A 144,179-nucleotide genomic window follows, 5' to 3' on the forward strand; every position below is an offset into this window, starting at 1 on the left:
TTAATTCATTTTTTGCCACTTGTACTGTTATGATGCAGTGGTTTAGGAGCAACATGGAACGAGCTCTGAAGGAAGTGGTATCTGTACTGACCGTAGTCCCTAAGCTCAACACCACACTAGAAGTAGCCGTGGGATGTACCTGTCACTCCCTAGACATCTCGACACAGCCTAAGAGCTAACTACCCCTAAAGATAGAAGCAGGAAAACTAAACTATCTTGTCTCAGAGAAAATCCCCAAAGGATAGATTAGCCCCCCACAAATGACTGAGTGGAGAGGGAAAAGACATACACAGAATGAAACCAGAATGAGCACAGGAGGCCAGTCTAGCTAGATACATAGGACAGGATGGAATACTGTGCGGTCAGTATAAAACACTACAAAAATCCACGCAGAGTTTACTAAAAACTCCACACCCGACTAAAGGTGTGGGGGGTAAATCTGCTTCCCAGAGCTTCCAGCAAGACAGAATTAATTCATACTGATAAGCTGGACAAACATAGAAAACACAGAACGGATAAGTCCACAATCTGTGGACAGAAAAGCGCAAGCAAGAACTTAGCTTAGCTGAACTGGTCAGGATAACAGGGAAATCCAAAGAGATGTGAATCCAACCAGGAACCATTTGCAAGTGGCACTGGCTGAAGAAAGAGCCAGACTTAAATAGCCGAGCAGAAGAGACGATAAGTGGAGGCAGCTGATGACAGCTAACTCCAAGGAGCAGCCATACCACTAGAAACCACAAGAGGGAGCCCAAGAGGAGAACTCACAAAAGTGCCACTTACAACCACCGGAGGGAGCCCAAGAGCGGAATTCACAACAGCCGCCACCGTCTCTGCCAGTATGTTAGGTAACGCAACCGCTTCTGGATACTGTGTGGCATAATCTACCACTGTCAATATATACCTTTTCCCTGACTTACTGGGTGTGGCTAACGGCCCTATCAGATCAACCGCTACTCGGCTAAATGGTTCCTCCACAATGGAGAGGGTGTTGTGAATTCTGCTCTTGGGCTCCCTCTGGTGGTTGTTGATGGTAATGCAGTTATTCCTGAGCAGCAGTCTTGGACAGGTGTTTCTGCTAATTGCAATTTGGACTGGGGTATTTAGCTGTGCAGGACTCATTAGTCCTTGCCAGTAGTCAATGTTCCTTGGAAGTGTTGGTCCTCTGCCTGGCCCTTCTGCTTGCTGCCATCTCAGCAAAGATAATGGTTTGCTTCTTTTTTTAGACACACGGCTGTGTGTTTATTTTCTGTGCTTATCTTGTTTCTATTTTGTTCCTGCTAGACTGTGCCTGATGTTTTTCTCAGTCTAGTGGGATTCGCTGGAGTCGCAGATATACTCTCCACATCTTTAGTTAGGTGGTGGAGTTTTTGTATTTTTCTGCTGTGGATATTTTGTAGTGTTTTATGCTGACCGCATAGTATCCTGTATTATCCTTTCCTATCTAGGTAGAAGTGCCTCCTTTGCTTATCCCTGTTTTCTGTCTGCGTGTCTTTTCCTCTCCTACTCACAGTCATTATTTGTGGGGGGCTACAGTTCTTTGGTTCAGACAGTTCTTTGGTCTTCTTTCTTTTCTCCATGCTCAATGTGGTACACACAAGGACACAGGTTGAGTCAACTTTAATCCATGTCAACTGGCTGCAAGTGTGATTTAATTATTGCCAACACCTGTTAGGTGCCACAGGTAAGTTACAGGTGCTGTTAATTACACAAATTAGAGAAGCATCACATGATTTTTCGAACAGTGCCAATACTTTTGTCCACCCCCTTTTTTATGTTTGGTGTAGAATTATATCCAATTTGGCTTTAGGACAATTATTTTTGTGTTTTTTCATTTAAGACAAATCAAATGAAGATAATAATACAAAAAAATTTGTGTTTGCTATCATTTTCAGGAAGAAAATGAGTATTATCTGACAGAATTGCAGGGGTGTCAATACTTTTGGCCATGACTGTAGTTGTTGAAACAACACTGCATTAGGCCTACAAGTTGGGTCTGGGTTGTAGAGACGGTGTCTGCCGCTCCAAGGTGTTCTCCAGGTTGCCTCTCCCTAGCTTCTATCTTGAAGCTCTCATTAAGTAGTTGTTGAAACAACACTGGATTAGGCCTACAAGTTGGGTCTTGGTTGTAGAGACGGTGTCTGCCACTCCAAGGTGTTCTCCAGGTTGCCTCTCCCTAGCTTCTATCTTGAAGCTCTCATTAGTTGTTGAAACAACACTGCATTAGGCCTACAAGTTGGGTCTGGGTTGTAGAGACGGTGTCTGCCGCTCCAAGGTGTTCTCCAGGTTGCCTCTCCCTAGCTTCTATCTTGAACCTCTCGTTAAGTAGTTGTTGAAACAACACTGCATTAGGCCTACAAGTTGGGTCTGGGTTTTAGAGACGGTGTCTGCTGCTCCAAGGTGTTCTCCAGGTTGCCTCTCCCTAGCTTCTATCTTGAAGCTCTCATTAAGTAGTTGTTGAAACAACACTGCATTAGGCCTACAAGTTGGGTCTGGGTTGTAGAGACGGTGTCTGCCGCTCCAAGGTGTTCTCTAGGTTGCCTCTCCCTAGCTTCTATCTTGAACCTCTCGTTAAGTAGTTGTTGAAACAACACTGCATTAGGCCTACAAGTTGGGTCTGGGTTTTAGAGACGGTGTCTGCTGCTCCAAGGTGTTCTCCAGGTTGCCTCTCCCTAGCTTCTATCTTGAAGCTCTCATTAAGTAGTTGTTGAAACAACACTGCATTAGGCCTACAAGTTGGGTCTGGGTTGTAGAGACGGTGTCTTCCGCTCGAAGGTGTTCTCCAGGATGCCTTTCCCTAGCTTCTATCTTCAGGCTCTCGTTAAATTGTTTTTAATATAACACTGCATTTGGCTTACTTGTTTTGTTGGCCCTACTAACGGTGTCTGCCGCTCCTTGATGTTCTCCTACACTGAACAAACCAGTGCCGCCTGTTTACTTCTGTTACCAATTTTGAACTGCATTTAGCCTACTTACTGATTTGGGCCTACTCACTGTGTCAGCCTCTCATTACAGTTGTACTCCACTGAACAAAGCAATGCCCCCTGGTTAGTCCTGTTACCAATTTTGAACTGCATTTAGCCCACTCTATTATTTGGGCCTATATCTGTTTCCTCCTCATCCTGCCCATTGCTCAGCCAGTGATAGATGAGTCTGCTGGTACATTGACCCATAACGCAACATTCCCCGTGCACGCTACACAGCAAGATTGTGACCCTGCTGAAAGTCAGGTTACCCTTCCCGCATACCATAACACCTTATACGGGGACAAAGAGGAAGGTGCAGATGAAAGTGCAGGTTCCTTCATCAGGTGTGGCGGGGGGGCCCTCATAGTACGCAAAAGTGTCGCTGCCGGTGGGAGGCGCCCCCGCCGTGCAAACACACCACCGTACTTTGAGGGGCCCTGTGCCAGTGCCAATGAGTGGGCCCCCCCTGCTTGCTCCGGGTCACAGCACTTGCAAAGTTGAAATACTTACCTCTCCCTGCTCCACTGCCGTGACGTGGTCCAGATTTCCTGGGCCCACTAAATCCTTGAACCAGCCCTACCCCCCCACAACTTTAACCATATGACCCCCAATTTCCAATGCCTTACTATTATTATAAGGTAAATTAAGATTGACAAGCTTCAGTAACAAGAATGTATGTTTTTGCCATTAAAATGGGCACTGTACATGTTTTCCTGGCCTCCACTCACTGCCGACTATGCTCTCCCATTGACTTGCATTGGGTTTCGTGTTTCGGTCGATCCCCGACTTTTCGCGATAATCGGCTGATTTCACTCGACTCGACCCTAAAAAACTAAAAGTCGCTCAACCCTAGCCTGCACTACTAATAGACAGCTGTTACAATACCAAACAAATAAAAAAACAATAATTATATTGTATTTTCACATACTTTCTATTCCTGACTTACCGCCACTGGAGTGGCTTATAAACTTACGAAGTATATAGTTTGACGTCTGCGATCTGCCTATACATGGCTAGTTTTCTGACTGTTTTGGATAACATGATACACGATTTTAGTTGTTTTTCCCCATCTAGTCTGGCTTGAAAATAGGTCAATATTAAATAAAGTCTCCTGATGAGTCGTCTTTGGTGAGGACGATGAAACCCATAGAAGTGAGAGGCTTTGAGAGTGAGTGTGTATACCTCACCTCACCCTATATACTGAAATGTGGGGTACATGTTTTTTCTATTAGTCACCTTCTGACTAACCATCAGGGGGTGAATTATAATAGTTTTACATTTGGAATTAATAAAGTTTAGTTTTATCCTTTTGTCAGCAAACATGAGGAATGACATGAGACAACCCCTTTAAGAAGATCCAATTTTGGTTAAAACTATTCCAACATTATGAACATAAAAATGGCTTCTCCCCTATGTGATATCTCTGATGTTTATTAACAGTTGATTTCCAAGTAAAATATTTCCCACATTAAGTAAATCAAAAAGGCATCTCCTCTGTGTGACTGCTCTGATGTCTAATAAGACGCTCTTTCAGGTTAAAACATTTCCCACATTCTGAACAGGAAAAAGGCTTCTCCTCCGTGTGACTGCTCTGATGTCTAGTAAGATGCTCTTTCCGATTAAAACATTTCCCACATTATGAACAGGAAAAAGGCTTCTCCCCTGTGTGACTGCTCTGATGTCTAGTAAGATGCTCTTTCCGATTAAAACATTTCCCACATTCTGAACAGGAAAAAGACTTCTCCCTTGTGTGAGTTCTCTGGTGCTTAACAAGATTCGAATTACAGTTAAAACATTTCCCACATTCTGAACAGGAAATAGGCTTCTCCCTTGTGTGAGTTCTCTGGTGCTTAACAAGATTCGAATTATAGTTAAAACATTTCCCACATTCTGAACAGGAAAAAGGCTTCTCCCCTGTGTGACTGCTCTGATGTCTAACAAGAAGCACTTTCTGGTTAAAATATTTCTCACATTCTGAACAGGAAAAAAGCTTCTCCCCCGTGTGAGTTCTCTGGTGCTTAACCAAATCTGATTTCCATTTAAAACATTTCCCACATTCTGAACATGAAAAAGGCTTCTCCCCTGTGTGAGTTCTCTGGTGTCTAACAAGGACCTCTTTCCGGTTAAAACATTTCCCACATTCTGAACAGGAAAAAGGCTTCTCCCCTGTGTGAGTTCTCTGGTGGTAATCAAGATGCGTTTTCGTGTTAAAACATTTCCCACATTCTGAACATGAAAAAGGCTTCTCCCCCGTGTGAGTTCTCAGGTGCCTAACCAAATATGATTTCCATTTAAAACATTTCCCACATTCTGAACATGAAAAAGGCTTCTCCCCTGTGTGAGTTCTCTGGTGGTAATCAAGATATGCTTTTGTGTTAAAACATTTCCCACATTCTGAACATGAAAAAGGCTTCTTCCCTGTGTGAGTTCTCTGGTGTTTAACAAGAACCTCTTTCCGGTTAAAACATTTCCCACATTCTGAACAGGAAAAAGGCTTCTCCCCTGTGTGAGTTCTCTGGTGGTAATCAAGATGCGTTTTCGTGTTAAAACATTTCCCACATTCTGAACAGGAAAAAGGCTTCTCCCCCGTGTGAGTTCTCTGGTGCTTAACCAAATCTGATTTCCATTTAAAACATTTCCCACATTCTGAACAGGAAAAAGGCTTCTCCCCTGTGTGAGTTCTCTGGTGGTAATCAAGATGCGTTTTCGTGTTAAAACATTTCCCACATTCTGAACATGAAAAAGGCTTCTCCCCCGTGTGAGTTCTCAGGTGCCTAACCAAATCTGATTTCCATTTAAAACATTTCCCACATTCTGAACATGAAAAAGGCTTCTCCCCTGTGTGAGTTCTCTGGTGGTAATCAAGATACGCTTTCGTGTTAAAACATTTCCCACATTCTGAACATGAAAAAGGTCTGGCCCCTGTGTGAGTTCTCTTGTGTTTAACAAGAACCTCTTTCCGGTTAAAACATTTCTCACATTCTGAACAGGAAAAAGGCTTCTCCCCTGTGTGAGATTTCTGATGGTAATCAAGATGCGCTTTCGTGTTAAAACATTTCCCACATTCTGAACATGAAAAAGGCTTCTCCCCTGTGTGAGTTCTCTGGTGTGTAACAAGAACATCTTTCCGGTTAAAACATTTCCCACATTCTGAACAGGAAAAAGGCTTCTCCCCTGTGTGAGTTCTCTGGTGGTAATCAAGATGCACCTTCGTGTTAAAACATTTCCCACATTCTGAACATGAAAAAGGCTTCTCCCCTGTGTGAGTTCTCCGGTGGGTATCAAGATGCCCTTTCTGGTTAAAACATTTCCCACATTCTGAACATGAAAATGACTTCTTTGCTTTAGGAGCAGTTTGTTTTTTAATGCCTCTTTTGTGACTTTGATTTTCCTTAGTAGTCGGTAATAAATCAGAAGACCTGATCTGTTTCAAAGGATCAGCTGACAGATCTTTGCTGTGAATGGATGATGTTATAACTGGAGTAATAGCATTCACTTCAGTTGTATCTTGTAGGATCTCAAGATCATCATATTTAAAAATTGAAGATGTCAGCTGTCCTTCTGATCTCCTGGTACAGTCATCTGCCAAGATAAAAAACAATTATTTTTTAATAAAATATCCTTGAGTTTTATATTTTTGAACATTTCTAATTAAACTGTCCATAAAAATGGCAAGCTATGTAAAAAAAACTTTATTTACCAAGACAATGACAGTTCACAGTCTAATAGAAAACCTTATTAGATGAACCAGTAGTGTGTGGGGTTCAACTGTTTGTTCATTCTGCCTCCCAGATATAGAATAAAAAGAAACCAATCAATGTTATGTAGGCGAAAATAATACCAATTCTCATCTCCCAAAAAACAAGTCCAAACAGGTCCATCATCTGTCAATGGAAAAACATTAGGCTATGTGCACACGTTGCGGATTTTGATGTGGATCAGCAGAGTTTTTGGACGCGCGGAATTGCATCAAATCCACAGTGTAGTGCACAAGCAATATTAGTCAATGTGAAATTGACATTTGTTGTGCACAAGCTGTGGAAAAAATGTATGGAAATGCAGTTTTTTTCCCACAGCATGTCAATTATTTTTGCGGATTTCCAGCGTTTCTGCACCCATTAACTTCCATTGTGTCAGGCCAATCCGCAGCAATATCGCAGGTTTAAAAAAGATCTGCGGATGTGCCTGTGAGAAGCACTGCAGATCAGGAGGGGGAAGAGTGTGGGCGGAGAAGATGTGCATGTCTGTGTGTGTATGGCTGTGTGTGTGTGTGTGTGTGTGTGGCTTTGTGTGGGCAGGCATCTTCCGATCGGACTACTAGTCCCATCTGGCTACGCCTGCTACAGTGACAGGAAGCTGGATAATCTTTGGCTAGATGAATAGAATGGGGCATCAGACTGCGCTGCTCGCCTGTCAGGATAATGTACCAGTCCAAATAGAAGTAATAGAGAATAGACTTTATTTCTACGCGTTTCGTGGTGATCACACCACTTCCTCAGGACAATCTATACACATACACATACAGGGTCTTGTATTTATAGCAAAAGAAGGCACATGGAGACGCCTCCTTTCAAAGAAAAAAAAACAAAACACACACACAAGCAAAAAAACACCACACCCATTGGGTGGGGAATCTGACTTAAACACATATTCAAACATATATGTACATCATAAAACACACAAAACAATCATAAAATATAATTGAGTAAAGCACTTAAAACCATTGCTCATACATGTAAAAATCTAAATACAAAAAAAACATTAAAAAGAGCAGTTGAGCAAATGAATAACTTTTACAAGCTGGGCGAGTGCTAGAACCTACAGTGTTAAAACATTTATTCTTTGTCAGGACCCTGCTACTGATGTTTTGAACCATTGAGCCATGGGTGGATTGGATTGGATTGTTTTGTTTGGTGGTAGTTTCACAAGAGTCTGTGAAATCAAAGAGATAACAGTGGAAAGAAAAAAAAAAAAAAAGAATCCTTGAGAATTATTTTTTATTCATTATTTTTCAAATAATGAATAAAAAATAATTCTCAAGGATTCTTTTTTTTTTTTTTCGATCGGTGGTTACTGCAGGTTGTAGGCTTGATAATGGGACAGTAGTAGTACCATCATCCAGCTCCGGTGATACAGTGAGAGGAGGTAATCCTCTGCACTATATCCCTCCACCGTGAGTTCAGTATAGTTCATACTGTCACTTGCGGCACCGCTGCGTGGGGAAATTCTCATGCAGCGTTGCCGTAAAGTGAGAGCCTGAACTCAGGTAACCTCTTAGTGTTGCACTGCAGGAGCCGTTGTCTCCTGTCTGTGTGTTACTGGAGGCCTATAGTGATGTCACATCTGCTGATGTGAACCCTCTATAGGGGAGATCGTCGTGGGACAGTCGTTATTAAAATGGACTGCATCGGACCAGGGAGTATTTGTGTTGGTTTATTATTTTTTATTTTTTTGCAGGAGACCGAGGGCGTCGCATGGATTGGCAGAACAATAAAGATGGCAAAACTGTGTAGTGTTTTAGTTCATTAAAATACTTTTTTCTGGCTGTGTCTGGCGGTGTCTTTGTTTATTTAACCCATTAACAACTATAGCTTTAGTAATGGATAGGTATCTTATTGACGCCTCTCCATTACTAAGCCGGCTTGATGTCACCTTACAATTCAAAGGTGGTATCAACCCCCAACTACTACCCCATATGCCACCGCTACAGGGGAGTGGGAAGAGAGGCTAAGTGCCGGAATTGGCGCATCTTATAGATGCACCATTTCTGGGGCGCCTGTGAGCTGGTGTTTGTTGCCGGGGAGGGGGCAACACCTATGACCCCTTCCTAGGCTACGAATATCAGCCCGCAGCTGTCTGCATAGCCATTTCTGGCTATTAATTATAGGGGGACCCCATGTAGTTTTTTTTGGGGGGAGCCCCTATTTTAATATCCAGTAAAAACTAAATATACAGCTGCGAGCTGATATTCATAACCTGGGAAGATTCATGGGTATTAACTCCTTCCCAGGCTATGAACATCGGTCCCTAGTCACTGGCTTTCCCTCTATGGTGCAGAAAATTGCGAGGGGAGCCCACGCAATTTTTATTTTATAAATTAAACATATATTGCATTTAAGACCGGGGTCACACTTGTGAGAAACTCGCACGAGTCTCTCGCATGAATACTCGGCACTGCCGCCGGCACTCGGGACCGGAGTGTACGGCTGCATGTATTTCTATGCAACTTACCACTCCAGTCCCGAGTGCCAGCGGCAGTGCCGGGTAATAAGGTCCGAGACTCTTGCGAGTTTCTCGCAAGTGGGACCCCGGCCTAACGCAAATTTTGTGTGTGTCTTTATTTCACTTTTTTATGTATTACTTTATTATGATTATTCCTAAACATCGGGCTTGGTACTATCTATCTATAGATCTATCTATGGATCTATCTATTATCCATCTATCAATCTATGTATCTATCTATCTATCTATCTATCTATCTATCTATCTATCTATCTCTTTCTTTCTGTGTTTGTAAAGATTATTGTTCAATGGAGTATGTAAATGAAGAGGTTGGACAAGAAATGACATCACAATTCTTTTTTTTTTCTTAATGTAGCTTTCAAAAACGCATACAAATCCGAATAAAAAAACACGTGAAAATCCGCATCAAATCCGTGCGGATTTTTACCTGTGCTTTCTGCCAAGAGATGCAGAATCTGCGCAGAAAATTTCACATGCAATTCTGCAACATATGCACATACCTGTAGCGGCTCAAAGGCTGTTGAGAAGCTACAGGGGTTCTATAAACCAATCCAGCAAAATGTCACCGGCGATGGCAGCGCCTGCGCAGTAGCATCTATAAGTAAGAGATAGATGCTACTGGACAGGAGCCTTTGGTGTCATTTTGCTGGATGTTATTTTTTTTTCTAAGCCTCAAAATAGCCACAATATTATAGGCAAAAACAATAATATCAACACTATTATATGCATTATGTAAAATAGAGGGCAGGTCACTGAGGGATCAGTGACCTGTCATAAGCCAATACAGATGAATATGTAATCAGAGTACAACATAAAGCCCTGCACACAGCCCCAGCTCCGCCCACAGCCCCAGCCACACCCACAGCCCCACCTCACAGCCCGAGAATCTCATTAGCTGAAAACTACAAACAAAGATTAAACAACAACCACAAGATGGATTTCATCACCAAGTATCAATGTGATCAGTATAACTAACAAGTGACTGGCACACTCCGGACATGTTGTGATGCAAAATAGGGGGTTTATTATACATACAGTAAACACAAACGTTTCGGTCGTAACTGGACCTTCATCAGTGTGCTAGATTACTAGTATGTTGGAGGAGCCCCACAAGTTAGAACTAAGATGCATCGGAAGCCTGAAGCTATATAGAATTCAGGTTGTAGAAGCAGTACATAGACGCAGGGGAGTATGTCCCAGGTGGCGCTATCAGAGGAAAGCCTGAAGCTATATAGATCCCAGGTTGTAGAAGCAATTTGCTGATGCAGGGTAGTGTGTCACAGGTGACACTATCCAGTAAATATGAAGCCACGCGGTGTCACCGCTGTTAAGGGCTAAGAGGGAAGTGCACGCTATCAGCCTGATGAATGGAGGGAGCACGCAGTGTCCACTGCAAGTGCAGGCTCACAACCTGGGATCTATATAGCTTCAGGCTTTCCTCTGATAGCGCCACCTGGGACATACTCCCCTGCGTCTATGTACGGCTTCTACAACCTGAATTCTATATAGCTTCAGGCTTCCGATGCATCTTAGTTCTAACTTGTGGGGCTCCTCCAACATACTAGTAATCTAGCACACTGATGAAGGTCCAGTTACGACCGAAACGTTTGTGTTTACTGTATGTATAATAAACCCCCTATTTTGCATCACAACATGTCCGGAGTGTGCCAGTCACTTGTTATTTACACATTGAGGCTTGGGAACCTATGACCGTGCACCTCCTCCCTTCGGCTGTGCTGAACATTTTCTATATTACCTGTGATCAGTATAACGGCGCTGACCTGACACTGTCTGTAGGTTACTGTGCACAATCCAGCTGACAGGTTCACTTTAAATTTAGATCTTCGGCATTTGGAAGAGGCGATGGAGAGCTTTTTTAAGACTATCAGTTACACACTCACATAAGTGAGGCAGGCCGATCCCACCACAATCAAACTATCATACAGAATGAAGAGGTAAAAAAAACACAAAGAATAAAAAAGTATGTTACATCCCCAACAACAACGTATGTACGAGGGGAGAACTCCAACACTATACGAGAGTTGCACTCATTTATGGTGGACCACTGGAGCTACTGTGAGTCTTGACCAGAAGAGTAGAGAAAGTATTAGCGCTCCCATTTCAGGAGAGATTGTGCAGTAAGGTAAACTCCTTAGGATCGAACACATAATGTCATTTAGGACGTGGAGTGAATCCATGAAACCAGGGCTCGAGCAATGTCAACACATCTCCTGCAGGTGTGAATAAATGTACCGTATTTTCCGGCGTATAAGACGACTGGGCGTATAAGACGGCCCCCAACTTTTCCAGTTAAAATATAAAATCTTAAAAAAGTCGGGGGTCTTCTTATACGCCGTATGTCATCTTATACGGAAGGTGACTAATGTGCCTTTTTTTTGGGGGGGGGAGTGGTCCCGATGACGGAGGGGGCGTCTCACAGGGAAGTGTGAGTATGCCCCATTACCTCATATTATAGCTGCAGCGTCAGCGTGGGGTGCTGGGGAGCGGCGGCGGCTGCTCCTTTGTGCCGCATGGGTGCTGTGGGGCGGCGGTTCCTCTTGGTACAGCGTCGGGGCTCTGTGCTGTGGGGCGGCAGCAGCGTCGGCGTATCTTCAGGGAGAGTCAGTCGGGGCTCCTCCGGCATCTCCTGAAAGCCCGGAGGCGCCGGCAACTCCATTGCTGCGATGCGGTGGCCTCCGGGAAAATGGCCGCTGGGGGCTGCGCAGGCTCAGATTCAGATCTCGTCTCCCGAGATCTCGGGACGAGATCTGAATCTGAGCCTGCGCCGCCCCCAGCGGCCATTTTCCCGGAGGCCACCGCATCGCAGCAATGGAGCTGCCGGCGCCTCCGGGCTTTCAGGAGATGCCGGAGGAGCCCCGACTGACTCTCCCTGAAGATACGCCGACGCTGCCGCCCCACAGCACAGAGCCCCGACGCTGCAGGAAGAGGAACCGCCGCCCCACAGCACCCACGCGGCATAAAGAGGAACAGCCGCCGCCGCTCCCCAGCACCCCACGTTGACGCTGCAGCTACAATGTGAGGTAATGGGGCATACTCCACTCACACTTCCCTGTGAGACGCCCCCTCCGTCATCGGGACCACTCCCCCCCCACCCACCATAGATACCCGGCGTATAAGACGACCCCCGACTTTTAAGAAGATTTTCAGGGGTTAAAAAGTCGTCTTATACGCCGGAAAATACGGTATATTACAGCCAGCAGCCGTGCACAGATTAGAGATATATCATGGCACAGGTATAATGATTTTCCTGTAGTTGATCACAATCCTGTTTGAAGTTAGAAGGTTTTAAAAGAAATTTAAAAGTCAGGATAAAGGGAAACTCTGCTGTCATTGTACAGAAATTCACACTTGGCCTCACTGCACATTTAATGTTGTCGATCATAAAAGCAAAGTTTGCCCAGAAAGACTGGACCTGGTCTTGTAGGGACCATATGAGCACATTCAGCAGCACAGAAGGGAGAGAAGGTAGATTCATCCAATAAGATATCAGGGATCTAGGAAGCCAACAGCATCATTACCCTCTGTTTTCTCTTACAGACCCATCATAATATAATTCTTCAAGTGATATTCTAACTTATCAGCATATTCTACGGGCGCTGTCTTGACTTTGTTGTTTACAGATCTGGGCAGGTAAGGTCAGTGTCTTCTAATCCCAGGGGGTAGGTGGATCATCCAGGTGGTAAATTCTATAGAAAATTGCTTTCAATACCCAAAGTAATTTGAACATTTTTTGGTGGAGGAGAATGTTGTGGTCGGGAGGCCAAATGGTGATCGCACGATTGTGATACGGCCGGACTACACCACTGATAAAGCAGCCACAGCCGGTGGTGGAGAAGAATCTGTGACTTCTCAGCATTTAGTGATTACTACTCACCTGGGTAGTCATATGTAGGAATCTCTTCTTTACACCGCTCATCACCCTTCACATATGTCTCTGTAGTATTAAAACGGGTCAGATCTTCACCCTGAAACAAATATTGTAAAAGTCACAGACAGATGGAGAAGTCACATTTATGATCAGCTCTAATCCTGCCATCTACACTGTTCACATTACACAAGTATGAAACATATAATACTGGGGGATAAAACAAGATTGAGCACAAGACCTTCACAGCTGTCTACACATCATAGGGGAGATCTCATGACACCTTCTCTCCATCTACCTGATGATCCTGAGGAACATTGGGATCTTCTTGTTTACAGTCCTGTGGAAGAAGAGGACGGGGACATCTCTCTGGTGTTGTCCTCTTACTGGATAGATCTGGATTAAACACATACAGGGACTAAATTCATTCTTTACATACAGATAATTATAGGCCGTGTGTATTTAGTCCTGTCTATTACCTGGTGATGTGAGGGGCTGGGGAACCTCCATCATGATGTCCTTAAACAGATCTTTGTGTCCTTCTAAATACTCCCACTCCTCCATGGAGAAATAGACAGCGACATCCTGATACCTTATAGGAACCTGACACATACAATGATACCGTCATCCCCTGATCCCTTCATAGCGTTACTGTATAATGTCCCAGCATTCCCAGCAGTGTCACCTCTCCAGTCAGCAGCTCAATCATCTTGTAGATGTGTTCTAGGAACTTCTGGTCATTGATGTCCTCATGTATCAGGGGGTGAGGTGGAGGCCTCGTGATTGGGCTCAGGGGTCTTCCCCATCCCTCAGACACAGGGTCCTGACAGCGTTCACTAGTGGTCTTCTTCTCTACTGTGTAATCCTGGTTATGGAGAGACACATTAATAAATCTCACTACAGACATTTCCAGAGTCCTCACCTCTCCAGTTCTGTCCATCTGTCATTCCCATAGATAAGAATGATGTAATGTGACGTCATCAGAATCTCTCACCTCTCCAGTAAGACGGAAGAGGATCTCTAGGGTGAGGTGTAATATCCTCTCCGCCATCTTGTCTCTGTCCATATCCATCTTTGATGGGCGATTCAGAAAAATTCTCTTATATAGAAGATGTTCACTGAGAGGATCCGATATTGTAGAGACCTGAATGAGAAGATGAGCCGATGTAACAGCATAAAACTCCTGTGTAATAATACAATTACTGGAGATAATAAGGGAAACATATGAGGAGATTTATTATTTTACAGTATTTAATTACCTTCTTTACATCTACTAATAAAACCTATATATTTTAGGCCACAGACAACAAGCAGTTTCTTCCTCGGAGTCGGCAGCTGAATACGTTTCTCATAGACTCATCTTCCATAACGCTAATTCTCGTCTCATTTACCGACACTGGAATCGGCATTAGCAATACTGCAGGAGATATTCATTACACGTGACAGGAGAAATAACTATTTCATGATGAGGACGACATCTTGATCTTCTACTAAGGCTCTAGAAACATATTTGTCCGGAGTCCGTCACTGACTCCATCACCACCGGCCGTCTATATGAAGGTTTCCCATCTTCCCCGCACTGTAATTTTCTATCACTTGTAGGGATTTCACTCACTCAGGTGCGACGGCTGACACTCAGGAGGCACGTTCCTTTAAAAGTTCACCGGGTTTATTGCTTCATAAACCACATGGCAAAATAACAGAAAGCAAATAGCCTTTGGCTCAGGGAAAGAAAAGCAAGTGTCCAGTCCTTCAGGCTCAGTCCTGGAGCCTTAACACACTCAGGAGGGTTTCACCTCCACAAATATCTCCTGTGTAAAGCATTAGCCTGTCTTATATGGAGCTAGCCACACCCAGGAACCCATCACATGATTAGACATGTGGTTTGACATCACCACAGGTCCTGAAACACACATCTATGATATAATGCTGGGAGCGTCACTCTGTCCGAAGCCTTTATAGACGGCGCAAGCGCCGGCGCAGTCTGGGCCTCACAGAGTGACGCTCCCAGGAGATCGCGGTATGCGTAAACACTGAATGCACACCGCGATCTCCACCGTATAGCAGGGACCGCCAGGAAGGTGAGTATATTCACCTTTCCCGTTCCAGCGCTGCGTGCGGCTCCGTCTCCCGGGTTCTCTGCTGTGATGTTCCCAGTTCAGAGGGCGCGATGACGCGCTTAATGCGCGCCGGCGCCGCCCTCTGACTGAACAGTCACAGCCAGAGGAGCGGGAAGATGGCGGCGCGCAGCGCTGGAACGGGACAGACAGGTGAGTATAGCAAGTGCTGGGGGGTCTGAGCTAGCGGTGATACCGGCACCTGACCCCCACAGCGCGCCGGTGTCCCCGCCTGCTCAGGCCCCCAGCACTCAGCGACGATAGGGGAGTATGGTATTTTTTTTTTTATATATATATGGCAGCAGCATATGGGGCATATATAATGGAGCACCTTATGGGGGGCATATAATACAATGGTGGCGCAGGATGGGAGCAGCACATGACAGAACGGGGGCGCAGGATGGGAGCAGCACATGACAGAACGGGCGCAGGATGGCAGCAGCACATGACAGAACGGGCGCAGGATGGTAGCAGCACATGACAGAACGGGCGCAGGATGGCAGCAGCACATGACAGAAGTGGGGCGCAGGATGGGTGCAGCACATGACAGAACGGGGGCGCACGATGGGAGCAGCACATGACAGAACGGGGGCGCAGGATGGGAGCAGCACATGACAGAACGGGGGCGCAGGATGGGAGCAGCACATGACAGAACGGGGGCGCAGGATGGGAGCAGCACATGACAGAACGGGGGCTCAGGATGGCAGCAGCACATGACAGAACAGGCGCAGGATGGGAGCAGCACATGACAGAACAGGGGCGCAGGATGGGAGCAGCACATGAAAGAACGGGGGCACAGGATGGGAGCAGCACATGACAGGATGGGAGCAACACATGGCAGGATGGGGGCGCAGGATGGGTGCACCACATGACAGGATGGGGACGCAGGATGGAGCAGCACATGTCAGAATGGGGGTGCAGGATGGGAGCAGCACATGACAGAATGGGGGCGCAGGATGGGTGCAACACATGACAGAATGGGGGCGCAAGATGGGTGCAGAACATGTCAGAATGGAGGCGCAGGATGAGTGCAGAACATGTCAGAATGGGGGTGCAGGATGGGAGCTGTTGTGAATTCTGTGGCTGAGTTCATTTCTGTGGTCACAAGTGGTATTGCAGTCTCTGGGCTTCCTCCCTCAGGTGTTTTGGTGAGCTCGTTGGCTGCCTTGCTATTTAGCTCCACCTGAGTCTGTCTTCCTTGCTCCTTGTCAATGTTCCAGTGTTGGATCTGAGCTACTGCATCTTTCCTTGGGCCTGCTGCTCTGCTAGATAAGTGCTTCTAGTTTGTTTTCTGTTTTTTTCTGTCCAGCTTGCTATTGTCTTTTGCTGGAAGCTCTGAGAAGCAGAGGGGTGCACCGCCGTGCTGTTAGTTCGGCACGGTGGGTCTTTTTGCCCCTTTGCGTGGTTTTCGTTTTAGGGTTTTTTGTAGACTGCATAGTTCTCTTTGCTATCCTCGCTCTGTCTAGAATATCGGGCCTCACTTTGCTGAATCTATTTCATTCCTACGTTTGTCTTTTCATCTTGCTAACAGTCATTATATGTGGGGGGCTGCCTATTCCTTTGGGGTATTTCTCTGAGGTAAGTCAGGCTTGTATTTCTATCTTCAGGCTAGTCAGCTCCTCAGGCAGTGCCGAGTTGCATAGGTAGTTGTTAGGCGCAATCCACTGCTGCTTATAGTTGTGTGAGGATAGATCAGGTACTGCAGTCTACAGAGATTCCACGTCTCAGAGCTCGTCCTATTGTTTTTGGTTATTGCCAGATCTCTGTATGTGCGCTGATTACTGCACGCTGTGTTGCCTGATTGCCAGCCATAACAGTACAAGGAGCCTCACCAATGATTTCCAATAGAGGGAAAAAAGAAATCCTGACATCATTTTTTTTTCTTAGCTCTGTCTTCAGTCTTTTTTTTCCCCTAGACATTAGAGTGCTTCAGGACACAGCTGTGGACATGGATATTCAGGCTCTGTGCTCCTCAATGGATAATCTCGTTGTAAATGTACAAAAGATTCAAGATACTATTGATCAGAAATCGATGCTAGAACCAAGAATTCCGATTCCTGATTTGTTTTTTGGTGACAGAACTAAGTTCCTGAGCTTCAGAAATAATTGTAAGCTATTTTTGGCCTTGAAACCTCATTCTTCTGGTAATCCTATTCAACAGGTTTTGATTATTATTTCTTTATTGCGCGGCGACCCACAGGACTGGGCGTTTTCTCTTGCACCAGGAGATTCTGCATTGAGTAATGTTGATGCATTTTTCCTGGCGCTCGGATTGCTTTACGATGAGCCTAATTCAGTGGATCAGGCTGAGAAAAATCTGCTGGCTTTATGCCAGGGTCAGGATGATGTAGAAGTATATTGTCAGAAATTTAGGAAATGGTCAGTACTCACTCTGTGGAATGAATCTGCACTAGCGGCTTTGTTCAGAAAGGGTCTCTCTGAAGCTCTTAAGGATGTAATGGTGGGATTTCCTATGCCTGCTGGTTTGAATGAGTCTATGTCCTTGGCCATTCAGATCGGTCGTCGCTTGCGCGAGCGTAAATCTGTGCACCATCTGGCGGTACTGCCTGAGAGTAAACCTGAGCCTATGCAGTGCGACAGGACTATGACTAAAGTAGAACGGCAAGAACACAGACGTCTGAACAGACTGTGTTTCTATTGTGGTGATTCTACTCATGCTATTTCTAATTGTCCTAAACGCACTAGGCGGTTCGATAGCTCTGCCGTTATTGGTACTGTACAGTCCAAATTCCTTTTGTCCATTACCTTAATGTGCTCTTTGTCATCGTATTCTGTCATGGCGTTTGTGGATTCAGGCGCTGCCCTGAATCTGATGGATTTGGATTATGCTAAACGTTGTGGATTTTTCTTGGAGCCTTTGCGGTGTCCTATTCCGTTGAGAGGAATTGATGCTACACCTTTGGCCAAGAATAAGCCTCAGTACTGGGCCCAGCTGACCATGTGCATGGCTCCTGCACATCAGGAAGTTATTCGCTTTCTGGTACTGCATAATTTGCATGATGTGGTCGTGTTGGGGTTGCCATGGCTACAAACCCATAATCCAGTATTGGATTGGAACTCTATGTCGGTAACCAGCTGGGGTTGTCAGGGAGTACATGGTGATGTTCCATTTTTGTCTATTTCGTCATCCATTCCTTCTGACATCCCAGAGTTCTTGTCGGACTTTCAGGATGTATTTGAAGAGTCCAAGTCTGATGCCCTACCTCCGCATAGGAATTGTGATTGTGCTATCGATTTGATTCCTGGTAGTAAATTCCCTAAGGGTCGTTTATTTAATTTGTCCGTACCTGAACACACCGCTATGCGCAGTTATGTGAAGGAGTCCCTGGAGAAGGGACATATTCGCCCATCGTCGTCACCATTGGGAGCAGGGTTCTTTTTTGTAGCCAAGAAGGATGGTTCGCTAAGACCGTGTATTGATTACCGCCTTCTTAATAAGATCACTGTTAAGTTTCAGTATCCCTTGCCATTGATTTCTGACTTGTTTGCTCGGATTAAGGGGGCTAGTTGGTTTACTAAGATTGATCTTCGTGGTGCGTATAATCTGGTGAGAATCAGGCAGGGAGATGAATGGAAAACGGCATTTAATACGCCCGAGGGTCATTTTGAGTATCTGGTGATGCCGTTCGGACTTGCCAATGCTCCATCTGTTTTTCAGTCTTTTATGCATGACATTTTCCGTGAGTATCTGGATAAATTCTTGATTGTTTACTTGGATGACATTTTGATCTTCTCAGATGATTGGGAGTCTCATGTGAAGCAAGTCAGAATGGTTTTCCAGGTACTGCGTGCTAATTCCTTGTTCGTGAAGGGATCAAAGTGTCTCTTCGGTGTGCAGAAAGTTTCATTTTTGGGGTTCATCTTTTCCCCTTCTACTATCGAGATGGATCCGGTTAAGGTTCAGGCCATCCAGGATTGGACTCAGCCGACATCTCTAAAAAGTCTGCAGAAATTCCTGGGCTTTGCTAATTTTTATCGTCGCTTCATCTGTAATTTTTCTAGCATTGCCAGACCATTGACCGATTTGACCAAGAAGGGTGCTGATTTGGTTAATTGGTCTTCTGCTGCCGTGGAAGCTTTTCAGGAGTTGAAGCATCGTTTTTGCTGTGCCCCTGTGTTGTGTCAACCTGATGTTTCTCTTCCGTTCCAGGTCGAGGTTGATGCTTCTGAGATTGGTGCAGGGGCGGTTTTGTCACAGAGAGGTTCTGATTGCTCAGTGTTCAAACCATGTGCTTTCTTTTCCAGGAAATTTTCTGCTGCTGAGCGTAATTATGATGTGGGCAACCGAGAGTTGCTGGCCATGAAGTGGGCATTCGAGGAGTGGCGTCATTGGCTTGAGGGTGCTAAGCATCGCGTGGTGGTATTGACTGATCATAAGAACTTGACTTATCTCGAGTCTGCCAAGCGCTTGAATCCTAGACAGGCCCGTTGGTCGTTATTTTTTGCTCGTTTTGATTTTGTGATTTCATACCTTCCGGGCTCTAAAAATGTGAAGGCGGATGCTCTGTCTAGGAGTTTTGTGCCCGACTCTCCGGGGTTATCTGAGCCGGCGAGTATCCTCAAGGAAGGAGTCATTGTGTCTGCCATCTCCCCTGATTTGCGGAGAGTGTTGCAGAAATTTCAGGCTAATAAACCTGATCGTTGTCCGGCCGAGAAACTGTTCGTCCCTGATAGGTGGACTAGTAAAGTTATCTCTGAACTTCATTGTTCGGTGCTGGCCGGTCATCCAGGAATCTTTGGTACCAGGGAGTTGGTTGCTAGATCCTTCTGGTGGCCATCTCTGTCACGGGATGTGCGTGCTTTTGTGTAGTCCTGTGGAATTTGTGCTAGGGCTAAGCCCTGCTGTTCACGTGCCAGTGGGTTGCTTTTGCCCTTGCCGGTCCCGAAGAGGCCTTGGACACATATTTCGATGGATTTCATTTCTGACCTTCCCGTTTCTCAAAAAATGTCGGTCATTTGGGTGGTCTGTGATCGCTTTTCTAAAATGGTCCATCTGGTGCCCTTGGTTAAATTGCCTTCCTCCTCTGATTTGGTGCCTTTGTTCTTCCAGCATGTGGTTCGTTTACATGGCATTCCTGAGAATATTGTTTCTGACAGAGGTTCCCAGTTTGTCTCGAGGTTCTGGCGAGCCTTTTGTGGTAGGATGGGCATTGACCTATCTTTCTCCTCGGCCTTCCATCCTCAGACTAATGGCCAGACCGAACGAACCAATCAGACCTTGGAAACATATCTGAGATGTTTTGTTTCCGCTGACCAGGATGATTGGGTGTCATTTTTGCCGTTGGCTGAGTTCGCCCTTAATAATCGGGCCAGCTCGGCTACCTTGGTCTCTCCATTTTTCTGCAATTCTGGGTTCCATCCTCGTTTCTCTTCAGGACAGGTTGAGTCTTCGGACTGTCCTGGTGTGGATTCTGTGGTGGACAGGTTGCAGCAGATCTGGACTCAGGTAGTGGACAATGTGACCTTGTCCCAGGAGAAGGCTCAGCTTTTCGCTAATCGCAGACGCCGTGTGGGACCCCGACTTCGTGTTGGGGATTTGGTTTGGTTATCTTCTCGTCATATTCCTATGAAGGTTTCCTCTCCTAAATTTAAACCTCGTTTTATTGGTCCGTATAGGATTTCTGAGATTCTCAATCCGGTGTCTTTTCGTCTGACCCTCCCAGACTCCTTTTCCATACATAATGTATTCCATAGGTCGTTGTTGAGGAGATACGTGGCACCTATGGTTCCATCTGTGGAGCCTCCTGCCCCTGTTTTGGTGGAGGGGGAATTGGAGTATATTGTGGAGAAGATTTTGGATTCTCGTGTCTCTAGACGGAAACTCCAGTATCTGGTCAAATGGAAGGGTTATGCTCAGGAAGATAATTCCTGGGTTTTTGCCTCTGATGTCCATGCCCCAGATCTTGTTCGTGCCTTTCATGTGGCTCATCCTGGTCGGCCTGGGGGTTCTGGTGAGGGTTCGGTGACCCCTCCTCAAGGGGGGGGTACTGTTGTGAATTCTGTGGCTGAGTTCATTTCTGTGGTCACAAGTGGTATTGCAGTCTCTGGGCTTCCTCCCTCAGGTGTTTTGGTGAGCTCGTTGGCTGCCTTGCTATTTAGCTCCACCTGAGTCTGTCTTCCTTGCTCCTTGTCAATGTTCCAGTGTTGGATCTGAGCTACTGCATCTTTCCTTGGGCCTGCTGCTCTGCTAGATAAGTGCTTCTAGTTTGTTTTCTGTTTTTTTCTGTCCAGCTTGCTATTGTCTTTTGCTGGAAGCTCTGAGAAGCAGAGGGGTGCACCGCCGTGCTGTTAGTTCGGCACGGTGGGTCTTTTTGCCCCTTTGCGTGGTTTTCGTTTTAGGGTTTTTTGTAGACTGCATAGTTCTCTTTGCTATCCTCGCTCTGTCTAGAATATCGGGCCTCACTTTGCTGAATCTATTTCATTCCTACGTTTGTCTTTTCATCTTGCTAACAGTCATTATATGTGGGGGGCTGCCTATTCCTTTGGGGTATTTCTCTGAGGTAAGTCAGGCTTGTATTTCTATCTTCAGGCTAGTCAGCTCCTCAGGCAGTGCCGAGTTGCATAGGTAGTTGTTAGGCGCAATCCACTGCTGCTTATAGTTGTGTGAGGATAGATCAGGTACTGCAGTCTACAGAGATTCCACGTCTCAGAGCTCGTCCTATTGTTTTTGGTTATTGCCAGATCTCTGTATGTGCGCTGATTACTGCACGCTGTGTTGCCTGATTGCCAGCCATAACAGGGAGCAGCACATGTCACAATGGGGGTGCAGGATGGAAGCAGCACATGACAGAATGGGGGCGCAGAATGGGTGCAACACATGACAGAATGGGGGCGCAAGATGGGTGCAACACATGGCAGGATGGGGGCGCAGGATGGGTGCACCACATGACAGGATGGGGACGCAGGATGGAGCAGCACATGTCAGAATGGGGGTGCAGGATGGGAGCAGCACATGTCAGAATGGGGGTGTAGGATGGGTGCAGCACATGTCAGGATGGGGACGCAGGATGGGTGCAGCACATGACAGGATGGGGACACAGGATGGAGCAGCTCATGACAGGATGGGGACGCAGGATGGAGCAGCACATGTCAGAATGGAGGTGCAGGATGGGAGCAGCACATGTCAGAATGGGGACGCAGGATGGGTGCAGCACATGACAGGATGGGGACGCAGGATGGAGCAGCACATGTCAGAATGGGGGCGCAGGATGGGTGCAGCACATGACAGAATGGGGGCGCAAGATGGGTGCAGAACATGTCAGAATGGAGGCGCAGGATGGGTGCAGAACATGTCAGAATGGGGGTGCAGGATGGGAGCAGCACATGTCAGAATGGGGGTGTAGGATGGGTGCAGTACATGTCAGGATGGGGACGCAGGATGGGTGCAGCACATGACAGGATGGGGACACAGGATGGAGCAGCTCATGACAGGATGGGGACGCAGGATGGAGCAGCACATGTCAGAATGGAGGTGCAGGATGGGAGCAGCACATGTCAGAATGGGGACGCAGGATGGGTGCAGCACATGACAGGATGGGGACGCAGGATGGAGCAGCACATGTCAGAATGGGGGCGCAGGATGGGTGCAGCACATGTCAGGATGGGGACGCAGGATGGGTGCAGCACATGACAGGATGGGGACGCAGGATGGGTGCAGCACATGACAGGATGGGGATGCAGGATGGAGCAGCTCATGACAGGATGGGGACGCAGGATGGAGCAGCACATACCAGGATGGAGACCATATACCAATATAGATGCTAGCCACCCGGGCGTAGAACGGGTTCAATAGCTAGTATATATATATATATATATATATATATATATATATATATATATATACAGTTAGGGCCAGAAATATTTGGACAGTGACACAATTTTCGCGAGTTGGGCTCTGCATGCCACCACATTGGATTTGAAATGAAACCTCTACAACAGAATTCAAGTGCAGATTGTAACGTTTAATTTGAAGGGTTGAACAAAATTATCTGATAGAAAATGTAGGAATTGTACACATTTCTTTACAAACACTCCACATTTTAGGAGGTCAAAAGTAATTGGACAAATAAACATAACCCAAACAAAATATTTTTATTTTCAATATTTTGTTGCAAATCCTTTGGAGGCAATCACTGCCTTAAGTCTGGAACCCATGGACATCACCAAACGCTGGGTTTCCTCCTTCTTAATGCTTTTGCCAGGCCTTTACAGCCGCAGCCTTCAGGTCTTGCTTGTTTGTGGGTCTTTCCGTCTTAAGTCTGGATTTGAGCAAGTGAAATGCATGCTCAATTGGGTTTAGATCTGGAGATTGACTTGGCCATTGCAGAATGTTCCACTTTTTGGCACTCATGAACTCCTGGGTAGCTTTGGCTGTATGCTTGGGGTCATTGTCCATCTGTACTATGAAGCGCCGTCCAATCAACTTTGCAGCATTTGGCTGAATCTGGGCTGAAAGTATATCCCGGTACACTTCAGAATTCATCCGGCTACTCTTGTCTGCTCTTATGTCATCAATAAACACAAGTGACCCAGTGCCATTGAAAGCCATGCATGCCCATGCCATCACGTTGCCTCCACCATGTTTTACAGAGGATGTGGTGTGCCTTGGATCATGTGCCGTTCCCTTTCTTCTCCAAACTTTTTTCTTCCCATCATTCTGGTACAGGTTGATCTTTGTCTCATCTGTCCATAGAATGCTTTTCCAGAACTAAGCTGGCTTCTTGAGGTGTTTTTCTGCAAATTTAACTCTGGCCTGTCTATTTTTGTTATTGATGAATGGTTTGCATCTAGATGTGAACCCTTTGTATTTACTGTCATGGAGTCTTCCCTTTACTGTTGACTTAGAGACAGATACACCTACTTCACTGAGAGTGTTCTGGACTTCAGTTGATGTTGTGAATGGGTTCTTTTTCACCAAATTAAGTATGCGGCGATCATCCACCACTGTTGTCATCCGTGGACGCCCAGGCCTTTTTGAGTTCCCATGCTCACCAGTCAATTCCTTTTTTCTCAGAATGTACCCAGCTGTTGATTTTGCTACTCCAAGCATGTCTGCTATCTCTCTGATGGATTTTTTCTTTTTTTTCAGCCTCAGGATGTTCTGCTTCACCTCAATTGAGAGTTCCTTTGACCGCATGTTGTCTGCTCACAGCAACAGCTTCCAAATGCAAAACCACACACCTGGAATCCACCCCTGACCTTTTAACTACTTCATTGATTACAGGTTAACGAGGGAGACGCCTTCAGAGTTAATTGCAGCCCTTAGAGTCCATTGTCCAATTACTTTTGGTCCCTTGAAAAAGAGGACGCTATGCATTACAGAGCTATGATTCCTAAACCCTTACTCCGATTTGGATGTGGAAACTATCATATTGCAGCTGGGAGTGTGCACTTTCAGCCCATATTATATATATAATTGTATTTCTGAACATGTTTTTGTAAACAGCTAAAATAACAAAACTTGTGTCACTGTCCAAATATTTCTGGCCCTAACTGTATATACATGGTTATGTGCAATAAAGAAAACACTCCGGGCTACATCACAGCGACAAGCCACCTATGTGACACATACCTCCCGTCGACTACACACCCATTAGCCATGCTACACACTTTAGATCTCATGTCTGATTCACACACAGAAGTTTGAGGCCTTTAGAAAAGCTTTTTTTTCCACAAACACCGCGGACAGAAATTATCTGATCCCAATGTCTCCATGTACAGTGTTTTATGGGGTTTATTTCTGTCATTAGGCTTTCCTATATTACAAGAAAAACACCAGAAAATAAACACATATTAAAATTCTTCTAAAGAAAATTGGCTCCAACAATTCTTGTAAAAAGAAAAATACATGGAAAAAGCAGAAAACACATTTTATTTTTTCACACAATAAACAATTGTTTAAAAAAAATTAAGTATTTCGGGCACCAGAACATAGATGTTCACTGCAGGGATGGTACAGAGTGGCTGCAACAAAAACCCTGGCAGTTTAACCACTTATTGCTGCCAAAAGCAAACATGGCATCTAAGGTGTGAGAGTCTGGCTGAATGCCCCTCTGCCCCCAAGTACTCGATAGTATGGGGCGGCCTAGTTACTACGATACTTACATGCCTAATAATGATGTCTGGGCTGCAATGTACGAAGGTCTATTAGGCCGGGCCAGAGGCAGCGTCCAATAAGTTACCTTTTAGGCCATGTTCACACAATGCGTTTTTTACTGCGGAACCGCCGCAATTTTGCCGCTGCGGGTCCGCAGCTGTTTTCCATGCAGGGTACAGTACAATGTTGCCCTATGGAAAACAGGAACCGCTGTGCACACATTGCGGAAATTCACTAAAAAAGCCGCGCTGAATAGCTGCGGTAAAAAAGAAGGACCATGTCACTTCTTTGTGTGGAACTGCAGCGGTTCTGCACCCATAGACCTCCATTGTGAGGTCAAACCCGCAGTAAAACCCGCAGATCAAAAATATATCTGCGGGTTTTATTGCGGTTATGGGTGGAGAAACCGCTGCTACAGGAAGTGCGGGGAAGCGGGAGGAAGTTGGTGCGCGGAAGTGCGTGGGCTGAGTGTGGTCCTGTACCCCGAAGAGACTGTCATCATGGAGGCATACCGTCACATGGGGATCGATGTCGGCCGTTTGATAGATTTGGTATGTATGTATATGTGTGTGTGTGTGTGTGTCCCCATGCGACGATAGTGCCACCATTGTGCTAAGTCGCCGTATGGGACTACTACTCCCATCCGGTATTAGGATGGGATAGTTGTCCCTGTGTCCGGCGACTTAGCACAATTGTAAAGTAACACAAAACACACACAATACACATACATGACACACAGTACATACAACATATAACACAGAGTATATACTCACCAACAGCACACTGGTAGGCGAAGCCCTCGATCCCCTAGAAAAAATCCCAAAATAAAAAATCAAATTCATACTCCCTGTCCGCAGAATCCTTAAACGAGTGTCCCACGCCGATCGGCTGCTCTCCGGCGATACACTGCCAGGAGCGAAGCTCCTGGCAGTGTATCGCGTACTGTTCCGGAGTTCAATGGCTCCGGCATCTCGGTTAACGGCAGTACAGCTGCGTTGAACTTTCCCACGCTGCACTGCCGTTAAGCGAGAGTGCCTGGGGTCAATGACCGCCGGTAAACTCGCTCGCGCATGCGCAGTGACACACCGACAGGAACTATGGCTCCTGTCAGTGTGTTGCTGCAGCCATGGAGAGCAGACATATTTCTGGATGTGTCTGTTCTCCATGGCAGATCTTCGTGGGACCCTCGATGGATTTCTGCGGACAGGGCCAGGGAGTATGAATTTGTTTTTTTATTTTGCATCTTTTTCAGGTCGAGGGTCTTCAGGACGGATTGAGCGTACAATAAAATATGGTCAAAAAGTGTGTGTCTTTATTTCATTAAAATATTTTTTTTCTAGTGTGTGTGTTTTTTAACCCTTTCATTGGATTAATAATGGATAGGCGTCTTATTGACGCCTCTCCATTATTAACCGGGCTTAATGCCACCTTACAATAGCAAGGTGGCATTAACCCCTCATTACCCCATATCCCACCGCTACACGGGAGTGGGAAGAGAGGGGCTAAGTGCCGGAATTGGCGCATCTTTTTGATGCGCCTTTTCTGGGGCGACTGCGGGCTTACATTTGTAGCCGGGGGGGGCAAATATCCATGGCCCCTTTCCAAGGCTATGAATATAAGCCCACGGCTGACTGCGTAGCCTTTCTGGCCTAAAAATATAGAGGGACCCCAACACTTTTTTTTTCGGGGCCCCCTATATTTTAGTGCCAGAAAGGCTACGCAGACAGCTGTGGGCTTGTATTCATGGCCTGGGAACAGCCAGGGGTATTTTAACCCCTTCCTGGGCCTCAAATATTGGCCCACGGCTGTCTGCCTAGCCTTTCTGGACTAAAAATATAGGGGGACCCCAACACTTTTATTTTTTCGGGGCCCCCTATATTTTAGTGCCAGAAAGGCTATGCAGACAGCTGTGGGTTAATATTCATAGCCTGGGAACAGGCTAGGGTTAGGGGTAGGATCCCTTTAGGGTTAGGGTTAGGATCCCTTTAGGGGTAGGGTTAGGATCCCTTTAGGGGTAGGGTTAGGATCCCTTTAGGGTTAGGGGTAGGGTTAGGATCCCTTTAGGGTTAGGGGTAGGATCCCTTTAGGGGTAGGGGTAGGGTCCATTTTAGGGTTAGGATCCCTTTAGGGTTAGGGGTAGGGTTAGGGCTAGGGTTAGGATCCCTTCAGGGTTAGGATCCCTTCAGGGTTAGGGGTAGGGTTAGGATCCCTTTAGGGTTAGGGTTAGGATCCCTTTAGGGTTAGGGGTAGGGTCCCTTTTAGGGTTAGGGTTATGATCCCTACCCATAACCCTACCCTATTTCAGTTTATAGTGGGTTTTTTACTTTATTTTGATGATTGGCGCACGGGCCGCTCAGGATTGACGGCGCCAGAGCTAGTTTTAAAACAACTGCACACGAACGTTTTTATTGGTGTTTGTGTTTTTAGTTTGTCCTTGGGTTCATTTAGGGGTTACTTTAATATATTCCAACTTTTTAAAACCATTTCTGTAACATTAGTTGGTCGTTCTATAGATTATGAAATGACACTATTGTATTCATTGTAGGTTCGTGATTATCCGGCCCTGTGGGACCCTTCTGATGAATCATATAAAGACAAATATTATCAGGAACTCGCATGGACCAAAATTGTACGAGACATGTTCCCGGAATGGGACAAGTATCCAGGGGAAACACAACAGCAAATTGGTAATTATAATTACATTTATTTAGCAAACCTTGATTTTATTAAAAATATAATTTGTTTAGATCTCTAAAAAAATTGTTGTTCTTTTTTGGAACCTTTTTTTTGTAGATAAAGATGTGAGGCAACGGTGGCACTCCATCAGGGACAGATTCACAAAGTTTATAAATGACTGTGCTAAGAGTGGCTCGTCGCCGAGCAAAAAAACCTTTCCCTTTAGCGAAGAGCTCCAATTCATTGTCACCAGCCGGACAATGCGAAGGTAATTTACAATCCACTCCACAAAATTATTTATATATATCAGCCTAGAAAATTTTGATTAATGATCTTTTTCCCCCCCCACAGGACGGAAGGAAACATGTCAGCAGCTGATGTGGATGAAAGCGACACTGAGGATGGAGCAGGCAGTTCCTCTGGAGTGGGAGGGATCATCTCTCCATCCATTCCCACAGCTTCTGCTGAATCCACATCCACTTCAGCAGCTGCTGCATCCACATCTGCTTCAGCAGCTGCTGAAGCATCTGATTCTGCAGAAGCTGTGAGAGTGGAGAAGAGAGCTGTCTATCCGGTGGCAGCAGAGAAAAGAAAAAAAAACAAAGAAGAACAATGAGGACCAAACGGTGCAAATTGCCTCGGACACCCTTGATTTTATAAAAAAAATCTTCTAGCGATGACCATTGCGATTCGTTTGCATTAACTGTCGCAAGAAAGACCCGCTCACTGCCACCGGATAGACAGTCTCTTTTTATGTCTATGGTCCAGATGTCCCTCACTGCTCTGGAGGACCCTGCTCCTATTTTGCCATATAACGAAGTTCTGATGGGGGTGTTGGGACTGTTCAGGCCCCGACACAGAACACTGGACACACCTGCAAGACCACAGTATTTGGGCAACAGTCAAGGCAGTTATGCAGATAGAGGAAGTTCTCAGCAGCTGGGACCAACTTCTCAAACAGAGGGAACAAATTACCTGTATTCTCCCGAGTACACCTATCTGCACTAAAAGTAAAATGGGCTACAGCTCCAGTTGCACAGAAAACCACAAGAAAAACGAAGTACATCATATCTGATAATCGGTAAACTTATCAGTTTATTTAAAATATTAAAAATGAACAAAATATAATATAACAGAAAAACCGTATTGATATTCGAATAATAGGGAACAGGTGCACCACAACATCCACTATCACATAACAAGAGGGGAGAAGGACATGAGTTGTCAAAGGAGTAAAAAATATAACTGAGTACTGGCACTGCAGGTCTCAATAGAGATGTACAGGGACACAACTCCTTTGACAACTCATGTCCTTCTCACCTCCTGTTATGTGATAGTGGATGTTGTGGTGCACCCGTTCCCTATTATTCGAATATCTCTGTATTAATACGGTTTTTCTGTTATATTTTGTTCATTTTTAATATTTTAAATAAACTGACAATTTTAAGGATTAGCCGAGATAATGTACTTCTTTTTTCTTGTGTTTTTCTATATAATGGAAAGTATCTCTTAGTAAAATTCCATTTAGTTTTGTCAATCTGTGACAAGACCAATCTATGAGTATGGTGTCCGGACCTGAGCTTTTGTTTCTAGCTCCAGTTGCATGTTGGCTTTGTAAGGGGCTGTTTAATTAATTTGTTTCAAATTGAAAAATCATTTATAAAATTTACAAATATTTTGTGTTTGTTACAATAAATTTTTTTTTCAAAAAATATTCTCTTGTTTTTAGACAATAGGGAAAAAGGCCTCTGTGTCGGACGCTGTCCTGGGTATATGGGCAATCGATTAGTGTTTTGGGGGTTGTGTTACTGTTATGTGTTAACTATTCTATATCTCATACTGCAGTTAATTTATGACAACACCCCCCATTTTTTGGAGATACAAAGATACAAAAGAAATTAAGCCCAAAAAATTTTTTTATTTAAATTACCACCAAATTTTTTATTTTTTGGGTAACATGACCAAAAAATTTTTTAAAACACAATTTTTTGTTGATTGTTGTCGATTCACATTCTTCGGGATCTTTTCACAACAGTTAGCAGTGATGTCGGCAACTTTTTGGGGAGGGTCAGTGTAGATGCATCCTTCTCTGCTGGTCAGGCTGCTCAACACCAGCACAGGAGTATTGCCAGTGCACAGCACCTTCAGGACTCATAAAGTAGTCAGTGAAGGATTCTCTCACACGCACACCAGAGTTGGACGGCCTGCCCAGACCCCCGTTGACCACTGGATTAAATACTGGCTGCTGGTACTCCACATCTAGGTCAGTGTTGTACTCACGAGCATAGTTGTGGAGTACACAGCAAGCCTTTATCACAGCATCAACGGTGTCTGTGTCCAACTGAATGGCAGTGTGAAAGATCCTCCACTGACTGGTCATGATCCCAAAGGTGCATTCCACATATCTGCGTGCACGACTCAGCCGATAATTAAAAATCCTCCGTCGGGCATCCAGTCCCCTTCGTGGGTATGGGCGCAGTAGGGTTGTCGTTAAGGGAAACGCCTCATCCGATACCATCACAAAGGGCACTGGATGTGTGGAAGCCGGCAAAGGTCTTGGGGCTGGGAGCGTTCCACCATCTTGAAGAATTTGCATCCCAATCTGTGACGTTCGCAACACCCGAGAATCCCCAGTACTACCATAGGCACCAACATCAATGGCAACAAATTTGTAATGGGCATCAGCCACCGCCATCAGGACCACTGAAAAATACTTCTTATAATTAAAGAAGCGTGATCCTCATCGTGGGGGCTGCTGAACCCTTACATGTTTACCATCGACTGCACCTATGCAGTTTGGGAAATTGGCCACAGACTGAAAGCCTGCTGCAACCTGCAGCCAAGTCTCCTCGGTTGGGGAAGGCATCACTATAGGCTGCAACTTCTGCCAGATGACGGTACATGTGCACCTCACAATGTTAGAGATGGTGGATTTACCAACTCTAAATTGGAGGTGCAGGGATGTATAGCTCTCTCCTGTGGCCAAAAATCTGCAAAGAAACAAAAAAGAAAATTAGAAGTGTCACACAAAAATGTAATTAAAACATGTCACAAGTTAAGGCCGCTATAATATGCGTCCAGCACCATTCATGTGTTATGTTAAGCATTCAATAATGATGGCATTAACACCCGGCACAACACAAAGGGTGGAAACAAACTAAAAAAAGGCCTGATGGGACTTGTGCACACACACATGCGAGACATGACCAAGTGTTGCATGGTAATCCCCGGACCTGTTGCATGCACTCCGTTGTGGAGCGTGCGGCTCCATGTATTGGTATGTGGGTGCACACTCCGCTCCAGAGTGCAGGCGGCAGGGCCGGGGATTACCATGCAACACTCGGCCATATCTCACGTGTGTGTGTGTATGTGTGCTCCCCGTCCAACAAGAGGGGTGGGTGGGTTTAATCACACATACTGGACACAGAGACAAGTAAAATAGAGACCTAACGACATTCCCACAAAAAAATTGTTATTTACCGCAAGGTGATGAGCAGCCTTTCCTCTGCAGAGATGGACTTCCTCATCACTGTGTCTTGCAGTGTCAAATGGGGTGCCAGGATGGTGAGCAGTCTGTCGAATGCCAGAATCGATAGCCGACAAAAAGAGATAAATTTGTCCGGATATCTGAAAATGGAAAAAGACACAAAAAAAGGGTTACTTCACAAGTTACATTGTTAGCAAAAAAAGGTAAATTTGTCGTTCAATATATTTCAACTTACCTCCTCAAATCATTGTAAAGGACATAAAAGTGCCCCTTCTCTGTTCGCTCTGCTACAAGAGGGTGCACCCACATTCTTTTCTGTGCATGCCTTCTCTGCCGCCGCTGCCTCTAAAATAAAAAAATATATATATATATTTTGTAAAACACAACGATGAGAAAAATATATCAAACATGCCTGGAAAGCAATGCGGAATATGTAAGGGTACGTGTCCACGTTCAGGATGGCCATCGTTATCGTCGGAGCGCCAAAGCCGCTATGTGCAAAGCCCCACCCCCTTCTGGGACGCAATGATGCCAGATGTGTTCATTGTACAAATCCGGCATTATCGCACCCCACGCATAGGGCCCTGTTTTATTCCTTGCAGAGCCGCAGCTTCTCTGCAAGGAACACGGACATGCTGTAATCATAAAAGACGCACAGCATGTCCGGAGTCGCAGGGCTGACGGATGACACACAGTGGACACGTGATTTCATGAAATCCCCTCCACTATGCTGCTACATCTGGACGCTGCATGTTTGACGCTGCGGCCCCACGCAGCGCCAAACACACAGCGTTTCCAGAACGTGGACATGTACCCATAACCCAATATATAAAACAAACAGACATCTGCTTACCTGACGTGTATGACGATTCAGGATTAGAAGAATCAACCCCAGGATCGCAATCCGGTGTGGCGTGCGGAGCTGGATCCGCGGGCTGTGATCTGGCCTACGCTCAGCACTCTGCAGAGCGCTGTCATTAAAAACACGTCCACTCATTTTGGTGTGTTAAGTCCCAAAATGGATGATGGAAGAAGAAAAGGGTTGGACAAGGAAATGACATCATTTTATTTATTTTTTTTTCCCCCACTGCAGTAAGCTTTATTTGTGTCAAACACAGACAATCTGCAGAGAAAACTGCATAAAAAAACGCACTAAAAACCGCATCAAAAAACGCACCTGCGTTTTCTGCCAAGAGCTGCGGTTTTTAGTGCAGAAAAAACAGCAGGGAAATCAGGAACGTGTGAACATGGCCTTAACCCCCCCTATACACCTTAGAGTAAAGTTACATGAAAGCACTGATTTAGGGGGTTTGGCCGACCATATAATGTATTTCGGGGCCTCCCAACAGATGATGCTGGGGCAGAGAAGGATCTGGCATCCTGAATTTCAGAGAATAATCCGTTTGTTCTTCCTGTAGAATCCTCCTCTAGAGGAGTCTGGAGGCGACTCTCTCATACAGACAACAGGAAAGCTGGAATATTTGTGTGTGTGGGGGAGTCGGGAGAGATAGGCGTCTGCCAAATGACCGTTCAGCCAACACTTATCTCATATGTATGGGGCCGTTAGTATTACACTGACAGCAGTGATGATACACGGCACTACAGTAGTACAGTGCACCACCGGAGCCATCAGAGGCTTGGATGTTGTATGATCGCACTAATCAGAGGGGTTTCAAAAAGTTTTTAAAAAAGTTTAATGTGAAAAAAAATCAGTTTTAGCAATAAGAAATATCCCTAACTATAGGGAAAACAGAATCACTGCACAAGTTAGTTACCATATATACTCGAGTATAAGCCGACCCGAGTATAAGCCGACCCCCCTAATTTTGCCACAAAAAACTGGGAAAACTTAATGACTCGAGTATAAGCCTAGGGTGGAAAATGCAGCAGCTACCGGTAAATTTCAAAAGTAAAAATAGATACCAATAAAAGTAAAATTAATTTAGACATCAGTAGGTTAAGTGTTTTTGAATATCCATATTGAATCAGGAGCCCCATATAATGCTCCATAAAGTTTGATGGGCCCCATAAGATGCTCCATATTAAAATATGCCCTATATAATCCTGCATAAAGGGTAATAAGGGCCCCATAAGATGCTCCATAGAGATATTTGCCCTATATAGTGCTGCACAAGTATGGCCCCATTAGATGCTCTGCATAGTCACTTGTCCCTTATAATGCTGCACAAGTGTTATGGCCCCATAAGATGCTCTGCACAGCTACTTGCCCCATATAGTGCTGCACAAGTATGGCCCCATAAGATGCTCTGCACAGCTACTTGCCCCATATAGTGCTGCACAAGTGTTATGGCCCCATAAGATGCTCTGCACAGTCACTTGCCCCATATAATGCTGCACAAGTATGGCCCCATAAGATGCTCTGCAGAGTCACTTGCCCCATATAATGCTGCACAAGTATGGCCCCCATAAGATGCTCTCCACAGCTACTTGCCCCATATAATGCTGCACAAGTATGGCCCCATAAGATGCTCTGCACAGCTACTTGCCCCATATAATGCTGCACAAGTATGGCCCCATAAGATGCTCTGCAGAGTCACTTGCCCCATATAATGCTGCACAAGTATGGCCCCATAAGATGCTCTGCAGAGTCACTTGCCCCTTATAATGCTGCACAAGTATGGCCCCCATAAGATGCTCTCCACAGCTACTTGCCCCATATAATGCTGCACAAGTATGGCCCCATAAGATGCTCTGCACAGCTACTTGCCCCATATAATGCTGCACAAGTATGGCCCCATAAGATGCTCTGCAGAGTCACTTGCCCCTTATAATGCTGCACAAGTATGGCCCCATAAGATGCTCTCCACAGCTACTTGCCCCATATAGTGCTGCACAAGTGTTATAGCCCCATAAGATGCTCTGCACAGTCACTTGCCCCTTATAATGCTGCACAAGTATGGCCCCATAAGATGCTCTCCACAGCTACTTGCCCCATATAGTGCTGCACAAGTGTTATGGCCCCATAAGATGCTCTGCACAGTCACTTGCCCCATATAATGCTGCACAAGTATGGCCCCATAAGATGCTCCGCACAGCTACTTGCCCCATATAATGCTGCACAAGTGTTATGGCCCCATAAGATGCTCCGTACAGTCACTTGCCCCATATGCTGTGGCTGCCATAAAAAAAAAAATCACATACTCACCTCTCTTCGCTCAGGACCCCGGCACTTTTACCTGCTCCTCGTGCGGCTCCGTCTTCGGCACTGACGCTCAGCAGAGGGCGCGCACTGACTACGTCATCGCGCCCTCTCACCTTAGCGTCACTGCTGAAGACACCCGGACCGAGGAGCAGGTGACTATCGCGCAGGGCAGCGCTCCCCCTCCCCATATACTTACCTGGTCCTGGCGCTGCGTCCCTGCTTCTTCCCCGGCGCTGCATCTTCTTCCTGTATTGAGCGGGCAGCGTCACCGCTCATATACAGCAATGAATATGCGGCTCCACCTCTATGGGGGGTGGAGCCGCATATTCATTACTGTATATGACCGCTCATACAGGAAGAAGATGCAGCGCTGGAAGAAGCAGGGACTGCAGGGACCACGCCGGGAGTAGGTAAGTATAATTACACAGCCCCCGCTCCCCCTCCCCTGCCGACCCCTGGATAAGACTCGAGTATAAGCCGAGAGGGGGACTTTCAGCCCCCAAAAATGGGCTGAAAATCTCGGCTTATACTCGAGTATATACGGTAAGTCACGTCCATAACAATTTTATTATACTCTATTATCCTGTACACTGTGGTGTAGATAGAAATCACAGGTATGACAGCAATAGCTGGAATTGGGCCCACAATCTCAAGAGAAAAAAATATAAAATAGAAAATATATTTATAATGTCACCTACAGGTGTTTCTCCAAAAATTAGAATATCATCAAAAAGTTAATTTATTCCAATTATTCAATACAAAAAGTGAAACTCTTATATTATATATAGTCATTACAAAAAGAGTGATCTATTTCAAGTGTTTATTTCTGGTAATGTTGATGATTATGGCTTACAGCTAATGAAAACCAAAAGTCATTATCTCAGTAAATTAGAATAATTAACAAAAACACCTGCAAAGATTTCCTAAGCATTTAAACAGGTCCCTTAGTCTGTTACAATAGGCTCCACAATCATGGGGAAGACTGCTGACTTGACAGTTATCCATTGACACACTCCACAAGGAGGGTAAGCCACAATAGGTCACAGAGTGCTGCATCTAAGCATTTTAATGGAAAGTTGAGTGGAAATTAAAAGTGTGGTAGACAAAGATGCACAAGCAACCGGGATAACCGCAGCCTTGAAAGGATGGTTATGAAAAGGCCATTCAAAAAATTGGAGGAAATTCACAAGGAGTGGACTGCTGCTGCAGTCATTGCTTCAAGAGCCATTGCACACATACATATCCAGGACATGGGCTACAAGTGTCGCATTCCTTGTGTCAAGCCACTCATGACCAATAGACAGCATCCAAAGCGTCTTACCTTGGCCAAGGAGCAAAAGAACTGGACTGTTGCTCAGTGATCCAAGGATTTGTTTTCAGATTAAAGTAAATTTTGCATTTCATTTGGAAATCAAGGTCCCAGAGTCTGTAGGAAGAGTGGAGAGGCCACAATCCATGATGCTTTAGGTCTAGTGTGAAGTTTCCACAATCAGTGATGAGGAGTTATGTCATCTGCGGGTGTAGGTCCACTGTGTTTTATCAAGACCAAAGTCAGCGCAGCCGTCTACCATGAAATTTTAGAGCACTTCATGCTTCCCTCTACCGAATAGCTTTTTGGAGATGGAAATTTCATTCTCCAGCAGGACTTGGCACCTGTTCACACTGCCAAAAGTATCAATACCTGGTTTAAAACAACAGTATCATTGTGCTTGATTGGCCAGCAAACTCGCCTGACCTTAACCCCATAGAGAAACTATGTGGTATTGTCAAGAGGAAGATGAGAGACAACAGACCCAACAATGCAGTCGAGCTGAAGGCTGCTATCAAAGCAAACTGGGCTTCCATAGCGCCTCCATGCCACGCCAATTGATGCAGTAATTGATGCAAAAGGAGCCACGACCCAGTATTGAGTGCATTTACTGAACATACATTTCAGTAGGCCAACATTTTGGATTTTAAAATAATTTTTCAAGCTGGTGGTATAAAGTATTCTAATTTACTGAGATAATAACCTTTGGGTTTTCATTGGCTGTAAGCCATAATCATTATCAGAAAGAAACACTTGAAATAGATCACTCTGTTTGTAATGACTCTATATAAGAGTTTCACTTTTTCGTATGGAAGAACTGAAATAAATTAACTTTTTGATGATATTCTAATTTTGTGAGAAGCACCTGTAGATGACATTACTAATATATGGGAGCACATAGGAGACATTACTAATATATGGGGGCACATAGGAGACATCTATAATATAACGCTGGGAGCGTCACTCTGTCCGAAGCCTTTATAGACTGCGCAGGCGCGACGCTCCTAGCGTTACATTATAGAGTGTCAGGAAAAAAAAAATGGTGCCGGAAGGCGCGGACTGCCAGGAGCAGGGGGTCGGGAGCAGGGGGACACCGTGCACATATTTGCGCCCTGATTATGCTGTGGCACTTCATGCCACAGCAATTTGTTACTTACGCCATTCCTTTCCGCCCATTTTCTTCGTCCTCCTGCAGCCGGAATCGGCGCCTGCGCAGTCCACGCTTTCCGGCGCCATTTTCTTGAAGACACACTGCAGGTGCGGAAAGCAATGGCGTAAGTAACAAATTGCTGTGGCATGAGGCTGTGGCACTTCATGCCACAGCTATTTGTTACTTACGCCACCTGATATGGGGCATATACTATGGAGCATCTTATGGAGCAGAGTATGGGGCATATGGATGGGAGCAGCAAATTAAAGAACGGGGGCGCAGGATGGGAGCAGCACATGACAGAACGGGGGCGCAGGATGGGAGCAGCACATGACAGAATGGGGGAGCAGGATGGAGCAGCACATGTCAGAATGGGGGCGCAGGATGGGTGCAGCACATGACAGGATGGGGGTGCAGGATGGAGCAGCACATGACAGGATGGGGACGCAGGATGGAGCAGCACATACCAGGATGGAGACCATATACCAATATAAATGCTCGCCACCTGGGCGTAGAACGGGTTCAATGGCTAGTTACTAATATATCGGGGCACATAAGTGACATTACTAATATATGGTGGTACATAGGTGACATTACTAATATATGGGGGCTGTGAGGCGGGGGGGAGGAGGATCATATGTGAATGGTGATATGTATCTCCCAGGATGTGGACAAAGTCCTATTAGACCTGCTGGAGTGCCTTGTGGTCACAACAGGACGCCAGTATGTCACAAAACAAAGTAAAAGTAAGCATGGCCTGGTCAAGCTATTTGACCAAGAAATTGTTCAGGAAAACACGTTAAGGGAATTTATTTTTGAAACTGACTACAGGAAGGTAGCTGGGCAGTCCGTTTCCCCCAGATAGGTCTTGCAAGTGGCCCATGGCCACGGATTCCAGGTTAAAACCCCTGCAGCACGAGTTTGGGTGTGTCAGTTTAGAGTTTGCAACTTGTGGAGCGGTCAGCTCTGCAGAAGTTCAGTCTGTGTGAGTTAACAAAGAGCCAGCAGAATGAGCTCCTGGCACCCCGCAGAGTGATATGGTGGTGCCGTCGCCCTCAGCAACCAGACACCCACGAACTGTTTTGTTTCCCGGCTGTGATCCGGATGCCGTATGCTGTACAATGTGTGAGTGTGGACACAAACACGTTTGCTGTGAACTTTTCCTGTGGTTACTGTCTGTCACACTGAACCATCCCCACTGCACTAGCTTGCCACATTGCAACCCAGGCCTGTGGACAAAATGGAGGAAATCCTGAGGCAGCTGGTTCTCACATAGCAACAACAGCAACAAACCAATAACCAGTTGCTGCAGCAAATTGCAGCCCTGCGTGAGGCACCTCCACCGCCGACCCTGGAATGTTGCGAGGCCCAAGAAAAGGTTTGCTCCGCTTTGAGGAAATTGAGTCTGGAAGACGACGTGGAAGCTTTCCTCACCGTCCATGAGCACACGGCAGAACGGGAGAACCTGACAACATTCCAGTGGGCCAAAGTGGTGGCTCGATTCCTGAGGGGTGACGTGCTAAAGGCTTACTTTGACCTCCGTCGGACGGACGCCTAGGACTACACCATGCTAAAAGGTGAGATCCTTGCCCGACTGGGGGTTAATACCTTCATGCCATACAGCATTGGGTGGGGACCCGGGCACTCTGGACCAGGTGGTCATGGCGTCAGCACCCGGGCAAGTGCCGGGGCCCTGGCAAGACAGGGGGGCCCATTCAGGGCTGGCATTAGGGGCAGGCAGCTGCCTAGGGCCCCCGCTCCCCCAGGGGCCCTCAGCTAGCGGCACATCACGCAGCCGCTACGGGGCCTCTGTGAGGTAGGGGGGCCCGCCTGTCGCCAGCTCCCCCGCCGGCGCATTGAACTATACCGGCGGTATACCGGTGTCTGCATATAACACAAAGGCCATGGTTCGCTTCTTTAACGTGGGAGATCGGGTGTTGGTTTTAAAAAGTGGGCGAAGTAAACTACAGAGTTTACCAGTCCGGGGAAAGAAAACCTGAACAGTTGTATCACATTAATCTGTTGAAAGCGTGGAAGGACCGGGAGTGTATGCTTACGGAGATGACTCCCAACATATCATCTGGGGACCCTCCGATATCGGCCCAGACGGAGGCCGAGGGAGAGGTAAAGATAGGAGACACCCTCTCGAAACAGCAGCAGCGAGAGGTGCAGAAATTGGTAAAAGGGAATACTGATGTATTATTGGGTTTACCCGGTCAAACCTATGTCATCCAGTATGACATTGTCACCGAGCCTCACGTGACAGTATAAATGAAACCGTACTGTGTGTCCGAGGCACGCAGACAAGCGATCGTAAGTGAGGTGAAACAAATGCTTCTGTTGGGAGTAATTGAGGAATCCCGGAGTGACTGGGCTAGCCAAGATGGTGCTAATCCTGAAGCCGGATTGGTCATAACGGTTCTGTATTGACTTCCGTAAGTTGAGGTGTCAAACTTCGACCTTTACCTAATGCCCAGGGTAGACGAGCTGATCGAGCACCTGGGTCAGGCCCAGTACATCAACACGCTCGAACTGACTAAGTGATATTGGCAGGTGCCTCTTACAGAGTCGGCAAAGGAAAAGACCGACTTCATAACACCGGAGGGTCTGTACCACTATGTCGGCCTGTCCTTTGGACTACATGGAGCCCCAGCCACGTTCCAGAGGTTAATGGACATAGTACTGGAACCCCATTGGAAGACGTTTTCATCTTTAGTACTGATTGGCATACCCACTTGTTCTAGGTGCAAGCGGTAGTAGATTTGCTCAAAGCCGTGGGCCTGATGGCGAATCCCAAGAAATGTGCTGTAGGCAGGGGAGGGCTGGGTGGCAGGGAGGCATTTGCCCTGAGCCAATTAATTAGCACCTGCCTGCCCTGCAGCGTGAACAATGAAAGAACACCTGACTGCGGCCCGCGGTAGTGGAGAGCAGCCGGCCACACACAGCTGACAGCGGGGCGGGCGGGACTCACTGCAGGCTGAGAGCGCGTTGCTATGGCACCCGGCGGGCATGCTGGGATTGGATCCGGCTGGGGTTCAGAGAGTCTGGTCATGTACAGCGTGCTACGTAAGTATGCCTCTGAACCCTCTGGATCTCAGGCTGTGAAGACAGGTAGTGGCCGCCATTACAGTTTGCGACAGGGTCACAGCTCACAGGATAGTCTAAGTTCCACTCCTACTCCAGTCCCTGCTGCTCAGTGAATGTGCCCTACGGTAAGAGGTGTCCACGTCCAATATTATCCCAGATACCTCTGGGTAGTATTATGCCATTTTTTGAATAGCAAACTGAATTAGATGGTATTAACATGAATATATGCAACAATAGAGTTTGTGCCAGTCTTATTAGTGCATTTGACGCCACTTGGAGCTGTCTTAGCAGCTACTTAAAGGTCAACGACAATCTATATTATACCAATAGGAACCCTTTATGTACTAAAGATAACACAGATAAAATATAGCTTTTAATTAATATACCAATTAAAACCATGCCACAAATACAACCAGATAAACACATAAAACACACAACCGTGCACTCTGGGATAACCCTGCCAAACAATACCTCTTAGTACTGCCTACCTATCAGTGGAGGTTGGCACCCTAAACACAGATACGAGATTGGCGCCCCCACTCACCGTCGGCTGTCCCTATGTCTCCTAGTATGGATCCTAATATAGGTGTCACATACAGACCAGCACTTACACTAGACAGGAAAAAGATAGGCAGACTAACTGGCTGATTGTATATATATATATATTTATGAAATAATCATATATATAAACTAGGTTTGTGACAGGGTGAGATACACGGACTAAAGACCAACAATGTGCATAACAAAAAAGTGCTCGTGTATTAAAAATAGGCCTCACTACCTCTGTACCCTACTGCTGTGCAGCCTACCTGGCTGTGGAGGTTGGCACCCTACTGGTCAGCGGAATGGCGCCCCCACTCAGCGACGACTGGCCCTGGGAAGCCCTAATATTAAATCCCAGCCTGATAATGATCAGACACAGATGTGTAAATACACAAAAATGGCGAGGCACAAAAACATATATAGCTGCAGGGAGAAAAAGGAGAACCCCCCCCCCAAAAAAAAAAAAAAAACCTTATCTTCAGCCGAAGATAGCCTAGTGCTTAGATATATGCATGGTAAACAGAGGGTGAGACCGATACTTATCAGTGTTGATATTTCATACGCCTCTACGCGTTTCACCCCAACGGATCATCAGGAGGCCTTGATATGTAGATCAAGCATCTACATATCAAGGCCTCCTGATGATCCGTTGGGGTGAAACGCGTAGAGGCGTATGAAATATCAACACTGATAAGTATCGGTCTCACCCTCTGTTTACCATGCATATATCTAAGCACTAGGCTATCTTCGGCTGAAGATAAGGTTTTTTTTTTTTTTTTGGGGGGGGGGGGGGGTTTCCTTTTTCTCCCTGCAGCTATATATGTTTTTGTGCCTTGCCATTTTTGTGTATTTACACATCTGTGTCTGATCATTATCAGGCTGGGATTTAATATTAGGGCTTCCCAGGGCCAGTCGTCGCTGAGTGGGGACGCCATTCCGCTGACCAGTAGGGTGCCAACCTCCACAGCCAGGCAGGCTGCACAGCAGTAGGGTACAGAGGTAGTGAGGCCTATTTTTAATACACGAGCACTTTTTTGTTATGCACATTGTTGGTCTTTAGTCCGTGTATCTCACCCTGTCACAAACCTAGTTTATATATATGATTATTTCATAAATATATATATATACAATCAGCCAGTTAGTCTGCCTATCTTTTTCCTGTCTAGTGTAAGTGCTGGTCTGTATGTGACACCTATATTAGGATCCATACTAGGAGACATAGGGACAGCCGACGGTGAGTGGGGGCGCCAATCTCGTATCTGTGTTTAGGGTGCCAACCTCCACTGATAGGTAGGCAGTACTAAGAGGTATTGTTTGGCAGGGTTATCCCAGAGTGCACGGTTGTGTGTTTTATGTGTTTATCTGGTTGTATTTGTGGCATGGTTCTAATTGGTATATTAATTAAAAGCTATATTTTATCTGTGTTATCTTTAGTACATAAAGGGTTCCTATTGGTATATTATTAGTGCATTTGCTCAGTTGAATACTTAAAGGCTATGTGCACACGTAGGAAATGTGGTGCAGAATTTTCTGCACTAAATCTGCATCTGCAGATTTGATGCAGTTTCTGTGCAGTTTCTGTGCAGTTTCTATGCAGTTTCTATGCAGTTTCTGCGCAGTTTCTATGCAGTTTCTGCGCAGTTTCTATGCAGTTTCTGCGCAGTTTCTGCGCAGTTTCTGTGCAGTTTCTGTGCAGTTTTTGTGCAGTTTCTATGCAGTTTCTATGCAGTTTCTGTGCAGATTCTATGCAGTTTCTGTGCAGTTTCTGTGCAGTACAATGTAAATCAATGAGAAAAGAAAAAAGCTGTGCACATGGTGCAGAAAAATCTGCGCAGAAACGCTGCAGAACTGCACAAAAGAAGCGACGTGCACTTCTTTGAAATCTGCAGCGTTTCTGCGCAGATTTTTCTGCACCATGTGCACAGCATTTTTCTTTTCTCATTGATTTACATTGTACTGTAAATCACAGTGCAGTTCTGCAGCGTTTCTGCAGCAGAAAAATCTGCTGCAGTTCTGCACTAAATCTGCATCGTGTGCACATACCCAAAGGGAACGTGTCACCTCGTTTTGCTGCTGTAAGATGTGGCCACTGGCTTTCGGGGCTTATCTACAGCATTCTATAATGCTGCAGATAAGCCCCCGGTCCAACCTGAAAGATAAGAAAAACAAATTTTATTATACTCAACCGGGGGGCGGTCCGATGCGGTCCAGTCCGATGGGAGTCGCAGGTCTGGGTCCGGTGCCTCCAATTTCCATGCGATGTCGTCATCCTGCTTGCTTCGCATTGTGCTCCTGTGCAGGCGTACTGATCTGCCCTGTTGAGGGCAGAGCAAAGTCCTGCAGTGCGCAGGCATCGGGAAAGGTCAGAGAGGCCCAGTGCCTGCGCACTGCAGTACTTTGCTCTGCCCTCAACAGGGCAAATCAGTACGCCTGCGCAGGAGTGTAAGGAGGTGAAACACCAGAAGAGTCTGGGGGCGGTTACCTTCTCGGCTCTGTGCCTGGAACCATTGAGCTGTGCTGCAGTTTCCCCAGGGGGCAGACTTAGAGACTGGCACAGGAAGGAAGCGATCGGCGCAAGGGACTGAGCAGCGGTCAGAGCAGGGTGCAGCTGCGCTCCGGGAGAGAGAGAGCTCCCGGTCTGAGGACAAATACAGGGAGACTGCACAGAAAAACTGCATCCTGTGAGTACTTGAAAGCGGACTCTGCTGTTACTGGAGAGGGGCGCTTTGAGACCCGTGTAGAGACATTGGCCCATGCAGAGACTTCTACCCCCTGGTCCCCACGGTATCAGTACAGAGACTGTGATTGTGATTCCTGGTACAGAGACTTAACAGTGCAGAGCCCCTGATTCCTGGCTGTGCTGCAAAAGCTAAAGACTCAGAGCCTGTGCATACCACATTAACTCCCGAAACTCCAGGCAGCAGGCTCCTAGAGACTAGTCAGCCCACAGACAACAGAGGGACGACAAGTGCCGCTGTTTCTCGGCGCCTACGTTGGAGAAGACGACCCTTCAAGCAAGTCCTCATCAAACTGATAAGTGTTCTTTTCTCCAGAAATCTTGCTTACTCCTGTTACATTGTTTGTAATATTGTATATAGTACTTGTGTATACTACACCCTGTATATACTGCACCCTGTATATAGTACTTGTGTATACTGCACCCTGTATATAGTACCTTTGTATACTGCACCATGAATACACTGCACCCTGTATATAGTACTTATGTATAATGCACCCTGTATATAGTACCTGTGTATACTGAATGTATACGTCTATCTGATATTTATTGATTTAATGGAGAATATTTTAGTATGGGATATCAGAACCATCTGATGGCTAATTGTGGAAATAGCAACTACTACTTCATAGTATCATTGTATTTAAGGCACAAATGAAATGTTAGTACATTTTTCTGCACTAAGCACTTTATAGCATTATAGCACCTTTTTTGCACATGTACCTTTTTACTTAGGATCAAGGCCAAAAATAATCATTGGCAATTACTGATATAAGCTATATGTTCTATGTCATTAAAAATTAACACGTGGACTTTATGAGATAGCCTCCACCATCCAGTACCTTTTGTTTCTGTTATTTTAATCAATTTTTGCATGAATTAATTCATTTCATCATCTTATATATAATTGCCTAGAATACTACTTCCTGCTTTGTCCGGAGCTAATGTCCGGAGCTAATGTCCGGAGATAAGTGACGTCAACAGTGTCCAGTGTCTGATTGGTTGCCGCCTGCTGCGAGCGACCAATCAGAAACGTGCCGTACTGTGACACACTCCGCCCGCCATTTTGGTGTGATTTTTGAATTTTTACCTCACAGCAAGTTTCTACTGCGTGGAGGCGGGCCCAGTGACGTTGCTCTTCAAGCTCCTGCCGAATTTCAAGTATATATGGATTCTAGACTCCCGATTCTTTAGAATCGGGCTGCAATCTAGTTTTAATATATTTTCTTTGGTCACTTCAATTTAATTTTTGTTCTTAAATGGGATATGCAAAAATTTATGTTTAATATATACTGCACCGTGTATGTAGTACCTGTGTATACTGCACCCTGTATGTAGTACCTGTGTATACTGCACCCTGTATGTAGTACCTGTATATACTGCACCCTGTATATAGTACCTGTATATACTGCACCCTGTATATAGTACCTGTGTATACTGCACCCTGTATGTAGTACCTGTATATACTGCACCCTGTATATAGTACCTGTGTATACTGCACCCTGTATGTAGTACCTGTATATACTGCACCCTGTGTGTAGTACCTGTATATACTGCACACTGTATATAGTACCTATATATACTGCACCCTGTATATAGTACCTGTGTATACTGCACCCTGTATATAGTACCTGTGTATACTGCACCCTGTATATAGTACCTGTGTATACTGCACCCTGTATATAGTACCTGTGTATACTGCACCCTGTATATAGTACCTCTATTTACTGCACACTGTATATAGTACCTGTATATACTGCACCCTGTATGTAGTACCTGTATATACTGCACCTTGTATGTAGTACCTATATATACTGCACACTGTATATAGTACCTGTATATACTGCACCCTGTATGTAGTACCTGTATATACTGCACCCTGTATGTAGTACCTGTATATACTGCACCCTGTATGTAGTACCTGTATATACTGCACCCTGTATATAGTACCTGTGTATACTGCACCCTGTATATAGTACCTGTGTATACTGCACCCTGTATAGTACCTGTGTATATTGCACCCTGTATATAGTACCTGTGTATACTACACCCTGTATATAGTACCTGTGTATACTGCACCCTGTATATAGTACCTGTGTATACTGCACCCTGTATGTAGTACCTGTATATACTGCACCCTGTATGTAGTACCTGTATATACTGCACACTGTATATAGTACCTGTATATACTGCACCCTGTATATAGTACCTGTGTATACTGCACCCTGTATATAGTACCTGTGTATACTGCACCCTGTATATAGTACCTGTGTATACTGCACCCTGTATATAGTACCTGTATATACTGCACACTGTATATAGTACCTGTGTATACTGCACCCTGTATAGTACCTGTGTATATTGCACCCTGTATATAGCACCTGTGTATACTACACCCTGTATATAGTACCTGTGTATACTGCACCCTGTATATAGTACCTGTATATACAACACCCTGTATATAGTACCTGTGTATACTGCATCCTGTATATAGTACCTGTATATACTGCACACTGTATATAGTACCTGTATATACTGCACCCTGTATGTAGTACCTGTATATACTGCACCCTGTATATAGTACCTGTGTATACTGCACCCTGTATGTAGTACCTGTATATACTGCACCCTGTATGTAGTACCTGTATATACTGCACCCTGTATATAGTACCTGTATATACTGCACCCTGTATATAGTACCTGTATATACTGCACCCTGTATATAGTACCTGTATATACTGCACCCTGTATATAGTACCTGTGTATACTGCACCCTGTATGTAGTACCTGTATATACTGCACCCTATATATAGTACCTGTATATACTGCACCCTGTATATAGTACCTGTATATACTGCACTTTGTATATAGTACCTGTCTATACTGCACCCTGTATATAGTACCTGTGTATATTGCACCCTGTATGTAGTTCCTGTATACACTGCACCCTGTATATAGTACCTGTGTATACTGCACCCTGTATATAGTACCTGTGTATACTGCACCCTGTATATAGTACCTGTGTATACTGCACCCTGTATATAGTACCTGTGTATACTGCACCCTGTATATAGTACCTGTGTATACTGCACCCCGTATGTAGTACCTGTGTATACTGCACCCTGTATATAGTACCTGTGTATATTGCACCCTGTATGTAGTACCTGTATATACTGTGCCCTGTATATAGTACCTGTATATACTGCACCCTGTATATAGTACCTGTGTATAGTGCACCCTGTATATAATACCTGTATACACTGCACCCTGTATATAGTACTTGTGTATACTGCACCCTGTATATAGTACCTGTGTATACTGCACCCTGTATATAGTACCTGTGTATACTGCACCATGTATACACTGCACCCTGTATATAGTATTTATGTATAATGCATCCTGTATATAGTACCTGTACATAGTACCTGTGTATACTGCACCCTGTATATAGTGCCTGTATATACTACTCCCTGTATACAGTACCTGTGTATACTGCACCCTGTATATAATACTTGTGTATACTGCACCCTGTATATAGTACCTGTATATACTGCAGCCTGTATACAGTACCTGTGTATACTGCACCCTGTATATAGTACCTGTATATACTGCAGCCTGTATATAATACCTGTATATACTACACCCTGTATACAGTACCTGTGTATACTGCACCCTGTATATAGTACTTGTATATACTGCACCCTGCATATAGTACCTGTGTATACTGCACCCTGTATATAGTACCTGTGTATACTGCACCCTGTATATAGTACTTGTGCATACTACACCCTGTGTTATGATCTGGTGGCCTAGGAGCAGCATGAGACGTACTCTGGAGAAGGTGGTACCTGTACTGACCGCATACCCTGAACCTAGCAGCGCAACTAGAAATAGCCATGGGATGTACCTAACACTCCCTAGACACCTCGACACAGCCTAAGGACTAACTTCCCCTAAAGATAGAAACGGAAAACTATCTTGCCTCAGAGAAAATCCCCAAAGGATAGACAGCCCCCCACAAATATTGACTGTGAGAGGAGAGGGAAATGACAAACGCAGACTGAAATCAGGATTAGCAAAGGAGGCCATTCTAGCTAAAAAGAAAGAATAGAACAGAGAACTTTGCGGTCAGTATTAATACACTAGAAAATATCCACCACAGAAAATACAAAACTCCACATCTGACTAAAGACATGGAGGGTATATCTGCATCTCCAGAGATACCGCTTGGCTGCAAAAAATCCTTTCACAGACAAGCTGGACAAGACAAAACATGAAAATGCACTGAACTATAAGGCCCACAGCATGTGGACAGCAGAAACAAAGCCAGGACTTATCTTTGATGAAAAGCACAGCAAACTGGAGAGACCAGAAAGGGATGTGAATCCTCCAAAAACAATGGACAACTGGCACTGACTAAAGGATCAAGCAGGACTAAATAGCTGAGTCCAAATTGCAAAAAGTGAACACACCTGATAAATGCTGCGATCCACAGACAGCAGCACTACCACTCATAACCACCGGAGGGAGCCCAAGAGCAGAATTCACAACAGTACCCCCCCCCCTTGAGGAGGGGTCACCGAACCCTCACCAGAGCCCCCAGGCCGAGCCAAATGAAAGGCACGAACCAAATCGTCAGCATGAACATCGGAGGCAACAACCCAAGAATTATCCTCCTGGCCATAACCCTTCCATTTGACCAGATACTGAAGCTTCCGCCTCGAAACACGAGAATCCAAAATCTTCTCAACCACATACTCCAACTCCCCATCAATCAATACCGGAGCCGGAGGATCAACAGAGGGAACAACGGGCACCACATACTTCCGCAACAAAGATCTATGGAAAACATTATGGATGGAAAAAGAGGCTGGAAGGGCCAAACGAAAAGACACTGGATTGATAATCTCAGAAATCCTATAAGGACCAATAAACCGAGGCTTGAACTTAGGGGAAGAAACCTTCATAGGAACATGACGGGAAGACAACCAGACCAAATCCCCAACCCGAAGCCGGGAACCAACACACCGACGACGGTTAGCAAAACGCTGAGCCTCCTCCTGAGACAACACCAAATTGTCCACCACATGAGCCCAAATCTGCTGCAGCCTGTCAACCACAGAATCCACACCAGGACAACCAGAAGGCTCAACCTGCCCTGAAGAAAAACGAGGATGAAAACCAAAATTACAAAAAAAAGGCGAAACCAAGGTAGCAGAACTAGCCCGATTATTAAGGGCAAACTCGGCCAATGGCAAGAAAGCCACCCAATCATCCTGATCAGCAGACACAAAGCATCTCAAATAAGTTTCCAAAGTCTGATTAGTTCGCTCGGTTTGGCCATTTGTCTGAGGATGAAATGCGGAAGAAAAAGAGAAATCAATGCCCAGCCTAGCACAAAAGGCCCGCCAAAACCTAGAAACAAACTGGGAACCTCTATCGGACACAATATTCTCCGGAATGCCATGCAAACGAACCACATGCTAAAAAAACAACGGAACCAAATCAGAAGAGGAAGGCAATTTAGGCAAAGGTACCAAATGAACCATCTTAGAAAACCGGTCACAAACCACCCAGATAACAGACATCCTCTGGGAAACCGGAAGCTCTGAAATAAAATCCATAGAAATATGCGTCCAAGGTCTCTCAGGGACCGGCAAAGGCAGAAGCAACCCACTAGCGTGGGAACAGCAAGGCTTAGCCCGCGCACAAATCCCACAGGACTGCACAAAAGAACGCACATCCCGCGACAAAGAAGGCCACCAAAAGGACCTACCAACCAAATCTCTGGTACCAAAAATCCCAGGATGGCCAGCCAACACAGAACAATGAACCTCAGAAATCACTTTACTAGTCCATCTATCAGGAACAAACAGTTTCCCCACTGGACAGCGGTCAGGTTTATTAGCCTGAAATTCCTGAGGAACCCGTCGTAAATCAGGGGAGATGGCAGAAAGAATCACCCCTTCCTTCAGAATGCCGACGGGCTCAAGAACCCCAGGGGAATCAGGAAAAAAACTCCTAGAGAGGGCATCCGCCTTAACATTCTTAGTACCAGGAATGTACGAGACCACAAAATCAAAACGGGAGAAAAACAGGGACCATCGAGCCTGTCTAGGATTCAGCCGTTTGGCAGACTCGAGGTAAATCAGATTCTTATGATCGGTCAGGACCACAATACGGTGCTTGGCCCCCTCAAGCCAATGTCGCCACTCCTCAAATGCCCACTTCATAGCCAACAACTCCCGTTTGCCGACATCATAATTGCGTTCCGCAGGCGAAAACTTCCGAGAAAAGAAGGCACACTGTTTTATCAAGGAACCATCAGAATTCCTCTGAGACAAAACGGCCCCTGCCCCAATCTCAGACGCGTCAACCTCAACCTGAAATGGAAGAGAAACATCCGGCTGACGCAACACAGGGACAGAAGTAAATCGGCATTTAAGCTCCTGAAAGGCAGAAACAGCCGCAGAGGACTAATTCGTCACATCAGCGCCCTTCTTAGTCAAATCGGTCAGGGGTTTAACCACACTGGAGAAGTTGGCAATGAAACGACGACAAAAATTAGCAAAGCCCAAGAATTTCTGAAGGCTCTTCACAGATGTGGGCTGAATCCAATCATGAATGGCCTGAACCTTAACCGGATCCATTTCTATAGATGAGGGAGAAAAAATGAAGCCCAAAAAAGAAACTTTCTGCACTACAAAGAGGCACTTTGACCCCTTCACAAATAAAGCATTATTACGGAGGATCTGAAATACCATCCTGACCTGTTTCACATGAGACTCCCAATCATCGGAAAAAATCAAAACATCATCCAGATATACAACCATGAATTTATCAAGATAACTCCGAAAGATATCATGCATGAAGGATTGGAACACAGATGGGGCATTAGAGAGTCCGAAAGGCATCACAAGGTATTCAAAATGGCTTTCGGGCGTATTAAATGAAGTTTTCCATTTGTCACCCTGCTTAATACGAATAAGATTATATGCCCCTCGAAGGTCAATCTTAGTAAACCAGCTAGCCCCCTTAATCCTAGCAAACAAATCAGTAAGCAAAGGCAAAGGGTATTGAAATTTGACCGTGATCTTATTCAAGAGGCGATAATCAATACAGGTTCTCAAGGAACCATCCTTCTTGGCAACAAAAAAAAAAACCTGTTCCCAATGGTGAAGAAGATGGCCGAATATGCCCCTTCTCCAAAGACTCCTTAATATAGCTCCGCATAGCGGCATGTTCTGGCACAGACAGGTTGAAAAGTCGGCCCTTAGGGAACTTACAACCTGGAATCAAGTCAATAGCACAATCACAGTCCCTATGCGGTGGAAGGGAACTGGATTTGGGCTCATCGACTACATCCTGGAAATCTGACAAAAACTCAGGAATTTCAGAAGAGGGGGAAGAGGAAATTGACATAAAAAGGAACGTGACCATGAACCCCCTGACAACCCCAACTAGTCACAGACATAGATCTCCAATCTAACACCGGATTATGTACCTGTAACCATGGAAAACCCAGCACAATATCATCATGCAAATTATGCAACACCAGAAAACGACAATCTTCCTGATGGGCTGGCGCCATGCGCATGGTCAGCTGTGTCCAAAACTGAGGTTTATTTATCGCCAACGGTGTAGCATCAATGCCCCTTAAAGGATCAGAGTTCTGCAAAGGCTGCAAGGGGAAACCACAACGTCTGGCAAATTCTAAGTCCATTAAGTTCTGAGCGGCGCCTGAATCCACAAATGCCATGACAGAAAATGATGATAATGAGCAGATTAAGGTCACAGATAACAGAAATTTAGGTTGTACAGTACTGATGGTAACAGAACTAGCGTTTCTCTTTGTACGCTTAGGGCAATCAGAAATAACATGAGCAGAATCGCCGCAGTAAAAACACAACCCATTCTGACGCCTGAATCCTTGACGTTCAGCTCTAGACAAAATCCTTTCACACTGCATAGGCTCAGGGCTCCGCTCAGAGGACAACGCCACAGTGTGCACAACTCTGCGCTCGCGCAAGGGCAGATCAATCTGAATGGCCAGAGACATAGAATCACTCAGACCAGCAGGCGTGGGGAACCCCACCATAACATCTTTAATGGATTCAGAAAGACCCTTTCTGAAAATTGCCGCCAAGGCATCCTCATTCCATTTAGTCAGTACAGACCATTTTCTAAATTTCTGGCAATACGATTCTGCCGCTTCTTGACCCTGACACAGGGCCAACAAGATCTTCTCAGCTTGATCCACAGAATTAGGCTCATCATACAATAACCCCAATGCTTGAAAGAAAGAATCAACATTAAGCAAAGCAGGATTGCCAGTTTCCAGGGAAAATGCCCAATCCTGTGGGTCACCACGCAGCAGGGATATGATGATTTTAACCCGCTGAATGGGATCACCAGAAGAACAGGGTCTCAATGCAAAAAATAGTTTACAGTTATTTTTGAAACTCAAAAATTTGGATCTGTCACCAAAGAATAAATCAGGAGTGGGAATCTTAGGTTCTAAGGCAGGAGTCTGAACAATATAATCTGAAATACCCTGTACCCTAGCAGCTGATCCACACGAGAAACTAACTCCTGAACATTCATGTTATTACTAGGTTCCGCAGCCACCCAGAGATTAAGAGGGAGGAAAAGACAAAACAGGCTAAGGAAAAAAAAATGGCTCAAAACCCTTCCTCCCTTCTTCTGAGATGCAATTAACTCATTGTTGGCCAGTTGTACTGTTATGATCTGGTGGCCTAGGAGCAGCATGAGACGTACTCTGGAGAAGGTGGTACCTGTACTGACCGCAGACCCTGAACCTAGCAGCGCAACTAGAAATAGCCGTGGGATGTACCTAACACTCCCTAGACACCTCGACACAGCCTAAGGACTAACTTCCCCTAAAGTTTTCCGTTTCTATCTATCTTGCCTCAGAGAAAATCCCCAAAGGATAGACAGCCCCCCACAAATATTGACTGTGAGAGGAGAGGGAAATGACAAACGCAGACTGAAATCAGGATTAGCAAAGGAGGCCATTCTAGCTAAAAAGAAAGAATAGAACAGAGAACTTTGCAGTCAGTATTAAAACACTAGAAAATATCCACCACAGAAAATACAAAACTCCACATCTGACTAAAGACATGGAGGGTATATCTGCATCTCCAGAGATACCGCTTGGCTGCAAAAAATCCTTTCACAGACAAGCTGGACAAGACAAAACATGAAAATGCACTGAACTATAAGGCCCACAGCATGTGGACAGCAGAAACAAAGCCAGGACTTATCTTTGATGAAAAGCACAGCAAACTGGAGAGACCAGAAAAGGATGTGAATCCTCTAAAAACAATGGACAACTGGCACTGACTAAAGGATCAAGCAGGACTAAATAGCTGAGTCCAAATTGCAAAAAGTGAACACACCTGATAAATGCTGCGATCCACAGACAGCAGCACTACCACTCATAACCACCGGAGGGAGCCCAAGAGCAGAATTCACAACAACCCTGTATATACTGCACCCTGTATACAGTACTTGTGTATACTGCACCCTGTATATAGTACCTTTGTATACTGCACCATGTATACACTGCACCCTGTATATAGTACTTATGTATAATGCACCCTGTATATAGTACCTGTGTATACTGCACCCTGTATATAGTACCTTTGTATACTGCACCATGTATACACTGTACCCTGTATATAGTACTTATGTATAATGCACCCTGTATATAGTACCTGTATATAGTACCTGTGTATACTGCACCCTGTATATAGTACCTTTGTATACTGCACCATGTATACACTGCACCCTGTATATCATACTTATGTATAATGCACCCTGTATATAGTACCTGTATATAGTGCACCATGTGTGTAGTACCTGTGTATACTGCACCCTGTATATAGTACCTGTATATACTGCACCCTGTATATAGTACCTGTGTATACTGCACCCTGTATACACTGCACCCTGTATATAGTACTTATGTATAATGCACCCTGTATATAGTACCTGTGTATACTGTACCATATATTTGTATTATAGCACCATTTATTCCATGGCACTTTACATGTGAGGAGGGGTATATACATATATATACTGCACCTTGTATATTGTACCTGTGTATACTGCACCCTGTATATGGTACCTGTGTATACTGCACCCTGTATATAGTACCTGTGTATACTGCACCCTGTATATAGTACCTGTGTATACTGCACCTTGTATATTGCACCTGTGCATACTGTACCCTGTATATAGTACCTGTGTATAATGCACCCTGTGTATACTGCACCCTGAATATAGTACCTGTGTATACTGCACCCTATATATATAGTACCTGTGCATACTGTACCCTGTATATACTGCACCCTGTATATAGTACCTGTGTATACTGCACCCTGAATATAGTACCTGTGTATACTGCACTATATATATATATATATATATATATATATATATATATATATATATATAGTACCTGTGCATACTGTACCCTGTATATACTGCACCCTGTATATAGTACCTGTGTATACTGCACCCTATATATAGTACCTGTGCATACTGTACCCTGTATATACTGCACCCTGTATATAGTACCTGTGTATACTGCACCCTATATATATAGTACCTGTGCATACTGTACCCTGTATATACTGCACCCTGTATATAGTACCTGTGTATACTGTACCATATATATATATATATATATATACTGTACCCTGTATATAGTACCTGTGTATAGTATACCATATATACTGCACTCTGTATATAGTACCTGTGCATACTGTACCATATATACATATATATACTGCAGCCTGTATGTAGTACCTGTGTATACCGTACCCTGTATATAGTACCTGTGTATACTGTACCCTGAATATAGTACCTGTGTATACTGTACCCTGTATATAGTACCTGTGTATACTGTACCCTGTATATAGTACCTGTGTATACTGTACCCTGTATATAGTACCTGTGCATACTGTACCCTGTATATAGTACCTGTGTATACTGTACCCTGTATATAGTACCTGTGTATACTGTACCCTGTATATAGTACCTGTGTATACTGTACCCTGTATATAGTACCTGTGTATACTGCACCCTGTATATAGTACCTGTGTATACTGCACCCTGTATAGTACCTGTGTATAGTGTACCATATATACTGTACCCTGTATATAGTACCTGTGTATACTGTACCCTGTATATAGTACCTGTGTATACTGTACACTGTATATAGTACCTGTGTATACTGTACCCTGTATATAGTACCTGTGTATACTGTACCCTGTATAGAACCTGTGTATACTGCACCCTGTATATAATACCTGTGTATAGTGTACCATATATACTGCACCCTGTATATAGTACCTGTGTATACTGTACTATATATACTGTACCCTGTATATAGTACCTGTGTACTGTACCACAAATATAATGCACCCTGTATATAGTACCTGTGTATACTGCACCCTGTATATAGTGCCTGTATATACTGCACCCTGTATATAGTACCTGTGCATACTGTACTATATATACTGTACCCTGTATATAGTACCTGTGTATACTGCACCCTGTATATAGTACCTGTATATACTGCACCCTGTATTTAGTACCTGTGTATACTGAACTATATATACTGTACCCTGTATATAGTACCTGTGTATACTGCACCCAGTATATAGTACCTGTGTATGCTGTACAATATACACTGTGTTCCAAATTATTATGCAAATTGGATTTAAGTGTCATAAAGATTTAATTGTTTTGATTTTCAAATAAACTCGTGGATGGTACTGTGTCTCAGGGATCAATGGATCACTGAAATCAATCTTAAACACATGGAATAATTCGTTTTTCAGGTGATTCTAATGAAAAGAAAACTACCGTATACACTTCAGTATAAGCCGAGATTTTCAGCCCACTTTTTTGGACTGAAAGTCCCCCTCTCGGCTTATACTCGAGTCATACCCGGGGGTCGGCAGGGAAGGGGGAGCGGGGGCTGTGAAATTATACTCACCTACTCCTGGCGCGGTCCCTGCAGGTCCCTGGCTTCCTCGGCGCCGGCAGCAGCAGATTCTTCCTGTACTGAGCGGACACATGGTACCGCTCATTACCTCTATGGGAGGTGGAGCCGCATATTCATTACTGTAATGAGCGGTAATGGTGACCGCTCAGTACAGGATGAAGCTGCGGCGTCGGGGAAGCAGGGACTGCACCGCGCCAGGACCAGGTGAGTAGTCACCTGCTCCTCGTTCCGGGCGTCGCTCTGTCTTCAGCAGTGACGCTGAGGTCAGAGGGCGCGGTGACGTGGTCAGTGCGCGCCATCTGCTGAGCATCAGTGCCGAAGACGGAGCCGCACTGGAACAAGGAGCAGGTAACTATTGAAAGCGCCGGGGGCCTGAGCGACGGAGAGGTGAGTATGTGATTTATTTTTTATCGCAGCAAATAGGGCAAGTGTCTGTATGGAGCATCTATGGGGCCATAAGGTTTGTGCAGCACTATATGGGGCCATAACATTTGTGCAGCACTATATGGGGCCATAACATTTGTACAGCACTATATGAGGCCATAACATTTGTGCAGCACTATATGGGGCCATAACATTTGTGCAGCACTATATGAGGCCATAACATTTGTGCAGCACTATATGGGGCCATAACATTTGTGCAGCACTATATGGGGCCATAACATTTGTGCAGCATTATATGGGGCCATAACATTTGTGCAGCACTATATGGGGCCATAACATTTGTGCAGCACTATATGGGGCAAGTGTCTGTATGGGGCCATAAATAACGTTTGTGGAGCATTACGGTATATGGGGCAAGTGTCTGTATGGAGCATCTTATAGGGCCATAATCAAGGTTTGTGCAGCACTATATGGGGCAAATATCTTTATGGAGCATCTTATGGGGACATAATCAGCATTTGTGCAGCATTATATTGGGCAAATGTGTCTGTATGGAGCATCTTATGGGGCCATTATTAACCTTTATGCAGGATTATATGGGGCATCTTTTTAATATGGAGCATCTTATGGGGCCCATCATAAACTGTATGGAGCATTATATGGGGCTCCTGATTCAATATGGATATTCAAAAACACTTAACCTACTGATATCTCAATTGATTTTACTTTTATTGGTATCTATTTTTACTTTTGACATTTACCGGTAGCTGCTGCATTTCCCACCCTAGGCTTAAACTCGAGTCATTAAGTTTAAGTTTTCCCAGTTTTTTGTGGCAAAATTAGGGGGGGGGGTCGGCTTATACTCGAGTATATAATACTGGTGGATAAAACAAGACTGAGCGCAAGACCTCCACAGCCGTCTACACATCATAGGGGAGATCTCATGACACCTTCTCTCCATCTACCTGAACATTGGGATCTTCTTGTTTACAGTCCTGTGGAAGAAGAAGATGGGGACATCTCTCTGGTGTTGTCCTCTTAATGGATAGATCTAGAGGAAGCACATACAGGGACTGAATTCATTCTTTACATACAGATAATTATAGGTCGTGTGTATTTAGTCCTGTCTATTACCTGGTGATGTGAGGGGCTGGGGAACCTCCATCATGACGTCCTTGTATACATCTTTGTGTCCTTCTAAATACTCCCACTCCTCCATGGAGAAATAGACGGCGACATCCTGATACCTTATAGGAACCTGACACATACAATGATACCGTCATCCCCCGATCCCTTCATAGTGTTACTGTATAATGTCCCAGCATTCCCAGCAGTGTCACCTCTCCAGTCAGCAGCTCAATCATCTTGTAGGTGAGTTCTAGGATCTTCTGGTCATTGATGTTCTCATGTATCAGGGGGTGAGGTGGAGGCCCCGTGATTGGGCTCAGTGGTCTTCCCCATCCCTGAGACACAGGGTCCTGACAGCGCTCACTAGAGGTCTTCTTCACCACTGTGTAATCCTGGTTATGGAGAGACACATTAATAAATCTCACTACAGACATGTCCAGAGTCCTCACCTCTCCAGTTCTGTCCATCTGTTATTCCCATAGATAAGAATGATGTAATGTGACGTCATCAGAATCTCTCACCTCTCCAGTAAGCCGGAAGAGGATCTCTAGGGTGAGGTGTAATATCCTCTCCGCCATCTTGTATCTGTCCATATCCATCTTTGATGGGTAAATCAGGAAAATTCTCTTATATAGAAGATCTTCACTGAGAGGACCCGATATTGTAGAGACCTGAATGAGAAGAAGATGAGCCGATGTAACATCATAAAAATCCTGTGTAATAATAGAATTACTGGAGATAATAAGGGAAACATATGAGATTATTTTACAGTATATAGTTTTCTTCTTTACATCTACTAATATAATGTTCTAAGGGTCACTTCCATCTTTCTGTCTGTCTGTCTGTCATGGAAATCCGAAGTCACTAATTGGTCGTGGCCAATCAGCGACGGGCACAGTCCGGCCGCGAAATGGCCGCTCCCTACTCCGCTGCCGTCAGTGCCCGCACCATACTCCCCTCCAGTCAGCGCTCACACGGGGTTAATGGCAGCATTAACAGACCGCGTTATGCCGTGGTGTAACCCACCCCGTTAACGCTGCTATTAACCCTGTGTGACCAACTTTTTACTATTGATGCTGCCTATGCAACATCAATAGTAAAAAGATCTAATGTTAAAAATAATAAAAAAAAAAAAAATCATTATATACTCACTTTCTGTCGACCCCCGGATATAGCCCAGGCCTTTCCTGCTCCTCGCGACGCTCGGGTCCATGCATTGCGGTCTCGCGACATGATGACGTAGCGGTCTCCTACGTCATCATCTCGTGAGACCGCAATGCACTCTTGGGACCGGAGCGTCACGAGAAGCATCAGTAAGCACCTGGGCTGGATCTGGGGGCCGACGGAAGGTGAGTATATAACTATTTTTTATTTTAATTCTTTTTTAACAGGGATATGGTGCCCACATTGCTATTTACTACGTGGGCTGTGTTAGATACTGTGTGGGCTGTGTTATATACTACATCTCTGTGCTATATACTATGTGGACTGTGCTATATACTACGTGGCTATGGTATATATTACGTGGCTGGGCAATATACTACATCGCTGTGCACTATACTACGTGGCCTGGGTTATATACTGCATGGGCAGTGTTATGTACTACGTCTCTGTGCTATATACTACGTGGCTGTGCAATATATTACGTGGCTGGGCAATATACTACGTGTCTGTGCTATATACTACGTGTCTGGGCAATATACTACGTGGCAGGGCAATATACTACATGGCTGGGCAATATGCTACGTGGCTGGGCAATATACTACGTGTCTGTGCTATTTACTATGTGGGCTGTGTTATATACTACGTGGGCTGTGTTATACGCTACTTGGCTGTGCTATATTTCTCTGCTGTATCTGTGCATCATGAATCGTGGTATGTTGTGGTGAAATATATATATATATATATATATGTGTGTAGGGACATATGTCTAGGGCTATATGTGTGACTAGTGATAATGTAACACCTGTCCTGAAGGCAAGTCGCACCTAGGTGTTAATAGGTACTTCCTGGGAACTAGTAGAAATTCTGTCTCCAGATCTCACCAGGGGGTCTGGCTAAGGCCAAGAACAAAAGGAAAACTTGACACCTCTGAGGTCTTGGAGGGGAGATGCTAAATTGCGGCCTGAGGGAAGGTATTCCCGGGAACCATTTCACACGTGTCTCCAGAGGAAAATAATATATATTCATTAGTAGCGAGGCCGTGGCCCAATCAAACAGGCAGCAGTTATGATATTGGCCTGAGGGGCCGGTCTAGAAACCTGACCTCAGACCAAAGTTATAAATTTAGGCTGCAGACAGAGAATTGTGTTCACATGTGAGGGCAGCCTGAGAAGCTGATGTGTTCCAACTCCTTTCACCCCCCCTCAGAGAGCAGAAAGCAAACTACCAGTTAGATGATTTCTGTAAGTTTTCTCCTGTTTATTTTGACACTGTTTGCATAAGTTGTATGTCTTTTTATTATCATATTTTTATACCTTTTTCTTATTGTAAGCATTGAACCTTTTGCTATTAAAGTATAAAACTTTAATAAGTTGAACCTTGAATGTTCTAAAGAATCCATAGCCTAGAGGTGTGTGTGCCTTATGCGTGATAAACATATTTTTATTAGTATTATTTCTGGGACTCATTGCCCGTGTATTCGATGAGTGGTGGCAGCGTGTAAGAGCGGGTGTGTGGCCTGGGTCGGTGTGTGATTTATGCTCCCATTATAGCATAGGACAGAGGTTGAATGCTGTACTGAGAGTGGGGAGATAGATTAACCCTTGCAGGCACAACCCCAAGTCACGTGTGAGAGCAGGCACGTGACGAATAAGTGACACCACGGAGTAGGGATCCGTGACAATATATACTACGTGGCTATGGTATATATTACATGGCTGGGCAATATACTACATCGCTGTGCACTATACTACATGGCCTGGGTTATATACTACGTCTGCTATATACTACATGGCTGTGCAATATACTTCGTGGCTGTGCAATATATTACGTGGCTGGGCAATATACTACGTGTCTGGGCAATATACTAGGTGGCAGGGCAATATACTACATGGCTGGGCAATATACTACGTGGGCTGTGCTATATTTCTCTGCTGTATCTGTGCATCATGAATCGTGGTATGTGTTAAAGAGGAGGGCCAACTGATACTCTTTCGCCCGGGGCCCTCAAAAACCTGGAGCCAGCCCTGGCTTCACTGATTGGTCACGCCCGGCCGCGAACAATCAGCGACAGTCGCAGTCTGCCCGCAAATTGGGGCGGAATTTGAACCACGCTTCGCTAATTGGTTGCGGCTGGCCGGCCGAATCCTTTGTATAAATTGCATTATTCTGAAAACTTCATAAATAAACTACATACATATTCTAGAATACCCGATGTGTTAGAATCGGGCCACCATCTAGTTTACTAATATAACCTATATATTTTAGGCCACAGACAACAAGCAGTTTCTTCCTTGGAGTCGGCAGCTGAATACGTTTCTCATAGACTCATTTTCCATAACGCTAATTCTCGTCTCATTTACCGACACTGGAATCGGCATTAGCAATACTGCAGGAGATATTCATTACACGGGACAGGAGAAATAACTATTTCATGATGAGGACGACATCTTCATCTTCTACTACGGCTCTAGAAACATATTTGTCCAGAGCCCGTCACTGACTCCATCACCACTGGCCGTCTATATGAAGGTTTCCCGTCTTCCCTGCACTGTAATCTTCTATCACGTTAGAGCTCATTATATAAAAAAACTAGATGGTGGCCCGATTCTAACGCATCGGGTATTCTAGAATATGTATGTAGTTTATTTATCAAGTTTTCAGAATAATACAATTTATACAAAGGATTCGGCCGGCCGCGACCAATTAGCGAAGAGTGGTTCAAATTCCGTGCCAATTCGCGGGCGGACTGCGACTGTCGATGAATTGTTCGCGGCCGGGAGTGACCAATCAGTGAAGCCAGGGCCGGCTCCAGGTTTTTGAGGGCCTCGGGCGAAAGAGTCTCAGTTGGCACCCCTCTTTAACACATACCACAATTCATGATGCACAGATACAGCAGAGAAATATAGCACAGCCAAGAAGCGTATAACACAGCCCACGTAGTATATAACACAGCCCACGTAGTAAATAGCACAGACACGTAGTATATTGCCCAGCCACGTAGTATATTGCCCAGCCACATAGTATATAGCACAGCCACATAGTATATAGCACAGCCACATAGTATATAGCACAGCCACATAGTATATAGCACAGCCACATAGTATATAGCACAGCCACATAGTATATAGCACAGCCACATAGTATATAGCACAGCCACATAGTATATAGCACAGCCACATAGTATATAGCACAGCCACATAGTATATAGCACAGCCACATAGTATATAGCACAGCCACATAGTATATAGCACAGCCACATAGTATATAGCACAGCCACATAGTACAGACCAAAAGTTTGGACACACCTTCTCATTTAAAGATTTTTCTGTATTTTCATGACTATGAAAATTGTACATTCACACTGAAGGCATCAAAACTATGAATTAACACATGTGGAATTATATACTTAACAAAAAAGTGTGAAACAACTGAAATTATGTCTTATATTCTAGGTTCTTCAAAGTAGCCACCTATTGCTTTGATGACTGCTTTGCACACTCTTGGCATTCTCTTGATGAGCTTCAAGAAGTAGTCACCGGAAATGGTCTTCCAACAATCTTGAAGTAGTTCCCAGAGATGCTTAGCACTCGCGAGACCGCTACATCATCATCTCGCGAGACCGCAATGCATGAACTGGAGCGTCGCAAGGAGCAGGAAAGGCCTGGGCTGTATCCGGGGGCCGACAGAAGGTGAGTATATAATGATTTTTTATTTTTTTTTATTATTTTTAACATTAGATCTTTTTACTATTGATGCTGCATAGGCAGCATCAATAGTAAAAAGTTGGTCACACAGGGTTAATAGCAGCGTTAACGGAGTACATTACACCGCGGCATAACGCGGTCCGTTAACGCTGCCATTAACCCTGTGTGAGCACTGACTGGAGGGGAGTATGGACGGCAGGAGAGTAGGGAGCGGCCATTTCGCGGCCGGACTGTGCCCATCGCTAATTGGTCGTGGCCGTTTGGCCACGACCAATCTGTGACTTCGGATTTCTGTGACAGGCACAAAGACAGACAGACAGAAAGACGGAAATGACCCTTAGACAATTATATAGTTGATGTTGTTTTGACAAACACCGTGGACAGAAATGATCTAATCCCAAAGTCTCCATGTACAGTGATTTATGGGGTTTATTTCTGGCCTTAGGCTTTCCTATATTGCCAGAAAAACACCAGAAAAATCAGATATTAAAATGTTTCAAAAGAAAATTGGCTCCAACAATTCTTGTAAAAATAAAAAAAAAAAACATAAAAAAGAAGGAAACATATTTTATTATTTTTTAACAAGTGAAACATTTTTTTTTACAAATTAACTATTTTGGGCCCCAGAACATAGATATAGATCACAGAGACGGCACAAGTGCGGCTGTAACATTAATACTGACAGTTTAACCACTTGATGCTCTGAAAAGCTAACATGGCATCTAAGAAGGTGTGACAGAGTTTGGCTGAATGCCATCCGACCCAAGCACTCGATAGTATGGGGCGGCCTAGTTACTACGATACTTACATGCCTAATAATGGTGTCCGGGCTGCAATGTATAAAGGTTATCATAGTCCTAGTAAGAACACAGGCCGTGAGTCACTTCAACAACTCAAATAAATAACATATTCCGTCGTGTAATGCCACAACAGAAACAGAAGTGAAAAAAGAGGGAATAATGTATAAAAGTTATAATTTTATTGAAACACAAGTTGAACAATAATAAAACATTAGACATGGGGAGGGAGAAAGAGGGGAAGGAGGGGGTTAAACCACCAAGATAGAGAAAGCGAGACTGCACTGAACCAGAAAGTGTTCAAACAAGTGTTTAAACCACTAACGATAATATATGATGGTAATAAAATACCAAAGTTGGGCAGACTAGATAACCACATGCAACAAATATATCTGAATGTAAAGCAAGGTATGGTCACCTAAGGCATAAAAATATATCCCATGGATAGGTAAAGTAACCAGGCACCAGGTAAACATCGATCACTCCCAAAAACAAGGCAGGAAAAAATCTGCTGATGTAGAGGTGAGTACTACCAGTATAGGGTGCAGTAATGGAAACCTACCACAATAGGATAAAATAGCCCCGGAGTAAATTACCTGAGATTCAAATGCGGTGGTGTCTAGTGCAGAGGGAGAGTGCAGCCCCGGTTCCCATGCGCCCGACAAGCGCTGTTTCGCCTAAGCTTCTTCAATGGGGGCGAGGACAGGGTTCAAAAGGTGTGGGGGTTTATTTATAGTGTGACAAAATGGCGTTGATTAGACCGGAGGTATCCGGTGCGGCTGATGATTGCGCGCGTTATGGGGCCGTCCCACCACAGCCAAAGGGACTTCCGAGTCTGCGCACCGTGACACGCAGTGAACCGCACTACGGTCACGTGATCGCGCCCCTCGGAAGTCAGAGGCGGGGTACGGACCCCGCGCGTGCGCAGTGCCGCTGGGAGACCAACCAGATGGAACCAAAGGAGAGACCAGTGTTCTGGGAGGGTTAGGGCTGCGCGCGCATACAGGGACCGTCTCACCACACCGAAAGGGACTCCCGAGCATGCGCACCGTGGCACGCAGTGGAACACACTGCGGTCACGTGATCGGCGCCTCTCGGGTGTCGGGGGGAGAAAACGGGCCCTGCGCGTGCGCAGTACCACTCGCAGGTACACCAAAGGAAAAGGGGCTGGATGATCATGTGCAAACCATACTAAGTATATCAGTGGGAGCCGGGAACCAAGATGTTAAAATAACAGTAATTATTCCGGGCAGCAAAGAAGGACAGGAGAAGGAAGGTGTACAAAACTGAAATAAGTATATGAGAAGTACCGGGAGACTAAATACGGGACATCATAAAGACCAGGAAAAGTGGAGCTAGTTGAATAGACTAAGTACCCATGACGGAACACATATATATCCCCATATAAAGAGGAAAGGGCACACGTAAACACACCTGTGTCCCTATATATTTGCAAACCGGGCAAGGACCTGGAGCTCCAATGGGCAGGGGGAAAGGGAAGACAAGGGACCTGATATCAGTATATAAAATATAAACAATATAAGATATAAACAAGTGTGTGTTTGGAACAAGACTATAGACAAATTATTGAAAAATAATGTGTGAACCATGGGAGTGAGGGCAAGGAGTGAAAAGAAAAAGGGCAACGAAACTAATGATGAGGTGATGGAGATAATAGGTGCATAGAGCCACCATCACGAGAACAACTGTATATGATATATATACATTCGAAAAAAGTGAAGGCTAGGAACAGGGCTAACATGAGCCCCTAAGTGATGAGTATAACAATGAACCACATAAATAAGGTAAAAAATGCAGGAATAAGAAGGGAAGGAAAACCACCTGACCAAAGGCCCAGGACATAGAGATATAAGTACAATAGTAAAAACTGTAAATATAAAACAGGATGATAATGGAAACAATAAATTATTAATTGGAAAAAAAAAAAAAAAAAAAAACAGATGTATGGAATTAAGTGCTTTATAGTCCAAGTGTTGGAACTCCATCGACTCATTTTTTCCAGATAGAGCCATACGTAAGACAGCCAAAATACTGCCTGAACACGATGAGCCGATGCACTGGAACAAGAAATCCAGCCGAATCCCGAGACGACACCCACAGATAACCAAGACGCCAAAGCATAGCGACCGGGAACAACGCCACAAATACACAGAACAACCTAAAGTAAAAACGACACAATTAGTACATATACTAATCTAAAAACCCCGAGAGGGGTATTAAAATCACTAAAAGACACGAAGAATAGAAAAGAATATAAAAACACCTAAAAACCGGTCCCTAAATGTGAAGGTATGCAGTTACAAAAAGGAATTGAAGCCAAAGCTTTCGTTGAGGCCACGTGGGGTGATTGTGCCAAGTCTATATATCCACTTACTTTCTAGTTGTGCCAAGGACTTGGCCAAATCACCGCCACGTGTCCCCAAGTTGATCTGATCAATGGCCTTAAAGAATAAACCTTTTGGGTTACAGTTATGTCTGATTTTAAAATGACGCGGTAGGGTCTTTAAGAGGGATGGGTCCTGGATAGTTTTGGCCTTTTCTATATCCCTAACATGTTCGCGTACACGAAGTTTTACCTCCCGGGTAGTCATGCCGATGTATATTAGGCCACAAGGGCATGTGGCATGATATATGACACCCGTGGAGGAACATGTGAGATGTTTACGAATCTCCAGGTTTTTTGAACCCTCTGCGTTGGAAAAAGAAAAGGCTTTTTTCATATTAAGGCAGGCTTTGCACATCCCACATGGAAAAAAAACCCTGTTGAAGTGGCCTGTGCTTGGATTCGAGAATAGGGTCATAATGGCTACGTACTAATAAATCCCGCAGGTTCCTGCTTCTTTTTGCCACCATCGATGGACCCGACGGGAGGATCTTTTGAAGAATGGGGTCAGTTAGGAGAATATTCCAGTGTTTTTTGAGGATTGTTCTGAGATCATTCCAGCGATTATTATATGTTGTAATGAATCTTACCTGGTTCCTAGTTTCTTTAGGCTTATTTTGAGAAGAATATAGGAGGCAGTCTCGGGGAATACTTTGAGCTCTTCTATAGCCTTTCCGAATGTTTTTTTTGCTATATCCCCGTTGAAGGAACCTACCAGTAAGGTCAGCTGCTTGTTTTTCAAAATCTGAATTCTCTGAACAAATGCGTTTAACTCTAAGAAATTGCCCGATTGGGATCCCTTTAATGATGGTGGGTAGATGTGAGGAACTGGCGTGTAACAACGAATTCGTTGCCGTAGGTTTCCTGTATAAGTCTGTGCACACCATACCACTGGACACCTTGATGTTTATATCTAAGAATTCCAAATCCCTTCCCGATTTGTAGGTTAAAAAGATATTACGATTATTGTTGTTAAGTTTTGACATAAGGTTTTGGAGATCCTGATGTGGTCCTTCCCAGATGAACCACACATCATCAATGTAACGCATCCACCCCTGGACCCACTGTATCTCTGGGATAGAATCACCTTGGAAGACTTCCCTTTCCCAGGCCCCCAAAAAGAGATTGGCATAAGAGGGGGCACATGAAGCCCCCATGGCAGTACCTTGCGTCTGTAAGTAGGTATGCCCTTTAAAAGTAAAAATGTTGTGGGTTAGAACAAATTCCAGAAGGGTAAGAATGAAGGGAATAATTGACCTATCCAAGTCACTAGATTGTAAGTACCATTCAACTGCTTTGAGCCCATCGGTATGCTTAATTGATGTGTACAGGGCTTCCACGTCGGCAGTGACCATAATCATGTGGTCATCCAGAGACAAGTTGTTAAGTCTCTGGAGCGCCGACGTGGTGTCCTGAATATACGACGGTAAGGTAAATACCAGCGGTTTTAGAAAAAAATCAATAAAGTCTGAAATAATCTCACATAGGCCACCGTTTCCAGAGATAATAGGCCTTCCTGGGGGATCCAGCGGATCCTTATGCAATTTAGGCATCAGGTAAAGGGTGGGTAGCCGAGGATGTAATTTCTGGATGGTCTCTACCATTTTTTTAGTTATAATACCCTGTTCAAAAGCCTCTTCAATTAATAGTAGGAGATCAGCATGGTATTTGGGGAGAGGGTTGTGTGTTAATTTTTTGTAACAGCCAGGAGCATTGAGTAATTTATAGGCCTGTTTCTCATACATGCTTGTTGGCCATATTACTAGATTACCGCCTTTGTCCGCTGGTTTGAATATTACGTCTTTTAGTGACTGTAGATGGACCAATGCTTTTTTCTCCTCTTTGTTAAGATTCGAAGCCCAGACCGGTTTTTCGGATAGAGACTCAATTTCGGCTGTAATGACCCGTGTAAATACGTCGATGGCAGGGCATGTGTTGATTGGAGGAAATTTCCGAGATTTGTTAAATAGATAGTGAGGAAAATTGCTTACCTGAAGTGCTTCGTTTTCCTGTAAAAGTTCCTCAAGATTTCTCAGTGTTTCCCCTTCTTCCACTGTAGAAAATGTAGTATCATTGATGTCACTTTTATAATGGAATTTTTTGAGAATGAGTTTCCTGGAGAAAAGGTGTAGATCACGGACTGCAATGAACGGATCCAACCGACATGACGGTGAAAACGTTAACCCTCTCTCCAGGAGTCTCACTTCAGCCATAGATAACTCATACTTAGATAGATTGATTACCTTAAGTTGGTCCGCTGGGGTACGCAAGGCTTTAGATCTTGTGAAAATGTCGGGTAATCTTTTGTCAGTTTTAGAGGTTTCTCCCACGATGTTTTCACCATCACTTTGTGAGGTATTGGCATCTGAGGTTGAGGCCACAGAACTAGCAGAAGGGCTGCGATGATGTTTGGTTCTGTTAATTTTCCTGCTATCATTCAACTTGTTCCTACCCGGATGGTTAGATTTTTTTATTTGCCACCGGTATATTTTTTCTGTGTCGTAGTCATTGAGGTCTCTCTGGAATTTTCTGATCTTATTCTGACACACCTCCTTCTCCCATTTATCTACGTCTTTATTGATCTCTGACATAATTTGATCAAAGTTTTCTACTGGGATGTCCTTCATAAGGTGTTGTTCACATTCCTCAATTTCAGAGTCCAAGGCTGTCAGTGACATTGAATTTTTATCAATAATGATCTGGATAAATTCTAATGAACATGTCGTGGCCGTTGAAAGCCAACGCTTCGTGAGGACATCATCTTCCAACTCAAAGGATGGATACAATTGGACCCGCAATCCCCTAGGGATAATTTGTCTGTCCATATAATTTTCCAATGCAGACCGATTCCACCATATACGTGTCTTTTTGTACAAGGCATTCCTATATTGCCTGATCAAATCCTTATTAATAGTAACTGCATCCTCATTAGTCTTGGTGGCCCCCTGCTTAAATAAATCGGATGCCTTGGTTTGCCAGGTTTTTTCCCTGGCTTTAAAGTCCATTTTATGGAACGAGCGGACAATCTGTCTATAAAATACAGAAAATGTAAATGTTATCATAGTCCTAGTAAGAACACAGGCCGTGAGTCACTTCAACAACTCAAATAAATAACATATTCCGTCGTGTAATGCCACAACAGAAACAGAAGTGAAAAAAGAGGGAATAATGTATAAAAGTTATAATTTTATTGAAACACAAGTTGAACAATAATAAAACATTAGACATGGGGAGGGAGAAAGAGGGGAAGGAGGGGGTTAAACCACCAAGATAGAGAAAGCGAGACTGCACTGAACCAGAAAGTGTTCAAACAAGTGTTTAAACCACTAACGATAATATATGATGGTAATAAAATACCAAAGTTGGGCAGACTAGATAACCACATGCAACAAATATATCTGAATGTAAAGCAAGGTATGGTCACCTAAGGCATAAAAATATATCCCATGGATAGGTAAAGTAACCAGGCACCAGGTAAACATCGATCACTCCCAAAAACAAGGCAGGAAAAAATCTGCTGATGTAGAGGTGAGTACTACCAGTATAGGGTGCAGTAATGGAAACCTACCACAATAGGATAAAATAGCCCCGGAGTAAATTACCTGAGATTCAAATGCGGTGGTGTCTAGTGCAGAGGGAGAGTGCAGCCCCGGTTCCCATGCGCCCGACAAGCGCTGTTTCGCCTAAGCTTCTTCAATGGGGGCGAGGACAGGGTTCAAAAGGTGTGGGGGTTTATTTATAGTGTGACAAAATGGCGTTGATTAGACCGGAGGTATCCGGTGCGGCTGATGATTGCGCGCGTTATGGGGCCGTCCCACCACAGCCAAAGGGACTTCCGAGTCTGCGCACCGTGACACGCAGTGAACCGCACTACGGTCACGTGATCGCGCCCCTCGGAAGTCAGAGGCGGGGTACGGACCCCGCGCGTGCGCAGTGCCGCTGGGAGACCAACCAGATGGAACCAAAGGAGAGACCAGTGTTCTGGGAGGGTCCCTTGTCTTCCCTTCCCCCCTGCCCATTGGAGCTCCAGGTCCTTGCCCGGTTTGCAAATATATAGGGACACAGGTGTGTTTACGTGTGCCCTTTCCTCTTTATATGGGGATATATATGTGTTCCGTCATGGGTACTTAGTCTATTCAACTAGCTCCACTTTTCCTGGTCTTTATGATGTCCCGTATTTAGTCTCCCGGTACTTCTCATATACTTATTTCAGTTTTGTACACCTTCCTTCTCCTGTCCTTCTTTGCTGCCCGGAATAATTACTGTTATTTTAACATCTTGGTTCCCGGCTCCCACTGATATACTTAGTATGGTTTGCACATGATCATCCAGCCCCTTTTCCTTTGGTGTACCTGCGAGTGGTACTGCGCACGCGCAGGGCCCGTTTTCTCCCCCCGACACCCGAGAGGCGCCGATCACGTGACCGCAGTGTGTTCCACTGCGTGCCACGGTGCGCATGCTCGGGAGTCCCTTTCGGTGTGGTGAGACGGTCCCTGTATGCGCGCGCAGCCCTAACCCTCCCAGAACACTGGTCTCTCCTTTGGTTCCATCTGGTTGGTCTCCCAGCGGCACTGCGCACGCGCGGGGTCCGTACCCCGCCTCTGACTTCCGAGGGGCGCGATCACGTGACCGTAGTGCGGTTCACTGCGTGTCACGGTGCGCAGACTCGGAAGTCCCTTTGGCTGTGGTGGGACGGCCCCATAACGCGCGCAATCATCAGCCGCACCGGATACCTCCGGTCTAATCAACGCCATTTTGTCACACTATAAATAAACCCCCACACCTTTTGAACCCTGTCCTCGCCCCCATTGAAGAAGCTTAGGCGAAACAGCGCTTGTCGGGCGCATGGGAACCGGGGCTGCACTCTCCCTCTGCACTAGACACCACCGCATTTGAATCTCAGGTAATTTACTCCGGGGCTATTTTATCCTATTGTGGTAGGTTTCCATTACTGCACCCTATACTGGTAGTACTCACCTCTACATCAGCAGATTTTTTCCTGCCTTGTTTTTGGGAGTGATCGATGTTTACCTGGTGCCTGGTTACTTTACCTATCCATGGGATATATTTTTATGCCTTAGGTGACCATACCTTGCTTTACATTCAGATATATTTGTTGCATGTGGTTATCTAGTCTGCCCAACTTTGGTATTTTATTACCATCATATATTATCGTTAGTGGTTTAAACACTTGTTTGAACACTTTCTGGTTCAGTGCAGTCTCGCTTTCTCTATCTTGGTGGTTTAACCCCCTCCTTCCCCTCTTTCTCCCTCCCCATGTCTAATGTTTTATTATTGTTCAACTTGTGTTTCAATAAAATTATAACTTTTATACATTATTCCCTCTTTTTTCACTTCTGTTTCTGTTGTGGCATTACACGACGGAATATGTTATTTATTTGAGTTGTTGAAGTGACTCACGGCCTGTGTTCTTACTAGGACTATGATAACATTTACATTTTCTGTATTTTATAGACAGATTGTCCGCTCGTTCCATAAAATGGACTTTAAAGCCAGGGAAAAAACCTGGCAAACCAAGGCATCCGATTTATTTAAGCAGGGGGCCACCAAGACTAATGAGGATGCAGTTACTATTAATAAGGATTTGATCAGGCAATATAGGAATGCCTTGTACAAAAAGACACGTATATGGTGGAATCGGTCTGCATTGGAAAATTATATGGACAGACAAATTATCCCTAGGGGATTGCGGGTCCAATTGTATCCATCCTTTGAGTTGGAAGATGATGTCCTCACGAAGCGTTGGCTTTCAACGGCCACGACATGTTCATTAGAATTTATCCAGATCATTATTGATAAAAATTCAATGTCACTGACAGCCTTGGACTCTGAAATTGAGGAATGTGAACAACACCTTATGAAGGACATCCCAGTAGAAAACTTTGATCAAATTATGTCAGAGATCAATAAAGACGTAGATAAATGGGAGAAGGAGGTGTGTCAGAATAAGATCAGAAAATTCCAGAGAGACCTCAATGACTACGACACAGAAAATATATACCGGTGGCAAATTAAAAAATCTAACCATCCGGGTAGGAACAAGTTGAATGATAGCAGGAAAATTAACAGAACCAAACATCATCGCAGCCCTTCTGCTAGTTCTGTGGCCTCAACCTCAGATGCCAATACCTCACAAAGTGATGGTGAAAACATCGTGGGAGAAACCTCTAAAACTGACAAAAGATTACCCGACATTTTCACAAGATCTAAAGCCTTGCGTACCCCAGCGGACCAACTTAAGGTAATCAATCTATCTAAGTATGAGTTATCTATGGCTGAAGTGAGACTCCTGGAGAGAGGGTTAACGTTTTCACCGTCATGTCGGTTGGATCCGTTCATTGCAGTCCGTGATCTACACCTTTTCTCCAGGAAACTCATTCTCAAAAAATTCCATTATAAAAGTGACATCAATGATACTACATTTTCTACAGTGGAAGAAGGGGAAACACTGAGAAATCTTGAGGAACTTTTACAGGAAAACGAAGCACTTCAGGTAAGCAATTTTCCTCACTATCTATTTAACAAATCTCGGAAATTTCCTCCAATCAACACATGCCCTGCCATCGACGTATTTACACGGGTCATTACAGCCGAAATTGAGTCTCTATCCGAAAAACCGGTCTGGGCTTCGAATCTTAACAAAGAGGAGAAAAAAGCATTGGTCCATCTACAGTCACTAAAAGACGTAATATTCAAACCAGCGGACAAAGGCGGTAATCTAGTAATATGGCCAACAAGCATGTATGAGAAACAGGCCTATAAATTACTCAATGCTCCTGGCTGTTACAAAAAATTAACACACAACCCTCTCCCCAAATACCATGCTGATCTCCTACTATTAATTGAAGAGGCTTTTGAACAGGGTATTATAACTAAAAAAATGGTAGAGACCATCCAGAAATTACATCCTCGGCTACCCACCCTTTACCTGATGCCTAAATTGCATAAGGATCCGCTGGATCCCCCAGGAAGGCCTATTATCTCTGGAAACGGTGGCCTATGTGAGATTATTTCAGACTTTATTGATTTTTTTCTAAAACCGCTGGTATTTACCTTACCGTCGTATATTCAGGACACCACGTCGGCGCTCCAGAGACTTAACAACTTGTCTCTGGATGACCACATGATTATGGTCACTGCCGACGTGGAAGCCCTGTACACATCAATTAAGCATACCGATGGGCTCAAAGCAGTTGAATGGTACTTACAATCTAGTGACTTGGATAGGTCAATTATTCCCTTCATTCTTACCCTTCTGGAATTTGTTCTAACCCACAACATTTTTACTTTTAAAGGGCATACCTACTTACAGACGCAAGGTACTGCCATGGGGGCTTCATGTGCCCCCTCTTATGCCAATCTCTTTTTGGGGGCCTGGGAAAGGGAAGTCTTCCAAGGTGATTCTATCCCAGAGATACAGTGGGTCCAGGGGTGGATGCGTTACATTGATGATGTGTGGTTCATCTGGGAAGGACCACATCAGGATCTCCAAAACCTTATGTCAAAACTTAACAACAATAATCGTAATATCTTTTTAACCTACAAATCGGGAAGGGATTTGGAATTCTTAGATATAAACATCAAGGTGTCCAGTGGTATGGTGTGCACAGACTTATACAGGAAACCTACGGCAACGAATTCGTTGTTACACGCCAGTTCCTCACATCTACCCACCATCATTAAAGGGATCCCAATCGGGCAATTTCTTAGAGTTAAACGCATTTGTTCAGAGAATTCAGATTTTGAAAAACAAGCAGCTGACCTTACTGGTAGGTTCCTTCAACGGGGATATAGCAAAAAAAAACATTCGGAAAGGCTATAGAAGAGCTCAAAGTATTCCCCGAGACTGCCTCCTATATTCTTCTCAAAATAAGCCTAAAGAAACTAGGAACCAGGTAAGATTCATTACAACATATAATAATCGCTGGAATGATCTCAGAACAATCCTCAAAAAACACTGGAATATTCTCCTAACTGACCCCATTCTTCAAAAGATCCTCCCGTCGGGTCCATCGATGGTGGCAAAAAGAAGCAGGAACCTGCGGGATTTATTAGTACGTAGCCATTATGACCCTATTCTCGAATCCAAGCACAGGCCACTTCAACAGGGTTTTTTTTCCATGTGGGATGTGCAAAGCCTGCCTTAATATGAAAAAAGCCTTTTCTTTTTCCAACGCAGAGGGTTCAAAAAACCTGGAGATTCGTAAACATCTCACATGTTCCTCCACGGGTGTCATATATCATGCCACATGCCCTTGTGGCCTAATATACATCGGCATGACTACCCGGGAGGTAAAACTTCGTGTACGCGAACATGTTAGGGATATAGAAAAGGCCAAAACTATCCAGGACCCATCCCTCTTAAAGACCCTACCGCGTCATTTTAAAATCAAACATAACTGTAACCCAAAAGGTTTATTTTTTAAGGCCATTGATCAGATCAACTTGGGGACACGTGGCGGTGATTTGGCCAAGTCCTTGGCACAACTAGAAAGTAAGTGGATATATAGACTTGGCACAATCACCCCACGTGGCCTCAACGAAAGCTTTGGCTTCAATTCCTTTTTGTAACTGCATACCTTCACATTTAGGGACCGGTTTTTAGGTGTTTTTATATTCTTTTCTATTCTTCGTGTCTTTTAGTGATTTTAATACCCCTCTCGGGGTTTTTTAGATTAGTATATGTACTAATTGTGTCGTTTTTACTTTAGGTTGTTCTGTGTATTTGTGGCGTTGTTCCCGGTCGCTATGCTTTGGCGTCTTGGTTATCCGTGGGTGTCGTCTCGGGATTCGGCTGGATTTCTTGTTCCAGTGCATCGGCTCATCGTGTTCAGGCAGTATTTTGGCTGTCTTACGTATGGCTCTATCTGGAAAAAATGAGTCGATGGAGTTCCAACACTTGGACTATAAAGCACTTAATTCCATACATCTGTTTTTTTTTGTTTTTTTTTTCCAATTAATAATTTATTGTTTCCATTATCATCCTGTTTTATATTTACAGTTTTTACTATTGTACTTATATCTCTATGTCCTGGGCCTTTGGTCAGGTGGTTTTCCTTCCCTTCTTATTCCTGCATTTTTTACCTTATTTATGTGGTTCATTGTTATACTCATCACTTAGGGGCTCATGTTAGCCCTGTTCCTAGCCTTCACTTTTTTCGAATGTATATATATCATATACAGTTGTTCTCGTGATGGTGGCTCTATGCACCTATTATCTCCATCACCTCATCATTAGTTTCGTTGCCCTTTTTCTTTTCACTCCTTGCCCTCACTCCCATGGTTCACACATTATTTTTCAATAATTTGTCTATAGTCTTGTTCCAAACACACACTTGTTTATATCTTATATTGTTTATATTTTATATACTGATATCAGGTCCCTTGTCTTCCCTTCCCCCCTGCCCATTGGAGCTCCAGGTCCTTGCCCGGTTTGCAAATATATAGGGACACAGGTGTGTTTACGTGTGCCCTTTCCTCTTTATATGGGGATATATATGTGTTCCGTCATGGGTACTTAGTCTATTCAACTAGCTCCACTTTTCCTGGTCTTTATGATGTCCCGTATTTAGTCTCCCGGTACTTCTCATATACTTATTTCAGTTTTGTACACCTTCCTTCTCCTGTCCTTCTTTGCTGCCCGGAATAATTACTGTTATTTTAACATCTTGGTTCCCGGCTCCCACTGATATACTTAGTATGGTTTGCACATGATCATCCAGCCCCTTTTCCTTTGGTGTACCTGCGAGTGGTACTGCGCACGCGCAGGGCCCGTTTTCTCCCCCCGACACCCGAGAGGCGCCGATCACGTGACCGCAGTGTGTTCCACTGCGTGCCACGGTGCGCATGCTCGGGAGTCCCTTTCGGTGTGGTGAGACGGTCCCTGTATGCGCGCGCAGCCCTAACCCTCCCAGAACACTGGTCTCTCCTTTGGTTCCATCTGGTTGGTCTCCCAGCGGCACTGCGCACGCGCGGGGTCCGTACCCCGCCTCTGACTTCCGAGGGGCGCGATCACGTGACCGTAGTGCGGTTCACTGCGTGTCACGGTGCGCAGACTCGGAAGTCCCTTTGGCTGTGGTGGGACGGCCCCATAACGCGCGCAATCATCAGCCGCACCGGATACCTCCGGTCTAATCAACGCCATTTTGTCACACTATAAATAAACCCCCACACCTTTTGAACCCTGTCCTCGCCCCCATTGAAGAAGCTTAGGCGAAACAGCGCTTGTCGGGCGCATGGGAACCGGGGCTGCACTCTCCCTCTGCACTAGACACCACCGCATTTGAATCTCAGGTAATTTACTCCGGGGCTATTTTATCCTATTGTGGTAGGTTTCCATTACTGCACCCTATACTGGTAGTACTCACCTCTACATCAGCAGATTTTTTCCTGCCTTGTTTTTGGGAGTGATCGATGTTTACCTGGTGCCTGGTTACTTTACCTATCCATGGGATATATTTTTATGCCTTAGGTGACCATACCTTGCTTTACATTCAGATATATTTGTTGCATGTGGTTATCTAGTCTGCCCAACTTTGGTATTTTATTACCATCATATATTATCGTTAGTGGTTTAAACACTTGTTTGAACACTTTCTGGTTCAGTGCAGTCTCGCTTTCTCTATCTTGGTGGTTTAACCCCCTCCTTCCCCTCTTTCTCCCTCCCCATGTCTAATGTTTTATTATTGTTCAACTTGTGTTTCAATAAAATTATAACTTTTATACATTATTCCCTCTTTTTTCACTTCTGTTTCTGTTGTGGCATTACACGACGGAATATGTTATTTATTTGCAATGTATAAAGGTCTATTAGGCCGGGCCAGAGGCAGCGTCCAATAAGTTACCTTCTAACCCCAGTAGAGGTTTGTACTCAGTCGGCTGCGGTTGAGGTCGGCACAGACAGTGATATTGCTGCAATGTCCAGGCAAGTTTATTTAAACTTCATAAACTGGATATGCAAAACAAAAGAACAGCCTTTTCCGGCACAAAGTGAAAACATAAGGTAAAACGTCCATACAGCACACAGCTGCCAAATCGTGCCCCTGGGGTTGAGATATGCGAGCAGTCATTCCCACCCATCTCTTATGTTCTGGAGCATGCTTCCGAGCTCACATCACCACAGCTAATAGCTGCAATGATATATATCTCTCCTCAAGGACTCGTCTGGCAGCCATCTTACACCCCCCCATACACAGACTAAAGCTGAATGAAAGCACTGATTTTGGGGGTTTGGTTGACTATATAATGTATTTGGGGGCCTCCCGACAGATGATGTCAGGCGATAGAAGGATCTAGATAATCCTCCTCTAGAGGAGTCTGGAGGCGACTCTCTCATACAGACCACAGGAAAGCTGGAATATTTGTGTGTGTGGGGGAGTCGGGAGAGATAGGCATCTGCCAAATGACCGTTCAGCCAACACTTATCTCATATGTATGGGGCCGTTAGTATAAGGCCGGAGTCACACATGCGAGAAACACGTCCGTGTCTCGCATGTGAAATCCAAGCTCTGGCGCCGGCACTTCGGAGCGGAGCGTGCGGCTCCATGTGTTCCTATGCGGCCGCACTCTCCGCTCCACAGTGCCGGCGCCAGAGCTTGCTGTTCACATGCGAGACACGGACGTGTTTCTCGCATGTGTGACTCCGGCCTTAATAATAATATAATAATAATAATTTTTATTTATATAGCGCCAACATATTCCGCAGCGCTTTACAAATTATAGAGGGGACTTGTACAGACAATAGACATTACAGCATAACAGAAATCACAGTTCAAAACAGATACCAGGAGGAATGAGGGCCCTGCTCGCAAGCTTACAAACTATGAGGAAAAGGGGAGACACGAGAGGTGGATGGTAACAATTGCTATAGTTATTCGGACCAGCCATAGTGTAAGGCTCGGGTGTTCATGTAAAGCTGCATGAACCAGTTAACTGCCTAAGTATGTAGCAGTACAGACACAGAGGGCTATTAACTGCATAAAGTGAATGAGAACATAATGCGAGGAACCTGATTTTTTTTTTTTTTTTTAAATAGGCCACACAGGGATCGTTAGGTTAAAGCATGGAGGCGGTAGGCCAGTCTGAACAAATGAGATTTTAGGGCACGCTTAAAACTGTGGGGATTGGGGATTAATCGTATTAACCTAGGTAGTGCATTCCAAAGAATCGGCGCAGCATGTGTAAAGTCTTGGAGACGGGAGTGGGAGGTTCTGATTATTGAGGATGCTAACCTGAGGTCATTGGCGGAGCGGAGGGCACGGGTAGGGTGGTAGACTGAGACCAGAGAGGAGATGTATGGTGGTGCTGAGCCATGGAGTGCTTTGTGGATGAGGGTAGTAGTTTTGTACTGGATTCTGGAGTGGATGGGTAGCCAGTGTAATGACTGGCACAAGGTAGAGGCATCGGTGTAACGGTTGGTGAGGAATATGATCCTGGCTGCAGCATTCAGGACAGATTGGAGCGGGGAAAGTTTGGTAAGAGGGAGGCCGATTAGTAGAGAGTTACAATAGTCCAGACGAGAATGAATAAGTGAAACAGTAAGAGTTTTTGCAGAGTCGAAAGTAAGAAAAGGGCGAATTCTAGAAATGTTTTTGAGATGCAGGTAAGAAGAGCGAGCCAGTGATCGGATATGGGGGGTGAATGAAAGGTCAGAATCAAGGATGACCCCAAGGCAGCGGGCATGTTGCTTTGGAGTAATGGTGGAACCGCACACGGAGATGGCAATAACACTGAGAGGCAGTGATGATACACGGCACTACAGTAGTACAGTGCATCACCGGAGCCTTCAGAGGCTTGGATGTTGTATGATCGCACTAATGAAAGATGTTTAACCCCTTCCCGACCTGTGACACAGCGTATGCGTCATGAAAGTCGGTGCCAATCCGACCTGTGACGCATATGCTGTGTCACAGAAAGATCGCGTCCCTGCAGATCGGGTGAAAGGGTTAACTCCCATTTCACCCGATCTGCAGGGACAGGGGGAGTGGTAGTTTAGCCCAGGGGGGGTGGCTTCACCCCCTCGTGGCTACGATCGCTCTGATTGGCTGTTGAAAGTGAAACTGCCAATCAGAGCGATTTGTAATATTTCACCTAAAAAAATGGTGAAATATTACAATCCAGCCATGGCCGATGCTGCAATATCATCGGCCATGGCTGGAAATACTAATGTGCCCCCACCCCACCCCTCCGATCGCCCCCCCAGCCCCCCGATCTGTGGCCCGCTCCCCTCCGTCCTGTGCTCCGCTCCCCCGTCCTCCTGTCCGCTCCCCCCGTGCTCCAATCACACCCCCCCGTGCTCCAATCAAACCCCCCCGCACTCCGATCCCCCCCCGTGCTCCGAACCACCCCCCCTGCACACCGATCCCCCCCCCCCTGCACACCGATCCACCCGCCCGCACACCGATCACTCTCCCCCATGCTCCGATCCCTCCCCCCCCGTGCTCCGACGCCCCCCCGTGCCCTGATTTCCCCCCCTTATACTTACCGATCCTGGCGGGGTCCGTCAGTCTTCTTCCCCGAGCGCCGCCATGTTCCAAAATGGCGGGCGCATGCGCAGTGCGCCCGCCGAATCTGCCGGCCGGCAGATTCGTTCCAATGTGAATTTTGATCACTGTGATATAATCTATCACAGTGGTCAAAATAAAAAAACAGTAAATGACCCCCCCCCATTTGTCCCCCATAGATAGGGACAATAATAAAATAAAGAATTTTTTTTTTTTTTCACTAAGGTTGGAGTTAGAACTAGGGTTAGGGGTAGGGTTAGGGTTAGGGTTAGGGTTAGGGGTAGGGTTAGGGTTAGGGGTAGGGGTAGGGTTAGGGGTAGGGTTAGGGTTAGGGTTAGGGTTTCGGTATGTGCACACGTATTCTGGTCCTCTGCGGATTTTTCTGCAGCGGATTTGATAAATCCGCAGTGCTAAACCGCTGCGGATTTATGGCAGATTTACCGCGGTTTTTCTGCGCATTTCACTGCGGTTTTACAACTGCGATTTTCTATTGGAGCAGTTGTAAAACCGCTGTGGAATCCGCAGAAAGAAGTGACATGCTGCGGAATGTAAACCGCTGCGTTTCCGTGCAGTTTTTCCGCAGCATGTGTACAGCGATTTTTGTTTCCCATAGGTTTACATTGAAATGTAAACTCATGGGAAACTGCTGCGGATCCGCAGCGTTTTCCAAAGCGTGTGCACATACCTTTAGAATTAGGCTATGTGCACACGATGCGGATTTGGCTGCGGATCCGCAGCGGATTGGCCGCTGCGGATCCGCAGCAGTGTTCCATCAGGTTTACAGTACCATGTAAACCTATGGAAAACCAAATCCGCTGTGCCCATGGTGCGGAAAATACCGCACGGAAACGCTGCGTTGTATTTTCCGCAGCATGTCAATTCTTTGTGCGGATTCCGCAGCGTTTTACACCTATTCCTCAATAGGAATCCGCAGGTGGAATCCGCAGGTGAAATCCGCAGGTAAAACGCAGTGCCTTTTACCCGCGGATTTTTCAAAAATGGTGCGGAAAAATCTCACACGAATCCGCAACGTGGGTACATAGCCTTAGGGTTAGGGTTGGGTTGGAATTAGGGTTGTGGTTATGGTTAGGGGTGTGTTGGGGTTAGGGTTGTGGTTAGGGGTGTGTTGCGGTTAGGGTTGTGGTTAGGGTTACGGCTACAGTTGGGATAAGGGTTAGGGGTGTGTTGGCGTAAGAATTGAGGGGTTTCCACTGTTTAGGCACATCAGGGGGTCTCCAAACGCAACATGGCGCCACCATTGATTCCAGCCAATCTTTTATTCAAAAAGTCAAATGGTGCTCCTTCCCTTCCGAGCCCCGACGTGTGCCCAAACAGTGGTTTACCCCCACATATGGGGTATCAGTGTACTCAGGACAAACTGGGCAACAATTACTGGGGTCCAATTTCTCCTGTTACCCTTGAGAAAATAAAAAATTGCTTGCTAAAACATCATTTTTGAGGAAAGTAAAATTATTTTTTATTTTCACGGCTCTGCGTTGTAAACGTCTGTGAAGCACTTGGGGGTTCAAAGTGCTCACCACATATCTAGATAAGTTCCTTGGGGGGTCTAGTTTCCAAAATGGGGTCACTTGTGGGGGGTTTCTACTGTTTAGGCACACCAGGGGCTCTGCAAACGCAACGTGACGCCCGCAGACCATTCCATCAAAGTCTGCATTTCAAAACGTCACTACTTGACTTCCGAGCCCCGACATGTGCCCAAACAGTGGTTTACCCCCACATATGGGGTATCAGCGTACTCAGGACAAACTGGGCAACAATTACTGGGGTCCAATTTCTCCTGTTACCCTTGAGAAAATAAAAAATTGCTTGCTAAAACATCATTTTTGAGGAAAGAAAAATGATTTTTTATTTTCACGGCTCTGCGTTGTAAACGTCTGTGAAGCACTTGGGGGTTCAAAGTGCTCACCACATATCTAGATAAGTTCCTTGGGGGGTCTAGTTTCCAAAATGGGGTCACTTGTGGGGGGTTTCTACTGTTTAGGCACACCAGGGGCTCTGCAAACGCAACGTGACGCCCGCAGACCATTCCATCAAAGTCTGCATTTCAAAAGTCACTACTTCCCTTCTGAGCCCCGACGTGTGCCCAAACAGTGGTTTACCCCCACATATGGGGTATCAGCGTACTCAGGAGAAACTGGACAACAACTTTTGGGGTCCAATTTCTCCTGTAACCCTTGGGAAAATAAAAAATTCTGGGCTAAAAAATTATTTTTGAGGAAAGAAAACGTATTTATTATTTTCACTGCTCTGTGTTATAAACTTCTGTGAAGCACTTGGGGGTTCAAAGTGCTCACCTCACATCTAGATAAGTTCCTTTCGGGGTCTAGTTTCTAAAATGGGGTCACTTGTGGGGGGTTTCTACTGTTTAGCCACATCAGGGGCTCTGCAAACGCAACGTAACGCCCGCAGAGCATTCCATCAAAGTCTGCATTTCAAAATGTCACTACTTGACTTCCGAGCCCCGACATGTGCCCAAACTGTGGTTTACCCCCACATATGGGGTATCAGCGTACTCAGGAGAAACTGTACAACAACTTTTGGGGTCAAATTTCTTCTGTTACCCTTGGGAAAATAATAAATTGCAGGCTAAAAAATCATTTTAGAGAAAATAAAATTTTTATTTTATTTTCATGGCTCTGCGTTATAAACTTCTGTGAAGCACTTGGAAGTTCAAAGTCCTCACCACACATCTAGATTAGTTCCTTTGGGGGTCTAGTTTCCAAAATGGGGTCATATGTGGGGGATCTCCAATGTTTAGGCACACAGGGGCTCTCCAAACGTGACATGGTGTCCGCTAATGATTGGAGCTAATTTTCCATTTAAAAAGCCAATTGGCGTGCCTTCCCTTCCGAGCCCTGCCGTGCGCCCAAACAGTGGTTTACCCCCACATATGGGGTATCAGCGTACTCAGGACAAACTGGACAACAACATTTGCGGTCCAATTTCTCCTATTACCCTTGGCAAAATAGGAAATTCCAGGCTAAAAATCATTTTTGAGGAAAGAAAAATTATTTTTTATTTTCATGGCTCTGCATTATAAACTTCTGTGAAGCACCTGGGGGTTTAAAGTGCTCAATATGCATCTAGATAAGTTCCTTGGGGGGTCTAGTTTCCAAAATGGGGTCACTTGTGGGGGAGCTCCAATGCATAGGCACACAGGGGCTCTCTAAACGCGACATGGTGTCCGCTAACAATTGGAGCTAATTTTCCATTCAAAAAGTCAAATGGCGCGCCTTCCCTTCCGAGCCCTGCCGTGTGCCCAAACAGTGGTTTACCCCCACATATGAGGTATCGGCGTACTCGGGAGAAATTGCCCAACAAATTTTAGGATTCATTTTATCCTATTGCCCATGTGAAAATGAAAAACTGAGGCGAAAAGAATTTTTTTGTGAAAAAAAAAGTACTTTTTCATTTTTACAGATCAATTTGTGAAGCACCTGAGGGTTTAAAGTGCTCAATATGCATCTAGATAAGTTCCTTGGGGGGTCTAGTTTCCAAAATGGGGTCATTTGTGGGGGAGCTCCAATGTTTAGGCACACGGGGGCTCTCCAAACACGACATGGTGTCCGCTAACGATGGAGATAATTTTTCATTCAAAGAGTCAAATGGCGCTCCTTCCCTTCCGAACCTTACCATGTGCCCAAACAGTGGTTTACCTCCACATGTGAGGTATCGGTGTACTCATGAGAAATTGCCCAACAAATTTTAGGATCCATTTTATCCTGTTGCCCATGTGAAAATGAAAAAAATTGAGGCTAAAAGAATTTTTTTGTGAAAAAAAAGTACTTTTTCATTTTTACGGATCAATTTGTGAAGCCCCCGGGGGTTCAAAGTTCTCACTATGCATCTAGATAAGTTCCTTGGGGCGTCTAGTTTCCAAAATGGGGTCACGTGTGGGGGAGCTCCAATTTTTAGGCACACGGGGGCTCTCCAAACGTGACATGGTGTCCGCTAAAGAGTGGAGCCAATTTTTCATTCAAAAAGTCAAATGGCGCTCCTTCCCTTCCAAGCCCTGCCGTGCGCCCAAACAGTGGTTTACCCCCACATATGAGGTATCAGCGTACTCAGGACAAATTGGACAACAACTTTCGTGGTTCAGTTTCTCCTTGTACCATTGGGAAAATAAAAAAAATGTTGCTAAAAGATAATTTTTGTGACTAAAAAGTTAAATGTTCATTTTTTCCTTCCATGTTGCTTCTGCTGCTGTGAAGCACCTGAAGGGTTAAAAAACTTCTTGAATGTGGTTTTGTGCACCTTGAGGGGTGCAGTTTTTAGAATGGTGTCACTTTTGGGTATTTTCATCCATATAGACCCCTCAAACTGACTTCAAATGTGAGGTGGTCCCTAAAAAAAATGGTTTTGTAAATTTCGTTGTAAAAATGAGAAATCGCTGGTCAAATTTTAACTCTTATAACTTCCTAGCAAAAAAAAATGTTGTTTCCAAAATTGTGCTGGTGTAAAGTAGACATGTGGGAAATGTTATTTATTAACTATTTTGTGTCACATAACTCTCTGGTTTAACAGAATAAAAATTCAAAATGTGAAAATTGCGAAATTTTCAAAATTTTCGCCAAATTTCCGTTTTTATCACAAATAAACGCAGAATTTATTGACCTAAATTTACCACTAACATGAAGCCCAATATGTCACGAAAAAACAATCTCAGAACCGCTAGGATCCGTTGAAGCGTTCCTGAGTTATTACCTCATAAAGGGACACTGGTCAGAATTGCAAAAAACGGCCAGGTCATTAAGGTCAAAATAGGCTGGGTCATGAAGGGGTTAATAAAAAATTTCAAATTGAAAAAAAATCAGTTTTAGCAATAAGAAATATCCGTCACTATATGGAAAATAGAATCACTGCACAATGTTAGTTAAGTCACGTCCATAACAACTTTATTATACCTATATGACTCTATATAATATATGAGTTTCACATTTTGTATTGAAGAACTGAAATAAATTAACTTTTTGATGATATTCTAATTTTGTGAGATACACCTGTATGGGTGGGGGTTCGGTGAAACTATGGAAATATCTTTTGTGTGAGAAATGCCAGTACTGTGGAAACTTTATACTGTGTGAGGGGAATCATATATACTGCATAAGGGACGTAAAAACATGTGTCATAAGAAGAACGAATCCTCAAGGCTGTGCTGCATTTGTACAAAATAACTGCCATCAGCCGTCCAGACGGGAACCTGCGGAAACAATGGGAAAACGGAGAGTTTCAGGAAGAAAGAGTCTAGAAAGTACACCAGGTCAGGTGACCTTGATGACACAGCTTCCTGTTATTATGAAGGTCATGGCCCCAAAGCCAGAGCAGATTTAGTGCCAAGCGAAACAATGGGGTGCTAGGGACGAATTTGAGGTACCAGGCCATGGTAAAGTGCCCGAGGCAGCTGGTTGTGGTGGCAGTACCCAGGTGGCACCAGACGAGTCCCAGAGTCCAGACTACGTCAGCCAAGGCCCGAGAACCAGACCTGCACTGATCAAGACCCGGAGTCCAGAATATGACTGTCGAGGTCTGAGAACCTGACCTGCAGCGGTCAAGACCCAGAGTCCAAACTATGCCAGGCAAGAGCAGAGTCACAGCTCTTATTACTTCTGGGACAAGACACATCCGCCTTCGGTCAAGCACTGAAGATCTGTGAGGAGATTCCGCTCAGTAGTACAGGCCTGCAGAGAAGAGCAGGAGGGGCGAGTAACAGGGGCTATTGCTTCCAGCACTGACATCAGTACAGATAAAGAAGAAAAAAAACAGCACCACGTGATTTCCATAAAATATTCACATTTGTCTTTTTATTTAATCCATAGTTTGCAAAAAGTTAAAAACATAAGTGTCATTAAATATCAAGAAATCTGTGCCTATGAGTAAGGACATGAAGTCTGAAGCGCGTTAGACATGTGGGTGACGTTTGCCCCTTGACATTTACTGACACGTATGTTTTTAACTTTTTGCAAACTATGGATTAAATAAAAAGACGAATGTGAATTTTTTATGTTAATCACCTGGTGCTGTTTTTCTTCTTCTTTGCCTGCATTTACAAGTGGATTCCAGCCATATTTAACCTGGCACCCATGGTCCAGTGATACTCTGGTCAGCACTGATTAATTCCTTTTTTCCTTTCATTATGTTGAGTCAGTACAGGTGTTGGTCCAGGGTGACACAACAGACAAGGTGAAAGATGACTGAAGTGAAGGCGGCCCAGCGAGCCCTGATAGACTTCATTAGGAGGACTTATGGCCTAAAGGGAAGAGGAGGAGACCCCACTATGGCCGGGGTTCGCAGAGTAGAGTGTTGTCGACTATAGGAGTCAGGAAAATCACCCTTGTCAGTAAGTAACATGTGGTTAGAGGCTGATATTACAGTGAGAGTGAGGCGGAGAATTCATTGTATATCTAATATTGTATATTTCACCTCGTAATCACCCTGTTCTGCATCATTCACTGTTGCCATAGTGATCACAATTCCTATTATCAGGAAATAAATAATTATATTGGTTGCTTCCGCCTTGTGTTTGTCGGTGTGTTGTATCCGATCACCTGATTACAGGGGCATTATGGTGGTATTATACTGTGTGGGGGGCATCATATATACTGCATAAGGGGCATAATGGGGGCATCACACTGTGTGGGGCCAAGAAAGGGGCCCTGTACTGTGAGAACAATCCATTACCTCACTTCCTGTCTCCCATGGTTGGGTCGTATGTATTAATTACAGGAAGCAGAAGAAAAACGCAATAATTCCTATAAAGTGGCAACAAAAAACCTCAAAAGAGTCTCAGTGGGTTAATGTCCCCGGTGCACAGTAATGGGGAATCTCCAGCACCTACCTCCACCTGCAGAGCCGCACTCCACAACATATAGGTAGAGGCTAAATCCAAGTCGGCTAAGGGACGTCTGCTGACGTCGTGCCCATGTGACCGGAAGGGGCGGAGCTTCTTCCTCCATAGAGCAGACATGAGGGTTGAGCCTAGAGTGTATGGGCTCCTTCCAGGTCCTGACTGCAGCCCATACACTCTAGCCGGCTCAGTACTGAAGACGCTAGAGTGTATGGGCTCTTTCCAGGTCACCTGACTTCAGCCCATACAGTCTAGCCGGCTCACTGTGAAGATGCTAGAGTGTATGGGCTCCTTCCAGGTCCTGACTGCAGCCCATACATTGTAGCTGGCTCAGTACTGAAGATGCTAAACTGTATGGGCTCCTTCCAGGTGCCTGACTGCAGCCCATACAGTGTAGCCGGCTCAGTACTGAAGATGCTAGAGTGTATGGGCTGCAGTCAGGTATATATTATTGAAGATAGCAGACTTTATGGGCGGCTGTCTGGCCCTGACTGCAGTAAATACATGACACTAGACTGTATGTGCTCCTTCAAGGTATAAATTATTAAAACCAGCAGAATATATGGGCTCCTGCCAGGTCCTGACTGCAGCCCATACAGTCTAGTCAGCTCACTGGTGAAGACACTAGACTGTACGGGCTCCTGTCAGGTATATATTATTGTAGATATAGACTGTACGGGCTCCTGTCAGGTATATAGTATTGTAGATATAGACTGTACGGGCTCCTGTCAGGTATATATTATTGTAGATACAGACTGTACGGGCTCCTGTCAGGTATATAGTATGGTAGATACAGACTGTACGGGCTCCTGTCAGGTATATATTATTGTAGATATAGACTGTACTGGCTCCTGTCAGGTATATATTATTGTAGATATGGACTGTACGGGCTCCTGTCAGGTATATATTATTGTAGATATGGACTGTACGGGCTCCTGTCAGGTATATATTATTGTAGATACAGACTGTACGGGCTCCTGTCAGGTATATATTATTGTAGATATGGACTGTACGGGCTCCTGTCAGGTATATATTACTGTAGATATAGACTGTACGGGCTCCTGTCAGGTATATATTATTGTAGATATGGACTGTACGGGCTCCTGTCAGGTATGTATTATTGTAGATATGGACTGTACGGGCTCCTGTCAGGTATATATTACTGTAGATATAGACTGTACGGGCTCCTGTCAGGTATGTATTATTGTAGATATGGACTGTACGGGCTCCTGTCAGGTATATATTATTGTAGATATGGACTGTACGGGCTCCTGTCAGGTATATATTATTGTAGATATGGACTGTACGGGCTCCTGTCAGGTATATATTACTGTAGATATAGACTGTACGGGCTCCTGTCAGGTATGTATTATTGTAGATATGGACTGTACGGGCTCCTGTCAGGTATATATTATTGTAGATATGGACTGTACGGGCTCCTGTCAGGTATATATTATTGTAGATATGGACTGTACGGACTCCTGTCAGGTATATATTACTGTAGATATAGACTGTACGGGCTCCTGTCAGGTATGTATTATTGTAGATATGGACTGTACGGGCTCCTGTCAGGTATGTATTATTGTAGATATGGACTGTACGGGCTCCTGTCAGGTATGTATTATTGTAGATATGGACTGTACGGGCTCCTGTCAGGTATATATTATTGTAGATATGGACTGTACGGGCTCCTGTCAGGTATATATTATTGTAGATATGGACTGTACGGGCTCCTGTCAGGTATATATTATTGTAGATATAGACTGTACGGGCTCCTGTCAGGTATATATTATTGTAGATATAGACTGTACAGGCTCCTGTCAGGTATATATTATTGTAGATATGGACTGTACGGGCTCCTGTCAGGTATATATTATTGTAGATATAGACTGTACGGGCTCCTGTCAGGTATATATTATTGTAGATATAGACTGTACGGGCTCCTGTCAGGTCAACAAAAAAAAATTTTTTTTCTGGTGTCCAAAATATTTTAATGAATTTGGGGTATTTTTGGGGTGCTGATTCTGAATATGCTATCAGTTTTGCCAGATTGGCTCAAGTTTTTGAGATTTTTGGTATCTTATTTATAGCACTTGTTGGTAAATGCGACGCATCATCTCATTAATTTCTTTGGATTAGTACTTGAACTGAGCAGTTCTCAATATAGTTTTGTGTTAATTAGTGTTCTAAAAGTTTGTTCATAGCTTGATTTTTGCACTAACTTTATGTTGTTGTCTGTTTTCCAGTGAAAAGAATGAACTCATCAAGAAGAAGTTGTCTTAACGATCCAGACTCATTCTGTTACATTTGTGGTGAATACACACTGCCAATACACACTTCATCATCATCAGGTGGGGGAAGGTCAGGTAACATGGTAAACACAGGTACAGGCACATCTTCACAATGAGGGACAGGCCTTCTTGCAGATTCCATGTTAGGTTACTCCCATTTTCGTTTGTTATGCTTATTGAATCCTTGCACTTGCACTGCACAGAAATAACAGTCATCATGATGATTTTTTTGCTCTCTCCACACCATTGGAACACCAAATTTGAAGCTTTTTTTTTGTCCTTTGCTCCATTTTCGTAATAATTCGATACATGCTTTGCACACTATGTGTGGTGCCCAAAACTTGTCTTGGTCCCCAAGCATAACCCCAAAATAGGCAAAATACACTTTTTTTACGAAGTCTGTTATGTTTCTTCTATGTTTTGGCAGTGTGTATTCACCACAAATGTAACAGAATGAGTCTGGATCGTTAAGACAACTTCTTCTTGATGAGTTCATGCTTTTCACTGGAAAACAGACAACAACATAAAGTTAGTGCAAAAATCAAGCTATGAACAAACTTTTAGAACACTAATTAACACAAAACTATATTGAGAACTGCTCAGTTCAAGTACTAATCCAAAGAAATTAATGAGATGATGCGTCGCATTTACCAACAAGTGCTATAAATAAGATACCAAAAATCTCAAAAACTTGAGCCAATCTGGCAAAACTGATGACATATTCAGAATCAGCAGCCCAAAGTTACCCTAAATTCGATGAAATATCTTTGGCACCAAAAATGCTGTTGACCAGTAGATATAGACTGTACGGGCTCCTGTCAGGTATATATTATTGTAGATACAGACTGTACGGGCTCCTGTCAGGTATATATTATTGTAGATATGGACTGTACGGGCTCCTGTCACGTGTATATTATTGATGTCAGAATGTATGGGCTCCTGTCAGGTATATATTAGTGATGGTATCAGAATGTATGGGCCCGTCAGGTATATATTAATGATGGTATCAGAATGTATGGGCTCCTGTCAGGTATATATTATTGATGTCAGAATGTATGGGCTCCTGTCAGGTATATATTAGTGATGGTATCAGAATGTATGGGCTCCTGTCAGGTATATATTATTGATATCAGAATGTATGGGCTCCTGTCAGGTATATATATTATTGATGGTATCAGAATGTATGGGCCCCTGTCAGGTATATATTATTATTGATATCAGAATGTACGGGCCCCTGTCAGGTATATGTTATTGATGATATCAGAATGTACGGGCCCCTGTCAGGTATATATTAGTGATGATATCAGAATGTATGGGCTCCTGTCAGGTATATATATTATTGATGGTATCAGAATGTACGGGCCCCTGTCAGGTATATGTTATTGATGATATCAGAATGTATGGGCCCCTATCAGGTATATATTATTGATATCAGAATGTATGGGCTCCTGTCAGGTATATATTAGTGATGGTATCAGAATGTATGGGCCCCTGTCAGGTATATATTACTGATGATATCAGAATGTATGGGCCCCTGTCAGGTATATATGCTGCGATTGTTCTCGTATGCCGATTCGGCATGAAAAAATAATCACAGATGTGATCTGCCCCATAGATTAACACTGGTCCGAGTGCCATGCGATGTTTTCTCACATAGCGCTCGTCCGTATTCTACGCTAGTGTGACCCCGGCCTTAAACTTATGAAGAGACACAGACCACCTGCAGCTCAGCCTTCATCAATATTTAAATTACAAGTTTTTCACCATCCAAAAAATGCTATTTTTTACCTAGTTCCATAGGTTTCTTAAAGGGAACCTGTCACCAGGTTTTCCCCATATATAGTACCACCAGAACCTATATGCCCTTATACACACCCTTCTACAGTGCTGTACCGTACATACCGTATATACTCGAGCATAAGCCGAGATTTTCAGCCCACTTTTTTGGGCTGAAAGTGACCCTCTCGGCTTATACTCAAGTCATTGTCGGCGGGGGAGGGGGAGCGGCGGCTGTCACATACTCACCTGCTCCCGGCGCGGTCCCTGCATGTCCGATGGTCTCCGGGCAGCTCTTCCTTTGTTCAACGGTCACGTGGAACCGCTCATTAATGAATATGGATGCATATTCATTACTTTAATGAGCTGTCCGTGACAGCTGAACATAGGAAGACGCTGCCGACTCCCGGAGACCATCTGACAGTAAGAAGCTGCCAGGGACCGCGTCGGGGGCAGGTGAGTATGATGGGGGAGGTGAGCATTGCGCGATATTCACCTCTCCCCTTTCCACCGCTGCGGGCCACTCTGTCCTCTGGCTGTGACTGTTTAGGTCAGAGGGCACGATGATGTAGAGTGTGCGCGCTGCCCTCTGCCTGAACAGTCAGTGCAGAGGATGGAAGACAGAGCAGCGCGCAGCAGTGGAAAGTGCCGGGGGCCTGAGCGAAGAGAGGCGAGTATGTGTTTTTTTTTTATTTTATTCGCAGCAACAGCAAATGGGGCATAATGTGTGGAGCATCTCATGGGGCATAATGTGTGGAGCATCTCATGGGGCATAATCTATGGAGTAAAATCTATGGAGCATCTTATGGGGCCATCAACCTTTATGCAGCATTGTATGGGGCAAAAGTTTCTATGAAGCATCTTATGGGGCCATTATTAACATTTGTGCAGCATTATATGGGGCATATTTTAATATGGAGCATCTTATGGGGCCATCATAAACTTTATGGAGCATTATATGGGGCTCCTCATTCAATATGGATATTCAAAAACACTTAACCTACTGATGTCTCAATTAATTTTACTTTTATTGGTATCTATTTTTATTTTTGACATTTACCAGTAGCTGCTGCATTTTCCACCCTAAGGCTTATACTCGAGTCATTAAGTTTTCCCAGTTTTTTGTGCCAAAATTAGGGGGTGGGGTGGGGGGGGGTGGTCAGCTTCTACTCGAGTATATACGGTATGTCCCTAAGCCAACGTGCATAATGTAAATAACTTCTTATACTCACCTACGGGGCGGTCCGGTGTTATGTTTAGCGCTGGTCTTCATCCAGCACAGTCCTTCCCGTGGATGATGTGTTCTACATCATCCACACAACCTCCCTCATCACGCTTCTGTGCAGGAACACTTCTCTGCCGAGCACAAAGCAAAGTACTGCAACGGGCAGAAAGAAGTGCGATGCACAGGAGCACGATGGAAGACACCGTGTGGATGACATAGGACGCGTCATCGACTCAAAGAAAGAAGGACGGTGATAGAAGAGGAGAAGGCCCCGGATTAAGACTAGCAAAGCCCATTGTATGGGGCTAGGCAAGTCTTAAGGGCATACAGATAGTGGTTGTGCTTTATAAAATGCTGTATATAAGGGTATACAGGCAGTGGGCCTACTATATATACACAGCATTCTAGAATGCTGTATATAAAGGCATATAGATAGTGGTCGTACTTTATGTGGGGGGGGGGGCGGCGCAGAAACAATGTTTGAATACCCTGTAGTAAGTGAACGGCTACAGTGCAAGAAAATAAAGGGTACTTAGTTAACACTTTTTTGGGGGCCTGAGAAAGGAGTCAGAAAAGAGCATCGGGGCGGACGCGCTGCTGTGAATGTCAGTGTCTATATCTAGCACGGCATAATTTTCATAACCAGCAGAGGGAAAGCTGACAGCTGATGTTAATATTCTGGAAAGGAGCCAATAACCATAAAGGTTCGCAGGCTATTAATATCAGCTCACAGCTGTTTGCTTAGCCTTTACTGGCTATTTTACAGTGGGACACAAAATATTGACATGGGGTCCCCCTATAAAAGCTGTAGGCTGATATTAATAGTCTGTGAAGAGGCCATGGATATTGGCAGCCCCAGAGGCTAAAAACCATCAGCTCTCAGCCATCCCAGAAATGGCGCATCTTATAGATCTGCCAATTCTGGTACTTAGCCTCGCTCTTCCCACTTGCCCTGTAGCAGTGGGGCTCAGATTTGTGGGGTTGATGTCACCATTTTATTGTCAAGTAACATCAAGCCCACAGGTAAGTAATGGAGAGGCATCTATCAGACACCTCTCCATAAGTAAGCTGGCCTACTGTCACCTTACAATACAAAAGGTGACATTAACCCCTTATTACCCCATATGCCACCGCTACAGGGCAGTGAGAACAGAGGCTGAGTGCCAGAATTGGCGCATCTTACAGATGCACCTTTTCTGGGGTGGCAATAACCATGGTCCCTCTCTAGGCTATAATATCTGTCCTCAGTCACTGACTTTCCCTCTGTGGCACAGAAAATTGTGTGGGAGCCCACGCCAGTTTTTTCAGTGAAAACATTTTTATTAAATACATACAGGTCCCAAATTTTACACACACACATACTACTAACCGTATTAGTCACTGACCTATATAAATCTAACCGTTCTGCAATGGTTTACTGTATGTAAACCATGTCTCCTATCCTGCAATGATTTGACAGAAGCCGACAAATTAACTATTTGTAAATATTATAAGCTGTCAGTGTGATTTTACTGTACACTGCACCTGAATTGCAAGCCTTTAAAAGGACACCATTGCGTATTTCTCGCAAGTCAAACTGATGGCCCGTGTGGTATGAGTTTTTCTTGCATAAACAGACTTTCATTGGGGATTCTCGGCTGATATACGGTGCAAATCGCAGCATAGTGCAATTTCACTCGCACATATAATACGGCCGTGAAAAAAAAAAAAGTGATGGGAGCTGCCCAACAGATTAACATTGGTCCGAGTGCTATGCAATTTTTTTTTCTCGCATAGCACTCGTCCGTATTCCTCTCTAGTGTGACTCCGGCCTTAAAGGGAAAATCATTCAAAATTTGAAAATTTCAATTTTTTAAAATTTCTGATATTTTTACAAAATAAAGCAAAACATTAACCCAAGTTTATCATTAGCCCAAGTTTACCATTATCATAAAGTCTAATATGTCAGGAAAAAAAACAACCTCAAAATCAATGGAATATGTTGAAGCATTCCAGAGTTATTACTACATAAAGTGACACTGGTCAGATTTTAAAAAATTGGCCCCGTCACTGAGGGGTTAAATGCTTATACAAGTGAACATTGTTTCAAAAGTGGTTTACCTGTCTAAGACTGGTTTCACACCAGCGTTCGGCAGCCTTCTTCCTCCGTTAAGCCCCACCCACTGCTACACCTCTTTCAGCTCCGCCTACGTCTGCATGCATCCCCTATCTTTAACATTGGGTACACAGGCACGTGTCGTTTTGACCATGCACTGAACTGCGTCGAACGCAACATGTTGCATTTTGTTGCGGTCGGCGCAGCATTAAAACAACGCATGCAGAGGCATCCGCTTGGCCTGCGTACCCAATGTTAAAGATAGGGTATGCAGGACGCATGCAGATGCAGGACGCATGCGGAACTGAAGGAAGAGGTGCGGCATTGGGCGGGGCTTAACGGAGGAAGAAGGCTGCCATCCGCAGCCCTGCCGAATGCTGGTGTTAAACCAGCCCAAGGCTGTTATTATAGCACCTTACGTCTTACGCTAGGTTCACATTGCGTTAGTGCAATCCGTTAAGCGGATTGCGCTAACGCAATGTTTCTAGAGGGTCGGCGTTCACCCTCCCCGCTAGCGCAGATCCCTGATCTGCGGTAGCGAGGAACGGGCCTCAAAAGAACGGCACATCGCTAGCGCGTGCCGAAAATGGCATGCGCTAGTGATACTTTTAGCTGAAGCGCAACATTGCTGTCCATGGGTGCGCTAACGGACCCGTTGCACGGCGTTAATTTCGACATTTTCGCCGTGCAACGCAGTCCGTTAGCGTTAACCCATTAACGCAATGTGAACCTAGCTTTACACAGATACATCATGGGCTTGTCCTGCCCTACGCATGAAATGAAAGACAAATACAATGTGGAGACTTAATCAGAGCAATGTTTTATTTACATTCAGAACTGGTTTAAGAGGTAAACAATTACCATTTCTCACAGAAATCTCAGACTTTTACTTATAGAAATACTGGATAAATATCATTTTAACAATAGATATAGAAATATTTCTAATTTTATAAAACTGCCTTTTTTTGCATAGAAAAACTTTATGCCTTTCCTTGTTTCATTTTATGCATTTCTAAAGTATTGTAAAAATGTAATATGCTGTTGGTGCATGCGGGCAGGACTGTCGGTAGGGTATGCGGCTCTGAAGCCCCCCCCCCCCTCAGGCCTGCCTCCGGTGTCTGAGATTTCGGTGTCCCGGACCTGAGATCATAATACCGGCCTTGAATTGTGAAGGACACGGCAGCCGATCCTGAGAAACATCCAAGGTGGGAATGCCCCATCATGTCGAAGAGAGTCTGCTAGATCCAGGCCTAGCAGACCAGTACTGGTGGGTTCATGGATGCCAGGAGGGAGCTGGCCTAAAGGAAGGTCTCGTCTTTTCCTGGCGGGTCAGGAAGTTGTCCCGTCGTTTTTTTTTTTGGACAGAACATTTCCAAAACAACCAAATTTGAACAGATCTCTTGGGAGGCAGACTTTAGTCCTCTGTTGCAGAAGCGAAGTACTCTTAAACTGATAGGCGCAGAGTAGGACGCACTAGAAAGTTGGCGTGCATGATTGTTCAGGGCGCTGGCGGTGTGGACCGGCCACCAGAGAAGGCCTAGACCAAAGCCTGGATATTTTAAGAGCAAGGTCACTGGAGCCTCTGGAAAACGTGGAGGCTGCATGAATAGGAAGGTTTCCTCAGGAGACGTCCACATTGCTCAGGGGAAAACTAGGACATATTTGTCCTGTGTTTTTTTTTTTTTTTTTAAAGTAGCCCCCTTACTGCCTCGTAGGATATACCAGTCCTTAAGATCACAAATCCTTTTTCGCAGAGCGATGATGAAGACGGGCATGGAATAACCTGGACGCAGAGAGGCGAGAGGGTAGGGCGATTCGTGGCATGAACGGTCCTCCGGGGAACCCCAAACACTCTTGATGTGTTAGGGCCTTGCCTCGTAGACCACAGATGATATGGTAGTGACAATTCTAGGTGGGAGATTAGAGTGACAATTCCACTGTCGCCCTCAAAAGCCATATCTGGGAAGAAAAAAAAAAAAATTAAAAAGAAAAATCGTTAATAAAAAAACCTCCCAAAACCTAAGGCCTAAACTGGGCTGGGTGGTCCAGACCCATGTCTTCCTCCTACTGACATTAAGTTAAAACAGATTAGCTTCGTGCTAGTTGGTGGTGTACCCTCCTCTACAGGAAATACCTAAAAAAAATTTTTGCATAGCATAAGCAGCATACACCCATTTTTTTTTTTGTGTACCCCAATGAAGCATTAGCTCCCCCACATCAACCAGAAGGCCACACAGCATAACCTCACTCCTCCAGTCAGAAACCTCCACCTCACATTAACCAGCGGACCCCACAGGATAAACCCAAAGCCCACCAGACATTCCCTCCCACAAGCGTAAATCCCCATATGACGCCCCCTGCCCCCAACCATAAATCCCATCAGACACCCCCCCAATCGGATGCCACCCCAGCTTAACCCCCCAGCATAAACCCCCATCGGACGTCCACCCCTCCTCCAAGCATTACTCCCATCGCACACCACGCCCACCCAATAATAAACCCCCACCGGACGGCCAAACCCCCACAGGATGTGGACCCCCCCATCCAGCACACACCCCCATCAGACGCGGACACCCCACCCAGCACAAACCCCCCCATCGGACGTCCACCCCCGACCCAGCCTAAACTCTTATCGGACGTCCACTCCACCCAGCCTAAGCCCTCATCAGCCCCCCAAACCCAACCCATAAGCAGGTCGCCCCCCCAATAAAGGGGATCCCTCCGTAAGCGGCAGGTCGCCTCCCCACGTCCCCCCACAGGCAGGTCGCCTCCCCACGTCCCACCACAGGCAGGTCGCCTCCCCACGTCCCACCACAGGCAGGTCGCCTCCCCACGTCCCACCACAGGCAGGTCGCCTCCCCACGTCCCACCACAGGCAGGTCGCCTCCCCACGTCCCACCACAGGCAGGTCGCCTCCTCACGTCCCACCACAGGCAGGTCGCCTCCCCACGTCCCACCACAGGGGTCCCCCAATAGCCTGCAGCAGGTCTCCCCCCACATCCCACAAGCAGATAGCCCTCAAATCCCACAACAGGGGTCCCCCACTAAAAGGGGTCCACCCCGTAAGCAGGTCACCTCCAAACCCCACCACAGGGGTCCCCCCCAACAGCCAGCAGGTGCCCCCCAAAATCCAACCACAGGGGTCCCCCACAATAGTCAGCAGCAGCAGGTGCCCCCCAAAATCCCACCACAGGGGTCCCACCACAATAGCCAGCAGCAGCAGGTGCCCCCCACAACAGCCAGCAGCAGTAGGTGCCCCCCCAAATCTCACCACAGGGGTCCCCCCACAACATCCCACCACAGGGGTCCCCCACAACATCCAGCAGCAGCGGTGCCCCCCCAAAAAGCCCACGACGGGGGTCCCCCACAACAGCCAGCAGCAGCGGTGCCCCCCCAAGAGCCCACCACGGGGATCCCCCACAACAGCAGCGGTGCCCCCCCCACAAAGCCCACCACGGGGGTCCCCCACAGCAGCAGCGGTGCCCCCCCACAAAGTCCACAACGGGGGTCCCCCACGGTGGTCCCCCACAGCAGCAGCGGTGCCCCCCCACAAAGCCCACCACAGCAGCAGCGGTGCCCCCCCCACAAAGCCCACCACGGGGGTCCCCCACAGCAGCAGCGGTGCCCCCCCACAAAGCCCACCACGGGGGTCCCCCACAGCAGCAGCAGTGCCCCCCCACAAAGCCCACCACAGGGGTCCCCCACAGCAGCAGAGGTGGCCCCCCCACAACAGCCGGCCGGCAGCAGCGGTGCCCCCCCACAAAGCCCACCACAGGGGTCCCCCACAGCAGCAGCGGTGCCCCCTCCCCACAAAGCCCACCACGGGGGTCCCCCACAGCAGCAGCGGTGCCCCCCACACAGACAAGCAGGTCGCCCACCACAGAGCCTCCCCCCAATAGCGAGCAGCAAGTAGCATTTTTTCACCCTGAAACCACTAACCTCCATGTGCCATGGCGTCCACAAGATATAATCATGCTGCTTTGCTGTGCCGCCTTCATGATGTGACTGAAAACACGCCCCTTCCCAATAGGACACGCCCCCCGGAAATGACGTCACACCTGGAAGGAGCCCATACACTCTAGCATTTACCAGACAGGTGGAGGCTGTGGATCTCATGGCGGGATTTCGTGCAGGATTTGGATTTTGAGTGTTTTGTGCACAATTTGCCTCTTCCTCCGTAGAGCAAAGCAGACAGGAGGGAGCTGTGGATGTCATGGCGGATTTCGAGGATTTTGTACAAGGTTTGGAGTGTTTTGGGTCGTTCTCCATAGTCACAGATCAGGTAAGTGGGAGTCTGCCTGGGGAGAAAGGGGTGATGTTGCTTGCATGGGGCTGCATGTGCACGCTGGAGGGGGGGTCTGCCTGGGGAGAAGGGGTGGTGATGCTTGCATGGGGCTGCATGTGCATGCTGGAGGGGGCTTGCATGGGGCTGCATGTGCATGCTGGAGGGGGCTTGCATGGGGCTGCATGTGCATGCTGGAGGGGGTCTGTCTGGGGAGGAGGGGGTGATGTTTGCATGGGGCTGCATGTGCATGCTGGACGGGGGGTCTGCCTGGGGAGAAAGGGGTGATGTTGCATGGGGCTGCATGTGCATTGGACTGCATGTGCATGCTGGACGGGGGTCTGCCTGGGGAGAAGGGGGTAATGTTGCTTGCATGGGGCTGCATGTGTATAGTGGAGGGGGGTCTGCCTGGAGAGAAGGGGGTGATACTTGCATGGGGCTGCATGTGCACGCTGGAGGGGGGTCTGCCTGGGGAGAAGGGGTGGTGATGCTTGCATGGGGCTGCATGTGCATGCTGGAGGGGGCTTGCATGGGGCTGCATGTGCATGCTGGAGGGGGCTTGCATGGGGCTGCATGTGCATGCTGGAGGGGGCTTGCATGGGGCTGCATGTGCATGCTGGAGGGGGCTTGCATGGGGCTGCATGTGCATGCTGGAGGGGGCTTGCATGGGGCTGCATGTGCATGCTGGAGGGGGCTTGCATGGGGCTGCATGTGCATGCTGGAGGGGGCTTGCATGGGGCTGCATGTGCATGCTGGAGGGGGCTTGCATGGGGCTGCATGTGCATGCTGGAGGGGGCTTGCATGGGGCTGCATGTGCATGCTGGAGGGGGTCTGTCTGGGGAGGAGGGGGTGATGTTTGCATGGGGCTGCATGTGCATGCTGGAAGGGGGGTCTGCGGGGGAGATGGTGCTTGCATGGGACTGTGTGCTGGTGGTCTGCCTGGGGAAGCTGGTGATGCTTGCATGGCACTGCGTGCTGATGGTCTGCCTGGAGAAGGGGGTACGTTGCTTGCGTGGGACTGCGTGCTGGGGGCGCTACCTAGGGAAGGTGGTGACATTGCTTGTGTGGGACTGCGTGCTGGGGGTCTGCCTGGGGAAGGGGGTGATGCTTGCGTGAGACTGCGTGCTGGGGGTCTGCCTGGGAAAGGGGGTGAGACTGCGTGCTGGGGGTCTGCCTGGGCAAAGGGGTGATGCTTGCGTGGCACTGCGTGCTGGGGGTCTGCCTGGGGAAAGGGGTGATGCTTGCGTGGGACTGCACACTGGAGGGGCCTGCCTGGGGACGGGGGTGATGCTTGCGTGGGACTGCACGCTGGAGGGGCCTGCCTGGGGACGGGGGTGATGCTTGCGTGGGACTGCACGCTGGAGGGGCCTGCCTGGGGACGGGGGTGATGCTTGCGTGGGACTGCACGCTGGAGGGGCCTGCCTGGGGACGGGGGTGATGCTTGCGTGGGACTGCACGCTGGAGGGGCCTGCCTGGGGACGGGGGTGATGCTTGCGTGGGACTGCACGCTGGAGGGGCCTGCCTGGGGAAGGGGGTGACGTTGCTTGCCTGGGACTGCATGCTGGAGGGGCCTGCCTGGGGAAGGGTGACTGCATGCTGGGGGTCTCTGTTGGAAGGGGGTCATGTTCCTTGCGAGCGGGGCTGTGTGTCTGTTGGGAAGGGGGGCTGCGTGCTGGGGGTCTCTGGGGAAGAGAGGCTGTGTGCTGGAGTCTCTGTTGGGAAGGGGGTCATGTTGCATGCGTGGGGGATCTGTGTGCAGGGAGGTCTACCTGCTGAGTGGGGCTGATGTTATTTGCATGGGTCTGCATGGTGTGGGGGGCTGTTGTCACGTACTGTGCAGGTCAGTGTGTGATGTCACTTGCGGTGGGGGGGTGTAGGGAAGAATAGTGCTACGTGTGAGGGGGCGAACAGGGGAGGGGATGAATGATGATGGAGATCTGAGGGATTGATATTACTTAACATGAGAATCTCTGCCTGATGGTGAGTCGGTCCTGTTGTGTGGTTTTTTTTTTTTTACGTAAAACTTTCTTATTAATATTATTGGGCGCACATGACGTCAGGTTGATGACTGACCCATGACCTCTAGGAGCAAAACTGCGTGATAATGTCTCCAGATCCCGGGCTTAATTCTCTCCTCGCACGCTATTCTGTTCAGTATTAGCCTGGTGGCCACTGGTGTCAGCCACTACTTGAGTTTTCTATATGATTTTTTTCTGTTTTATTATAGGTATTGTGGCTTTTCCCCATCCTGTGTCCCTCAGAGCAGTGACCTCCCTGCAGATGTCATTTCATCACTGGACTTCTCTTCACCAAGTGGAATGCTTGTGCCCCCACAATCCATGTGAGGACCCAAAGTGATGACACTGTGGTGTCTGATAATGTCGGGCCCCCCTGCCTCCCCGGCCCCGTCGGGGCCCCTCCGCCTCCCCGGCCCCGTCGGGGCCCCTCCGCCTCCCCGGCCCCGTCGGGGCCCCTCCGCCTCCCCGGCCCCGTCGGGGCCCCTCCGCCTCCCCGGCCCCGTCGGGGCCCCTCCGCCTCCCCGGCCCCGTCGGGGCCCCTCCGCCTCCCCGGCCCCGTCGGGGCCCCTCCGCCTCCCCGGCCCCGTCGGGGCCCCTCCGCCTCCCCGGCCCCGTCGGGGCCCCTCCGCCTCCCCGGCCCCGTCGGGGCCCCTCCGCCTCCCCGGCCCCGTCGAATTATGTGTTAAAGGGAACCTGTCACCCCCAAAATTCAAGTTGAGCTAAGCCCACCAGCATCAGGGTCTTATCTACAGCCTTCTGTAATGCTGTTGCTGTAGATAAGCCCCCAATGTATCCTAAAAGATGAGAAAGAGGTCATATTATACTCACGCAGGCAGTCCGATCTGATGGGCGTCGCGGTCCGGGGCCTCCCATTTTGATAGGATGACGTCCTCTTCTTGTCTTCACGCTGCGGTGCGCAGGCGCAGGTTAAGGTCAGAGAGGCCTGGGGCCGGCGCACTGCAGTACTTTGTGCTGAAGCCACAGTGTGAAGACAAGAAGAGGACGTCATCTGATGAAGATGGGAGGTGCTGGACCGGACAGCGATGCCCATCGGACAGGATCGGGACTGTCCCTGGGTGAGTATGATATAACCTCTTTTTCTCATTTGTTTAGGATACATCAGGGGCTTATCTACAGCATTACAGAATGCATTACAGAATGCTGTAGATAAGCCCCTGATGCAGGTGGGCTTAGCTCACCCTTGATTTTGGGGGTGACATGTTCCTTTTAAGCACCACAATACAATTTTTGCAGCTAAAGCACAGGGGATTTTGGTACAAAATGTGTTTTTGCTTTTTTGTCATTAATCTGTCTTTAATGTTTAATTTATTGTTTTGATTTCTTAATCTCTTTATTATTCATTTGTATGTATGCATATATTTATATATCTCTTTTTTTATTTCTAACTATTTGACTTGTAATAAACTTGTTTGACAGCTATGAGTTGAATTTTCATTTCTATAATTCTTAAGCGCGGGGTGATATTAGTGGAGGGTAACGCAGTTGGATCTGTATCAGGCTGAGTTTACACATTGCAGGTTATTGGGGAAACGATCTGTAGGGACGTCCTCACCAGTAGACCAGACCCGCACTTCCATGTAGCCCATACAGCCGGACTAGCTGTATTTTTTTTTTTTTTTTTAAGTCCATAATTGTTTTTTCTTTAAAAGACATAAGCTGGTTTTCTCTGAGGGTTTGACTGCTACTGCCACCACTTATGGGACAGCCTGTGACATATTTTCCAGAGGAATAATGTATCTCTGGAATGTTAGGCAATATTCACATTTTAATTTTTTTGTACTAATGGTTTACAAAATTCTGACGACCTGTGACACAGCTGGAATGAATGTCGCATGTATTTGTCTTGCTCCATCAATTAAGGAATCTTCCCCTCAGACCTCCTGGAGACTTCACAACCCTGGATCAGACCTAAATCACAGGACAATAAAACCTCACCCTCCTCATCTATGAACTGCTGCAATATTTCTGGCCACAACTGTTTCCCCCTCCCATATTGATAGTTCTGCATCACTTGTCTTATTTATGGCCAGTTCTGTATAATATGTGACTCTTCACATTTTATCTCGCTTTTGTTAGCATAAAAATGAGATGAGTGCAATCCTGTAAATGTCGGCTGCCCTCGGAGCAATGTTCTATCAGGCTGGGCAGATCTGTATTCAGCTGCAATGTGACTGAGCTCAGATGGGTGTGAGCAGAAAACATAGGATGCCATACGGCCCATCAGTGCGACATTTATAAAGATACAATTCTGTAATATGGAAAACTGGAAATGGTCCTGTAAGATTAATAAAAACTGGGCTAGTACACCAATGAGAAGTGGGAACAAATCATCGTGGATCCGTTCTGGATGAGAGTGGGAGCGCTTTCTGTATCCACTGCTGTAAGCCTCCTCCTATACTGAGCCTGATAAAGACCAGAGGAGACTCCCAAGACGCTGGCTGCAATCATTGTTACACTTCTCCTTCAAATGGGTATCAACCACTAATGATTCTCAAATTTAAAATTATTTTTTTTTTTTAATAGAAAAATTTAGACAATTACCGTATACTGTTTATTTACCACCCTTGTGCAGCATGCCGTAACAACCTGATGCACGCTGCCAGTAATGAAGCATGGTTCAGTGTGCCCTAATTCAGCCTCTTCTCTACTGGGAATTATTGTTGGGGGAGTCACATGAGGAGAGCATCAAATGAAGGTCGTGGTGGAGGTGACATAGTTGATCTGGCCCGTTACATGAAACACGTTCCTCTGGTGCATGCAGTCCACGGGATGTTGTGTACCATATCCTAGGCACGAGCACCGCTGGATGGATAGTGAGGCAATAACATGTGCAGACGGTGTTTGATTGGATGGCTGAGAGCGCCTCTAGTTCCTTCCACTGGGTTCACTGCTGAAAGTGCAGAGTTTTCACCTGAGGACCGTGGGCATCTTTCTACCACCTCACCCCCTTGCAAATCGGCCAAGCAGTATCAGCCCAAAGTCATGAAGCAGTCTCTTCTGATTTTTTTTTTTTAAACATTTTCTTAACCTGAGCACCACCTGCATCTGAGTTCTAAGTACGAGCTGCAGTAGAGTAGACACCTTAAAAAACATGACAGATGTGAGCTTTCCTCCTGCTCCCTCTTCTGCTGCGGTCTTGACCTCTTCATCCAGCTCACGAACAACAGCCTACCCGCAAAGACAGGATGTGACAGCACCACCACCAGCAGTGTCACCAAGCATCTCCACCCTGTCCCATGGAACTGTTCATCTCTCCATCACCCAAACCCCATAAAGAGGAAATACTCCACTACCCGCCCACAGGCCCTGGTCCTGAATAACAGCATTTACCAATTCCTGGCCTTTAAACACTGCCATTCCAGCTGATGGAGAAAAAAACATTTAAAAAAAATGATGGTGGTGGCTGTTGCGAAGTATGTGGTTCTCATCCACCACTAATGTTTCAAGTTGGCCATCCCTGCCCAGCACACACATGTTGCAACCAAAATCAGGTGTGCACTGTGCAACGCCATCAGTGGCAAGGGCCAGATAACTACCGATACGTGGACCAGTAAGTATGGGCAGGGACGTTACATCTCCCTATCTGCACACTGGGTAAATGTGGCAGCTGGGACAGAGGAGGAAGGCGTTCTAGCGCATGTCCTACATCTATTGTTGGACATTGCTCTGCCCATGTGGCCTACTCCACTTACTCCATCACCTAGCAGTAAGACTAGCACCTGCAACTTCAACACAGCCAGGGGGAAAAGACAGTAGGCTGTTCTCAAACTCATCATTTTGGGGGAATAAACGAGACTGATGAGTGGTTGGTGCTGCTGGACCTAAATCCAGACCTGGTGGTGTGCAATAACGGGCGAAATCTGGTAGCAGCTCTAGGCCTAGCTGGTTTGACCACATCCCTTGCCTGGCACATGTGTCAAGTTTAGTGGTGCAAATCTTTCTTAAAAATTACCCATATGTGAGAGGTCGTCTGTGCACGATTATGGCGTTCACACCCTGCAGCTGCTCGACGGTCTGCACTGCAGCTTCACTTCTACCTTCTCGATCAGCGCCTCATATACGACATATCAACAAGGTGGAACTCAAAAGTTGAATACGCTTTAGAGGCTATGTGCGAGCAGAAGCAATACTGGAGTTTCAGCTGCAGCACGCACGGGCGAGTAGTTCTGTGGAACAACACTACACCATGTCGTGAACACAACAGGGTGGCACTCAAAGTAGCTCACGGGCATCACTGGAGCATGGCAGGGAGGACATAGACCATACACCTCCCACAGAGGACAGTTTGTCTTTGCCTCTGGGCAGCCTGGCATGAATTATTATTATTTATATAGCATCATTAATTCCATGGTGCTGTACATGAGAAAGGGGTTACATACAGGGTTATAGATATCATTTACAGTGAACAAATTTACAATGACAGACCGGTACAGAGGGGAGAGGACCCTGTCCTTGCGGATTTATGTTCTATGGGATAATGGGGAAGAGACAGAAGGTCGGGGGTGCAACAGCTCTGGTGGTGGGGAGGCGGCAGAATGGTTATTGCAGGCTGTAGGCTTTCCTGAAGAGATGGGTTTTCAGGTTCTGTCTGAAAGATCCGAGGGTGGTGGCACTGGTGGCTAATCAGACGTGTTGAGGTGTTGAATTCCAGAGGATGGGGGATATTGGGGAGAAATCTTGGAGGCGGTTGTGTGAGGAATGAATAAGTGTGGAGGAGAGTAGGAGATCTTGGGAGGATCGAAGATTACGTGAGGGAAGATATTGGGAGAATAGTTCAGAGATATAGGGAGGGGACAGGTTGTGGATGGCTTTGTAGGTCAGTGTTAGTAGTTTGAATTGGATTCGTTGGGGAATTGGGAGCCAGTGGAGGGATTTGCAGAGGGGAGGAGAGAGGTGGATTAGCCGGGCAGCAGAGTTGAGGACAGACTGGAGTGGTGCAAGAGAGTTAGCAGGGAGGCCACAGAGGAGGGTGTTGCAGTAGTCGAGGCGAGAGATGATGAGGGCATGCACAAGCGTTTTAGTAGATTGAGGGCAGAGGAAGGGACGGATTCTGGCAATATGTTAGAGTTGGAGGCGACAGGAGGTGGCAAGAGTTTGGACATGCGGTTTGATGGACAGGGCAGAGTTGAGAGTTAGGCCGGCGTCACACTAGCGAGTTTTACGGATGTATGAGAGGTGTAGAAAATACGGACTGCACACTGTACAATGATTCTCTATGGCCCAGCTCCTATCTGCCGTATTTTATAGATCCGTATTATACAGTCTTTTACGGCCGTAGTAAATCGCAGCATGCTGCGTTTGTCAGCGTATTGCGCAAAAAAAAAAATCGCCAATGAAAGTCTATGGGGGCGAGAAAAATACGGATTACACACGGACCAACAGTGTGACTTGCGAGAAATACGCAGCGGTGTTCTATAGAAAAGCCGGCAATTCAGTGCGGTGTACAGTTAAATCACACTGACAGGTTAGAATAGAATAGCTAAAATAAATGTCTATACATAGTATAGGGATGTATATATATATATATATATATATATATATATATATATTAGTATTCCATGCAGCGCTAGATAGCAGAAAAGCCGGTAATTCAATTGCCGGATTTTCCTATCTCCTTCCCCAACCCGACATGATATGAGACATGGTTACATACAGTAAACCATCTCATATCTCTTATTTTATTACATATTCCTCTTTAGTAATGTAAGAAGTGTCTTGGTGTAAAATTTGGGGGCTCTATCTATTAAATTAAAGGGTAAAATCGCAGAAAACATTGTCTCCCACGCAATTTTCTCCGCCAGAGTGGGAAAGCCAGTGACTGAGGGCAGATATTAATAGCCTGGAGAGGGACCATGGTTATTGCCCCCCTCCCCCCCCAGCTAAAAACATCTGCCCCAGCCACCCCAGAAAAGGCACATCTGGAAGATGCGCCTATTCTGGCATGTAGCCTCTCTCTTCCCACTCCCGTGTAGCGGTGGGATATGGGGTAATGAAGGGTTAATGTTACCTTGCTATTGTAAGGTGACATTAAGCCAGATTAATAATGACAGATTAATCAATTATGACACCTATCCATTATTAATCCAATAGTACGAAATGGTTAATAAAACACACACACGTTATTACAAAGAATTTTAATGAAATAAAGACACAGGTTGTTTTAATATTTTATTATACTCTTAATCCACCTGAAGACCCTTGTCACCTGAAACAAAGTTAAACAAAACAAACAACAATATTCCATACCTTCAGTCGTTCAGTTTTGTCCCACGCTTTAAATCCATCTTAAGGGGTTAAATCATTTTACACCCAGGAGCTCTGCTAATGCAGCTGTGCTCGTGGCTGTAAAAACCCGGGGAATGAATGGAATGTAGGGGAATGACCTGTAGTTACCTCGAGTCGCGGTGATGCGCCCTCTGCTGGATGTCCTCATATGAACTCGAGCCTGGGAACTTTTCAGAATATTTTCCCATCCGCGAGGCAGCGGATTTCAAGTGTGGGAGAGAGCATGATGCCGCTTACCATAATAGATAGATCAGGTAGGGGGGATTTGCGAAATGGAGGAAAGATGATGAGTTCGGTATTGTCTACATTGAGTTTTAGGAAGCGAGAGGTGAAGAAGGAGGATATGGCTGATAGACACTTCTGCTGGTTGTCCTCATATGACCTCGAGCGTGGGAACTTTTCAGAATATTTTCCCAGCCTCGAGGTCATATGAGGACAACCAGCAGAGGGCGCATCACCGCGAATGAAGGTAACTACAGGTCATTGACCTACTTTCCATTCATTCGCTGGGGTTTTACAGGCAGGAGCACAGCTGCATTATAGCAGAGCTCCTGCCTGTAAAATATTTTAACCCCTTCAGATGGATTTACATCGTGGGACGTGACAGATCATCGGAAGGTATGAGATATTGTTGTTTTTTTATTTTTCCTTTGCTACAGAGTGAGGGTCTTCAGGTGGATTACCAGGATAATAAAATATTCCAACAACCTGTGTTTGTATTTCATTAAAAGACTTTGTAATAATGTGTGTGTGTGTGTTTTTTAACCATTTCATACAATTGGATTAATAATGGATAGGTGTCATAATTGACGCCTCTCCATTATTAATCTGGCTTAATGTCACCTTACAATAGCAAGGTGACATTAACCCTTCATTACCCCATATCCCACTGCTACACGGGAATGGGAAGAGGGTGGCCAAGTGCCAGAATAGGCGCATCTTCCAGATGTGCCTTTTCTGGGGGCAGATGTTTTTGGCCAGGGGGGTCAATAACCATGGACACTCTCCAGGCTATTAATATCTGCCCTCAGTCACTGGCTTTACTACTCTGGCGGAGAAAATTGCGCGGGAGCTCACGCCAATTTTTTCCGCCATTTAACCCTTTAATTTAATAGCTAGAGCGCCCAAATTTTGCACATACACACTACTAGCATTAGTAGTGTGGAATATGCAAAAAAATGGGGATGTGAGATGGTTTACTGTATGTAAACCATGTCTCATATCATGTCGGGTTTAGGAAGGAGATAGCTTTAAAGCCGGTAATTCAATTGCCGGCTTTTGCTATCTCGCGCTGGATGAAATATTAATATATATACATATATGTCTCTACTGACATATATATATATATACACAGTGGGGCACAAAAGTATTTAGTCAGTCAGCAATAGTGCAAGTTCCACCACTTAAAAAGATGAGAGGCGTCTGTAATTTACATCATAGGTAGACCTCAACTATGGGAGACAAACTGAGAAAAAAAAATCCAAAAAATCACATTGTCTGTTTTTTTATCATTTTATTTGCATATTATGGTGGAAAATAAGTATTTGGTCAGAAACAAAATTTCATCTCAATACTTTGTAATATATCCTTTGTTGGCAATGACAGAGGTGAAACGTTTTCTGTAAGTCTTCACAAGGTTGCCACACACTGTTATTGGTATGTTGGCCCATTCCTCCATGCAGATCTCCTCTAGAGCAGTGATGTTTTTGGCTTTTCGCTTGGCAACACGGACTTTCAACTCCCTCCAAAGGTTTTCTATAGGGTTGAGATCTGGAGACTGGCTAGGCCACTCCAGGACCTTGAAATGCTTCTTACGAAGCCACTCCTTCGTTGCCATGGCGGTGTGCTTTGGATCATTGTCATGTTGAAAGACCCAGCCACGTTTCATCTTCAATGCCCTTGCTGATGGAAGGAGGTTTGCACTCAAAATCTCACGATACATGGCCCCATTCATTCTTTCATGTACCCGGATCAGTCGTCCTGGCCCCTTTGCAGAGAAACAGCCCCAAAGCATGATGTTTCCACCACCATGCTTTACAGTAGGTACGGTGTTTGATGGATGCAACTCAGTATTCTTTTTCCTCCAAACACGGCAAGTTGTGTTTCTACCAAACAGTTCCAGTTTGGTTTCATCAGACCATAGGACATTCTCCCAAAACTCCTCTGGATCATCCAAATGCTCTCTAGCAAACTTCAGACGGGCCCGGACATGTACTGGCTTAAGAAGTGGGACACGTCTGGCACTGCAGGATCTGAGTCCATGGTGGCGTAGTGTGTTACTTATGGTAGGCCTTGTTACATTGGTCCCAGCTCTCTGCAGCTCATTCACTAGGTCCCCCCGTGTGGTTCTGGGATTTTTGCTCACCGTTCTTGTGATCATTCTGACCCCACGGGGTGGGATTTTGCGTGGAGCCCCAGATCGAGGGAGATTATCAGTGGTCTTGTATGTCTTCCATTTTCTAATTATTGCTCCCACTGTTGATTTCTTCACTCCAAGCTGGTTGGCTATTGCAGATTCAGTCTTCCCAGCCTGGTGCAGGGCTACAATTTTGTTTCTGGTGTCCTTTGACAGCTCTTTGGTCTTCACCATAGTGGAGTTTGGAGTCAGACTGTTTGAGGGTGTGCACAGGTGTCTTTTTATACTGATAACAAGTTTAAACAGGTGCCATTACTACAGGTAATGAGTGGAGGAAAGAGGAGACTCTTAAAGAAGAAGTTACAGGTCTGTGAGAGCCAGAAATCTTGATTGTTTGTTTCTGACCAAATACTTATTTTCCACCATAATATGCAAATAAAATGTTAAAAAAAACAGACAATGTGATTTTCTGGATTTTTTTTTTCTCAGTTTGTCTCCCATAGTTGAGGTCTACCTATGATGTAAATTACAGACGCCTCTCATCTTTTTAAGTGGTGGAACTTGCACTATTGCTGACTGACTAAATACTTTTTTGCCCCACTGTATATATATATATACTAACTATTGAACCCGTTCTACGCCCGAGTGGCGAGCATTTATATTGGTATATGGTCTCCATCCTGGTATGTGCTGCTCCATCCTGCGCCCCCATCCTGTCATGTGCTGCTCCCATCCTGCGCCCCCATCCTGTCATGTGCTGCTTCCATCCTGCGTCCCCATCCTGTCATGTGCTGCTCCATCCTGCGTCCCCATCCTGTCAAGCGCTGCTCCATCCTGCGCCCCCATTCTGACATGGGCTGCTCCCATCCTGCCACACTCAGCTCTGCTGCATCTGCCACACTCTGCTCTACTACTTCTGCCACACTCAGCTCTGCTACATCTGCCACATTCTGCCCTGCTACGTTTGCCACACTCTGCTCTGCTACATCTGCCACACCCTGCCTGCTACATCTGCCACACTCTGCTCTGACCCGCTCGGCCCCGCTGCCTCTGACCCGCTGCCTCTGACCCGCTCGGCGCCGAGTGCTGGGGGGCCTGAGCAGGCGGGGACACCGGCGCGCTGTGGGGGTCAGGTGCCGGTATCGCCGCCAGCTCAGGCCCCCCAGCACTTACTATATTCACCTGTCCTCCGTTCCACCGCTGCGCGCCGCCATCTTCCTGGTCCTCTGGCTGTGACTGTTCAGGCATTAAGCGCGTCATCGCGCCCTCTGAACTGAAGGTCACAGGCCGAGGACCGGGAAGATGGCCGCGCGCAGCGGTGGAACGGGACAGGTGAATATAGCCGATACTCACCCTCCTGGCGGTCCCTGACTCTCCAGTGGAGATCGCGGTGTGCGTTCAGTGTTAACGCATACCGCGATCTCCCGGGAGCGTCACTCTGTGAGGCCTAGACTGCGTCGGCACTTGCGCTTGCACAGTCTATAAAGGCTTCGGACAGAGTGACGCTCCCAGCGTTATATTATAGATATATATATATACATATATATAGACAGTATATATGTTGTTACGATTTTTTGAGCATATGGATCCATTGTATGTCCATATGTCGGTTTTGCAAGCCTGCGAGAAAATCTCGCAGTACGGATGCCATATGGATTACATACGGAGGATGCCATGCGCAAAATACGCTGACACACCCTGCCTACGGAGGAGATATGGACCACTATTTTGGGGACTTTTCTGCGTATTACGGCCGTAAATTACGGACCGTATTGTCTTACGCCGAGTGTGACGCCGGCCTAAGGGTGGCATGGAAGCCACCACCTGTGAGGTCACTGGAGATTACAGTTTGCGGTTATCACAGAACCCTCTGAGCTGTCAACTGTCACTTGAGGTGAACTCAAGGAGCACAGTGACCGGCAATATGCATAACCTGGCGGAAACATTGTAGTAGGTTGGATTGCTGGACTGCCCCCTGCGTGACACAGGGGCACTACAGTACGGAAGTCCGACAGTGAACCAGTGGAATCATTACAGTGCATCAGATGGTGAATCACTGTTTGACTGCGTTGCCCACTAGAATTTGTTACATACAGCAAGCTAAATCTAAGTGGGCAGAAGGCCCTGGTGTTTTAGCTTACTAAGGCTAGGGTCACATTGCGTTAGGGCAGTCCGTTTAGTGCATAGCGCTATGAACTGCGCTAACGCAATGTCCCAAAAGGGATCGCATTAGCCGATCCCGCTAGCGCAGATCCCTGATCTGCGCTAGCGAGGAACGGACCGCGAACGCTGCAAGCAGTGTTCGCGGTCCATCACTCAAATGACGGCACATCGCTAGCGCACGCCCAATATACAATACAACATAACGCAATGTGACCCTAGCCTAAGTCTGGTATTAAACCACTTCAAGGGACCTGGTCCTTTATCCCACTTGGATTTAGCTTTCTCACAGTGAGCAGGCTAAATTCAAGTTGGCAGAAGGACCTGGTCCTTTAGTCTGCTAGATCTAGTAGATCATCTTTCGTCGCAATGCGTCGGGCCGACGTACCGACGGACGTTGTGAAAGTTTTGCACGACGTGGGCAGCGGATGCAGTTTTCGACGCATCCGCTGCCCATTCTGCAGTCTGGGGAGGAGGGGGCGGAGTTTCGGCCGCGCATGCGCGGTCGAAAATGGCGGACGCGACGTACAAAAACACGTTACATTGAACTTTTTTTGTGACGACGGTCCGCCAAAACATGACGGATCCGTAGCATGACGGACGCGACGTGTGGTAAAAAAACGCATCCTGCGAGCACATTTGCAGGATCCGTTTTTGCCCAAAATGACGGATTGCGACGGATTGCAAGAAAAGGAAGTGTGAAAGAGGCCTTAGCCAAATGGGATTTAGCTTTCTCACAGAGAGCAGGCTAAATCCAAGTTGGCAGAAGGATCTGGTCCTTTAGCCTGCTAGGTCTAGTATTAAAACACTCACAGGGACCTGGTCCTTTAGCCAACTGGGATTTAGTTTTCTCACAGAGACCAGGATAAATCCAAGTTGAAAGAAGGACCTGGTCCTTCAGCCTGCTAGGTCTAGTATTAAAACACTCACAGGGACCAAGTCCTTTAGCCGACCGGGATTTAGCTTTCTCACAGGGAGCAGGCTAAATTCAAGTTGGCAGAAGGACCTGGTCCTTTAGCCTGCTAGATCTAGTATTAAAACACTAAGAGGGACCTGGTCCTTTAGCTGACCGGGATTTAGCTTTCTCACAGAGAGCAGGCTAAATCCAAGTTGGCAGAAGGACCTGGTCCTTTAGCCTGCTAGATCTAGTATTAAAACACTAAGAGGGACCTGGTCCTTTAGCCGACCGGTATTTAGCTTTCTCACAGAGAGCAGGCTAAATCCAAGTTGGCAGAAGGACCTGGTCCTTTAGCCTGCTAGATCTAGTATTAAAACACTCACAGGGACCTGGTCCTTTAGCCGACCGGGATTTAGCTTTCTCACAAAGAGCAGGCTAAATCCAAGTTGGCAGAAGGACCTGGTCCTTTAGCCTGCTAGATCTAGTATTAAAACACTCACAGGGACCAGGTCCTTTAGCCGACCGGGATTTAGCTTTCTCACAGGGAGCAGGCTAAATTCAAGTTGGCAGAAGGACCTGGTCCTTTAGCCTGCTAGATCTAGTATTAAAACACTAAGAGGGACCTGGTCCTTTTGCCGACCGGGATTTAGCTTTCTCACAAAGAGCAGGCTAAATCCAAGTTGGCAGAAGGACCTGGTCCTTTAGCCTGCTAGATCTAGTATTAAAACACTCACAGGGACCTGGTCCTTTAGCCGACCGGGATTTATCTTTCTTACAGTGAGCAGGCTAAAACCAAGTTGGCAGAAGGACCTGGTCCATTTGGCCAATAGTTATAGAATTGACCCCTTCACAACGCATGACGTAGTTACGTGATGTATCATAAAAATATATTAAAAAAAATATCACTTTGCTCCATTTAAAAAAAAAAAAAAAAAAATTCAGAAAGGTCTGACCAATCAAAATGTAAAATAATCTGATCAGTAAACGGCATAATGAGAAAAAAACTTGAAACGCCATAATGACTTTTTTTTGGTCACCGCAACATTGCAATAAAATGAAATAAGAGGTGATCAAAACATGGTATCCGCGCCAAAATGGTATCAATAAGAACGTCCCGCCAAAATAAAAAATCCCAAAGGCGATGTGGATGGAAAAATAAGTTATGGGCAGGAAAAAAAAAATCTGTGGTTGTGTGATCTACAAGTTACGTCATATATCATAAAAATATAAGAAAAAAAAATATCGCTTTTGCTCCATTAAAAAAAATAAATAAATTGGGAATTGATGTGTTCAGAAAGGTCTGACCAATGAAAATATAAAATAATCTGATTGGTAAACGAGAAGTAAACTCGAAACGCCATAATTACGTTTTTTTTGTCGCCGCAACATTCCAATAAAATGAAATAAGAGGTGATCAAAACATGGTATCCGCGCCAAATGGTATCAATAATAATAATTTTTTAAAAAATCCCATTGGCGATGTGGATGGAAAAATAAGTTATGGGAAGGAAAAAAAATGTTAAAAAAAGGAAAATCGCCCGAGGGTTAAAACACTCCTAGGTGCATGCATGGAAAAAAATCTGTGGTTGTGTAATCTACAAAAATGATCACCAGAAAATAAAACGGGACGCGGATGAGATTGGCGCAGAATATTGTACACACTGGGATTAAGGGGAAAATTCTTGCGTGTAATTGTCACATATAAATAAATGTGTGATCAGATGTCATATTTAGTCTGTAGCTCAAAAAAAAATCACATGACAGGATTCATATATATCTATATACAGTAAGGGGCCTTCTATCTACTGGGATTTAGCATTCTTATATAGAGCAGGCTAAAACCAAGTCGCCTAAAGGACCTGGTCCCTCTGCCGACTTGGAAATAGCCGACTCTGTGTGAGAAAGCTAAATCCCAGTGCACAGAAGGACCTGGGCCTATAGCCGACTGGGATTTAGCTTTCTCTATACTGAGCCGGCTAAATCCAAGTCGGCAGAGGGACCAGGTCCTTTAGCCGACTTGGATTTAGCCACAACCACAACATATCACGTGGAGCCGTGGAGCCGCTCATTTACAGTAATGAATATGCGGCTCCACCTCCCATAGGGGCGGAGCCGCATATTCATTACTGTAATCGGCGGCCCCACGTGACCGCATACAGGAGAAGCTGCGGCCATGAGAGGAAGCAGCGCCGGCGAGGGAGCGAGCTGGGTGAGTATTTTCAGAACAGCGGGGGGCGCACAGGGGGTGGGAGGGCGGGGGGCAGATAGATCTTTATTTTAAACATAAAATCCCTATCCTTTACCCCTTATACCTGAGCTGTTTAGCCAATTATCTGGAGATAAATGATTTTACAAACTCAACGTGAGAGGGGCATATAACCTTATACGTATACGCCATGGTGACGAATGGAAGACCGCCTTCAATACACCTGAGGGGCAGATTGAACATTTGGTGATGCCATTCGGATTAAGCAATGCTTCATCAGTCTTTGAAAATTTCATAAATTATATGATTTTTTCACTGGTTGGTAGATTTGTAGTAGTTTACCTGGATGATATATTGAGTTACTCACGTACTCTGCAGGAGCATCATGAGCATGTCAGACAGCTGGAGTGGGAAAAACATTACCCAGCAATCCTCCTTTGACATTTCGAATAGAGCTCCATCATTAAAAAATGTTCTAGCACCAAGAAAGATAAAAAAAGAAGAAAGATCCACTAAAAGTGGCCTGTCTTCCAAATAAAATCATTACATGCGATTTGTAAAATTGTCTATGTTGTCACACGATCTGCCATGATCTCTCTGAATTGGTCCTTTATTCTACAGGTGAAATTTTCCCTATCAAAAGTCCCATGTCACGTTCCACCAGTTATGTTATATATGTGATTATATGCTCATGTCAGAATTTACATGTGGGAAGGACGACCCAACCCCTCCACAAAAGGCTGAACTCACACCGTTCCAATATAGTGTTTTCTCAATCATGGGCTTTCACTCCACTGCACCACAAACACAATAAAGATTACTAACAACCGAAAATATTCCCCACAGAGGAGATTCCCCCACAGGTTCAGAATCGCATTGAATTACTAAATCGGAAAGAAATCTTTTGGATTTATAAACTAAACACCCTTACTCCACATGGACTCAGCGAAATCACAGATGTATTTTTGTCACCACCATTTAGACTTCATAAGTTGTATTATTTATTATTATAACATTTTATTGTCATATTCATCATACTTTTTTTGGTCTGTTAATTGGGGATCTTAATTATTTTAATATTTTTAACATACTTCTAATACATTCAGACATTTGTCATTTTTTTTATTACCTTTATTTATAATACAGTTTTAATACATTTCTACTATAACACATAGTTTGTTTATATCAAATTGGGTAATTATTCTTTTCATATCCCGATATATACTATATTATATACTACACACCTGCCACTAATTCCTGTCTGTGTAGTTTGTTCCCCCAGTATTTTTTGTTGTCTCCAGCATCCAGAGTGCTCCTCCAATGGATCCTCCGTTCCGTAGCCTGAGTGATCAGCCGACGCTCCTTGTATCGCCTTATTCACCTCAACACCTCCCTCATTTTCCCTCACTCCCATTCACTACACGTTCTATCAGCTTCCACCATAGTAGCTTGACCCTGATACATGCTCACTAGGTTTATGCCTCCTGTTACCAGAACAGCCGCGATCAGGAACCAACACGCGCTCTTCAAATAGACAGCCGTCACATACAAGATTCAATCACATTCTTGTTTTGTCAGCACTTCCATTTCTCACTATGTAACACCCCAGGATGACATTCATTCTTATCAACCATTGGGTTAAGTATTCGTCTTCTGGTTCAATGAATTCTTTTCCAATAATCCTATTTTTTCAGTCCAATGCTGCTCCATCGCATTCGCTAGTGGCGCACAGCTCTACACCACTATACCTGTGACTTCAGAAACTTACAGAACACCAGTTCACATCTCATATAGGAAACTACTGACACAACTAAATAAAACCATTTATAAATGATTTATATAATGGCAAGAACTTTTTCATTCATTTCACATAATGTATTTTTTGTACGAGGCGCATTTTTTTCCCTAAATTTTTTTGGGGAAAATGAGGGTGCGTCTTATAGTCCAGATGTACTTACCCAGAGTGTGGCAGCAGCAGGAGTCGGGCGATTCTGCCAGCTTTGGGATGGGAAGAGGGGGTGTTCAGTGGTCCAATGCTGCCGGGCGATGATCTGACTCCCATCCTAAGCTGGTGCTGCAGGTTTGGTGGTGCTCAGTGCTGCGGGGGCTCCACCAACATTTTGTGCCCACGAACTTCCACTGCTGCAATGTGGTGGCCTCAGAGAAAATGGCCAAAGAGATCTCATTCAGCACATGCACCGCTTCTGACTGTCATTTTCCCAGAGGCCACTGCATTCAGCAATGGCTGTGCAGGGGCTCCGGGCTTTCACTAAATGTCAGCTGAGCCCTCAAACCACCAAGCACCGCTGAATCTGTTGCACCAGCCTGGGATGAGAGTCAGATCATCCCCGAACACCTTCTATGACCCTGCTCCATCAGCGCTGCCAATTTCCCCCCCTCTATAAGCTGAATTCAGACTGTAAGACGGCCGCCCATTTGACGCATTAATTTCTTCCCTATTTTCCTTCTGAAAATTTAGGGTGCGTCTTATGGTCCGAAAAATACGGTACATTTTTATTCATTCATTTAAATGACCTCATTTAACTCATAGGTACTTTTTAATATAGTTAATGTATGTGTGTTTTTTCATGAACTATAATTTATCTTTGTTTGACAGACTTTCCCATGAACTGTGACATATCGTGCTTTGTCGGTAATTTTTTTTTTTTTCAAAAAGACTGCATATAAAACGTTCCAAGCTTGACATGTTTATCCATTATCAGGTTTTGTCCTGAGAAAGAGGTCCTGTGTGACTTTGAAACGCGTTAACTTTGAAAACCTATTTAAATAAACGTTTTTAATGAAAATCTCCATATCCAGTAGTCTTCACCAGCAGCACAGGTACAGACACTTTATACATGGATCAACTATTATGCTTGGTCTGGACCCGTGTTCTGCAGCAGCTGATTTATGTGTTGAACATGTTGCTAAGGCGCAACTGCATCAGGTGAGCGTAATACTCCCCTATTTTCATCTTGTCATCAATTAAGACCTTATTTTATACGTCTTTCCAGTATCTCGTTTTCAAGAAATCTCTGTAACGCTTGGTAAAACCAATCAAGGCCTGCTTGGACGTTAACAGGATCCATCTGAAACTCCAATGCAGAAGTCAAATGTCCCAAAAACTGGACCTGCTGTACCTCAATTTGACATTTCTCCAGTTTAGCAAATAAATAGTTGTCAAGTGGAACCTGGAGAACCTGTCTGACATTCTCACGATGCTCCTCCAGAGCACGCAACTAACTCAATATATCATCCACATAAATTATCACAAATCTACCTATCAGTGAGAAAAAAATATAATTAACTCCTTTACCCCCAAGGGTGGTTTGCATTTTAATGATCGGGCCAATTTTCACAATTCTGACCACTGTCCCTTTATGAGGTTATAACTCTGGAACGCTTCAAAGGATCCTGGTGAGTCTGACATTGTTTTCTCGAGATTGTACTTCATGTTAGTGGTAAAATTTCCTTGACATTACTTGAGTATATTTGTAAAAAAAAAATGGAAATTTGGCGAAAATTTAGCAATTTTCCAACTTTGAATTTGTATGCCCTTAAATCACAGGGATATGTCACACAAAATACTTAATAAGTAACATTTCCCACATGTCTACTTTACATCAGCACAATTTTGGAACCAAATTTTTTTTTTTGTTAGGGAGTTATAAGGGTTAAAAGTTGAAAAGAAATTTCTCATTTTTACAACATCATTTTTTTAGGGACAACATCACATTTGAAGTCACTTTGAGGGGTCTATATGATAGAAAATACCCAAAACCACATTCAAGAAGTTTATTAACCCTTCAAGTGTTTCACAGGAATTTTTGGAATGTTTAAAAAAATGAACATTTAACTTTTTTCACAAAAAATTTATTTCAGATTCAATTTGTTTTATTTTACCAAGGATAACAGGAGAACCTGGACACCAAAAGTTGTTGTACAATTAGTCCTGAGTACGCCGATACCCCATATGTGGGGGTAAGCCACTGTTTGGGCGCATGGCAGAGCTCGGAAGGGAAGGAGCGCCATTTGACTTTTCAATGCAAAATTGGCTGGACTTGAGATAGGACGCCATGTCTCGTTTGGAGAGCCCAATGTGCCTAAACAGTGGAAATCCCCCAAAAGTGACCCCATTTTAGAAAGTAGACCCCCTAAGGAACTTATCTAAATGTGTGGTGAGCACTTTGAACCCCCAAGTGCTTCACAGAAGTTTAGAATGTAGAGCCCTGAAAATTGATGATATTTGAATGATTTTGCATTTTCCCAAGGGTATCTGGAGAAATTGGACCCTAAAAGTTGTTGTGCAATTTGTCCTGAGTACGCTGTTACTCCATATGTGGGACAAAAATAACTGTTTGGGCGCATGGCAGAGCTCGGAAGGGAATAAGTGGCGTTTTGGAATGCAGACTTTGATGGAATGGTCTGCGGGCGTCACGTTGCATTTGCAGAGCCCTTGATGTACCTAAACAATAGAAACACCCCACAAGTGACCCCATATTGGAAACTAGACCCCCCAAGGAACTTACTTAGATGTGCTGTGAAAACTTTGAACCCCCAAGTGTTTCACTAAAGTTTATAACGCAGAGCCGTGAAAATAAAAAATCTTTTTATTTCCACAAAAATGATTTTTTAGCCCCCAGTTTTGTATTTCCCCAGGGGTAACAGGAGAAACTGGATCCCAAAAGTTGTTGTCCAATTTGTCATGAGTATGCTGATACCCCATATGTGGGAGAAAACTACTGTTTGGGCGCATGGCAGAGTTTGGAAGGGAAGAAGTGGCCTTTTGGAATGCAGACTTTAATGGAATGGTCTGCGGGCTTCACGTTGCATTTGCATTGCCCCTGATGTACTGTACCTAAACAGTAGAAACCCCCCACAAGTGAACCCATATTGGAAACTAGACCCCCAAGGAACTTATCTAGATGTATTGTGAGCATTTTGAGCCCCCAAGTGTTTCACTAAAGTGTATAACACAGAGCCATGAAAATAAAATTTCTATTTTTTCCCACAAAAATGATTATTTAGCCCCCAGTTTTGCATTTTCCCAAGTGTAACAGGGGAAATTGGACCCCAAAAGTTGTTGTCCAATTTGTCCTGAGTACGCTGATACCCCATATGTTGGGGTAAACCAATGTTTGGGCGCAAGGCAGAGCTCAGAAGGGATGGAGCACTGTTTTACTTTTTCAATGCAGAATTGTATGGAATTGAGATCAGATATCATGTTGCGTTTGCAGAGCCCCTGATGTGCCTAAACAGTGGAAACCCCCAATTCTAACTCCAACCCCACCCCTAACCTTAATCCCAACCCCAGCACACCCCTAACGCCGATACACCCCTAGCCCTAATCCCAACCCTAACCACACCCCTAACCCCGACACACCCCTAACCCTAATCCCAACACTAACCATACCCCTAACTTGAACACACCCCTAACCCTAATCCCAACCCCATCACACCCTAACCCTAATCCCAACCCTAACCCTAACTATACACCTAACCATGACACACCCCTAACCCAACCGTAAACGTAATCCAAACCCTAACCCCAACTCTAGCGAAAAGCCGGCAATTCAATGCGGTGTACAGTAAAATCACACTGACAGGTTAGAATAGAATAGCTAAGATAAATGTCTACACATAGTATAGGGGTATATATATATATATATATATATATATATATATATATATATATATATATATATATATATACTGTATATACTTGAGTATAAGCCGACCCGAGTATAAGCCGACCCCCCTAATTTTGCCACAAAAAACTGGGAAAACTTATTGACTCGAATATAAGCCTAGGGTAGGAAATGCAGCAGCTACCGGTGAATTTCAAAAATAAAAGTAGATGCTCCATACCGTGGATCATATTGCCCCATAGATGCTCCATATAAAGCTGTGCCACATATAATGCTCCATACCGTTGATTATTGCCCCATAGATGCTCCATATAAAGCTGTGCCATATATAATGCTCCATACTGTTCATTATGGCCCCATAGATGCTCCATATAAAGCTGTGTAAAGCCGCATATTCATGACTGTAATGAGTGGTGCCATGTGACCGTTCAATACGGGAAGAAGATGCAGCGCTGTAAGAAGCAGGGACTGCAGGGACCACGTCGGGAGTAGGTGAGTATAACTAGACAGCCCCCGCTCACCCTCCCCTGCCGACCCCCGGGTATGACTCGAGTATAAGCCCTGAGGGGGACTTTCAGCCCAAAAAAATGGGCTGAAAATCTCGGCTTATACACGAGTATATACAGTATATGTCAGTGAGACACATATACATATATATATATATATATATATATATATATATATATATATATATATATATATTAATATTTCATCCAGCGCTAGATAGGAAAAGCCGGCAATTGAATTACCGGCTTTTAAGCTATCTCCTTCACAAACCTGACATGATATGAGACATGGTTACATTCAGTAAACCATCTCATATCCGGGTTTTTTTGCATATTCCACACTACTAATGTTAGTAGTGTGTATGTGCAAAATTTGGGCGCTCTATTAAAGTAAAGGGTTAAATCGCGGAAAAAATTGGCGTGGGCTCCCGCGCAATTTTCTCCGCCAGAATGGTAAAGCCAGTGACTGAGGGCAGATATTAATAGCCTGGAGAGGGTGCATGGTTATTGGTCCCCCCCTGGCTAAAAACATCTGCCCACAAACACCCCAGAAAAGGCACATCTGGAAGATGCACCTATTCTGGCACTTGGCCACTCTCTTCCCATTCCCGTGTAGTGGTGGGATATGGGGTAATGAAGGGTTAATGTCACCTTGCTATTGTAAGGTGACATTAAGCCAAATTAATAATGGAGAGGCGTCAATTATGACACCTATCCATTATTAATCCAATAGTATGAAATGGTTAAAAAAACACAAACACATTATTACAAAGTATTTTAATGAAATAAATACACAGGTTGTTGTAATATTTTATTATACTGGTAATCCACCTGAAGACCCTTGTCACCTGTAACAAATGTAAAAAAAACAAACAGCAATATCCCATACCTTCCGATGATCAGTCTTGTCCCACGCCGTAAATCCATCTGAAAGGGTTAACTAATTTTACAAGCAGAAGCCTGCTAATGCAGCCGCCCCTGCCTGTAAAAACTCGGGGAATTAATGGAATGCAGGGGAATGACCTGTAGTTACCTCGAGTTGCGGAGATGCGCCCTCCGCTGGATGTCCTCATATAAACTCAAGTGTGGGAAAATATTCTGAAAAGTTCCCAGGCTCAAATTGTTTTTTTCTTTATCCGCGATTTAACCCTTTAATTTAATAGCTCGAGTGCCCAAATTTTGCACATACACACTACTAACATTAGTAGTGTGGAATATGCCAAAAAAAGGGATATGACATGGTTTACTGTATGTAAACCATGTCTCATATCATGTCGAGTTTGAGGAGATAGCAAAAGCCGGCAATTGAATTACCGGCTTTTAAGCTATCTAGCGCTGTATGATATATTAACAATATATATATATATATATATATATATATATATATATATATATATATATATATATATATATATATATATATCTATCTATCTATCTATATATATAATTGTCTAAGGGTTTTTCCGTCTGTCTGTCTGTCTGTCCAGGAAATCCCGGCTCTCTGATTGGTCGAGGCCTCCAGGCCTCGACCAATCAGAGACCGGCACAGCATCGACGTAGAAATCCCGCGTCTCTGATTGGTCGAGGCCGCCAGGCCTCGACCAATCAGCAACGGGCACAGCGACGATGATGTCATAAAGGACGTAGAAATCCCGCGTCTGATTGGTCGAGGCCGCCAGGCCTCGACCAATCAGCAACGGGCACAGCGACAATGATGTCATAAAGGACGTAGACATCTCACGTTTCTGATTCAGCGACGGGCATATATATATATATGACAGTATATATGTTTTTACGATTATTTGAGCCCATGGATCCATTGTATGTCCGTATGTCGGTTTTGCAAGCCGGTGAGAAAATCTCGCAGTACAGATGCCATACGGATTACATACGGAGGATGCCATGCGCAAAATACGCTGACACACCCTGCCTACGGATGAGATACGGACCACTATTTTGGGGACTTTTCTGCGTATTACGGCCGTAATTAACAGACCGTATTTTTATACGCTGAGTGTGAGGCCGGCCTAAGAGGTTCAGGAGAGCAGTGTGCTGGTCTATGGGAGGTCACAGAGGGAGATATATGGTGGAGGGAGCAGGGTGACAGCAGCACAGAGTATTTCAGGAGAGCAGTATGCTGGTCTATGGGGGTCACAGAGGGAGATATATGGGGGACAGAGCAGGGTGACAGCAGCACAGAGTATTTCAGGAGAGCAGTGTGCTGGTCTGTGGGAGGTCACAGAGGGAGATATATGGGGGACAGAGCAGGGTGACAGCAGCACAGAGTATTTCAGGAGAGCAGTGTGCTGGTCTATGGAGGTCACAGAGGGAGATATATGGAGAAGGAGCAGAGTGACAGCAGCACAGAGTATTTCAGGAGAGCAGTGTGCTGGTCTATGGGAGGTCACAGAGGGAGATATATGGTGGAGGGAGCAGGGTGACAGCAGCACAGAGTATTTCAGGAGAGCAGTGTGCTGGTCTATGGGGGTCACAGAGGCAGATATATGGGGGACAGAGAAGGGGGACAGAGCAGGGTGACAGCAGCACAGAGTATTTCAGGAGAGCAGTGTGCTGGTCTATGGGAGGTCACAGAGGGAGATATATGGGGGACAGAGCAGGGTGACAGCAGCACAGAGTATTTCAGGAGAGCAGTGTGCTGGTCTATGGGGGGTCACACAGGGAGATATATGGTGGAAGGAGCAGGGTGACAGCAGCACAGAGTATTTCAGGAGAGCAGTGTGCTGGTCTATGGGGGTCACAGAGGCAGATATATGGGGGACAGAGAAGGGGGACAGAGCAGGGTGACAGCAGCACAGAGTATTTCAGGAGAGCAGTGTGCTGGTCTATGGGAGGTCACAGAGGGAGAAATATGGTGGAAGGAGCAGAGTGACAGCAGCACAGAGTATTTCAGGAGAGCAGTGTGCTGATCTATGGGAGGTCACAGAGGGAGATATATGTGGAGGAGCAGGGTGACAGCAGCACAGAGTATTTCAGGAGAGCAGTGTGCTGGTCTATGGGAGGTCACAGAGGGAGATATATGGTGGAGGAGCACGGTGACAGCAGCACAGAGAATTCAGGAGAGCAGTGTGCTGGTCTATGGGGGTCACAGAAGGAGATATATGGAGAAGGAGCACGGTGACAGCAGCACAGAGTATTTCAGGAGAGCAGTGTGCTGGTCTATGGAGGTCACAGAGGGAGATATATGGAGAAGGAGCAGGGTGACAGCAGCACAGAGTATTTCAGGAGAGCAGTGTGCTGATCTATGGGAGGTCACAGAGGGAGATATATGGTGGAGGAGCAGGGTGACAGCAGCACAGAGTATTTCAGGATAGCAGTGTGCTGATCTATGGGAGCTCACAGAGGGAGATATATGGTGGAGGAGCAGGGTGACAGCAGCACAGAGTATTTCAGGAGAGCAGTGTGCTGGTCTATGGGGGTCACAGAGGGAGATATATGGGGGACAGAGCAGGGTGACAGCAGCACAGAGTATTTCAGGAGAGCAGTGTGCTGGTCTATGGGAGGTCACAGAGGGAGATATATGGAGAAGGAGCAGAGTGACAGCAGCACAGAGTATTTCAGGAGAGCAGTGTGCTGATCTATGGGAGGTCACAGAGGGAGATATATGGTGGAGGAGCAGGGTGACAGCAGCACAGAGTATTTCAGGATAGCAGTGTGCTGATCTATGGGAGCTCACAGAGGGAGATATATGGTGGAGGAGCAGGGTGACAGCAGCACAGAGTATTTCAGGAGAGCAGTGTGCTGGTCTATGGGGGTCACAGAGGGAGATATATGGGGGACAGAGCAGGGTGACAGCAGCACAGAGTATTTCAGGAGAGCAGTATGCTGGTCTATGGGAGGTCACACAGGGAGATATATGGTGGAAGGAGCACGGTGACAGCAGCACAGAGAATTTCAGGAGAGTAGTGTGCTGGTCTATGGGAGGTCACAGAGGGAGATATATGGTGGAGGGAGCAGGGTGACAGCAGCACAGAGTATTTCAGGAGAGCAGTGTGCTGGTCTATGGGGGTCACAGAGGGAGATATATGGGGGACAGAGAAGGAGGACAGAGCAGGGTGACAGCAGCACAGAGTATTTCAGGAGAGCAGTGTGCTGGTCTATGGGGGTCACAGAGGGAGATATATGGGGGACAGAGCAGGGTGACAGCAGCACAGAGTATTTCAGGAGAGCAGTGTGCTGGTCTATGGGGGGTCACACAGGGAGATATATGGTGGAAGGAGCACGGTGACAGCAGCACAGAGTATTTCAGGAGAGCAGTGTGCTGGTCTATGGGGGTCACAGAGGGAGATATATGGGGGAAGGAGCAGGGTGACAGCAGCACAGAGTATTTCAGGAGAGCAGTGTGCTGGTCTATGGGAGGTCACAGAGGGAGAAATATGGTGGAAGGAGCAGAGTGACAGCAGCACAGAGTATTTCAGGAGAGCAGTGTGCTGATCTATGGGAGGTCACAGAGGGAGATATATGTGGAGGAGCAGGGTGACAGCAGCACAGAGTATTTCAGGAGAGCAGTGTGCTGGTCTATGGGAGGTCACAGAGGGAGATATATGTTGGAGGAGCACGGTGATAGCAGCACAGAGTATTTCAGGAGAGCAGTGTGCTGGTCTATGGGGGGTCACAGAGGGAGATATATGGGGGAAGGAGCAGAGTGACAGCAGCACAGAGTATTTCAGGAGAGCAGTGTGCTGGTCTATGGGGGGTCACAGAGGGAGATATATGGAGAAGGAGCACGGTGACAGCAGCACAGAGTATTTCAGGAGAGCAGTGTGCTGGTCTATGGGGGTCACAGAGGGAGATATATGGTGGAAGGAGCAGGGTGACAGCAGCACAGAGTATTTCAGGAGAGCAGTGTGCTGGTCTATGGAGGTCACAGAGGGAGATATATGGTGGAAGGAGCACGGTGACAGCAGCACAGAGTATTTCAGGAGAGCAGTGTGCTGGTGTATGGAGGTCACAGAGGGAGATATATCGTGGAAGGAGCAGGGTGACAGCGCGCAGAGTATTTCAGGAGAGCAGTGTGCTGGTCTATGGGGGTCACAGAAGGAGATATATGGAGAAGGAGCACGGTGACAGCAGCACAGAGTATTTCAGGAGAGCAGTGTGCTGGTCTATGGAGGTCACAGAGGGAGATATATGGAGAAGGAGCACGGTGACAGCAGCACAGAGTATTTCAGGAGAGCAGTGTGCTGGTCTATGGGAGGTCACAGAGGGAGATATATGGTGGAAGGAGCAGAGCGACAGCAGCACAGAGTATTTCAGGAGAGCAGTGTGCTGATCTATGGGAGGTCACAGAGGGAGATATATGTGGAGGAGCAGGGTGACAGCAGCACAGAGTATTTCAGGAGAGCAGTGTGCTGATCTATGGGAGGTCACAGAGGGAGATATATGGTGGAGGAGCAGGGTGACAGCAGCACAGAGTATTTCAGGAGAGCAGTGTGCTGGTCTATGGGGGGTCACAGAGGGAGATATATGGAGAAGGAGCACGGTGACAGCAGCACAGAGTATTTCAGGAGAGCAGTATGCTGGTCTATGGAGGTCACAGAGGGAGATATATGGGGGAAGGAGCAGGGTGACAACAGCACAGAGTATTTCAGGAGAGCAGTGTGCTGGTCTATGGGAGGTCACAGAGGGAGATATATGGTGGAGGGAGCAGGGTGACAGCAGCACATAGTATTTCAGGAGAGCAGTGTGCTGGTCTATGGAGGTCACACAGGGAGATATATGGTGGAAGGAGCACGGTGACAGCAGCACAGAGAATTTCAGGAGAGTAGTGTGCTGGTCTATGGGAGGTCACAGAGGGAGATATATGGTGGAGGGAGCAGGGTGACAGCAGCACATAGTATTTCAGGAGAGCAGTGTGCTGGTCTATGGGGGTCACAGAGGGAGATATATCGAGAAGGAGCAGAGTGACAGCAGCACAGAGTATTTCAGGAGAGCAGTATGCTGGTCTATGGGAGGTCACACAGGGAGATATATGGTGGAAGGAGCACGGTGACAGCAGCACAGAGAATTTCAGGAGAGTAGTGTGCTGGTCTATGGGAGGTCACAGAGGGAGATATATGGTGGAGGGAGCAGGGTGACAGCAGCACAGAGTATTTCAGGAGAGCAGTGTGCTGGTCTATGGGGGTCACAGAGGGAGATATATGGGGGACAGAGAAGGGGGACAGAGCAGGGTGACAGCAGCACAAAGTATTCCAGGAGAGCAGTGTGCTGGTCTATGGGGGTCACAGAGGGAGATATATGGGGGACAGAGCAGGGTGACAGCAGCACAGAGTATTTCAGGAGAGCAGTGTGCTGGTCTATGGGGGGTCACACAGGGAGATATATGGTGGAAGGAGCACGGTGACAGCAGCACAGAGAATTTCAGGAGAGCAGTGTGCTGGTCTATGGGAGGTCACAGAGGGAGATATATGGGGGACAGAGCAGGGTGACAGCAGCACAGAGTATTTCAGGAGAGCAGTGTGCTGGTCTATGGGGGGTCACACAGGGAGATATATGGTGGAAGGAGCACGGTGACAGCAGCACAGAGTATTTCAGGAGAGCAGTGTGCTGGTCTATGGGGGGGTCACAGAGGGAGATATATGGGGGAAGGAGCAGGGTGACAGCAGCACAGAGTATTTCAGGAGAGCAGTGTGCTGGTCTATGGGGGGTCACAGAGGGAGAAATATGGTGGAAAGAGCAGGGTGACAGCAGCACAGAGTATTTCAGGAGAGCAGTGTGCTGGTCTATGGGGGTCACAGAGGGAGATATATGGGGGACAGAGCAGGGTGACAGCAGCACAGAGTATTTCAGGAGAGCAGTGTGCTGGTCTATGGGGGGTCACACTGGGAGATATATGGTGGAAGGAGCACGGTGACAGCAGCACAGAGAATTACAGGAGAGCAGTGTGCTGGTCTATGGGAGGTCACAGAGGGAGATATATGGGGGACAGAGCAGGGTGACAGCAGCACAGAGTATTTCAGGAGAGCAGTGTGCTGGTCTATGGGGGGTCACACAGGGAGATATATGGTGGAAGGAGCAGGGTGACAGCAGCACAGAGTATTTCAGGAGAGCAGTGTGCTGGTCTATGGGAGGTCACAGAGGGAGAAATATGGTGGAAGGAGCAGAGTGACAGCAGCACAGAGTATTTCAGGAGAGCAGTGTGCTGATCTATGGGAGGTCACAGAGGGAGATATATGTGGAGGAGCAGGGTGACAGCAGCACAGAGTATTTCAGGAGAGCAGTGTGCTGGTCTATGGGAGGTCACAGAGGGAGATATATGGTGGAGGAGCACGGTGACAGCAGCACAGAGAATTCAGGAGAGCAGTGTGCTGGTCTATGGAGGTCACAGAGGGAGATATATGGGGGAAGGAGCAGGGTGACAACAGCACAGAGTATTTCAGGAGAGAGTGTGCTGATCTATGGGAGGTCACAGAGGGAGATATATGGTGGAGGAGCAGGGTGACAGCAGCACAGAGTATTTCAGGAGAGCAGTGTGCTGGTCTATGGGAGGTCACAGAGGGAGATATATGGCGGAGGAGCACGGTGACAACAGCACAGAGAATTCAGGAGAGCAGTGTGCTGGTCTATGGAGGTCACAGGGAGATATATGGGGGAAGGAGCAGGGTGACAACAGCACAGAGTATTTCAGGAGAGCAGTGTGCTGGTCTATGGGGGGTCACAGAGGGAGATATATGGAGAAGGAGCACGGTGACAGCAGCACAGAGTATTTCAGGAGAGCAGTGTGCTGGTCTATGGGGGGTCACACAGGGAGATATATGGTGGAAGGAGCAGGGTGACAGCAGCACAGAGTATTTCAGGAGAGCAGTGTGCTGGTCTATGGGAGGTCACAGAGGGAGAAATATGGTGGAAGGAGCAGAGTGACAGCAGCACAGAGTATTTCAGGAGAGCAGTGTGCTGATCTATGGGAGGTCACAGAGGGAGATATATGTGGAGGAGCAGGGTGACAGCAGCACAGAGTATTTCAGGAGAGCAGTGTGCTGGTCTATGGGAGGTCACAGAGGGAGATATATGGTGGAGGAGCACGGTGACAGCAGCACAGAGAATTCGGGAGAGCAGTGTGCTGGTCTATGGAGGTCACAGAGGGAGATATATGGGGGAAGGAGCAGGGTGACAACAGCACAGAGTATTTCAGGAGAGCAGTGTGCTGATCTATGGGAGGTCACAGAGGGAGATATATGGTGGAGGAGCAGGGTGACAGCAGCACAGAGTATTTCAGGAGAGCAGTGTGCTGGTCTATGGGAGGTCACAGAGGGAGATATATGGTGGAGGAGCACGGTGACAACAGCACAGAGAATTCAGGAGAGCAGTGTGCTGGTCTAGGAGGTCACAGGGAGATATATGGGGGAAGGAGCAGGGTGACAACAGCACAGAGTATTTCAGGAGAGCAGTGTGCTGGTCTATGGGGGGTCACAGAGGGAGATATATGGAGAAGGAGCAGGGTGACAGCAGCACAGAGTATTTCAGGAGAGCAGTGTGCTGGTCTATGGGGGGTCACACTGGGAGATATATGGTGGAAGGAGCACGGTGACAGCAGCACAGAGAATTTCAGGAGAGCAGTGTGCTGGTCTATGGGAGGTCACAGAGGGAGATATATGGGGGACAGAGCAGGGTGACAGCAGCACAGAGTATTTCAGGAGAGCAGTGTGCTGGTCTATGGGGGGTCACACAGGGAGATATATGGTGGAAGGAGCAGGGTGACAGCAGCACAGAGTATTTCAGGAGAGCAGTGTGCTGGTCTATGGGAGGTCACAGAGGGAGAAATATGGTGGAAGGAGCAGAGTGACAGCAGCACAGAGTATTTCAGGAGAGCAGTGTGCTGATCTATGGGAGGTCACAGAGGGAGATATATGTGGAGGAGCAGGGTGACAGCAGCACAGAGTATTTCAGGAGAGCAGTGTGCTGGTCTATGGGAGGTCACAGAGGGAGATATATGGTGGAGGAGCACGGTGACAGCAGCACAGAGAATTCAGGAGAGCAGTGTGCTGGTCTATGGAGGTCACAGAGGGAGATATATGGGGGAAGGAGCAGGGTGACAACAGCACAGAGTTTTTCAGGAGAGCAGTGTGCTGATCTATGGGAGGTCACAGGGAGATATATGGGGGAAGGAGCAGGGTGACAACAGCACAGAGTATTTCAGGAGAGCAGTGTGCTGGTCTATGGGGGGGTCACAGAGGGAGATATATGGTGGAGGAGCAGGGTGACAGCAGCACAGAGTATTTCAGGAGAGCAGTGTGCTGGTCTATTGGGGGTCACAGAGGGAGATATATGGAGAAGGAGCACGGTGACAGCAGCACAGAGTATTTCAGGAGAGCAGTATGCTGGTCTATGGAGGTCACAGAGGGAGATATATGGTGGAAGGAGCAGGGTGACGGCAGCACAGAGTATTTCAGGAGAGCAGTGTGCTGGTCTATGGAGGTCACAGAGGGAGATATATGGTGGAAGGAGCACGGTGACAGCAGCACAGAGTATTTCAGGAGAGCAGTGTGCTGGTCTATGGAGGTCACAGAGGGAGATATATGGTGGAAGGAGCATGGTGACAGCGCACAGAGTATTTCAGGAGAGCAGTGTGCTGGTCTATGGAGGTCACAGAGGGAGATATATGGAGAAGGAGCACGGTGACAGCAGCACAGAGTATTTCAGGAGAGCAGTGTGCTGGTCTATGGGGGTCACAGAAGGAGATATATGGAGAAGGAGCACGGTGACAGCAGCACAGAGTATTTCAGGAGAGAAGTGTGCTGGTCTATGGAGGTCACAGAGGGAGATATATGGAGAAGGAGCACGGTGACAGCAGCACAGAGTATTTCAGGAGAGCAGTGTGCTGGTCTATGGGAGGTCACAGAGGCAGATATATGGTGGAAGGAGCAGAGTGACAGCAGCACAGAGTATTTCAGGAGAGCAGTGTGCTGATCTATGTGAGGTCACAGAGGGAGATATATGGTGGAGGAGCAGGGTGACAGCAGAACAGAGTATTTCAGGATAGCAGTGTGCTGATCTATGGGAGGTCACAGAGGGAGATATATGGTGGAGGAGCAGGGTGACAGCAGCACAGAGTATTTCAGGAGAGCAGTGTGCTGGTCTATGGAGGGTCACAGAGGGAGATATATGGAGAAGGAGCACGGTGACAGCAGCAGAGAGTATTTCAGGAGAGCAGTATGCTGGTCTATGGAGGTCACAGAGGGAGATATATGGGGGAAGGAGCAGGGTGACAACAGCACAGAGTATTTCAGGAGAGCAGTATGCTGGTCTATGGAGGTCGCAGAGGGAGATATATGGTGGAAGGAGCAGGGTGACAGCAGCACAGAGTATTTCAGGAGAGCAGTGTGCTGGTCTATGGAGGTCACAGAGGGAGATATATGGTGGAAGGAGCACGGTGACAGCAGCACAGAGTATTTCAGGAGAGCAGTGTGCTGGTCTATGGAGGTCACAGAGGGAGATATATGGTGGAAGGAGCATGGTGACAGCGCACAGAGTATTTCAGGAGAGCAGTGTGCTGGTCTATGGAGGTCACAGAGGGAGATATATGGAGAAGGAGCACGGTGACAGCAGCACAGAGTATTTCAGGAGAGCAGTGTGCTGGTCTATGGGGGTCACAGAAGGAGATATATGGAGAAGGAGCACGGTGACAGCAGCACAGAGTATTTCAGGAGAGAAGTGTGCTGGTCTATGGAGGTCACAGAGGGAGATATATGGAGAAGGAGCACGGTGACAGCAGCACAGAGTATTTCAGGAGAGCAGTGTGCTGGTCTATGGGAGGTCACAGAGGCAGATATATGGTGGAAGGAGCAGAGTGACAGCAGCACAGAGTATTTCAGGAGAGCAGTGTGCTGATCTATGGGAGGTCACAGAGGGAGATATATGGTGGAGGAGCAGGGTGACAGCAGAACAGAGTATTTCAGGATAGCAGTGTGCTGATCTATGGGAGGTCACAGAGGGAGATATATGGTGGAGGAGCAGGGTGACAGCAGCACAGAGTATTTCAGGAGAGCAGTGTGCTGGACTATGGGGGGTCACAGAGGGAGATATATGGAGAAGGAGCACGGTGACAGCAGCAGAGAGTATTTCAGGAGAGCAGTATGCTGGTCTATGGAGGTCACAGAGGGAGATATATGGGGGAAGGAGCAGGGTGACAACAGCACAGAGTATTTCAGGAGAGCAGTGTGCTGGTCTATGGGAGGTCACAGAGGGAGATATATGGTGGAGGGAGCAGGGTGACAGCAGCACAGAGTATTTCAGGAGAGCAGTGTGCTGGTCTATGGGGGTCACAGAGGGAGATATATGGGGGACAGAGCAGGGTGACAGCAGCACAGAGTATTTCAGGAGAGCAGTGTGCTGGTCTATGGAGGTCACAGAGGGAGATATATGGAGAAGGAGCAGAGTGACAGCAGCACAGAGTATTTCAGGAGAGCAGTATGCTGGTCTATGGGAGGTCACACAGGGAGATATATGGTGGAAGGAGCACGGTGACAGCAGCACAGAGAATTTCAGGAGAGTAGTGTGCTGGTCTATGGGAGGTCACAGAGGGAGATATATGGTGGAGGGAGCAGGGTGACAGCAGCACAGAGTATTTCAGGAGAGCAGTGTGCTGGTCTATGGGGGTCACAGAGGGAGATATATGGGGGACAGAGAAGGGGGACAGAGCAGGGTGACAGCAGCACAGAGTATTTCAGGAGAGCAGTGTGCTGGTCTATGGGGGTCACAGAGGGATATATATGGGGGACAGAGCAGGGTGACAGCAGCACAGAGTATTTCAGGAGAGCAGTGTGCTGGTCTATGGGGGGTCACACAGGGAGATATATGGTGGAAGGAGCACGGTGACAGCAGCACAGAGTATTTCAGGAGAGCAGTGTGCTGGTCTATGGGGGGTCACAGAGGGAGATATATGGGGGAAGGAGCAGGGTGACAGCAGCACAGAGTATTTCAGGAGAGCAGTGTGCTGGTCTATGGGAGGTCACAGAGGGAGAAATATGGTGGAAGGAGCAGAGTGACAGCAGCACAGAGTATTTCAGGAGAGCAGTGTGCTGATCTATGGGAGGTCACAGAGGGAGATATATGTGGAGGAGCAGGGTGACAGCAGCACAGAGTATTTCAGGAAAGCAGTGTGCTGGTCTATGGGAGGTCACAGAGGGAGATATATGTGGAGGAGCACGGTGATAGCAGCACAGAGTATTTCAGGAGAGCAGTGTGCTGGTCTATGGGGGGTCACAGAGGGAGATATATGGGGGAAGGAGCAGGGTGACAGCAGCACAGAGTATTTCAGGAGAGCAGTGTGCTGGTCTATGGGAGGTCACAGAGGGAGAAATATGGTGGAAGGAGCAGGGTGACAGCAGCACAGAGTATTTCAGGAGAGCAGTGTGCTGGTCTATGGGGGTCACAGAGGGAGATATATGGTGGAGGAGCAGGGTGACAGCAGCACAGAGTATTTCAGGAGAGCAGTGTGCTGGTCTATGGGGGTCACAGGGGGAGCTATATGGTGGAGGAGCAGGGTGACAGCAGCACAGAGTATTTCAGGAGAGCAGTGTGCTGGTCTATTGGGGGTCACAGAGGGAGATATATGGTGGAGGAGCAGGGTGACAGCAGCACAGAGTATTTCAGGAGAGCAGTATGCTGGTCTATGGAGTTCACAGAGGGTGACATATGGTGGAAGGAGCAGGGTGACAGCAGAACAGAGTATTTCAGGATAGCAGTGTGCTGATCTATGGGAGGTCACAGAGGGAGATATATGGTGGAGGAGCAGGGTGACAGCAGCACAGAGTATTTCAGGAGAGCAGTGTGCTGGACTATGGGGGGTCACAGAGGGAGATATATGGAGAAGGAGCACGGTGACAGCAGCAGAGAGTATTTCAGGAGAGCAGTGTGCTGGTCTATGGGAGGTCACAGAGGCAGATATATGGTGGAAGGAGCAGAGTGACAGCAGCACAGAGTATTTCAGGAGAGCAGTGTGCTGATCTATGGGAGGTCACAGAAGGAGATATATGGTGGAGGAGCAGGGTGACAGCAGAACAGAGTATTTCAGGAGAGCAGTGTGCTGATCTATGGGAGGTCACAGAAGGAGATATATGGTGGAGGAGCAGGGTGACAGCAGAACAGAGTATTTCAGGATAGCAGTGTGCTGATCTATGGGAGGTCACAGAGGGAGATATATGGTGGAGGAGCAGGGTGACAGCAGCACAGAGTATTTCAGGAGAGCAGTGTGCTGGTCTATGGAGGTCACAGAGGGAGATATATGGGGGACAGAGCAGGGTGACAGCAGCACAGAGTATTTCAGGAGAGCAGTGTGCTGGTCTATGGAGGTCACAGAGGGAGATATATGGAGAAGGAGCAGAGTGACAGCAGCACAGAGTATTTCAGGAGAGCAGTATGCTGGTCTATGGGAGGTCACACAGGGAGATATATGGTGGAAGGAGCACGGTGACAGCAGCACAGAGAATTTCAGGAGAGTAGTGTGCTGGTCTATGGGAGGTCACAGAGGGAGATATATGGTGGAGGGAGCAGGGTGACAGCAGCACAGAGTATTTCAGGAGAGCAGTGTGCTGGTCTATGGGGGTCACAGAGGGAGATATATGGGGGACAGAGAAGGGGGACAGAGCAGGGTGACAGCAGCACAGAGTATTTCAGGAGAGCAGTGTGCTGGTCTATGGGGGTCACAGAGGGATATATATGGGGGACAGAGCAGGGTGACAGCAGCACAGAGTATTTCAGGAGAGCAGTGTGCTGGTCTATGGGGGGTCACACAGGGAGATATATGGTGGAAGGAGCACGGTGACAGCAGCACAGAGTATTTCAGGAGAGCAGTGTGCTGGTCTATGGGGGGTCACAGAGGGAGATATATGGGGGAAGGAGCAGGGTGACAGCAGCACGGAGTATTTCAGGAGAGCAGTGTGCTGGTCTATGGGAGGTCACAGAGGGAGAAATATGGTGGAAGGAGCAGAGTGACAGCAGCACAGAGTATTTCAGGAGAGCAGTGTGCTGATCTATGGGAGGTCACAGAGGGAGATATATGTGGAGGAGCAGGGTGACAGCAGCACAGAGTATTTCAGGAAAGCAGTGTGCTGGTCTATGGGAGGTCACAGAGGGAGATATATGTTGGAGGAGCACGGTGATAGCAGCACAGAGTATTTCAGGAGAGCAGTGTGCTGGTCTATGGGGGGTCACAGAGGGAGATATATGGGGGAAGGAGCAGGGTGACAGCAGCACAGAGTATTTCAGGAGAGCAGTGTGCTGGTCTATGGGAGGTCACAGAGGGAGAAATATGGTGGAAGGAGCAGGGTGACAGCAGCACAGAGTATTTCAGGAGAGCAGTGTGCTGGTCTATGGGGGTCACAGAGGGAGATATATGGTGGAGGAGCAGGGTGACAGCAGCACAGAGTATTTCAGGAGAGCAGTGTGCTGGTCTATGGGGGTCACAGAGGGAGCTATATGGTGGAGGAGCAGGGTGACAGCAGCACAGAGTATTTCAGGAGAGCAGTGTGCTGGTCTATTGGGGGTCACAGAGGGAGATATATGGAGAAGGAGCACGGTGACAGCAGCACAGAGTATTTCAGGAGAGCAGTGTGCTGGTCTATGGGGGTCACAGAAGGAGATATATGGAGAAGGAGCACGGTGACAGCAGCACAGAGTATTTCAGGAGAGCAGTGTGCTGGTCTATGGAGGTCACAGAGGGAGATATATGGAGAAGGAGCACGGTGACAGCAGCACAGAGTATTTCAGGAGAGCAGTGTGCTGGTCTATGGGAGGTCACAGAGGGAGATATATGGTGGAGGAGCAGGGTGACAGCAGCACAGTATTTCAGGATAGCAGTGTGCTGATCTATGGGAGCTCACAGAGGGAGATATATGGTGGAGGATCAGGGTGACAGCAGCACAGAGTATTTCAGGAGAGCAGTGTGCTGGTCTATGGGGGGTCACAGAGGGAGATATATGGAGAAGGAGCACGGTGACAGCAGCAGAGAGTATTTCAGGATAGCAGTATGCTGGTCTATGGAGGTCACAGAGGGAGATATATGGGGGAAGGAGCAGGGTGACAACAGCACAGAGTATTTCAGGAGAGCAGTGTGCTGGTCTATGGGAGGTCACAGAGGGAGATATATGGTGGAGGGAGCAGGGTGACAGCAGCACAGAGTATTTCAGGAGAGCAGTGTGCTGGTCTATGGGGGTCACAGAGGGAGATATATGGGGGACAGAGCAGGGTGACAGCAGCACAGAGTATTTCAGGAGAGCAGTATGCTGGTCTATGGGAGGTCACACAGGGAGATATATGGTGTAAGGAGCACGGTGACAGCAGCACAGAGAATTTCAGGAGAGTAGTGTGCTGGTCTATGGGAGGTCACAGAGGGAGATATATGGTGGAGGGAGCAGGGTGACAGCAGCACAGAGTATTTCAGGAGAGCAGTGTGCTGGTCTATGGGGGTCACAGAGGGAGATATATGGAGGACAGAGAAGGAGGACAGAGCAGGGTGACAGCAGCACAGAGTATTTCAGAAGAGCAGTGTGCTGGTCTATGGGGGTCACAGAGGGAGATATATGGGGGACAGAGCAGGGTGACAGCAGCACAGAGTATTTCAGGAGAGCAGTGTGCTGGTCTATGGGGGGTCACACAGGGAGATATATGGTGGAAGGAGCACGGTGACAGCAGCACAGAGTATTTCAGGAGAGCAGTGTGCTGGTCTATGGGGGTCACAGAGGGAGATATATGGGGGAAGGAGCAGGGAGACAGCAGCACAGAGTATTTCAGGAGAGCAGTGTGCTGGTCTATGGGAGGTCACAGAGGGAGAAATATGGTGGAAGGAGCAGAGTGACAGCAGCACAGAGTATTTCAGGAGAGCAGTGTGCTGGTCTATGGGGGGTCACAGAGGGAGATATATGTTGGAGGAGCACGGTGATAGCAGCACAGAGTATTTCAGGAGAGCAGTGTGCTGGTCTATGGGGGGTCACAGAGGGAGATATATGGGGGAAGGAGCAGGGTGACAGCAGCACAGAGTATTTCAGGAGAGCAGTGTGCTGGTCTATGGGAGGTCACAGAGGGAGAAATATGGTGGAAGGAGCAGAGTGACAGCAGCACAGAGTATTTCAGGAGAGCAGTGTGCTGATCTATGGGAGGTCACAGAGGGAGATATATGTGGAGGAGCAGGGTGACAGCAGCACAGAGTATTTCAGGAGAGCAGTGTGCTGGTCTATGTGAGGTCACAGAGGGAGATATATGGCGGAGGAGCACGGTGACAGCAGCACAGAGTATTTCAGGAGAGCAGTGTGCTGGTCTATGGGGGTCACAGAGGGAGATATATGTTGGAGGAGCAGGGTGACAGCAGCACAGAGTATTTCAGGAGAGCAGTGTGCTGGTCTATTGGGGGTCACAGAGGGAGATATATGGTGGAAGGAGCAGGGTGACAGCAGCACAAAGTATTTCAGGAGAGCAGTGTGCTGGTCTATGGAGGTCACAGAGGGAGATATATGGTGGATGGAGCACGGTGACAGCAGCACAGAGTATTTCAGGAGAGCAGTGTGCTGGTGTATGGAGGTCACAGAGGGAGATATATGGAGAAGGAGCACGGTGACAGCAGCACAGAGTATTTCAGGAGAGCAGTGTGCTGGTCTATGGGAGGTCACAGAGGGAGATATATGGTGGAAGGAGCAGAGCGACAGCAGCACAGAGTATTTCAGGAGAGCAGTGTGCTGATCTATGGGAGGTCACAGAGGGAGATATATGTGGAGGAGCAGGGTGACAGCAGCACAGAGTATTTCAGGAGAGCAGTGTGCTGATCTATGGGAGGTCACAGAGGGAGATATATGGTGGAGGAGCAGGGTGACAGCAGCACAGAGTATTTCAGGAGAGCAGTGTGCTGGTCTATGGGGGGTCACAGAGGGAGATATATGGAGAAGGAGCACGGTGACAGCAGCACAGAGTATTTCAGGAGAGCAGTATGCTGGTCTATGGAGGTCACAGAGGGAGATATATGGGGGAAGGAGCAGGGTGACAACAGCACAGAGTATTTCAGGAGAGCAGTGTGCTGGTCTATGGGAGGTCACAGAGGGAGATATATGGTGGAGGGAGCAGGGTGACAGCAGCACATAGTATTTCAGGAGAGCAGTGTGCTGGTCTATGGGGGTCACAGAGGGAGATATATGGAGAAGGAGCAGAGTGACAGCAGCACAGAGAATTTCAGGAGAGTAGTGTGCTGGTCTATGGGAGGTCACAGAGGGAGATATATGGTGGAGGGAGCAGGGTGACAGCAGCACAGAGTATTTCAGGAGAGCAGTGTGCTGGTCTATGGGGGTCACAGAGGGAGATATATGGGGGACAGAGAAGGGGGACAGAGCAGGGTGACAGCAGCACAGAGTATTCCAGGAGAGCAGTGTGCTGGTCTATGGGGGTCACAGAGGGAGATATATGGGGACAGAGCAGGGTGACAGCAGCACAGAGTATTTCAGGAGAGCAGTGTGCTGGTCTATGGGGGGTCACACAGGGAGATATATGGTGGAAGGAGCACGGTGACAGCAGCACAGAGAATTTCAGGAGAGCAGTGTGCTGGTCTATGGGAGGTCACAGAGGGAGATATATGGGGGACAGAGCAGGGTGACAGCAGCACAGAGTATTTCAGGAGAGCAGTGTGCTGGTCTATGGGAGGTCACACAGGGAGATATATGGTGGAAGGAGCACGGTGACAGCAGCACAGAGTATTTCAGGAGAGCAGTGTGCAGGTCTATGGGGGGTCACAGAGGGAGATATATGGGGGAAGGAGCAGGGTGACAGCAGCACAGAGTATTTCAGGAGAGCAGTGTGCTGGTCTATGGGGGGTCACAGAGGGAGAAATATGGTGGAAAGAGCAGGGTGACAGCAGCACAGAGTATTTCAGGAGAGCAGTGTGCTGGTCTATGGGGGTCACAGAGGGAGATATATGGGGGACAGAGCAGGGTGACAGCAGCACAGAGTATTTCAGGAGAGCAGTGTGCTGGTCTATGGGGGGTCACACTGGGAGATATATGGTGGAAGGAGCACGGTGACAGCAACACAGAGAATTTCAGGTGAGCAGTGTGCTGGTCTATGGGAGGTCACAGAGGGAGATATATGGGGGACAGAGCAGGGTGACAGCAGCACAGAGTATTTCAGGAGAGCAGTGTGCTGGTCTATGGGGGGTCACACAGGGAGATATATGGTGGAAGGAGCAGGGTGACAGCAGCACAGAGTATTTCAGGAGAGCAGTGTGCTGGTCTACGGGAGGTCACAGAGGGAGAAATATGGTGGAAGGAGCAGAGTGACAGCAGCACAGAGTATTTCAGGAGAGCAGTGTGCTGGTCTATGGAGGTCACAGAGGGAGATATATGGGGGAAGGAGCAGGGTGACAACAGCACAGAGTATTTCAGGAGAGCAGTGTGCTGATCTATGGGAGGTCACAGAGGGAGATATATGGTGGAGGAGCAGGGTGACAGCAGCACAGAGTATTTCAGGAGAGCAGTGTGCTGGTCTATGGGAGGTCACAGAGGGAGATATATGGCGGAGGAGCACGGTGACAACAGCACAGAGAATTCAGGAGAGCAGTGTGCTGGTCTATGGAGGTCACAGAGGGAGATATATGTGGGAAGGAGCAGGGTGACAACAGCACAGAGTATTTCAGGAGAGCAGTGTGCTGGTCTATGGGGGGTCACAGAGGGAGATATATGGAGAAGGAGCACGGTGACAGCAGCACAGAGTATTTCAGGAGAGCAGTGTGCTGGTCTATGGGGGTCACAGAGGGAGATATATGGTGGAGGAGCAGGGTGACAGCAGCTCAGAGTATTTCAGGAGAGCAGTGTGCTGGTCTATGGAGGTCACAGGGAGATATATGTGGGAAGGAGCAGGGTGACAACAGCACAGAGTATTTCAGGAGAGCAGTGTGCTGGTCTATTGGGGGTCACAGAGGGAGATATATGGAGAAGGAGCACGGTGACAGCAGCACAGAGTATTTCAGGAGAGCAGTGTGCTGGTCTATGGGGGGTCACACTGGGAGATATATGGGGGACAGAGCAGGGTGACAGCAGCACAGAGTATTTCAGGAGAGCAGTGTGCTGGTCTATGGGGGGTCACACAGGGAGATATATGGTGGAAGGAGCAGGGTGACAGCAGCACAGAGTATTTCAGGAGAGCAGTGTGCTGGTCTACGGGAGGTCACAGAGGGAGAAATATGGTGGAAGGAGCAGAGTGACAGCAGCACAGAGTATTTCAGGAGAGCAGTGTGCTGGTCTATGGAGGTCACAGAGGGAGATATATGGGGGAAGGAGCAGGGTGACAACAGCACAGAGTATTTCAGGAGAGCAGTGTGCTGATCTATGGGAGGTCACAGAGGGAGATATATGGTGGAGGAGCAGGGTGACAGCAGCACAGAGTATTTCAGGAGAGCAGTGTGCTGGTCTATGGGAGGTCACAGAGGGAGATATATGGTGGAGGAGCAGGGTGACAGCAGCACAGAGTATTTCAGGAGAGCAGTGTGCTGGTCTATGGAGGTCACAGGGAGATATATGGGGGAAGGAGCAGGGTGACAACAGCACAGAGTATTTCAGGAGAGCAGTGTGCTGGTCTATGGGGGGTCACAGAGGGAGATAAATGGAGAAGGAGCACGGTGACAGCAGCACAGAGTATTTCAGGAGAGCAGTGTGCTGGTCTATGGGGGGTCACACAGGGAGATATATGGTGGAAGGAGCAGGGTGACAGCAGCACAGAGTATTTCAGGAGAGCAGTGTGCTGGTCTATGGGAGGTCACAGAGGGAGAAATATGGTGGAAGGAGCAGAGTGACAGCAGCACAGAGTATTTCAGGAGAGCAGTGTGCTGATCTATGGGAGGTCACAGAGGGAGATATATGTGGAGGAGCAGGGTGACAGCAGCACAGAGTATTTCAGGAGAGCAGTGTGCTGGTCTATGGGAGGTCACAGAGGGAGATATATGGTGGAGGAGCACGGTGACAGCAGCACAGAGAATTCAGGAGAGCAGTGTGCTGGTCTATGGAGGTCACAGAGGGAGATATATGGGGGAAGGAGCAGGGTGACAACAGCACAGAGTATTTCAGGAGAGCAGTGTGCTGATCTATGGGAGGTCACAGAGGGAGATATATGGTGGAAGGAGCACGGTGACAGCAGCACAGAGAATTAAAAGTAGAGTAGTGTGCTGGTCTATGGGGGTCACAGAGGGAGATATATGGGGGACAGAGAAGGGGGACAGAGCAGGGTGACAGCAGCACAGAGTATTTCAGGAGAGCAGTGTGCTGGTCTATGGTGGTCACAGAGGGAGATATATGGGGGACAGAGCAGGGTGACAGCAGCACAGAGTATTTCAGGAGAGCAGTGTGCTGGTCTATGGGGGGTCACACAGGGAGATATATGGTGGAAGGAGCACGGTGACAGCAGCACAGAGTATTTCAGGAGAGCAGTGTGCTGGTCTATGGGGGGTCACAGAGGGAGATATATGGGGGAAGGAGCAGGGTGACAGCAGCACAGAGTATTTCAGGAGAGCAGTTTGCTGGTCTATGGGAGGTCACAGAGGGAGAAATATGGTGGAAGGAGCAGAGTGACAGCAGCACAGAGTATTTCAGGAGAGCAGTGTGCTGATCTATGGGAGGTCACAGAGGGAGATATATGTGGAGGAGCAGGGTGACAGCAGCACAGAGTATTTCAGGAAAGCAGTGTGCTGGTATATGGGAGGTCACAGAGGGAGATATATGTTGGAGGAGCACGGTGATAGCAGCACAGAGTATTTCAGGAGAGCAGTGTGCTGGTCTATGGGGGGTCACAGAGGGAGATATATGGGGGAAGGAGCAGGGTGACAGCAGCACAGAGTATTTCAGGAGAGCAGTGTGCTGGTCTATGGGAGGTCACAGAGGGAGATATATGGTGGAGGAGCACGGTGACAGCAGCACAGAGAATTCAGGAAAGCAGTGTGCTGGTCTATGGAGGTCACAGAGGGAGATATATGGGGGAAGGAGCAGGGTGACAGCAGCACAGAGTATTTCAGGAGAGCAGTGTGCTGGTCCATGGGAGGTCAAAGAGGGAGATATATGGCGGAGGAGCACGGTGACAACAGCACAGAGAATTCAGGAGAGCAGTGTGCTGGTCTATGGGGGTCACAGAGGGAGATATATGGTGGAGGAGCAGGGTGACAGCAGCACAGAGTATTTCAGGAGAGCAGTGTGCTGGTCTATTGGGGGTCACAGAGGGAGATATATGGTGGAAGGAGCACGGTGACAGCAGCACAGAGTATTTCAGGAGAGCAGTGTGCTGGTCTATGGAGGTCACAGAGGGAGATATATCGTGGAAGGAGCAGGGTGACAGCGCGCAGAGTATTTCAGGAGAGCAGTGTGCTGGTCTATGGAGGTCACAGAGGGAGATATATGGAGAAGGAGCACGGTGACAGCAGCACAGAGTATTTCAGGAGAGCAGTGTGCTGGTCTATGGGGGTCACAGAAGGAGATATATGGAGAAGGAGCACGGTGACAGCAGCACAGAGTATTTCAGGAGAGCAGTGTGCTAGTCTATGGGAGGTCACAGAGGGAGATATATGGTGGAAGGAGCAGAGCGACAGCAGCACAGAGTATTTCAGGAGAGCAGTGTGCTGATCTATGGGAGGTCACAGAGGGAGATATATGTGGAGGAGCAGGGTGACAGCAGCACAGAGTATTTCAGGAGAGCAGTGTGCTGATCTATGGTAGGTCACAGAGGGAGATATATGGTGGAGGAGCAGGGTGACAGCAGCACAGAGTATTTCAGGAGAGCAGTGTGCTGGTCTATGGGGGGTCACAGAGGGAGATATATGGAGAAGGAGCACGGTGACAGCAGCACAGAGTATTTCAGGAGAGCAGTATGCTGGTCTATGGAGGTCACAGAGGGAGATATATGGGGGAAGGAGCAGGGTGACAACAGCACAGAGTATTTCAGGAGAGCAGTGTGCTGGTCTATGGGAGGTCACAGAGGGAGATATATGGTGGAGGGAGCAGGGTGACAGCAGCACATAGTATTTCAGGAGAGCAGTGTGCTGGTCTATGGGGGTCACAGAGGGAGATATATGGAGAAGGAGCAGAGTGACAGCAGCACAGAGTATTTCAGGAGAGCAGTATGCTGGTCTATGGGGGGTCACAGGGAGATATATGGTGGAAGGAGCACGGTGACAGCAGCACAGAGAATTTCAGGAGAGTAGTGTGCTGGTCTATGGGAGGTCACAGAGGGAGATATATGGTGGAGGGAGCAGGGTGACAGCAGCACAGAGTATTTCAGGAGAGCAGTGTGCTGGTCTATGGGGGTCACAGAGGGAGATATATGGGGGACAGAGAAGGGGGACAGAGCAGGGTGACAGCAGCACAGAGTATTCCAGGAGAGCAGTGTGCTGGTCTATGGGGGTCACAGAGGGAGATATATGGGGGACAGAGCAGGGTGACAGCAGCACAGAGTATTTCAGGAAAGCAGTGTGCTGGTCTATGGGGGGTCACAGGGAGATATATGGTGGAAGGAGCACGGTGACAGCAGCACAGAGAATTTCAGGAGATCAGTGTGCTGGTCTATGGGAGGTCACAGAGGGAGATATATGGGGGACAGAGCAGGGTGACAGCAGCACAGAGTATTTCAGGAGAGCAGTGTGCTGGTCTATGGGGGGTCACACAGGGAGATATATGGTGGAAGGAGCACGGTGACAGCAGCACAGAGTATTTCAGGAGAGCAGTGTGCTGGTCTATGGGGGGTCACAGAGGGAGATATATGGGGGAAGGAGCAGGGTGACAGCAGCACAGAGTATTTCAGGAGAGCAGTGTGCTGGTCTATGGGGGGTCACAGAGGGAGAAATATGGTGGAAGGAGCAGCGTGACAGCAGCACAGTATTTCAGGAGAGCAGTGTGCTGATCTATGGGAGGTCACAGAGGGAGATATATGTGGAGGAGCAGGGTGACAGCAGCACAGAGTATTTCAGGAGAGCAGTGTGCTGGTCTATGGAGGTCACAGAGGGAGATATATGGTGGAGGAGCAGGGTGACAGCAGCACAGAGTATTTCAGGAGAGCAGTGTGCTGGTCTATGGAGGTCACAGAGGGAGATATATGGGGAAGGAGCAGGGTGACAGCAGCACAGAGTATTTCAGGAGAGCAGTGTGCTGATCTATGGGAGGTCACAGAGGGAGATATATGGTGGAGGAGCAGGGTGACAGCAGCACAGAGTATTTCAGGAGAGCAGTGTGCTGGTCTATGGGAGGTCACAGAGGGAGATATATGGCGGAGGAGCAGGGTGACAGCAGCACAGAGTATTTCAGGAGAGCAGTGTGCTGGTCTATGGAGGTCACAGAGGGAGATATATGGGGGAAGGAGCAGGGTGACAACAGCACAGAGTATTTCAGGAGAGCAGTGTGCTGGTCTATGGGGGGTCACAGAGGGAGATATATGGTGGAGGAGCAGGGTGACAGCAGCACAGAGTATTTCAGGAGAGCAATGTGCTGGTCTATTGGGGGTCACAGAGGGAGATATATGGAGAAGGAGCACGGTGACAGCAGCACAGAGTATTTCAAGAGAGCAGTGTGCTGGTCTATTGGGGGTCACAGAAGGAGATATATGGAGAAGGAGCACGGTGACAGCAGCACAGAGTATTTCAGGAGAGCAGTATGCTGGTCTATGGAGTTCACAGAGGGAGATATATGGTGGAAGGAGCAGGGTGACAGCAGCACAGAGTATTTCAGGAGAGCAGTGTGCTGGTCTATGGAGGTCACAGAGGGAGATATATGGTGGAAGGAGCAGGGTGACAGCGCACAGAGTATTTCAGGAGAGCAGTGTGCTGGTCTATGGAGGTCACAGAGGGAGATATATGGAGAAGGAGCACGGTGACAGCAGCACAGAGTATTTCAGGAGAGCAGTGTGCTGGTCTATGGAGGTCACAGAGGGAGATATATGGAGAAGGAGCACGTTGACAGCAGCACAGAGTATTTCAGGAGAGCAGTGTGCTGGTCTATGGGAGGTCACAGAGGGAGATATATGGTGGAAGGAGCAGAGTGACAGCAGCACAGAGTATTTCAGGAGAGCAGTGTGCTGATCTATGGGAGGTCACAGAGGGAGATATATGTGGAGGAGCAGGGTGACAGCAGCACAGAGTATTTCAGGAGAGCAGTGTGCTGATCTATGGGAGGTCACAGAGGGATATATATGGTGGAGGAGCAGGGTGACAGCAGCACAGAGTATTTCAGGAGAGTAGTGTGCTGGTCTATGGGGGGTCACAGAGGGAGATATATGGAGAAGGAGCACGGTGACAGCAGCACAGAGTATTTCAGGAGAACAGTATGCTGGTCTATGGAGGTCACAGAGGGAGATATATTGGGGAAGGAGCAGGGTGACAACAGCTCAGAGTATTTCAGGAGAGCAGTGTGCTGGTCTATGGGGGTCACAGAGGGAGATATATGGTGGAGGAGCAGGGTGACAGCAGCACAGAGTATTTCAGGAGAGCAGTGTGCTGGTCTATGGGGGGTCACAGAGGGAGAAATATGGTGGAAGGAGCAAGGTGACAGCAGCACAGAGTATTTCAGGAGAGCAGTATGCTGGTCTATGGAGGTCACAGAGGGAGATATATGTGGAGGAGCAGGGTGACAGCAGCACAGAGTATTTCAGGAGAGCAGTGTGCTGGTCTATGGAGGTCACAGAGGGAGATATATGGAGAAGGAGCATGGTGACAGCAGCACAGAGTATTTCAGGAGAGCAGTGTGCTGGTCTATGGGGGTCACAGAAGGAGATATATGGAGAAGGAGCACGGTGACAGCAGCACAGAGTATTTCAGGAGAGCAGTGTGCTGGTCTATGGAGGTCACAGAAGGAGATATATGGAGAAGGAGCACGGTGACAGCAGCACAGAGTATTTCAGGAGAGCAGTGTGCTGGTTTATGGGAGGTCACAGAAGGAGATATATGGAGAAGGAGCACGGTGACAGCAGC

At 46.5% G+C, this 144,179-nt stretch overlaps 2 protein-coding genes and 2 long non-coding RNA genes across 4 annotated transcripts; 1 reads left to right on the plus strand and 3 right to left on the minus strand.

Annotated features, from left to right (window-relative positions):
- Positions 1 to 4,381: 4,381 nt before the first annotated feature.
- Positions 4,382 to 85,560, minus strand: LOC138663262 (zinc finger protein 420-like). Its single transcript, XM_069749435.1, has 11 exons — positions 85,479 to 85,560; positions 57,552 to 57,701; positions 57,243 to 57,422; positions 57,037 to 57,160; positions 56,868 to 56,953; positions 14,090 to 14,239; positions 13,781 to 13,960; positions 13,575 to 13,698; positions 13,394 to 13,491; positions 13,105 to 13,195; positions 4,382 to 6,548 (listed from the first exon to the last, which is right to left on the minus strand). The coding sequence occupies exons 1-11, from the start codon at positions 85,506 to 85,508 to the stop codon at positions 4,603 to 4,605; spliced, it is 3,159 nt and encodes a 1,052-aa protein (XP_069605536.1). The 5' UTR covers positions 85,509 to 85,560; the 3' UTR covers positions 4,382 to 4,602.
- Positions 29,942 to 32,303, minus strand: LOC138663273 (uncharacterized). Its single transcript, XM_069749449.1, has 3 exons — positions 31,728 to 32,303; positions 31,486 to 31,632; positions 29,942 to 30,995 (listed from the first exon to the last, which is right to left on the minus strand). Exons 1-3 carry the CDS (start codon positions 31,799 to 31,801, stop codon positions 30,746 to 30,748), a joined length of 471 nt encoding a protein of 156 aa, XP_069605550.1. The 5' UTR covers positions 31,802 to 32,303; the 3' UTR covers positions 29,942 to 30,745.
- Positions 85,561 to 93,673: 8,113 nt separating the features above from the next.
- On the minus strand, positions 93,674 to 96,879 carry LOC138663276 (uncharacterized). Its single transcript, XR_011318143.1, has 2 exons — positions 96,814 to 96,879; positions 93,674 to 94,833 (listed from the first exon to the last, which is right to left on the minus strand). It is a non-coding gene; the product is annotated as an uncharacterized lncRNA (long non-coding RNA).
- Positions 96,880 to 96,972: 93 nt separating this feature from the next.
- LOC138663277 (uncharacterized) lies at positions 96,973 to 100,614 on the plus strand. Its single transcript, XR_011318144.1, has 2 exons — positions 96,973 to 97,156; positions 99,384 to 100,614. It is a non-coding gene; the product is annotated as an uncharacterized lncRNA (long non-coding RNA).
- The last annotated feature ends 43,565 nt before the right edge of the window (positions 100,615 to 144,179 follow it).

This window comes from Ranitomeya imitator, chromosome 2, assembly GCF_032444005.1.
Source record: "Ranitomeya imitator isolate aRanImi1 chromosome 2, aRanImi1.pri, whole genome shotgun sequence".
NCBI classification, from domain to species: Eukaryota; Metazoa; Chordata; class Amphibia; order Anura; family Dendrobatidae; genus Ranitomeya; species Ranitomeya imitator.

Coding starts and splice junctions, on each gene's coding strand:
- LOC138663273 (XM_069749449.1), bottom strand. CDS start 31,801: ATGTGGGTGCACCCTCTTGTAGCAGAGCGAACAGAGAAGGGGCACTTT. Junction 31,633..31,727: donor CTTTACAATGATTTGAGGAG/GTAAGTTGAAAT, acceptor TTCCATTTTCAG/ATATCCGGACAAATTTATCT. Junction 30,996..31,485: donor AGGCTGCTCATCACCTTGCG/GTAAATAACAAT, acceptor GTTTCTTTGCAG/ATTTTTGGCCACAGGAGAGA.
- LOC138663262 (XM_069749435.1), bottom strand. CDS start 85,508: ATGTTGTGGAGTGCGGCTCTGCAGGTGGAG. Junction 57,702..85,478: donor GTGCGGCTCTGCAGGTGGAG/GTAGGTGCTGGA, acceptor CTTCTCATTCAG/GTCTCTACAATATCGGGTCC. Junction 13,196..13,393: donor ATGTTCCTCAGGATCATCAG/GTAGATGGAGAG, acceptor TATTTGTTTCAG/GGTGAAGATCTGACCCGTTT.